We start from the raw sequence: 142,732 nt of genomic DNA, 5'->3' as shown, positions 1-142,732 counted from the left end.
TACCAGTTGCAATGGGATCTGGAACCCACTACTGATCTCCACCGTCATATAATCAACATTTAGGCGCTTGGCAACCAACATATACAGTATCTACGATGGTTACAGCATCTCAGGGTCACGTGATTTCATCTGCGACCATCACATCTGGCCTCTGATAAGCAAAGCCAATGGGGGAAGCAGGATTCACTTAACAATGTGATTCATTTAACATCTGCAGTGAGCCGAGGTGGCGCAGTGGTTAGGGTGCAGTACTGCAGGCCACTTCAGCTGACTGTTATCTGCAGTTCAGCGGTTCTAATCTCACTGGCTCAAGGTTGACTCAGCCTTCCATCCTTCCGAGGTGGGTGAAATGAGGACCCGGATTGTTGGGGGCGATATGCTGACTCTGTAAACCGCTTAGAGAGGGCTGAAAGCCCTATGAAGCGGTATATAAGTCTAACTGCTATTGCTATTGCTATTCTTTAACAACCGTGGCCAAAAAGTCATACAATCAGACGTGACTCACTTAACAACCATCTTGTTTAGCAACACAAACTCTGCTTAATCAATCCGAATAGAGCTGGGAGGGACCTTGGAGGTCTTCTAGTCCAAGCCCCTGTTCAGGCAGGGGACACTATGCCATTTCAGACAAGTGACTGTCCAGCCTCTTCTTAAAAGCCTCCAGTGATGAAGAACCTACAATTTCTGAAGGTAACCCATTCCACTGCTTTATTGTCCTCACTGTTAGGAAGTTTCTCCTTAATTCCAGGTTGCTTCTCTCATTGATTAGTTTCCATCCATTGTTTCTTATCTTGCCCCCTCCCTCTTCTTTGTGACAGCCCCTCAACTACTGGAATGCTGCTATCATGCCCCCCGTAATCCTTCTTTTCTCTAGACTAGCCAACCGTTCTTCATATGTTTTTGTCTCCTGGGCTTTAATCATCTTATTTGGTTGTACTTCTTTCCATTTTAGTCCCAATTGTGGTTGTAAGTTGAAGACTAGCTGTGTTCGACCATTTATCTAATGGCTGTTCAAATTTGCGGAGGGGCTGAAAAGTGTTATTTATGATCTGATCTCTGTACTTGCACTTACAAATATCTCAGCATCCACACAGCCACCTCGTTGTAATTCAGGGTTAGCAACAACAGCTGCATGAAAAAGCCAGCAGAGAAGATTGCAAATCGTGGTTATGTGACATCTTGCTTAATGAGTGCAGTGATTCACTTAGCAGCTGCAGGAAAAAACAGCCATAAAATTGGGTGCAGTTGTGTGAGCCTCACTTCATAACCATACTGCTTAATGATGAGCTTTCCAGTCCCTATTGTGGTCATAGGTTGAGGACTATCGGTATCTCAGTTCCTAGACCAGGGATGGTTAACCCTTTTCTAAAGGTGTGGCAAAATTGTACGTGCATGCTATCGTGCGCACAAATGCCCACCCACCTGCGCATGTGTGCACAATTCCCCCTATGAGGGGAATTGATTAGTTTCCATCAGGGGTGAAATGCTACTGCTTGTGCCCAGTTTTCTGGAACCAGTAGTAACAAATGCTTTTAAAAAGTAAAAAAAAAGGTTCCAATGATCGCACGAACAGCTGATTGTCACAACTGATGAACTTTTTTTTAACTTTTTTAAAAACATTTTTACTACCTATTCGCCCAAATGGTAGAAGTAAAAAAAAAGGTTAAGACAATCAGCTGTTTGACAATCAGCTGTGCTGTGGGGGGTGTCCTTTTTCTTTTTTACCTTTTTAAAGCATTTTTTACTACCTATTAGCCATAATCGTGACTCTGTGAGGTTACTGCTTGTTGCAGGGGCCATTTTGTGTGAAGTCCAGCTGCTTCTGCATTGTGTGGGAGTCAGTTGTGTAGAAGTCAGTTGTGTAGCTTTTGTGTTAATTTTATGTAAAGTGTGATAGTTGGTTTTTGAGCTCTCTGTGAGGTTCTTGCTTGTTGCAGGGACCATTTTGTGTGAAGTCCAGCTGCTATTGCATTGTGTGTGAGTCAGTTGTGTAGCTTTTGTGTTATTTTTTTGTGTAAAGTGTGATAATTGGTTTTTGAGCTCTCTGTGACTCTGTGAGGTTCCTGCTTATTGCAGGGACCATTTTGCGTGAGGTCCAGCTGCTTTTGCATTGTGCGTGAGTCAGTTGTGTAGCCCACCCAGCCACATGACCACCAAGTCATGCCCACAGAACAGGTAGGGAAAATTTTTAGATTTCACCACTGTTTCCACCCATTGCTTCTTGCCCTGCCCTCAGATGCTTTGGTTAATAGCTTGACTCCCGCTTCTTTGTGGCAACACCTGAGATATTAAAACACTGCTATCATGTCTCCCCTAGTCCTTCTTTTCATCAGACACTAGACATATCCAATCCCAGCAACCGTTCTTCATATGTTTTAGCCTCCAGTCTACTAATCATCTTTGCTGCTCTTCTCTTCCCTCTTTCTAGAGTTTTTTTACATTGCAGGCTCAAAGTAGTCCAATCTTACCCCAAAATAGCCCACATCCAGGAAAGAATAGATGTGTGTCATCCTAGTTCCCGGAATATTTCTTTCTAACAAAGGAAAACTTGTTAGGTGCCAGTATGTGACCCTGTAAATCTCACCTTAATGATATCTCCAAGACAAAGTCCACAGCTACTGCTGAAAACATCGGCCATCCCCCTTGAGACAGCTGAATTTTTATGACCCAATAGAAACTAGATTGCTTTCATTTTTTCTTTCGTTCAGCCCAACAATTCTTGAAGAACTTTTAAAAAATTCTCGCAGGACGATACTTCACATTCCTGACCCTGCCACAGAAAATACATTCCTGCTTTGCTGCCAAAGTTTTGTGAGATGGTAACTCCCCAATTTCTTCTCCTCCAAATCTGTTGACCATGGTCCCAGCCAAAAGGTACATAAGATGTAAGCTGATACATCTAAAGAGCCCCAGGTTTCATTAACCATAGAAACTGGGTTAATAAGATCTCCCTGCAAGATCCTGGGACCAGTTCTTGATTTAGCTGAATTAGCCAACCAAAGAATTGAGGCCTTTGAACTCTGGTGCTGGAGAAGACTCCTGCAAGTCCCTTGGACTGCAAGGTGATTAAACCGGTCAGTCCTAGAGGAGATCAACCCTGACTGCTCTTTAGAAGGCCAGATCCTGGAGAGGAAACTCAAATACTTTGGCCACCTAAAGAGAAGGAAGGACTCACTGGAGAAGAGCCCAATTCTGGGAAAGATTGATGGCAAAAGAAGAAGGGGATGACAGAGAATGAGGTGGCTGGATAGAGTCACTGAAGCAGATAGTGTGAGCTTAAATGGACTCTATTAAGATCCAAATAAATACCTAAACTCAAATGGCTTGAAAGCTCTTCCTAAGATGGCAGAAGGTATAGTGTTCTCTCTTGATCAATGATGATTGAAGATATAAGGAGTTGCTCTTCCATTCTTCCAGCAACTCCTGCCAGCTCCCTTTGTTTTTGCTTACATAGCTTGAATCCAGTGTGTGAAGCTTGTTTATTAATTATTTCACTATTAGATTCAGATCCGGCCTGTCCTCCTGGGGTTCAAGCATATCAACCTCCAGTTTTATCCCCATGACTATTTTGCGGAGTAGGTTAAGCTCAAAAGACGATTGGCTCCAGGTTTCTGTACTGACATATGTAACAAATCAGCCCATTTTCTCAGGTCATATAATTTACACTGAACCGTTCATGAGCCAGTTTTTCCGTACACATATTTCAGGTGGTCCTTGACTTACGACTATAGCTTGAGTATAGAAGACGTTAAGTGAATCCATTAAACCCATGGGCATTTTTTTTGTGCTGAAAACAGATCCAAAAATGCCAAAAATGTCAAAAGTCATGGTCACATGACCATGGAATGCTGCAGACAGCTGTAAAGGTGAGCCAGTTGCCAAGCATCCAAAATATGATCACATAACTGGGGTGGGGGGGAGGTCATCAGCGGTCATAACTTTGAAATCGGGTTGTAAGTTCCTTTTGGGGAGTCCATTGTAATGTCAGTGGCTGAACAGCTGATCATAAGTTGTGGACTACCTTTATCATAGTTTAATGCAGGGGTGTCAAATTCGATTTCATTGAGGGCCGCATCAGGGCTGTGTTTGACCTTGGGTGGGTTGGGGGGACGTGGCCAGTTCGATGTCACTCGTGTTGTGGGTTCCTGTGGTGGCCTGAGTGCTATGCCAGCGAAAACAGGCTACCGAGCTCCTGCAACCTTCTGCCAGCAAAAATAATCATCATGATTCTTTGTCTGGCCTTCAGGTGCCTTGGAAAATAGCTTGACCTTTTTTGCTGGCAGATGCACCGTGGGCTGATCCTGTGCTGTTTCCAGGGCAGCCCCAAGGACCAGATCGAAGCACCCTTTTTGACACTCTTGGTTTGATGTAAGAGTGCAGCTGCTAGATTCTTTCATAGGTTTGGGGACAAGTGTCGCATGAACACTTGAGCATAAAACTGAAAATATATTTCCCATGAGGTCTCCTAGTTTCATTGCAACCCGTAAGAAATATACCAACTACTTCTCATGATTGCATTATTCAAACATCTAGGCCAGGGGTGGGTTCCTGTACCGGTTGGTGACGGTTCGCTTCGTGTGTGCATGCCACACATGGCTTGCTCAAGCGCAGTTGACTTTAAATTGTTCTGCGCATGTGCAGAAACATGTCGGCAACAGCAGAAGAGACCAAGGAACAGGTTCGGGGGCATCGCCAGCCTGGGTCGCTGCTGGTTCTGCGACCCAGGCCAAATCACCACTATCGGTTCGGCCAAACCGGGCCGAATCAGGAGCAACCCACCTCTAATCCAGGCTCTCTCTTACAAACACACTGTCAACCCTGAAGCTGACCCGACTGAAACCATTTTTGACAGCTTCAGTGTTGCCACTGAGGAGGGACGGCTTTGAGATAGTTGGGATTCTTTAGCCAAAACAAAATACTTTCTCTTGGGAACCAAGGACATTCTCACACCTGGTCGGAGGAAGGCAGAGTAATGTCACCCGCCAACCAGACCATGCCGTGATTGGACCATATGATTGATTGTTTTGAGAAAGTGACAAACTTTTACTTTTAATTAGGTGAAAACCGTCGGTTTTCACCAGATCTGTGCCAATATGATATATCCAATAAAGCTATTCTTTGAGGAATCTACCTGTCTTGGAGTTTTGCTTTCTATGGGTCTATTACTTGGAACCTTGACACACACTTAATATGCAGCATCCACTTCCAGCAATTCAGGTAGAAACATTTATGGATAATCTTTGCCAACATTCCAATCTGACCAGACTTTGAGTGGTGAATAACAAAGCATGAATAACAATCATAAGACAGGCAGCCAGAGTGGCACCAAAAGTCAATGCCAGTTACTTTTCAAAATTTGGCATCAAGCCCTGCGGCCTCCCTTTGCCCCACCAGAAGAGATGCTTCCAGAGATAGCACGTTTCAAAGAGCGGGGTCTGCTGCTGACAAAGCCTATTATTTACCCTAAACTGCTTGCTTCTCTCAAGCAATGAACCCAACCTTGGGAGCTTGAAGATGTGTGGACTTCAACTCCCAGAATTGCTGGCTGGGGAATTCTGGGAGTTGAAGTCCATACATCTTCTAACTGCCATGATTTAGAAACGCTGTCATGAGAGATGAGGAATCCTCAACAAATCCCCCACAAGATGTTCATTCTATTCTATTCTATTCTATTCTATTCTATTCTATTCTATTCTATTCTGGGACTACCTGGACTGGCAAAATGGTGTCCACTAGGCCATGAAGAGTTACAAGCAGAGGCGTCCTTGGGTACAGGTCAAAAAAGTGAAGATAGCAGCCAGAAATATGAAACCCAAGCCCCACCCTTTTTGCATACATCAAGAAAATAAAAACTAAAATAGGTGGATGGAGGAAAGAAACAAGAATCAATGAAGGAATATAACAAAACTCAAAAAATAATAGTTATGAGTAGAATAAGAGGGTTAAGAATGGTGACATCCAAATGAAATACAATAGAAGGCGAAATAATATAAGGTGAGCAGTATCAATTGATGATTGCTATTAGAACAGGAAGCTCCTGTTCATTTTGTATTGTGTAAATGTGGTGTACGTCTAAGTTTTGTGTGTGTGTATTTTACATGTTTGTTAATTAAAAAAGAAAAAAGAAAATAAAAACCTTGGCCACAATCATGTAATCAAAGCCCTGTCCTTTTTTTTTGGTGAGTTATGACATACATAAAGAGAGCAAGGTTTTCATCACATGATTGTGGCCACAATCCTGGGGGGTGTGTATGACCCCAGCCAGCAGATTCTTCTGGTTAGAAGCAATTGAATAGCAATTAAGTGTATTGTCCATTACCTGAAGAACTGACCACTGAAAAGCTGAAGCTTCCCTTGAATCAGGGAGCAGTAAGTGAATTTTTAGGCCAGCATTTCTCGACCTTAACCATTGTAGGAAGTTAACACCCACCCCTCTCCTAGGGAAATGAAATATTTTAGGAAATATTAAAAGGGCAGAATATTTCCCCTAAAAGGGAGGGAGAAACTCAGACCTGCCTCACCTTTGTTAATGGGCCATTAAGGCCTCGGCCAGCTTATCTACAACACAAAAGACATGGCCTCCAGACATAATAGGATTCATCCAGCAACAGAGCTCACCACATGGCATCTGGGAAGATTACATCACCCTGCAAGGCTCAACCAAGCCTGGGACCTGGACAACCTACAGAGTTGCCCCTGCATGGCTCCATGGGATTCTGACAACCAATCAGAATACAAGCTCAAATTCAAAAGCCCAGAGGGGGCATAAAACCATGGCACTCTCAGCATCTCTTCCTTTTTTTGCCCAGGACCTCAAAGCATGTGATCCTCTCCATCGTTAAAACCATCTTTCCAAACAGCCACCATTGTTTCCAGTGTCTTCCTCCCTACTTGGAACTGGACCCAGATGGACATTTCTTCCAACACCATTTTAAGATGTGTGGACTTCAGCTCCCAGAATTCCCCAGCTGAATTCCAGGAGCTGAAATCCACTCATCTTAAAATGACTAAGATGGAGAAACACCGGACTAGACCCACGCCTGCAGCAAAATTACTCAGTTTCATTAGAAAAGCCTTCTATAGAGTTCAGCCAGTGTTCTGAGAGGAAAACAATGCCACTTTTATTCGGATTGCAATCTCTGCTCAGTGATTAATTAGGTCACTGGTTCAAAGGGACTTTCTAGGTTTATTGTGAGAATAAAATGGGATGCGGGCTTGTATAATCGGGTCTCAGCTCCCCCCAACATGGGCAAAATTCAACGGTGGCAGTCAAGATTAGATAAAAGACCCTCAGGTTTAAAATCATGTCGTTGTCCCTCCTAGATCCTAGAGGCCTCTATTTGACTACAGGTAGTCCTTGAATTACAACCTTGCTGAGGGACCATTCAAAGGTATGACAGACTACGTTACTTAGTACTGTAGGAAGTTGGCACCTACCCCTCACCTAGGAAAATGAGATATTTTAGGGAATATTAAAAAGGCAGAATATTTCCCCTAAAAGGGAGGGAGAAACTCACCCCCCCCACCTTTGTCAATGGGCCATTAAGGCCTGGGTCAGTCTATTCTACATAACAAAGATCTACCTCCTTCAGGCAGAGCCATAGCCCCTTCATTATATCATCACCCAGCAAGGCTCAACCAAGCCTGGGGCACAGACAACCTCCAAACCTGCATGGCCCCATGGGAATCTGACAACCAATCAGAACACAAGCTCAAATTCAAACTCAACAGATGGCATAAAACCCAGGCAGTCTCAGCTTCTCTCCCTTTTTGCCCAGGACCTCAAGCCATGTGATCCTGTCCACCATTAAACCATCTTTCCAAGCAGTCTCCATGTTTCCAGTGTCTTTCTTCCTACTTGGAACTGAACCCAGATGGGCATTTCTTCCAACAATGCCAAGATTTGAAGTTTCAATAGCTGCCCTCCCACGCAATCATGTCAGACTGTAATTTACGATGGGTTTCCCAGAAATCTGCATTTACTTCAGGTTTGCAGCTCAAACCACCCCATAATGAACCATGGGTCTGCTTATAAACCATGCCATTCGCTTTATGATCATAGCATTTGCTTAAACACCATTGCAAAAAAAAAAGTTCAAAAAATCTGGCATGGTCTTCATCGTGATTTACTACTTAATGACTGTCATAACTTATGACCGAAATTGCAGGCTCAACCAGGACTTCTTGCAGTGTAGAAAAAACAAGGTAATGGACTATTTTCAGTTTAATCAGATAAAATTTTTAGATATTTTGATATTTTCTTGGCAAAGAAGTTTACCTGATGGTTGGATTAGAACCTGCATGTTCTGAGGCCGTCTATCCTGAGGAATCACGGCTAGTGAACAATCGTTCACCATATAGGAGAGAGGATTCCTTCTCTGAATACCTCCATAGCTGCAGCCAGATCCAGGTGGGAATATCTGACAGATGGATGTTTTAAGCACCTAGGAAGCTTTGGCAATGTCTCATCAAACCTAGTCCTTCAACTGTTATTTAAAACTACTATTACTCTTTAACACAGTGGTGGGTTGCTAACTAGTTTTACTACCGGTTTGCTCATGCTCGCGTGCAACGCTTCTGCGGGTGAGTGGGCGGAGCTTCCCACCGTCACCACTACAACCCACCTCTGCTTTAACACTTTAGAGAATTCTGGATGAGGGACAGCAATTTATCAGTCAGCCTGGCTCCACCATATAAAAAGAGAAAACTCAGGAAGAATCAACCTCACAGGGCTCAAATGATTTACTAAGACTGTACTACTATTATTCTTCTCTTCCCTCCTAGTATCTCTCTCTTCCCATGTTGCTTGTATCTTTCTATTTATATTGTTTTCATTTTTTTTCCTAAGGTTTGATAGCTTATTAGTAACCTTGACTATCACTAAGTGTTGTATCTTTTATTCTTGATGACTGTATTTTATTCTCCTTATGTACACTGAGAGCAATATGCACCAAAGACAAATTCCTTGTGCGTCCAATCACACTTGGCAAATAAAGAATTATATTCTCTTGGGAAGCTAAGATGGAATCAACGCCGATCTTGCACTGTGAAAGGCAACAGGGACCATCTTATAAATTGGAGGTGGGGTAGAGTTTCTTTGAGAGTGGACAGAATAGCACCCCCCCCCCCAAAGTGGGCACAGCCAAGATAAAGAAGTGGACCATACCAACAATGATGTAATCTGACTTCCTGGGAGGAGCCTACTGGTGGAGGCTGCAAAAAATCAGCTGCCTCCGAATTCCTGGCTACGTACCTGTTTAGAGGATCTTCCATCTGACGTCTTATCAGGTTTTCTTATCCTTCAGGCAAGAAGGAAAGAAGAAACTGTTTTGCTGGCAAATGCTCTTCGATTTTTGCAGCTTTTGTGCTTGCAAGGAAAGGGGGGCTAGCCCAAGGCAGAACGGCTATCCGTGCTGGGAACTTCAAACTGCCTTGTGCAGGACAAAGTAGGTCTCTCCCACTCTGCTCAAAGTTTTGTTTGATTTATTCTTATCACGAGCTGAATCCGTTTACTGCGTGGACAATAATTGTTTATCAACATTTTAGCTTCTTTTCTTTTTCTCCTCCGAAAAATTATCTACTCAGAGGCTTCTAAAATGGCGCCGAGCAGGCTGGTTTCTCCGGTAATAACGAACACTTTTTACTAATCCTCACAAGAATTCAAAACAAAAGAGATTGCTTATCATTTGTTTTTGGTTTCACAACAGAAGAATTTTACTCCTTCATTAACCTTGCTTATTTGGAAGTTAAATGGTGATGAATCTGCTGAATGGTCTTGTTACAATGTTTACTCACTGAAAGTTTTGCCAAGCCTTAAACTTCAAAATAAAAGCCTCTTTACTTAAAGCTGTATATTCAGGCAATAGAGTTTTATTAACTGCAGGCAGATAAATTTTGAAATGGCCTCAAAACCAAATATTAACTTGAAGTCGTCACCCTCTACTTCCAGGGGCACATCCTCAGTGCCTGGCACAAAGCTGCAGCCTCCGCTTCCTACACCCCCTGCTGGGGATGTGTTAACGAAAGAATTTTTCCTGAGTAATCTAAGCGAGGCTCTTAACGCACAGACAATTAAAATGGAAGATAAGTTTAGAGATAATAGAGAGGTGGTAAAGCAGGAGAGAAAAGAGGAAATAAAAGAAATGAAAGAAGAAATTAAAAGTGAAATAAAAGGACTTAAACAGGAGCTGTATGAGAAATTTGATGCTAAGGTTGATAAAATTAGAGACGACATGCTGAGTCTTGTAACTGTATTAACAGAACATATTTCTGGAGTGGAAGATACTCTAGAGGTTCTTAATGATGCCAATGCTAATTTGACATTGAAAACAGAGGTGGTGGAACAAAAAGTGGAAAATGCTGAAAAAGAAATTATTATGATACAGTACCGACAAATGGAGTTCGCATTAAGAGTAAGGGGGCTGCGTGAGGAGAAACAGGAGAACCTGAAACAGATCCTATCGGAAGCTTTTGACCGCCTGATGGGAAGACCAGGGACCAATCAAGTCTGGCAAATTGACAAAGCTTACCGCGTTAACTCCTGGCTGGCAAAGCAGAAGCAGCTTCCTCGAGACATCGTTATATATTTTACTACAAGAGAGTTTAGAAATATGGTACTGCAAGCATCTTACAATACTAAGCTTCAAATTGGCAGTCAAGACCTGGCTGTTTTGAAAGAGATACCACCTCAAATGTTAAGAGCCAGGAGAGACTATGCTTTTTTGGTCGAAGAACTCAGAAATCGCCAGATACAGTATAGATGGGATGCACCATTTGGCATCATATTTACATTTGATAAGCAAAGGTACCGCCTCAACTCTGTATGGAAAGCCCGAGATTTTTATTATAATATATTGAAGGCCGGACACCCTGCACCATCTGGACCTAGAGAAAGACCACAAGAAGGACAGGATAGACAGCAAACTACACAACCACCAGACAAGATGGAGCATCTCTCTTCTCTAGAAGTGCAAGGTGCTATGGAACCAAGACCTAGCCGCATGACTACTAGACGTATGGAGAAACAAGCTAAAAAGCAACAGCATCAACAATCATCGGCCATCGATCAAGGATCTACAACAACAAATCTGGAAGTAATGGGAGGAGCTAGACCTAAGGTTAAACAGGCCGTGCAGGAAGCTCTAAAAATGCTTCAACCAACCAAAGATGACAACTAAGATTTTAACATGGAATGTCAACGGACTGAACTCTCCACAGAAGAGGAAGAAAATATTTCATTATCTCAAACAGTTTAAGAACGATGTAATTTGTTTGCAAGAAACTCATATGTACGTGAGAGAGGAGGATTGAAACTACCTAATTTAAAACTATATTATGATGCAGTGGCATTATCTGTAATTAGTGATTGGATTCACTTAACCAATGATAGAATATTGAACATTGAGGGACACGATCTGGTATTTGGTTGGCATGCTTACCTGTTATTCAACAAAAAATTGGATAAGAACTTTAAAAGTCATATTTTAAGAAATGCTTTATTGCGGGTCTGGAAGAAATATCAATATAAATTAAATGACAAGATACCCATGTGGGCAATTCCTAGACACGCAATTGAAAATATGAATACAGCACAAAAACATGACAGAACTACCTACAGACAGCTTCTTACCTCGGAAAGGGGGGTATTACAATTAAAATCTTTAGAGGTATTAAAAGAGGAGAAGGTAGTTCAAACATGGTTCCAGTATGGGCAATTACAGGCTAGGTGGAAAATAGATCAAAAAATTGGTTTTATTCAAGTTGAGGATAATCTGTTTAAACAAATAAGAGATCAAAGCTTAATGCATATAAAGAGGATATATAATGTATTAATACAGATGGATTCGGAAACAGAATTAGTTAAAGATTGTATGATAAAATGGGCTCAAAATATTGAGGAACCAATAATGTTGGATACATGGGAAAGAATCTGGGTAAGAAATGTGAAATTTACACAAGCTCAAAATCTGAGAGAAAATTTTTACAAGATGCTCTATAGATGGCATTTAGATCCTAAAAAGTTGGCTTCTATGTATCCGAATGTACAGCCTAAATGTTGGAGGTGTGGTTCTCTCGATGCTACATACTATCATATATGGTGGACCTGCCAAAAGGTTAAGGCATTTTGGATAAAAATATGGTGGGTCATGCAAAATGTTTTTAAAAGAAGGATAAAGTTTAGTCCTCAGTTATTTTTACTAGGTATATGTACTGACTTTACAGTGGTAGAGACCAATTTGATTCTGCACCTGATAACTGCAGCAAGACTGTTGGTGGCGCAATATTGGAAGAAGGAAGACTTGCCTACAATCCAAGAATGGACATTGAAAGTAACAAACTTAGCTGAAATGGCTAAAATATCGGCATATCTCAAAGATCATTCAAATGAGAGATATAAACGAGACTGGAAAAAATGGATTGACTATATACAAAATAAATACGGGACTAAGAAATTCCAGTTAGCCTATGCTTAAGATCAGAAATGATTTAAACTGTTAAAAGTCAGTTCAGTAAGAAGAAGCTAAGGTCAATCTAGAATGTCATTAATTTCTTTATTTCTCTTTTCTCAATAGATTTTAGACTGTGTTAGTTAAAAATCTATACCGTGTACGGGTTCTGGGAAGTCGGGGGGGGGGGGAAGGAGGAGGGGGGGGTGGGGGGGTGGAGGGAGGGAGGGGTACACACAACAAAAAAATTGTACTTCAATGTCTTAATGATTGACAAATGATGACATATTTGGGTTTTTTTTTAAAGAAAAAATAAAAAAGTTCTGTTTTAATGATGTAATCTAACTCAGATTTAAATTTGATCAAAATTAAACAAAGTTTAAAGTTAATGATACACACACACACACACACCATTCAAACTTCAAACTAATGAAAACTGAGAGTCACTTTGATCTGGTGGTTAAGGCAGCAGGCTAGAAAGCAGAAGATTGTGAGTTCAAATCCCGCTTTAGTCTTGAAAGCCACTGGAGTGACTTTGGGCCAGTCATTCTCTCTTCGTCCATCCCTCCTCACAGGGTTGTTATGTTGAATATTTGCCACCTTGAGTTTTTTGTAAAAGCAATACAGGTGGGATATAAACAAATAATCAAACACACTTTGGAGGAACCTGCTGATAGCCATACTTTGATCTTCATCTTCTTACCTGCAATTTGGGCCTCATAGCTGCACAGAAGACTTGCCATGGTGCAGTGTATTTAAAGAGAGCCATTCTTGAACCAGCCTGTTTGAGCTGAGGGTTGCAGATGGCAGAAGGAGAGTGATCCTGCCCGGTCTTGGGATATTGGTCATAAGAAAGGGTCCCACTTCTTGAATCCCACATGGTCTCGAGTGCTGCACGCAACCAGCATCCGCTGAGATTGAGAGTCAAACCGAGGAACTGGAGGAAAAGGAAAGTGAATCAGCACACACCTGTGCAGGTAAACTCCCTGGCTTATGGCCACGCCTTGACAGATACTTCTTCGCATTGTCTCCTCCCTGCAAGAGAGAGAAGCTGGAAAGAGGAAACAAGATGAGAAACCACAGATGAATGTGGGTCAAAAGCAATCAGGGAAAAGCAAACAGTGTCTCCTTCTACAGTTGTTACATTGAATAAGGAGGAAGATTTTTCTTAACAAAGGGAGAATTGGCAGGAGTTTCATGTCAGAAGGACAAACTTTTTCTTTGGCAGCAAAGGTTACTCAAGTTAACTTACCCAACTTTTTAAAATCACCTTTAAAAAAAACTGAGATAAAACAGGGAATAAAACCATTCTAATGTCCAAACAACCGTAAATTCTAAGTTGCGTAACAAAAACTTAGAAATTGAATGAAAGAACGTACATCTTTGTGCATAAAAAATTGTAAAGGTTTCACTTGTCCAGTCTTATCCGATTCTAGCGAGCAGTGCTCATCTCTGTTTCTCAGCCAAGGGAACCCGTGTTTTCTGTGGCCATGTGGCCCGTGGCACGACAAAACCGCGGTCCACTAAAGCGCACCCGATTAAAGCGCGTCGCTGATGTCATCAGCAGCGCGACAACAACGACCGTGGAGAAAAAAGGGCGCTTTAAAAAGCGCTTTTAAAGCAAGCTGATTCACGTAAAGGTAAGGGTTAGGTTTAGGTTTAGGTTTAGGTTAAGGGTTAGGGTTAGGTTAAGGGTTAGGGTTAGGTTTAGGGTTACGTTAAGCGTTACGGTTAGGTTATAGGTTAGCGTTAGGTTTAGCGTTAGGTTAAGGGTTAGGTTTAGGGTTAGGTTAAGGGTTAGGTTTAGGGTTAGGTTTGGGGGGGTTAGGTTTAGTTTTACGCGTTAATTTTACCTTTACCGCTCACAGTGTGCTTTTTTCGTCGCGCTGTGATGACGTCAGGTACGCGGTTTCGTCGAGCGCGCTTTAGACGACCACGGTTTTGTGGTGGAACCATGTGGCCAGCACGGCTATACACCACAGGAACATGGAATACTGTTACTTTCTCACCAAAGTGGTACCTATTTATCTGCTTGCACTTACTTGCTTTCTAATTGCTAGGTGGGCAGGAGCTGGGACAAGTAACAGGAGCTCACCCCGTCGTGCAGCACTCGGGTTTCAAACCTAGGCGGTCAGTTTTCCAACCGACAAGATCAGTGTGCTTTTAACAACTGAGCCAACGTACCATCTCATTGTGCATAGTTAACATTAAAATATGATGGTAATTACAATATTTTTAAAAACCTTGTAAAACAATATTTTATAATGGAGGCATCAGTGTTACCTAAATATAGAGTGGTTTTGGGGTTGCGATGGCAAACTTGTGGCATGCAGAGCCCTTTCTGCAGGCATGTGAGCTGTCACTCCAGCTTGGTTCCACTGTGCCTGCGTGCGCCTGAGGCCAGCCAGCTGATTTTTGGGTCTCTGCCACGCATACACAAGGGGGTGGAGGCACTTGTGGGAGATGTGTGTGCATGTGTGGGGAGCAGGGGTGGGTTTCTGCCCGTTCTAACCTCTTCTATAGAAGAGGTTCCACAAATCTACAGTGCCATTTAGAACCGGTTCCAGCTCCCTCTCCCCCCCGCCTATCCGTACATCGTCAAGATGAAGAGCAAGAGGAGGAATTCTGGGAGTTGAAGTCCACAAGTCTTAAAGCTGTCAAGTTTGAACACCTCTGGGGTTTTTTTCTAAAGGGTTAGGGGTGCAAGGGTCTTGTAACTTGACAACTTTAAGACTTGCATGCTTCAAATGCCAGTTTCTGAGCCAACATTTTGGTTGCTAAGCAAGAGCGTTGTTAAGTGAGTTTCACCACATTTTACAAGGTGGCCACGCCCACCCAGTCACATGGCCGGCAGGCCACTCCCACAAATCAGGCCACACCTACAGAAGAGGTTCTAAAAATTTTTTAAACCCACCACTGGTGGGGAGGCACATGAACAGTGATTGCGTGCGTGCGCAGAGGGCAGGGCGCACACGGTGTGTGTGTGTCATGTGCGCATTATGGGTGTGTGTGTGTGCAAGCGTGCACACTTTTGGCACTCAGTGTCAAAAAGGTTAGCCATCACCATTCTAGGGTCTAAAGGAGTGAGAAAGTGGATGCTTCAATATGGCACAGTGCCCCCAACTCAGTTGTCTTGAAGGATAATCTTGATTGGAGCAGGAAGATCTTCTGACAAGCAAAGTCAATGGAGAAGCCAGATTCCCTTAACAACCATGTTACACAACTCCAGTGAGCCACCTGACAACTGTGGCAAGAAAGATCGCAAAACGGGACAACATTCCCTGAACGACTGTCTTGCTTAGAGATGGAAATTTTGAGTCCCATTGTTTTCACCAGTCAAGGATTACAAGATACGCTGAAAAGTTTCAGGCAAGGCACTGTATCATCAAACCTGGAAACATAAAACAAAAAAGGAATAAGAACACCATTCCAGTTCAAAAGGCATCACCAGGATTGTCAACATCCAAAGAGAGATTTGGAGGAGCGAGTCTTATATTAAGAAGAACGGGAGCAGAACTGTCAAAGAATCGATGACCTGCAGGAAAAAAAGGAACATTTCACATGAAGGCAATTCCCTGCAATCCCCTCTTTGGACTCTAGATGGAGAACCAGGGTAAAAACACAGCCAGGCCCTTTTTTGCCACTCAGAAACACAAATTTGGCCTTTGGCTTCCCTCATTTTTTCATGTTTTGGTGGCCTAAACTGGAAATTAGGAATGCATATATAACACAGACAGCTGCATATTATTAAGGTGGTAGTCTTTGGGGTTTGAAGAAAACAAACAGTTGGGCACAGAGCAGCAATGATATTCTATTCTCTTCACTCCCGGTTTGGTAGCGGGAGCACGCAAGCACATCTGGGCATGTGCAGAAGGTCCGTGATGACATCAGTGTGGGTGGGCGGAGCCTCACACCGCCACTACCGGTTCGCCTGAACCGGTGCAAATCGGCAGCATACCATCTGTGGGAAGTTATCATCCAGCCCTCTCCCAGAAAAATGAAATATCCTAGGAAATATTGAAAAGGCAGAATATTTCTCTGGATGTGAAAAGAAACATGTTTTAAAAGACAGAATAGTTGCCTATAGCTTTCTGCCCATCCCCAGCTAATGGGCCATTAAGATGGCCAGGCTAGCCCACTTTACATAATAAAGACTTCTCCTCACTGCAGCTGTAGGGGGAAGGGATATTACTCAACTCCACATGGCATCTGAGAACTCATCTATACCTGCACTCATCACAGCCTAGAGAGTAGCCCCCTGCGTGGCACCATGGGAGTCTGACAACCAGTCAGAATACATTTCTTACACAGGAACAGGAAACAGAGAGGTGGGACTAAACAGGGTATAAAAGCCTAGCAAGCCCCTTCCTCAGCCCTTCTCTTCTTCTCCATCAACATTGAAACATGTGATCACCTTTTCTGTACAGGGCTCAAGCCATGTGGCCCTGTCCAACAATAAACCATCTTTCCAAGCAGCCTCCATGTCTCCAGTGTCTTTTTTCCCCACTTGGAGCCGAACCCAGAAGGACATTTCTTTCAACACATCTCTGGCACAGAGGCGAATTCAAACATCTACTTACTACCAGTAGTATTATGGTTGGTCGCACATTCAGCCACATGCTTACACTGGGTTTGGTACTTTTGTTCACTTATGAGTCCTTCCAAGAACCTGAGCTAGGCAGATATTGTTTTTTTGATGATGTTAAAGGTATCATCGCTGTTCAAGAAAAGCTGCCTTTTGATGAGGATTTTGTCAATGCTGATTGCGCTTTGGATGTTTTGGGGTTGCATTCAAATCACATTTTACTGTTATTGGCTTTGAGGCAGTCTTGATGCCTAGTGACTGCCTGGGCAAATCCCTGCAATTTTCTTTACCGCGTTTTTCAGAAGATGCTTGCCCTGGCCTTTCTCTTTTCCCCAGGGTTAATGCAAGAGTGGCTGGCCTAAGACCATCCAGCTGACTCCATGCCTAAGGCAGAACTAAGGCAGGACTAGAACTCACCATCTCCCACTTTCTAAACTGCTCTCTTTCATGACTCGACCAAAGAGAAACCTCCTGTTGGAAGTAATGTCCATCTGGGTTCAGTTCCAAGTGTGGAAAAAGACACTGGAAACACGGAGACTGTTTTGGAAAAATGGTTTTAATGGTGGACAAGATCACATGGCTTGAGGTCCTGGGCAAAAAGGGAAGAGATGCTGAGACCTTAATGGCCCATTGACAAAGGTGAGGGGGCTGAGTGTCTCCCTCCCTTTTAGGGGAAATGTTCCGCTCTTTTAATATTTCCTAAAATGTTTCATTTTTCTAGGAGAGGGATGGGTACTAACTTCCTATACTCCATTGTTCCTTTCATATGTGCACCTTGTATTTTAGAGTCCTTTATTATCTTCTTAATTTTTTTTTACCCCTGTAAGGACATCCCAGCTTCAGAAGAAGGTCCCTGCCTCCCATAAGTCCCTAATTAAAGTGAATGGAACTTCAGTATTCAGAGGCAGTCTACCTCAGATGATGCAGCTTGGGGATCAATACATAAAAAGCCCCCTGATTTACACGGGTTCATCATTATATAGATCAATGGAAATTCAGTTTTCAGAGGCAAAGTCTACCTCAGATGCAAAGAAATGAGGAGGTCAGTTGTGGTAAATGGTTTTTGCAAAATGTAGAATGGAAAGCTAAAATAGCCAAGAAAATTAGAGGCATGGGATTAGGAGGAAAAAAGAAAAAGAAAAGCAACTAAACCTACATTATGCCCACATTCACCCTACTGTTTATTATTTTATTTTATTTTATTTAAATTTTTATTTTCATTTATTTACTTATTTTGTCAAGCATATGTATGATAACAGATAAAAGTATAAACATAATTTTGAATACATGAAAAGGATATGACATTAGAACAGGGACAGTAGGCACACTGGTGCGCTTATGCGTGCCCCTTACAGACCTCTTAGGAATGGGGTGAGGTCAGCAGTAGCCAGTCTAAGGTTAAAGTTGTGGGGGTTTGGGGAAGAAACCACTGAGTCAGGTAGAGCATTCCAGGCATTGACCTCTCTGTTGCTGAAGTCATATTTTCGGCAATCGAGTTTGGAGCGGTTTACCTTGAGTTTGCATCTATTATGTGCTTGTGTATTGTTGTGGTTGAAGCTGAAGTAGTCATTGACAGGTAGGGCATTGTAGCAAATAATTTTATGTACTACTCTTAGGTCAGACCGAAGGCAGTGTAGTTGTAAGTTGTCTAAGCCCAAAATTTCAAGCCTGGTGGCATAAGGGATTCTGTTGCGAGTAGAGGAGTGGAGGACTCTTCTCGTGAAATATCTTTGGACTCTCTCAATTGTATTAATGTCTGATATGTAGTGTAGGTTCCAGACAGATGAGCTGTATTAAAGAATTGATCTAGCAAATGTTTTGTATGCTCTAGTTCCAGGATGGCGAACCTATGGCACGCGTGCCACAGGTGGCACACGGAACCATTTGTCAGGGCAAGCAAGGCATTGCCCTGTCAGCTGGGCAGTGCGCATGTGCGTGCTGGCCAGCTGACTTCAGCCTGTTTTTGAGGGTGAAAACAGCCTCCCCTGCCCCCCCACAGAGGCCCTCCGAAGGCTTCAGGATCTTCCCTGAAGCCTCCGGAGCGCAAAATATCAGTCCTTCGGGCAAACCGGAAATTCAGGAATGGACTTCCGGTTTGCTCGTAGGGCCATTTTTAGTCCTCTGGAGCCTTCAGGGGTCTTCTGGAGGCTTCCCTGAAGGCTCTGGAGGACAAAAAACAATCTTATGAGCAAACCCGGAAGCCTCTGGAGCCTGGGGAGAGTGAAAAAAGCATGCAAAAAATGGGTGGGGGGAGTGCTGGTCATGTGTGCATGTGCGCTGGGATCGCACATTGCATTATGGGTGTGGCATGCCTGTGTGCGACTCCCCCTGCGCTCCCCCCGCTTTTGGCACACGAGCCAAAAAAGGTTCGCCATCACTAGTTAGTAGTATAATATGAAGAAGAAGCTACGCAAGATTAGGTTAACAACTCTTCATGCAATATTTTGGCAATATTGTTACAGTGGGCTCTGGCACTTAGATCTTTACAAATGAGTACTCCAAGGTCCTTGACAGAGCGCGGGTCATCTCTTCCTTTTGCAAAGTTTTTATTTCATTTTTATATTAATTCCAGAGATCTGGAAATTAAATCTGCTCTCTGTAAACGTTTTTAAAAGCAGCACCTCCTTCCACATTCTTTCGCCAGAGCAAAAGAATATTTGGGGACAAAGGCCAGGAACAAGGGAGTGCCCTAGAAAACAAAGTGGAATGGAGCATCTGTCATTGCCGCTCAGGAAACCAAAGTTCACATTGTTAAAAGGGCACTTTGGGAAGAGAAATGTATGAGAAAATACTGGAAATCCCCAAGGAGCCAAAGGGGGAAAAAAAAGAGTTTCATCCAGGGGTGGGTTTCAAAAAATTTAGCAAGGGATTCCCTGCCCGGTTGCTGGATGGGCGTGGCCATGGTGGGCGTGGCCTAGTCAACTTCCTGCACCCCGGCAGGGTGGGGGGCATTTTTGCCCTCCCCGGGCTTTGGAGATCTTTGTCGAGCCTCCAGGAGGGCGAAAACAGCCTCCCCAGGCTCCAGAGCAGTGGTGGGATTCAACCAGTTCGCACCACTTCGGGAGAACCGGTTGTTAACTTTCTGAGCAGTTTGGTGAACTGGTTGTCAGAAGAAATCATTAGGGCAGAGAACCGGTTGTTAAATTATTTGAATCGCACCACTGCTCCAGAAGGCCCCCTGGAGGCCAGAAACGGGCCTGTTTTTCTCCCTCCCCGAGCCTCCACATGCGCCCTGCACTTACCTGCATCCAAAACGGGCTGCGTGGGAACTCCTGGGAGGGGCAGGCCAGGAGTGGGGTTTGGGGGTTCTCTGAATCTTAGCTACAGGTTCTCCCGAACTCCTGCAAACCCCCAGCAGCCCACCCCTACTTTTATCTAATTTTGGATATTTTATTTATGTTTGGGAAGCACTGCTGTAGTTACTGATGGCTGCATGTTCTCCTGGCCTGGAGCAGCTCCCTCTGGTGGTCATTATTTATAGAGGGAACATCTTTCCTAGCTCTTCTTTAGGTGTGATCCTTGATGCTCTCTGAGCTTGGTTGTTTTCTTGCAGACATTTCATTGCCAAACTAGAACTCCTTTGTGCTAGGACTGATGATGTTACCTAGATGGGTAACGAAACACCTGCAAGAAAACAGCCAAGCTCAGAGAACACCAAGGACCCCACAATTCAACCCTTAGCCTTAAAACATTCTCTTCTGTCTTCTCACTGTTCCTGAGACTCTCTCAAAAAGTAACAGCGGGTATAATGATATGTGGCAATGACCTTCAGAGACAGGAGGAAGAAGAAGAAGACCCACAGTGTGGACAATGGTCTGATAAATATAATCCAAAAGTCCGAAAGACAAGGAGTGGTTAAAGCATCCTTGAAGGGACCCTCCCTGGTGTTCAGGAACGGAAAAGAGAGGGATGGGACAGTTCTTCCAGACTTGCAAGATTCTTTAATATAGGAAGTTAGCACCCACCCACCCTCTTAGAGGAATGAAATATTTTAGTATTAAAAGGGCAGAATATTTCCCTTAAAAGGGAGGCAGAAACTCAGTCCCTCCCACTCCTTGTCAATGGGCCATTAAGGCCATCTTATCTACAACACAAAAGATATGGCTTCCAGGACATAATAGGATTCATCCAGCAACAGAGCTCACCACATGGCATCTGGGAAGATTACATCACCCAGCAAGGCTCAGCCAAGCCTGGGACACAGACAACCTACAGAGTTGCCCCTGCATGGTCCCATGGGAGTTTGACAACCAATCAGAATATAAGCTGAAATTCAAAGCCCAACAGAGGGTATAAAAATATCTCTCTCTCTCTCTCTCTCTCTCTCTCTCTCTCTCTCTCTCTCTCTCTCTCTCTCTCTCTCTCTCTCTCCCTCCCTCCCTCCCTCCCTCCCTCCCTCCCTCATGTACCTTTTTGTCCAGGACCTCAAACCATGTGACCCTGTCCACCATTGAACCATCTTTCCAAGCATTCTCCATGTTTCCAGGGTCCTTCTTCCCACCTGGAACTGAACCCAGATGGACATTTATTCCAACAATTATAACAGCTTTACAAATAGAAAAATAGAGCTAGAATTCCCAGCTGTGCCTCCTATACAGACTATAACACAAAGCTAACACCAGTCTTACAAAACAAAAGTGCCCCTCCTGCCTTCACGTTTACTCTCCTGGAAACTAGGAAGTGTCCCCTTCATCATGGATGCTTTCCATGCACTTCCATGTTCAGACTCAAATTGTGTTCTCTTCCTCCTGTCCCCCAAGATTACACCAGGGATTCCCACATCTGGAGCACGAGAAGCCTGTTGATCCTTGGCCCTCCCCCACAGGACTCTACGGGATTTGGCCTGGGGTATTTTGAAGATCAACTGGGTGATCCCCGTTTTTTTTTTTCCAAAAACCTGCAGGAAGCCCGGCCCAGCTCTAGTCGGCAACAGCAAATCTGCTAGAGGGAATGTGTCTCCAGAAGGGTAAACAAAAGGAGGGGAGGATGGGTGGCTGACGGGGCAGAATGCCGGCTCTGGAATGTTGCTGACCAGGAGCCTTTGATGGAGAAATGCTCTCCTGCCATTAATAAAACAGAGATTCAGCGAGAAAAGGAATATTCTTGATTGGATCAAAATGGCTCTCTTTAGCCGGCATTCTAGTCCAGTTATGATGCTTTCTAAACAAGCAAGCCCTTGAAGGCAACCACTTTTTTTTGTTGTATCCCTGTTGTATCCTGTTGAAAGAAATGTCCTTTTGGGTTCAGCTCCAAGTGGGGAAGAAGACACTGGAGACATGGAGGCTGCTTGGAAAGATGGTTTATTGTTGGACAGGGCCACATGGCTTGAGCCCTGTACAGAAAAGGTGATCACATGTTTCAATGTTGATGGAGAAGAAGAGAGAAGGGCTGAGGAAGGGGCTTGCTAGGCTTTTATACCCTGTTCAGTCCCACCTCTCTGTTTCCTGTTCCTGTGTAAGAAATGTATTCTGACTGGTTGTCAGACTCCCATGGGGCCATGCAGGGGGCTACTCTCTAGGCTAAGGTGACCAGATTTTCAGATTGGAAAAGAGGGACGCCCTTGACCAGGGGGGGGGGGCTTGATTAAAAAAAAATTTTTTGTCAAAAGGTCACCCCAGGACACTGAAACCAGCATAAATACGAATCTGTTGCCAAACAAAATTTTGATCACGTGACCATGAGGATGCTGCAACGGTCACTAAGTGTGAAAAATGGTCGCAACGGTCGCTAAGTGTGAAAAATGGTCATCAGTCACTTTTTTCAATGCCATTGTATCTTCCTGATTATTAAAAGTGCAAATTCACTCAGTGTCAATCATGACTCCTGAGTCCATTTCAAAGTATTGTGCATAGAAATTTTAAAAATGGCTTGTTTCAATTTATTTTGGATAGAATCTTTTTTTAAATAGTTTAAGACAATTTAAAAAAAGAATCAACACAGAATAACACTATTTTTAAAAATCATATGCACAATAAATAAAATATTATTTTAAAATACATTAAAAAAATAAAAGAAAAAACCCAGCTCACTTACCAGCAGGCAGGCAGAGTCAGCAGATCTTCGTAGGGATGGATGGAAGCACACAGGGAGCCTATATATACGCAACTGCAGTAACAATGACAATGATGAAGGATTGGATTGAGTTAAAGAATAAAAGAATTCTGATCTTAGAAGGCCATGACCTGCAGGCAGGCTGGCATAATTTCTTATGGAATGAATGACAAACATAAAACGCACAAATACTTTCAAAATCATTTAATTAGAACTTTACTGCAACAATGGCTCAAAATCAAAAAATCCACTATGTGAAAACCCCAAATTGGCTATCACCAACAGAAAGAACGACACACCCAAATTTTACAGATTGGAACAAAATTCTAAGATACAGAGATCTAATTGACAGACAGGGAAATTTAAAAACAATTGAAGAATTGGCAGATCAGAATATGAAAGGTGACTGGCTAACCTACCTCCAAATTAAAACTAAATACAATAAAGACACTAAAATATATGGTATTGAAACAGAACCACACAAATTGAATAAAATTATTCAAAGTCTGGACAGAAAGATGATAGGGAAAATATACAAATTCCTCTTGAAGTATCAAATGGAAGAGGAAATTGGAAACTGTAAAAGAACCAATGATAAAATGGGCACAGAACTTTGGCTATAACATTGAACTAGACAAATGGGAAAAATTTTGGGGAATAAATTTAAGAATGACACTATCAATCCCATACAAGGAAAACCTTGTTCTTTCAATCCTTCCAATATTTTTTTCCTTCATTCCCTTGTCTGTTTCAATATTAAGTACATTTCTTCCTTTCTTCCTATAATTTTTTCCATTTTCTTCCTTATATTCTTTTCCATTTCAACATTGTCTTCCTTTTTTCCTTCCTTCCTTCCTATACGTCTTTCCATTTTCTTCCTTATATTATCTTTTCTGTTTCAACAGTCTTTGTTTCTTCCTTCCTTCCTTCCTTCCTATACTTCTTCTTTCATTCATTATATTTTCTTTTCCATTTCAATATTAAGTGTAATTCTTTGTTCCTCCTTCCTTCTTTCAATCCTTCCAATACTTTTTCCTTCATTCTCTTTTCCTTCAATATTAAGTGCAATTCCTTCCTTCCTTCCTTCCTAAGTTATTTCCATTTTCTTCCTTATATAATATTTTCTGTTTCAACATAAACTGACTTCCTTCCTTCCCTCCCTCCCATCCCTTTCTTTATGTTTTCTTCATGCTTTCTTTTCTTTTTCCTATGCTCTTTTTACCCCCCCCCCTTCTTCTCCTCCTCTACATTTAGGTTGGATTAGTTTGTTTATTAGTTAAGTCAAACATTTTAATAAAAGTTTCATCTTTTAAGATTCGTCCAACACATCCAATTGTAACCTTAACAGAATCCCATTGATCCACAGACAGCAGCGGGGAGCCCCAGAAGCCAGAGGACGTTCTCTGCTGGCGTCCGCCGCTCCCCCGATATCTCTTCCTTCCGCGGCGAATCCCATTGATTCACGAACGGACTCCACGGAAGGAAGAGAGATCGGGACAGCAGCGGGGAGGCCCAGAAGCGAGGGGACATTCTCTGCTGGCGTCCGCCGCTCCCCCGATATCTCTTCCTTCCGCGGCGAATCCCATTGATTCACGAACGGACTCCACGGAAGGAAGAGAGATCGGGACAGCAGCGGGGAGGCCCAGAAGCGAGGGGACGTTCTCTGCTGGCGGCGCCGCTCCCCCGACCTCTCTTCCTTCCGCGGCGAATCCCATTGATTCACGAACGGACTCCATGGAAGGAAGAGAGATCGGGACAGCAGCGGGGAGGCCCAGAAGCGAGGGGACGTTCTCTGCTGGCGGCGCCGCTCCCCCGACCTCTCTTCCTTCCGCGGCGAATCCCATTGATTCATGAACGGACTCCACGGAAGGAAGAGAGATCGGGACAGCAGCGGGGAGGCCCAGAAGCGAGGGGATGTTCTCTGCTGGCGTCCGCTGCTCCCCCGATATCTCTTCCTTCCACGGCGAATCCCATTGATTCACGAACGGACTCCACGGAAGGAAGAGAGATCGGGACAGCAGCGGGGAGGCCCAGAAGCGAGGGGACGTTCTCTGCTGGCGGCGCCGCTCCCCCGATATCTCTTCCTTCCGCGGCGAATCCCATTGATTCACGAACGGACTCCACGGAAGGAAGAGAGGTCGGGACAGCAGTGGGGAGGCCCAGAAGCGAGGGGACGTTCTCTGCTGGCGGCGCCGCTCCCCCGACCTCTCTTCCTTCCGCGGCGAATCCCATTGATTCACGAACGGACTCCACGGAAGGAAGAGAGGTCGGGACAGCAGCGGGGAGGCCCAGAAGTGAGGGGACGTTCTCTGCTGGCGTCCGCCGCTCCCCCGATATCTCTTCCTTCCGCGGCGAATCCCATTGATTCACGAATGGACTCCACGGAAGGAAGAGAGATCGGGACAGCAGCGGGGAGGCCCAGAAGCGAGGGGACGTTCTCTGCTGGCGGCGCCGCTCCCCCGATATCTCTTCCTTCCGCGGCGAATCCCATTGATTCACGAACGGACTCCACGGAAGGAAGAGAGATCGGGACAGCAGCGGGGAGGCCCAGAAGCGAGGGGACGTTCTCTGCTGGCGCCGCCGCTCCCCCAACCTCTCTTCCTTCCGCGGCGAATCCCATTGATTCATGAACGGACTCCACGGAAGGAAGAGAGGTCTGGTCTGGGCAGCACGCACAGAGCGGGAAAGGCAGCACCAAAGCCTGGCCGCGAGCGAGGGAGCGCGCGGTGAGCAGCGACGCCGGGCTGCTTCCTCCTCCGCCGCAGCCGGCGGCTGCTCCCTCCGGGGCAGGAGAGCTGGGAGCAGCCGCCCGAGAACTTCCACGTGGTTCCAGAGGTTTTGCCGCCCGTTCCAGCGCAGCACAGGGGCTGGCTGCGAACTCCGCAAGGGGGCTGTCTCCTCCCCCCAGCCCAGCGCCTCCCGATTCCCACGGTACCAAATTTAATACAAAACATGATTTACTCACCACCAGTGAGTAAGCGCAGCTGCCCAAAACAAAGACGAAATAAAATGGAGACTCGCGCATGCGTCCTCAGCTAAGGAGTCCAGCCAATCAGTGAGCTGGTTGGCCAGCTCACTGATTGGCTGAAGTCCAGCCAATCAAATCAGTGAGCGGCAGGCTGGGCTGGCTTAAATTTATAGGTGGTAGCATAGAACAGAACGATGAGCCAGCCCAGCAGCTGATGGGCGGGAGCTGCAAGCGCCAAAAAAAGCGTGCCTTTTTAAAAAGCGGGCGGGACGCGGGAAAATGCATCAAAAAGCGGGGGTGTCCCGCCAAAAGCGGGACGTCTGGTCACCTTAATGGAAAAGCCAGATTCACTTGTCAACTGTGTTACTAATGTAACAACTGCCGTGATTCACTTAATAACTGTGGCAAGAAAATAACAACAATAGCACTTAGACTTATATACTGCTTCACAGTGCTTTTACAGCCCTCTCTAAGCGGTTTACAGAGTCAGCCTATTCCCACCAACAATCTGGGTCCTCATTTTACCCATCTCGGAAGGATGGAAGGCTGAATCAAGCTTGAGCTTGGTGAGATTTGATCTGCCAGACTTCTGGCAGCCAGTGATCAGCAGAAGTAGCCTGCAGTCGTGGCACGACAAAACCGCGCTCATCAAAATTGCGGTGATAAAATTGCGGCGCTAAAGCCGCGACGTCATCACCGCGCGTCATCACCGCTGTGACAACAGCGCGGCAACAGAAGGGCGCTTTAAAACGGTGCCGCGGCAGAAAGCCGATTTCAATTAAGGTAAGGGTTAGGATTAGGTTTAGGGGTTTGTTTTAGGGTTAGGTTTAGGGTTAGGTTTAGGATTAGGTTTAGGGTTAGATTTAGGTTTAGGGTTAGGTTTAGGGTTAGGTTTAGGATTAGGTTTAGTGTTAGGGTTAGGTTTAGGGTTAGGTTTAGGGTTAGGTTTAGGGTTAGGTTTAGGGTTAGGTTTAGGGTTAGGTTTAGGGTTAAGTTTAGGGTACTGAGTGCTTGGGAATGCGCAGATTTGCCCTCAGCGATAGGGTCGCGTTTTCCCTAGCGCTTAGAACGGCACAAATTAGTCTTCGCGCTTATGTCTCCGCGGATGAATGTTTGAATGTTTGAATGTTTATTAACATTTGTAGGCCGCCCTTTTCCCTGAGGGGACTCAGGGCGGCTCACATAAAATCAGGAAGGGGAAATACAAACAATGACGTAGACACATATGAGTAAAAATAATAAGCAACATTCATTCATCATTCGGGAGGGGCGGCTATCTTTGTCCCCAGGCCTGACGGGCTAGCCAGTTCTTAAGGGCTGTGCGGAAGGCCTGGACGGTGGTGAGGGTACGAATCTCCACGGGGAGCTCGTTCCAAATAAGGGCTTCGCGGATTTGTGGTGGAACCGCCTGCAGTACTGCACTCTAACCACTGCACCACCGAAAGGTTGTAAAATAGGCAAAATTCATTTAGCAATGGTTTTGTTTAGCAATAGAAATTTTGGGCTCAATTGTGGTCCAAAGTTGAGGGCTGTACTGTTGGATCTATGAAAGGGAGGCACCTGTTTTTATTTACCAACAAGCTGCTCTGATATTCCCCCCCACACCCCAGCTAAGGACCAGGCTATATGCTGTTATTATTTATTTCTAACATGTTCTCCTCACAACACCCACCCTATGATGTAGGTTGGAGAAGCAGGGCAGGTGGGACCTTGGCTGATGCAGTGTTTTTCAACCTTGGCAACTTGAAGATACGTGGACTTCAACCTCGTCATGGCTGGGGAAATTTTGGGAGGTGATCTTGAAGTTGTCAAAGTTGAAGAACAGTGACCCAATGAGATTCCATGGTGGATGGGATCTTGAACCTGGATCTTCCAGATCTCAACCAACATTCATTCCTCTACACCAGGGGTAGACAAACTTTTTATACCTACCACTCACTTTTGTATCTCTGTTAGTAGTAAAATTTTCTAACCACCCACCAGTTCCACTGTAATGGTGATTTATAAAATAGGGAAGTAACTTTACTTTATAAAATTTATAAAGCAGAGTTACAGCAAACCCCTACCGCCCACCATGAAAGCTGGAACGCCCACTAGTGGGCGGTAGGGACCAGATTGACTACCACTGTTCTACATTTTACTGATCAAAAGAAAAAACCTCATACGGCTTGCTCTGTGGGAATCCAGGCATTACCTTGGTTTTATTTTTTCCAATCAGATCATCATATTATGGCATAATGCAGTTTATTTGATTGGGCAATTACATAAAATGAACACAGTAATTGGTCTTTTCAAACCTTGGTTTACGGTGGAACTATGTTAGGAGTTTATATCCAATGTTTGTGGGGGCTACAGTATCCTCAATCAATTCAGACAAAGTCCCAGCAAATGCATTTCCATAACTAATCATCTATCTCTCAGCCTACTTCATAGGATTGCTGTTGTGGGGAATTGAATTGAATTTATTATATTTCTATGCCGCCCTATTCTCAGAAGGGACTCAGGGCGGCTCACAACCAAGTCAGGGGGGGGGTACAAATAGGAAAAAAGAACACGAACAAAACACTCAACAACCATACCATTTGAGGGGGGACAAAAACTAATTAGCCCCACGCCTGTCGGAACAGCCAGGTTTTAAGGGCTTTGCGGAAGGCCTGGAGGGTGGTGAGGGGTCCGAATCTCCATAGGGGGCTCGTTCCAAAGGGCCGGAGCAGCCACAGAGAAGGCCCTCCTCCGGGTGGTCGCCAGTCGGCATTGGCCAGTGGATGGAATTCGGAGGAGGCCTAATCTGTGGGATCTAATCAGTCTATTGGAGGTAATTGGCAGCAGGCGGTCTCTCAAGTACCCAGGTCCAATACCATGAAGGGCTTTATAAGTGACGACTAGCGCCTTGAAGCGTATCTGAAGACCAATAGGGAAAATAAGAGGAGGAAGGTGTGTTGGATATAAGATAGATAGATAGATAGATAGATAGATAGATAGATAGATAGATAGATAGATAGATAGAGACAGACAGACAGACAGACAGACAGACAGACAGACACACAAACACAGACAGAGACAGACAAATTTTACTAATAGAATTGGGATTTTGAGTTTGGATTTCCCCAACCTGATCCCCTAATCCATTTTTCACCAACCTGCTGACGTCCAAATATGTTGAACTACAAGTTCAGTACAACTCTGAGGGAGATGGGTGGTTCAAAAAAATGCAAAATATACCGTAAATCAATATAAATCTCCATGTTGCATTGAGTGGAGAAATGCTAGACCATCTTGGCTCCCCTCTAATCATTGTATTTTAAGAAACACTTCTGCTATTTCCTCCCACAATTTATTTATTGATTTTAACATTGGAGTTTTCCCTCATGAAAAGTATATGCTACTCAGCTGTGGCACAATTGTGTTTTGTTAATTGGGGTTTAGTGTATTATACGAACTCAGCTTACAAGTGTAGTATTCTTTGCTAATCCCCAGTATCTGAAATTTAGAGGTAGACTGTTCAGTCTCCATGACAGCCATATAATAATCATGCATTGTAGCTGGTTTAGAGAAAAGTTCTGCTAGAGTGTGCAACTTTTAAAAAAATAAAGTAATAAAGAGAGGCACAAGAGAGACATAAGAACAAATAGAGAAAAAAAATGTCCTGATAGCATTATATTTGCTGTAGTGGTCATTCAGATATCTTCCCTTAGTGTGTGCCTCAAACTTGTCAACGTTAAGGTGTTTGGACTTCAACTCCCAGAATCCCCCAGCCAGCATGCTGTCTTACATGGTCACAAAATGCAGAGAAATGGCTGTTTCAATTGCTCTACAAAACCAAAATCAGATTGTCTCTATGAGGGTGGGAGATGAGGCAGTTCCTCTATCAAAACTGCTGGCTACGTGCCACCAATTCCCTCATTTGTTTTCTCTTTTAAATGCTGCATCCCGAGGAAGTGAACTCCATCCGTTAACACCATCTCTGGATGAAGTGGCCCTTCCTGTTCCTGTCCCACGCTGCCTCTTCTGCCAAATTGACTTCTTTCAATAACCCCCAAGTTCAAAAACTGCCTTCCACCAAGCCTCTAACAAGGAGAGGAGAGAAAAAAAATACTTTTCAGTCAACTCCCCTCTTCATAATTTGAAAAACCTTTAGGGCTACAGGTATAGAGGTGGTATTCAGCAGGTTCTGACCAGTTCTGGAGAACCGGTAGCAGAAATTTTGAGTAGTTTGGAGAACCAGTAAATACCACCTCTGGCTGGTCTCGCCCCCATCTATTCACTGCCTCCCGAGTCCCAGCTGATTGGGAGGGAATGGGGATTTTACAGTATCCTCCCCCTGCCACGCCCACCAAGCCATGCCACGCCCACCAAGCCACACCCACAGAACCAGTAGTAAAAAAAAATTGAATCCCATCACTGAGGACAGGTAGTCCTCAACTTATATCTGGTCACTTAGCAACCATTTGAAGTTCTGATGGAAAAAGAGACTTATGACCCAAGATTCGAACTTCTGCTCTCTGAAGCTCCTTGGGAGAAGGAACCAGCCTGTATTTATGGCTGTTTGAAACATCCCATAGTCATGTGGCTGATTTACAACACTTTTTTTCTGGAAACTGATGTTTACTTCCAGTTTTCAGCAAAAAAATGCCAGAGAGCAACCAATTTAGAGTATTTTTTTAGAGTATTTATTAATACTTATAGGCCGCCCTTTTCCCTGAGGGGACTCAGGGCGGCTTACATAAAATGAGGGGGGGTGGTGGTATACAGACAATAGACACAAACAATACATAGAAGTAAAATAGTAAGCAACATTCATTCATCATTCGGGTGGGGACAAGTTATCTTTGTCCCCAGGCCTGACGGGCTAGCCAGGTCTTAAGGGCTGTGCGGAAGGTCTGGACGGTGGTGAGGGTACGAATCTCCACGGGGAGATCGTTCCAAAGGGTCGGAGCTACTACTGAAAAGGCTCTGACTGAAGAGAACCAATGGGTTCTCTTAATGACCATCGTGTTAGCTTAATACAACTAGTCCTTCAATTACAACTACAATTGAAACCCAACATTTCTGTTGCTGAGCAAGATGGTTGCTAAGTGAATTTTGTCCCATTTTGTGACTTTTCTTGCAACAGGTGTTAAGTGAAATGTTAAGTTAGTCACAGGTTATTAAGTGAATTGTTAAGTTAGTCACAAGTTATTAAGTGAATTTTAAATTAGTCACAGGTTATTAAGTGAACCTGCCTTCCACATAGACTTTGCTTGTCAGAAGGTCGCAAAAGATGATCACATGATCCCTGGACATTGCAACTGTCATAAATCGGAGTCAGTGGTCAAGCATCCAAATTTTGATCATGTGATGCTATAACTGCTTTAAGTGTGAAAAATGGTCATAAATCACTTTTTTCAATGCTTTGAACAGTCACTAAAGGAACTTTTTAAATTCAACGGCCTGTAATTACTGCAAAAAAAATTACACAATCAATCACGGTTACTTTACAAGTATCACAATTTTTGACCAAAATGGCTATTAGTGGAGTGGGTCTCATTAGTGGTGTCTATGATGCCCCATGGGCAGAGGTGAAATTCAGCAGGTTCTGACAGGTTCTGGAGAACCGGTAGCGGAAATTTTGAGTAGTTCGGAGAACCGGCAAATACCACCTCTGGCTGGCCCCAGAGTGGGGAAGGAATGGGGATTTTGCAGTATCCTACCCCTGCCACGCCCACCAAACCACGCCCACAGAACTGGTAGTAGAACATTTTGAATTTCACCACTGCCCACAGGGTGTAAAATCTGTCACCCTTGATGCTGAAATCAAGGTCAGGAGAACAAGGGTGGGAATGATTGGAGGATTGCCTATTTTTGTATAAACTAGGTTTACTGTTACCAAGCCAGAATTTTTTAAAGAATAACACATGTCTCTTGAAACTCTAGGCTGTTGGTTTGAGTTCCGAGCTTGGCAATTTGGTTACAAATGTTTCATCACCATTCGAGGAGACATCGTCAGTGCGTTTTGAACTGTCAGTTGGGGCAACCAGAGCTAAAAGGTAAAGCTTCCCGCGCACATGCGTGCTAGTCGTTTCCGATTCTAGGGGGCGGTGCTCATCTCCATTTCAAAGGCGAAGAGCCAGCGCTGTCCGAAGACGTCTCCATGGTGATATGGCCGGCATGACTAAATGCCAAAGGCGCACGGAGCGCTGTTACCTTCCCACCAAAGGTGGTTCCTATTTTTTTACTTGCATTTTATATGTGCTTTTCAGCTGCTAAGTTGGCAGAAGCTAGGACAAGTAATGGGAGCTCACCCCATTATGCAGCGCTAGGGATTCAAAACTGCTGAACTGCCGACCTTCTGATCGACAAGCTCAGCATCTTAGCCACTGAGCCACCTTCACAACCCAAGCTACTAATATTCAAACACATTCCTTGAAACTCTTTCCCAAGAATGTTGGTTTGCTTTGTCATTGCTATATGTTTTTAAAAAAATTCCCCTTATTTCCATGTTTGGAATACCTGTTTTGCTGAGTGCCGATGCTGAATTTTTAGAATTGGCCTGCTCATCTCTGTACAATGTGGCATTTATCATTCTTTTTTTTTCTTTTTTACTTTTATATTGTTTTTTTTTAATTTTTATTTTATCAATTTCATATATACATTCACAATTATATAATCTCATAACTTTTATTAATAATATGTATTTATAACAATTTTTCCCTACCGTTGACAATATACTTGAAGATTGCTTTTTTATCATCCCATAGATCCATCTTATCTTACAACGGTCCTACTTCTTCTTCCCTCCCTCCCTCTTTCCTTCCCTCGTTTCTTCTCTCCTACTCTCCTTCCTTCCCTCCCTCCTTCCCCCTTCCCTCCCTCCTTTCTTCTCTCCTTCCCTCCCTCCTTCTTTCCTTCCCTTCCCTCCCTATCATTCTTATCATATGCCACTTCTGCAGGTTTTTTTCCAAGGGCAACCTAAGCACCATTTTCACTATTATTATTATTATTATTATTATTATTATTATTATTATTATTATTATTATTATTTTAAAGGAAAGAAACACTTCTGAACATTTTTGTTCCAGATGATTCACACTTTTTATTTGCTCTGTTCCAGTATATTACAAACAAACAACAGAGAAGTGTGCAAGTGTGTGTGTGGCAGGGTGTGTTTAAGGTAGATCTTCAAACAGTTGGCCATGATGTTTGGAAAGCTTGGGAGAAAGGGGGAAGTGCACTTCTGCGAGCCAAAGAATATGAAAGGAATTAACAGTGGAGAACTGGGCACACAAAGGTTATCATCACCATGTCATACACATTAGATGAGACAGAGACTAGGTTGTGGGGGAGAAAAAGTGGGGAAGGGGTTTAACTGCGCCAGCACCAGAATCTCTGAAGCAGCACCGGATAGCCTCTTCATTCCTTGATTCTCCTACAGTCCCCTTGACAGATGTTCTCAGCTTCAGAGAAATCCAGGTAAGGAGTGTTTGCTGCTGTTTGTCTTGGGTCAAACAACCCAGATGAAGATCACTGTTGAGTAGAGGAGGAAAGAAGACATCGCTAATGGAGATTGGTTGCTGGAGATGCTGATGTTGAGGGCCTTCCCAATGGCCTAAAGAACAGCTTGAGATGTTCTAGAGCTTTTGAAGTCTGTCCCTTGTCCATGACAGAGAAGACTCCCAAGTAATGTCTCCACAAAGTGCCAAAAATGTTATGCAAACAGCGTGCGGGATCTCTTGGCTTGTGAGTTGACCATTGACAAAACGATGGGTCGGTTGGTAAGCTGTGAGTTTTCAGAAGCCCGTTGAGCAGATGATCAGGTGACACGCCTGGAGAACAGAAGGAGGACTAGTTTCCAAGTCACAAAATACAACAACGGACTGTTGAGTCCAGAGCCAAAAACAATAATGGCAGCTTTAGCAGAAAGTCTGGAGATACACAGTCTTTCCTTGGCTTGGAAGTCATGGGGTTTATCTCTTCCAGTTTTTCAGGTCAGATAGAGAAATTTGCAAGGAGGCATCAGTGGATTTCTCTTTCCCTGGAAGAGACCCATCAAATTTGAAGGGATTCCCAGAATCTCTTGAACGGGGTTTTCCTCCACTCCACCGCAAAATTCTTGATCTCTCATTTTTAAACACCCTCTTTCGCCACCCATACATTGTATTTATTATGCAGGATAATTCAGTTTTATTGTAACAGAATAATACATGATAACTTTTTAAGCACAACCAGCCTTGCCCAACCACGGAGATTGGTTGAATCCATCTTAAATCCCAAGGAATTCCTTTACAATTCAATTAGTATGATTATGCCCCTTCATCATAACTACCAATGCAACATTTTTTGAGCTTTTAAATATTATTTCCTTGGTCTCCATCCCCAATCTCTCACCCATTTGGAAATGCAAAGGTAATTTTCAGCCAGAGAGAGAGAGGGTGGCGGGGAAATAGTAATAAAATAAGGCATGGCCCAGATGTGGATTATTGTCTGGCACGGATTGAATGCAAATGACCAAGCTCTAATGCAGTGTTTCTCAATCTTGGCAACTTTTAAGAAGCGTGAACTTCAACCCCCAGAATTCCCCAGCCAGCATTCTGGCTGGGGAATTCTGGGTGTTGAAGTGCACTGATCTAAAAAGTTGTCAAGGTTGAGAAATACTGTTCTAAATAACATAGCAGAAGCAGCTCAGCCCATATCTCTATTTTTTATTGCCTACATTATCATGTGGAGCCCCAACTATACAAGTAAGAATCCATACAAATGTTGTAGAAAGCTCACCTGTATTAAGGAGAGAAGCAGCATAGAACTAAGGAGAAATTTCCTGACAGAACAATTAATCAGTGGAACAACTTCCCTCCAGAAGTTGTGAATGCTACAATACTGGAAGTTTTAAAGAAGATGTTGGATAACCATTTGTCTGAGGTGCTTTAGGGTTTCCTGCCTAAGCAGGGGGTTGGACTAGAAGACCTCCAAGGTTCCTTCCAACTCTGTTATTCTATGATTTCTGCATCAGTCCCAGTTCTGTGATTTGATCTCAAAAAATAACCCATATCACATTCTTAGATTGCTGATCATCTCAATGCTGGAATGCTAAATTCCTTCTTCATCTCTAAAGTTTAGCTTACGGGGGAGGGGGGGGCTACATAATGGTCAAACCATGGAATCTTGTTCCTTCCTCTTTAAGTTTGCCTTCAACTCTTCATCAAGTTTTGCAAATTTAGGACATTTTTAATTTGAAGAACACCCATCACTCAACAGGACAGCCTATGCTTTGAATGTCAAAACTTCCAGATTCAATTGGCTGCTTCATTTTAGGGCTGCTGTGGATATCCCTGATCACAATGGACAAATAATTTGAATTAGGAGGGGTTCACAACTCATTGTACAGGCAAAAGCTTTACGTTTAAGCCCAACGTCTCTGGTGAAAGAGGTAGCAGGGCATCTCTGAATGGCTTCTTCCAATACACCTGCTGCTTTACTAGTTAGAGGAAAGTAAGGAAGCAAAACATGGGAGGGGAAAGATAACAGGATGACTTCCTTCAGAAAAATATGATTGTCAAGCCAAGCAGAAATGTGCAAAAGCAGCTCACCCAGTGACTGCTCCCCGCCCTGAAACTTTACACGGATGCATTGTATGAATACAGATGGAAGAAAGTGTTTGAACAATATCATTATGGGAAACTCTTCTTCCAGGTTCTTTTGATCAATATAAGGAAGTGTCCTCAAAATGGCTTCCCTCAACTTGGAGCGCTAACATTGCAACTATAATATCAGAGTCCATTTGACCAGCGTGTCTGTCACAAACTTCAACACTGCTGGGAAGATGGGAATGGGGAACATACTCCAAAATCCTGAAATTCTTGAATGCTGATCTGTAGGATTCTAATGTTTTGGGATGGAAAAAGGAAACCCTGCAAGATTTCATTGGAAATGCCCTTATATGCACAGGGGGTCTTCTGCACCATGTTTCTTCACTGCACTTCCATCAGGTCCAAGAAAGACTTGTGAAGGCCGCCTGCTTATATTTGTGTGGGTTCTTGGAGATGTTGTGGAACCGGATTCAACATTTGGAAGCTGTAATATTTTCGAGAAACCAATGCAATGGTTTGTTCAGAGCTTGGGAAAGATTCAGGAGATGCTTTGACAACAATTATCTATACACTTTTCAATTATCTGGAAGGGGAAGAACTAGCTGATCAGCTCACAAAAAAAATAAAAAATGAGAAAGTCTCCATCCAAACAAACCAAAAGATAAATTTGGTTCTAAAGTGGAACTTGTTTGAGATTGCGAGAACCTCATCTTTCACCTTTTCGGCAAATCATGCTTAGAAATGCTCAGTGGGAAACTTGCTTTCAGCTGAATTTGGGGAAACTGATGTTTCCTGATCCCATCCTATTCTATATTTTCAAAGATCATCCATCTCAGAGCCTTGAGTCACATTCTTGAAAAGAAAGCTGTGCTGATAATCTAAGAAGGAGTAGAACAACAACAGGAAGTGCAGTTATGAAACTACTCAGCGGTGCCCCACGGACACTTTACCAGCATGAAGAGGTCTAAGCTGGGGAATAGCTTAGAAAACAAGGCCAATCCATGGATCTTAGTTAAGCAAAAGAGAAATTAAGATGCCTTATTAATTAGGTATGATCATGGCCAGAAGGATGATTAGCCTATATATATATGCACATTTATGGAGATTTGCATATTTTTGCCTCTTATTTCATATATATATATATATATATGGGATAAACCTTCCATAATCTGGAACCTCCAGACTTATCATGATACTACATTTCCCGGAATTTTGGTTGACAGATCTATGCCAAGTGGTGGGAACCCTGGAAGCTATAGTCTCCATAAAATTGGGGGGGGGGGGTGCAAGTTCAGAAAAGGTAGCCCAAGCAAAACCCAAATACGACATGTTATTTGTCCCAGTAGCTGAGGTGGAACTGTTTACTTTGGCAATTCAACTTGTAATATCGCAGGGATGGAAGCCAAGACATCTGGCAGACTTTCGTTTCTTTAAGGCAGGGGTCAGCAACCTTAAAACACTCAAAGAGCTACAAAGGTCCTAACTGGAAGTCCAGTTCCCCCACCAGATTCTCCTCCTAGCACGGCGTCCTTTTTCCTCTACCTATCCTGACTGAAAGCTCTATCGATTGTGGAGCTGACTGGCGACAGGGAGCCGCAGCAGAGGGATGAAAGAGCCACATGCAGCTCCAGAGCCACGGGTTGCTGACCCCTGCACCACAAATTAGAAGAAATGTTTGCGAAGCAGCCTTGAACTGAAGAACCCTTTAAAGGATGTAAATAAAAATGAGAAAGGCCCAGATAGAGATGAGGAGGAAGGAAGAGAAGACTTGTTGTTAAATATCTAATCGTGCCAAGGGCACTTTTTCCCTTAAAGGACTTAAGGGGGAAGCAGAGAGAAGGAAGTACTTTCAAAACAATGCCCAACCCCCAAATTGATATCAGGGACCTTTCTCCGTGATTCAGCTTATCAGGAGCCATAGTGCCAGTTGGCTAGCACCAATTCTACCTCTTCTACAGTTCCACTATTACTCACTTTGTGCCAATGGCTGAGAATTTCTCCTTTTTGCCTCCAAATGATATCCCATTCTGTGTCTTTGCTTACTGTTGGTTTTAAATGCATTTTGCCACTTCTAACAGGGAAGCCTTTGACCCTCCCATTCCCCCCACCAGTCTGGCCTGGGGTTTTCATTGGGCTGGTCTTCTACCTGTTACTCTTTAACTATTTGCAGGTACATTGTCCGATGCTGAGCACCTGACAGCCCAGCCCAGCTCTCTGTTCTACTGACGGAATCCATCATATCTTCCCCAATCTAGATGCCCTTCCGATGTGTTAGATGACTGTTCCCATCATCTGTAGCCAAATGGTCCAATGTGTAAGTCCTAGGTTGGGGAAGACTGGTCTAGCAGCCACAAAATATACATTTAGCGTCAGTAATTCTTATTATCGACTGGGATTGTTCACTGAATCATAAAGTCTACTTGGACATCAACTATAGCCCTAGAGTCTTATAGTCCAGAGTAGCTGTCATCATAACATTTGGGGGGGAAACATACAAAATCAACCCAGTTTTTTCTTTTTCAGAGCTTTAAAGCTCAACAATTACATCCTTGTCAAAGCTCCTGCAATCAACAGGATGGGAAGGCCAATAAATTCTTGTGAAGATGTCATGGAATTATTTTGGAGGCGAAGATGTTTCTAACATCTGGATACTTTGGTTCAGGACCAAGTTCTGTGGTGCACAAAAAAAAATGAGTTGACGTATTTTTAAAACTTGTGAAAAACTTGGTTTGTTCGATAGTTTTCTGATCTTCACATCTTCACAGATTTTTGTTACCAGTATCCTTAAGGAAATTAGGATGTGAAGGACTTTGGGAGATATCAAAGGTAATTGGATTTCAAAAGATTCAGAAATTTCAAGAGGAAACCAAGAATCGTGCGTCTCCTTTCTTGATCAATTAATTTTCTTTCTTTAAACATTTCAGAAAGTGGAAACAGGGCTGAACTGTGGGGAAGCATTCACTCTTTTTCGTTTCTAATCAAAAGGTCTCCGTGTATAGTCAACCATTACAATTTAAAATGTCCAAATAAGAAAGAACAGGGACTGGACTGATTGGATCACTTCCATCATTAGATTTTGGGTCTGTTCCTTTATGAAATAATGAATAAAGGAATTAATGGAGGCAGGGGGAAAAAACAGACTGGCAATTTAGTGTCATTGTTGGCTATTTTACATGATTTCACCAGCACTGCACTTATATTCCCCCAGTCACTTGAAAATAAGGGGGGAAAACATCCTTGGGGGATGCAAATAGCACATCTTGTTAAGTAAAAATAGCAACACTTTGAACTCAGACCTTTGTAGAACTGAGAAGGTGACTGGAGAGGCGGAGTCAAGGTGTCCAGGTGAGAATGATGGGAAAAGGCAGTCCTGATTGGCTGTACAGTTGAGGGAGGGGCTTGGCAAGGGCCTCTTACATAACCGAGCAGCATTTACAACGCTGTTTCTTCGCGTCAAGATCCTGGTCTGCTCCTTTGGGGTCCGTGTCATTGGCCGATGGCTGTGCTCCAACTTGGTTTTCCTCCTTCTGAGTCAAGGGTTCCATCGCGCTGCCATTAGGTGGGGCGTGATCTGCTGTGTGGTCTCCCGCTTGTTTATTCTCAGCATCTTCTATCACCACCAGTTCGGCCTTGATTTGCTCTCCTTCCAGCCCCAGCACTTTTTTGGTCTCATTTTCGTCTTCCACATTCTGGTAGCCCATGAAGATCATGGTGACGGGTTGTTCTTTGCTAGGCTCTGGCCCGTCACCCGCAAGCTTTGGGCTCTCCATTGGTTTAGCCTGCACACCTGTGATTTCCTTCCGGGGAGTGACCTTCTGGCTTGGGAGATTGCTTTGGGCCTCTTTGGCAGCCTTCTCAGAGACTTCACTCAGGGTCACTTCGTCGGCTTTATGGATGAGCTCATCCACTTCGGATGAGCTGAGCTGGTGGACACCATTCTCAATCGCCCCATCTTCGGTACGGACTGCATGGACCACTGCAAGAGAAGATAGAGAAGATGCACAATGAGAAGCTTGGACAGATCTTCACTGTTGCTTTCAAAAATGACTTAGGGGCAGATATCATTGTTTCTTGTGGTGGAATGTAGACTACTGTTGCGGGAGGGAGGAAGCGACAACATAGCTTGGGGTCTTTGATATGTAAGAAGAGGGTGAAGGTGAACCCCCCACCTAGCAATTCATAGAACACATCTTGTATGCAGGTAATTGATTAATTTGGCAAGATTAATGTCAAGCCCATAGAACCAAGAAAGAACCAAGGAGCTAGTTCAGAGTACTTTCCTCATCTTTGTTCACCTATAGACCAAAATCTTGCTAGACTAAATCAATTCTCTACATAACTATCACCATATGAAGTGCTAGGGGGGGGGGGTGTCCGCCTTCGTCCTCTTCCTGTATACCAAAGATTTTAAGCTTCATTGTCTCTTTGATCTCTGGGGAAAAGCCCCTCTTTCCCGCAACTCTTGGCTACATTCGACTACATTTCTACTCCCAAAGGTGCTTTTAAAAAGGCAACTGGACTTTTTTTGAAGGAAAAGGGAAAACAAGTACAGTTGGGTTTTGACAAACACCTTTGAATGACTGGGAATCTCCACAGCATCTTAAGAGACGCTGAAGTGGCACTAGAGACTCAAAAATGCCAAGAATTTGTCCTTTAAAGCAGAATGGGTTTTTATTTTGCAGGGGTTTGATAAATCTCATAGACCTTTGACAGAACAACGGTTAAGCACCTCAAATACCAACCACACCTACCTGTTCTTTACTCAAGTGTTTTGGTTCTCTCTGTGTGTATACTAATAGCAGGCCAGTTCCCAAGAAATTCAATGAAAAGAACCTTCACTTTTCTTTTCTTTTCTTTTTATTTTTTTTTAAAAATATTTAAACATTTTATTTTCCATTAAACAGTGTGTCATCCAGGTCCAAATGACTGCAATTACAGTCAAAATTTACAGTATTCGTTATATAGATAATAATCTCTAATTTTATAATAATAAAAATCAGCATTATAGCTCTATTCATTTCTCCCTCTTAACATATATACTAATAAAATATAATAATTCTATTCGATATAATAATCTTAACAATCATATTAGTAAGAATCATCATATTGTTTACCTCCCTATCTTCACATATATTATTTCACTGATCTCCATTTATTTCTCACTTTTTTGTTTTTATTCTCCAACCATCCATAAACTAGCTCCCTTCATATAATATAGTTTGTTCTTTCTCCTTTATTGCAAGCGTTAGTCTGTTCATTTCTGCACATTCTAATATTTTCCTAATCACATTCTCATCGGTAGGGATCTCATCCATTTTCCAGTTTTGTGCAAATACAATTCTAGCTGCAGTTCATACATGTATAATTAAATGTACATTTACTTTATACTGTAAGGTTTCACACCTTCACTTTTCCTTAAGAGATGAGAATGTGAAAATGGGGGTGATCATGGGAGGCCAAAAAGGATGTATGAATGTTCTGTCTTCCATTATATTGATGGCAGTCTGCAAGCTCTCTGGCTTCCTGTTTGGAGTGGTTCGACAGAACCTCTAGCTAAGATTCTGTGCATTTCAGAGAACCCGCAAATCCCACCCCTGGCTGGCCCCGCCCACCACTCCCCATTCCCCTCCCAGGTGTCCCCACGTGGCCCATTTTGGACGCAGGTAAGTGCAGGGTGTGTGTGGAGACTCAGGGGGATGGGACTGGGCCTCCTGGAAGTTCCGGAAGGCCAAAAACAGGCCTGTTTCCAGCCTCCAGAACCTGGGGAGGCTGTTTTCGCCTTCATGGAGGCTCAAGGAAAGCCTCCAGAGCCCAGGGAGGGCAAAAAACGCACCCCCCCCTGTTGAATACTAGCGCGGGAAATACAAGCGCGGGGATAAAGGACTCCCCTTCTGATTGGTTCCCGGGCGGAGCCGGTTCAATCCTCGCCCCGATTGGTCGAGCTACTCGACGCCCCATTGGCTCCTCGTTCAAACCCGGGGGTATAAATGTTTGGCGCGAACCACGCCACGTGGAATCGTAGTCACTCTGTTCTCAATAAAGGTTGCTGTTGCATACCCGCTTGTCGCGTCCCTTCCCTTCGCTCCAAGATGCAAAACTGGCGACGAAGGTGGGATCCCGATTCCCGCGACCACGGAGGAGAACGAGTCAGCTGCCACCGCGTCTGAATCAGCACGAACGCTATCTCAGGCTGAGAACTCCGGCAGCGAACGCAAAAAATTTCTCCGCCCTCTTCCTCCCCCTCTCTGGCTCCACACCACGATGGCATCAGCGCTTCCTCCTTTCGCGCCATTCGGATCTGCCGGAGAATCATGGGACGGCTTCATGGAGCGTTTCGAGTGCTACCTAATCGCATCGAGGAACCAGGCACAGACCGACGAGGAGAAATGCAGTTTCTTCTTGTCTTGCTGTGAGCCTTCCATGTTCGCCTCTGCGAGAGCCCTGGCCGCCCCGAGGCCAGCCTACAAACTTGGGTGGGACGAGCTGATGTCCAGGCTGAGGAACCACTACGCTCCCTCACCCTCTCTGATCGCACGCCGCTTCACCTTCCGCCGCCGAGTGCAGAAGCCCAACGAATCCATCAGCCAGTTCCTAGAGGCTTTGCGCACCGTGGCCGCCCAGTGCGATTTTGCAGACCTGGAGGAGAACCTCGTAGAGCAGTTTGTATGCGGGGTCCGCGACGCACATTTGCGCAGCCGCATGCTCCGGAACCACAAAATCACCTTGGTGCAAGCCGTGGAGACCGCGCGAGCAGCGGAGCTCTCCGAACAATCCACGGCCGACATCGAACGCCTCCAGCTGAAAACCCCCGCACAAACCGCCGCGGGGCCTTCCACCCAGACGAACCTCGTCGACGACCTCTCTCCTGCTGAAGACGAGGAGGAGGAAACCGTCGGACAAATGAGGACGCAGCCGAAGCGGAAGCCACACCAGCAACCACCGACGCCAGCTCAGCCAGTCTCAAACGCACCTTGCCGCGGATGCGGCGGCCGCCACAGCCGCGCATCCTGCCCGTTCTGCCGTCTGCCGCCGCTGCCGAGGAGAAGGACACCTCGCCAGGGTCTGCCGGGCTCTCGTGCCAGCCCCATCGTTCATGCAGCCCAGCGACCAGCGCCAGGCACCGCAACGCCGCCAACAGCCACGTCCTGCGAGGCGAGCTGAGGACTGCCACTCAACCTACCAGCCCTCCAGCGCCGACTGCGTGGTCTACCAGGCTTCCCACGTTCCCGCCGGCGATCGCAAAATCAGCACCGCCGTCCGACTCGAAGGTCAGCTTTGTAGAATGGAGGTGGACTCCGGGTCTTCCCGTTCTCTCCTATCTTGGGCCCTGTTTTCCCGCCTTTGTCCCGGGGTTCCCCAGAGCAAATTGCGCCCCGTCGGGGTCTCCCTCCTAGACTATCAGGGAAATGGGATTCCCACGGCAGGAATATTCCACATCCGAGTGGAATACGGAGATTTTAAGGGGAAACTCCCAGTTCTAATCGTCAGGAACGATCTGCCCGCCCTTCTGGGGTTGGATTGGTTTCCCGCCTTGGGCCTCACCATAGAGGGGGTGCACAGGGTAGTTCCCCTCACCGTAGATAGCGTTCTAGACGAGTTCGCAGATGTGTTCGATGGGAAATTGGGCTGTTATAAGGGCACCCCCATTTCCCTCTGCCTCGATCCCCAGGTCGCTCCCATTAGGCTGAAGGCACGCAGGGTCCCCTTCGCATTGAGAGCAAAGGTAGACGCTGAACTTGATAAGCTCATAGAGCAAGGGGTAATCGAGCCCGTAGATCACGCCCGTTGGGAAACCCCCATAGTCCTCCCGGTCAAACCCGACGGATCGGTGAGAATATGTGCCGACTATAAGTCGACCATCAATTTGGCCCTGCAGGCAAATCCATATCCGGTCCCCGTAGTGCAACACCTACTCCACTCCTTAGGGCAAGGCCGCATTTTCGCCAAGCTAGATATGGCACAGGCCTACCAGCAGCTTCCCGTAGACGACGATGCGGCTACAGCCCAGACCATCGTCACCCACCGCGGGGCCTTCCGCTGCCGCCGCCTCCAATTCGGCGTTTCGGTTGCCCCGGGGATTTTCCAGAGCCTCATGGAGCGGTTGCTCCACGGCCTCCCAGGCGTCGTGCCCTACTTCGATGACGTCCTGGTCGCAGCCCCCAGCCACTCGGAACTCCTGAAAATACTGCGGGAGGTCCTCACACGTTTTAGGGAGGCAGGACTGAAACTAAAGCGCAGCAAATGCGAAATTGCTGTTCCCAAAGTAGAATTCTTGGGGTTCCTCATTGATGCCCAAGGCATCCACCCCACTCCTTCCAAAGTTGCCGCCATCAAAAACGCACCTGCACCCACCTCTAGAGCGGAATTGCAGGCGTTCCTGGGGCTTTTAAATTTCTACGCCCCGTTTATTCCCCACAAGGCGTCGCTAGCTGAGCCGCTACACCGACTGCTTGACCGGTCAGCGGCCTGGCAATGGGGTAGCCGTGAAGCGCACGCGTTCGCGGCTATAAAAGACATTTTGACCTCATCGGCAGTACTAATTCAATATAGCGATAGGATGCCCCTAGTTCTGACTTGCGACGCCTCTCCCTATGGCATAGGGGCGGTCCTGAGCCATGCCCTCCCGAACGGCTCAGAGGCCCCCATAGCCTTCTATTCCCGGACACTCTCCTCCACGGAGCGGAACTACAGCCAAATCGATAAAGAAGCCCTGGCTGCAGTATCCGGCATTAAGCGGTTCCATGACTACCTCTATGGTAGGAATTTCACCCTTGTCACGGATCACAAGCCACTCCTGGGGCTACTGGCAGGCGACAAGCCAACCCCCCCCATTTTGTCTCCCCGCATGACACGCTGGACGGAGTTCCTAACGGCGTATTCGTATACGCTGTTATACCGTCCGGGTAAGCAGCTAGGGCACGCAGACGCCCTGAGCCGCTGCCCCTTGCCAGAGACGGACACTGCCCACGTGCCCGCTCTCTCTATTTTGTCCATCGCCGAATCCGACCTCCCCGTCTCTGCCGCGGACGTCGCAGCTTGCACCAAGGCTGACCCCGTCCTATCCCAAGTAGCTTCATGGGTCTTGAGGGGTTGGCCCACGGAAAAGGTAGCGGAAGGATTCCGACCATTTAAAGCACGACAAGCAGAACTCGCCATACACGGGGGTTGTCTTGTCTGGGGGGATAGGGTAGTGATCCCCACAGCCCTGCGGGCACGAATCCTGCCCGCACTCCACAAAAACCACCCAGGCATAGCGCGAATGAAAGCCTTAGCCCGTAGCTATGTGTGGTGGCCCTTGCTAGATTCGGAAATTGCAGACTACGTAGGCCGCTGCAGGATCTGCCAAAACTCTAGGCCGAATCCCCCCACAGCCGCACCCCGGGAGTGGGAAATCCCTAGAGGCCCATGGTCCCGTTTACACATTGACTTCGCCGGCCCCTTCCACGGCCGAAACTTCATGATAGTAGTCGATGCTTACTCCAAGTGGGTGGAGCTGGTAATCATGACCTCCACCACAGCAGAGAGTACAGTGAGGGCCTTCGTAAGATGTTCGCCACCCATGGGTTACCGGATGTGATAGTCTCAGATAATGGGCCCCAGTTTACCTCCACCACGTTCCAAGAATTCCTGGCAGAACAAGGAATCAGGCACGCAGCCACAGCCCCTTATCACCCAGCTAGTAACGGCCGGGCGGAGCGCGCAGTTCGCTCGGCCAAAGAAGCCTTAGGCCGCATGGACCAGGGCGACTGGCAAGAAAGAGTGGCAGCTTACCTCTTGAGCCAGCACTCCATACCCTGCCCAACGACTAATAAAAGCCCCGCGGAGCTCTTGATGGGTAGGAGATTGCGAACCTCCCTAGACAGGCTCCATCCACTTTACGCAGGGGATCTGCCGAGCAACCTGGGGGCCCTCCCTTCCCACGCGTTTAAGTTAGGGGATCCTGTATGGGCCCGCTCCTTTTCGGGGGATCCACGGTGGGTTCCCGCAACCATCACAGCTCTGACCGGCCCCTGTTCCTTCAGGGTCGGTCTGGCCGACGGAACACAATGGAGGCGCCACGTGGACCAGTTAAGGCGACGCCTCCCCACGGAAACAGACGGCCCGAGCATCTCAGACACCCACTCTCAGCACGGGCCACCCTCGATGACCTTCCCCCAAACGGACCGCCTCTACCCGGGGAACGGGGGACAAGCCGATACGAACTTTTCGGACAGACGCGCCTCACCCGGCTACTCCCTTCCTCGAAGCCCTTATCGAGACTCTGAACCTACACCCCAACCAGACTGCGCGGAGCCACTGTCGGACACTCCTGTTGCCACGGAGACGCCACCCCGGACAAATGGACATTGGACACGGGGCCCGGGGCCAGCGCCATCTCACGAGGCCGCGTCGCAGATCCACCGCCCCGCCACAGGCACACCTCCACCGGCGGTTCCCCCCCCATCGACAACCGCCGGGGAGCTACGAAGGTCGGGACGAGAACGTCGCCGTCCCACCTACTTACAAGACTATGTTTGCCCTTCCTAAAGGGACTCTTTGACTAGGGGGGGAGGGGTGTTGAATACTAGCGCGGGAAATACAAGCGCGGGGATAAAGGACTCCCCTTCTGATTGGTTCCCGGGCGGAGCCGGTTCAATCCTCGCCCCGATTGGTCGAGCTACTCGACGCCCCATTGGCTCCTCGTTCAAACCCGGGGGTATAAATGTTTGGCGCGAACCACGCCACGTGGAATCGTAGTCACTCTGTTCTCAATAAAGGTTGCTGTTGCATACCCGCTTGTCGCGTCCCTTCCCTTCGCTCCAAGATGCAAAACCCCCCATGGTGCAGGAGGCCGACTAGGGCCATGGCCACTATGGCCACGCCCACCCAGCAACCAGGCAGAGAACCCCTTGCTAAAATTTTTGAAGCCCACCCCCCCATCCTCCTTGTTATTCAATCCAAAGTGAGCAACATTCTGTGTGTCTCTTTCAGAGTTTTTCTCTTGAGAAACAGTTGGAGATCCCCCCCCCTGGATAAATTCGGGGGCGGGGGGCGGAAGCAAGCATCCATCCACAGATTTGGGGGAAGATTTAGAAAAGCCACTTATACCCAGCTATTATAAATATTTTTTTTTTTTAGGTGCACAAAAGTGGATGTTGAATTTGGGCAGAAAAAGCAAAAGCAGTAAGTGGAGGAAATGAGCGGGTCAAAACAATTCTAGGGATTTTTTTCCCAACCACGACTGCCCTTCTTATCCATTCCTTGACCTGCACTTTCATAATAAATAAACAACAATCCCCTTGCATGATTCTGTTCTCCACGCTGGAATGGGAGATAAGAAAAGGAAGGAACATTTTGGGGAGGGCTTACAGTGTTTCTGGCAGAAAATGTAAAAAGTGACTTAAGTTTTTTAAACTGATAAAGGGGGAAAAAAAGGGTAAAAGTGCTCGTTATTTGAACATAACTCCCACTTATGATCACACAATGCCCTAGAATTGATTGTTTTCTTCCCAGATTTTTTTGAACTGTCCACCATAGAGCCCAGTGATGGAGAACGTTTTCAGTGCCCAAATTGGAATGTGCGTACATGCACTTGCGCCAGAGCGCTGGAAAGCCGAAGGCCAGCTGGCTGGAGAGCACATGCCTGTTTTTTGGCTGGTTTGGGGGCTCTTTTCAGGCCGTTCTTTGGGCCATTTTTAGACTGTTTTTCAGGGCGTTTTCAGGCCATTTTCAGGCCGTTTTTTGTTTTTCTGCCAGAGCGCCAAAAGCAGCCTAAAAACAGCATGCAAATGGCCAAAACAGCCAGAAAATGGTGTGAAAACAGCCCAGAAATGACCTGGAAAACAGCCATAAACAGCCTGTTTTTTAAGGCGTTTTTGGCTGTTTTCATGCCGTTTTTCAGCGCTCCAGCAGCTGGCAAAGGTGTGCATGCCCATAGACAGGGCTCTGCGTGCCACCTCTGGCACCCGTGCAATAGGTTCGCCATCACAGATATAGCCTATTGCCCCAGAATTTCCTAGGGATTTCCCACCTGAATAGTACCTGTATTGTGATTTGTTATGACCCTGCTTAGTGCTTGAAAAATCAACCAATGTTGACAAAGTGCTGACACCTTTGTAAAACTTTAGAATAGCAATAGCAATAGCAATAGCAGTTAGACTTATATACCGCTTCATAGGGCTTTCAGCCCTCTCTAAGCGGTTTACAGAGTCAGCATATCGCCCCCAACAATCCGGGTCCTCATTTTACCCACCTCGGAAGGATGGAAGGCTGAGTCAACCTTGAGCCGGTGAGATTTGAACAGCCGAACTGCAGAACTGCAGTCAGCTGAAGTAGCCTGCAGTGCTGCACTCTAACCACTGCGCCACCTCGGCTCTTGACTAAAATCATCATCATCTCAATCTTCTCAACTGCAAAAAATGCCCATTGAGATTTATATGGAAAGTTCAACTTTACTGTTTGCACAAAAAAACACCCACTGGGATTTTTAGTGTCTGAAAAAAGCTTGCATAATGAGATCCAAATTTTGTGAGGTTTCAATATGCAAACTGTTAGGAACATGATCTCACAGGCACCGCTATTACAGAAAGGAACGCTGCTGAATTGTTGAAAAACTCTGGGAGAAAATATCTGAATACAATAATTTATATACTAAGGCTGAAAAATAATGGAGCATTAAACATTAATTGTTAATACCAATTATAATGTTGGCACAGTGTGAAAAAGATTCACCAAATATTTATAAATATTAAATTTACTGTAAAAGATGTTTTATAGCAAAATCTCCATAACTCAGGTCATTAAGTAGGACCTAAGCAATTGGAGATAACATCCAGTCAATTAGACTATGATATTCATTTGGGTAAATGGGATAATATTAATGACTATTCATAGGAAGTCTTGGCTTTTGAGCTGTCTTCATATTTCCAGCAGACAGCCTTCCTCCTGAATACAGAATGGTTTTGCAATGGTTTTTTTCTACTTTGTGTGCCAAAACAGTGCAAGCAACATGGATATAAGGAAAGAGATGGGATTCCTCTAATCCTGGGATGGCGAACCTATGGCACATGTGTCACAGGTGACATGCGGAGCCATATTTGCTGGCACGGCAGCCCACAATCTCGGTGTGCATTGTGCATGTCAGCCAGCTGATTTTTGGCCTTCTGGAGGGCCGGGAGGCTGTTTTCACCCTCCCTGGGCTCCAGGAAAGCCTCCAGAGCCCAGAGAGGGGGAAAAACAGGTCCAACAGGCCAACCAGAAGTTTGTTTCTGAACTTCCGGTTGGCCCGTTGGGCCTGTTTTTTGACTTCCCTAGGCTCCGGAGGCTTTCCTGAAGCCTAGGGTGGGCAAAAGGCCTCCCCCGAGGACCGGGGGTGGGTGGGAGGCCGTTTTCGCCTTCCCCAGGCTTCAGGAAAGCCTGGAGAGGGCAAAAATCCCCCCCCCGCATGGGGGGGGGCACTCATGCATGCCCACTTGGGTGGGTATGCGCCAGGGATGGTTCCTGCCAATTCCACAAATCTACCGTGCTGTTTAGAACCGGTTCCAGCTTCCTTCCCGCCCTCTGCATCACACTTGTCCTGCCTGCCGCTCATGATTGGCTGGCTCACCAATCGCCCTGCCTGCCTCTAAGAGTCCTATCTAAACCTTAAAGTCTTAAAGCTGTCAAGTTTGAACATCCCCGGGTTTTTTTTCTAAAGGGTTAGGGGTGCAAGGGTCTTGTAACTTGACAGGTTTAAGATTTGCACACTTCAATGACAGAGTTCCTGAGCCAACATGACTGGAGGAGGAATTCTGGGAGTTGAAGTCCACAAGTCTTAAAGTGTCAAATATGAAGACCCCTGGGTTATTTTTCTTCAGGGTTAGGGGTACAAGGGTCTTGTAACTTGACAACTTTAAGACTTGCGTGCTTCAATGCCAGAGTTTCTGAGCCAACATTTTGGTTGCTAAGCAAGAGCGTTGTTAAGTGAATTTCACCACATTCTACGAGTTGGCCACTCCCACCCGGTCACATGACTGCCAAGCCACTCCCACCCAGTCACATGGCCAGCAAGCCACTCCCACAAAGCAGGCCACACCTACAGAAGAGGTTATAAAAAATTTTGAAACCCACCACTGGCACGGGCGTACACAATTTTGGCACACCGTTAGAAAAAGGTTAGCCATCCCTGCTCTAATCCAACCAGCACAGTGAATCTGTGCTTCCCCCTTGACTTTGCTTGTCAGAAGGTCGCAAAACCTGATCCCACAACCTTGGTGCCCTTCAACCGCCACAAATGTGAGCCCATTGCCAAGCGTCTGAATTTGGATCCCACGATCGTGGGGAACGCTTCAAAAATCCTAAAGTCTGGGGGAAATAGTCAAGTAAATTTTTTCAGTGTCCTCGTTACTTCGAATTAAAGGACTATCTGCACCGCCCTTGAATCTCTGCGCCATCAGAGCCCCCAAAACAACCCCAAACACAACCTCCAACCGCTGCGCTGTGGGAAGGAAGCCAGGTCTTCTTGAGTCAATATGATGTGCTGCTCAGGACTCCACCTGAGTCCCAGGGCGCATGAAAGTTGTTTGCAGGAGACCAGACATATCCTTGGTCTGTCTGTGGACTCTCCCTTCCAGTGCGTACCTTTCAGCTCGTCCTCGTACACTTTGACTCCCTGAACTGTGTTCTCTTTGGGCAGTCTAGTGGTGCTGGACAGGACTTTGGTCTCCCCTGTGAGTTTGTCCTTCTCCACAGTGATCTCTACAGAGTACATAGCTGGGACATAAACAGGACACAGTGAGCAACAAGAACGTTTCTGCCCCTCCGCCCACAGACCTGTCCCTCCCTGAGCTCGGAAATAAAGCATTCGGTACGAGCAGGGAAGGAGGTGGGAGGCGCAGGGCAGCTGGGGGTGCCTGTGGACAGGCCCAAAGCATTAGAGGCAGAGAGACGAAGCGATGCACAAGGCAAGCGAAGGCCTTTGAGCTCCAAGGAGCATCACACCAAAGAGCACCTGAGGTGTTGCTTTCCCAAATTCTTGGCAGAGCCCACCTGTTGCTCTCCTTGATGGCATCTCATGGGCGATGTGTAAACTGATGCTTTTCAACCTTGGCAACTTTAAAATGGGTGGACTTCCACTTCCCGAATTCTCTAATCAGACTGCATCTTCTCAGTGAGATTACAGTTGACCCCTTAGCCAAAGATGAGGTGAGGCTTTAGCAGCTGAAAGGCTATTGATCAGAAGCAGTTAAAATTAAATGAAGCCGAGGAAAGGCAAGCTTAAGAATTGTTCAACGTAGAATGGCCCTGCATAAGTGCTGAGGTGCCTATGCAGGAGAACAGCAAAGAAGGGGAAAAGCAATAGCCAAAGCACGTAGACTTATATGCCACTTCACAGACCTCTCTCAGCAGTTCACGGAGTCAGCCTATTGCCCTTAATAATCTGGGTCCTCATTTTACCCACCTCGGAAGGATGGAAGGCTGAGTTGACCTTGAGCCTGGTGAGATTTGAACTGCCAGATTTTAGGCAGCTGGTAGTCAGCAGAAGTAGCCTGCAGTACTGCACTCTAAGCACTGCGCCACTGTGGCTCAAAGAAAGATGATTTGTTTGTGATTGAGTAGTAAGTATGAACATAAGCAATCTTTGGGAAAAAAGACTTCCTTTCAGCAAATTCAACTTTGGTATCTTCCTGGACATTTCCTCTGCAGTCACCTTACAAGGGTATAAACATTTAATAAATGAATAAAATTTACATGAAGAAGTTTTCTTTCTTTCTTCCAGGATGGTTTTCCCCTGGACTTCTCCATTTAAACAACAGCCCTGGAGTTTCCTAAGTTCTTCTATCCAAGAACCTTATTTAGCTTTTTGAGATTGGTCAAATTTGGCATTTCTAGGCTAAGATTAGGCACCACAAATTTCCTAAGCAGGGAAGAACGCAGAGAAAAATCAAAAGGAAAAGCAAAGGATGCTGAACTGGGCATCAAAGCAGGCAAGAATTCAGATTAAAAGTCAGGTTAACTTCTTTGCCAGTGGAAGAGAAAGAACATGATCCGAAGATGGAGTGAAAAAGGAGGAAGCACGGCAAAGCAGATGTGCAGAGAAGGCGGTTGGACATAGATAAGGCTGCTTTGTCACTCATCACTCAGCAAACCTGCAGCCACTATTTGAACATAAAATACCAGCCCAAAGTTCATTTGCTTATTCTGATAAAGATAATATACTGTGTCACCGTTCTCAGGAAGAAAAAGAAATATATGACTGTGTTTGCAGGCTGTCCATGATCTCAGGACAGGAAGGAACACGGAACAGCTGTGAAACTATTTTTTTGGCAATAGGCTTGCATACCTTCAGCAAAGGAGTTCTGAAGCAGGACAGTGAAATGTCAAAAATGCAAACAACATGATGTTGTGTGCGCTCAGCTGAAATGCAACTACTATTTTGGCTTGTTAATTACTTAAAAGCAAAAATGCAAAGCATCAAACAGCGAATGAGATTTAGATTAAAACAATTAATTGAATTTTAGGAAGCATTCCCCCCCCCCCAAGTGCTAAATTATTCTCAGTCTGGTGCCCTTAGATGTATTGGATTACAAAGTCGATATTTTCCAGCTAAAGTACCACAGTGGCTAGCTAGGATGGGAGATGTAGTTCTACATGTGGGGCAGCCTGCCTGATTAAGGAAAGGTGCCACCGAATTTGGGTCCATTCCAGTTGACAATTGTCCCTGAAAGCACTTAAAATTTGGACATACCTGGGCCAGGACTCTTTTAAAAACAAATTGCTTTCTCAGCATATTTTTACAGTTTTAATTCGGGATGGCTCAAGAGTTTTCCAGTTCCATCAGTCCTGCTTGTTGAAATGCATATTTAAATACACTACAATTTCCAAACATAAATGTAAATGCAACATGTACTTTATATCAAACCACACATTCCTAAATGTGGTTTCTCCTAAAACTGATATAGTATGATTTTTTGCAGAGTAAGGGATTAACTACAGTAATTGGTCATAAAATATTTTTGGGGGGGGTGGGAGAGCTAGCACTGTCTATAGTGATTGGGTAGACTGGCAACAGGGAGACCCGGATTCTACCCCTCCTCAGCTCAGAAATTTATGACAGACTCTTTCATCACAGCCTACCTCACAGGGGTGTTATGTAAGGGAAAACGAGGGCAACATTTTCGGCACCAAGTTGCTGAAAAGGGAGCACTTTGTCTAGGCAGCGATAAGGAAGAGGAGCTGCCTTGGGGGCATGTGCACCCCGGAAATTGAACTTCTGGTTTCTGGCGCATACATGTGCCCCTGCCAGCAAGCTTTCCAGTTACTGCCGCACATGTGCAAATGCCGACCAGCTGGCCGGCGCGCATGCTTATGTTGGAAAATGGAAGACCAGCTCTTCCAGTTTCCGGCACTGCTGCATGCACAAAGGTCAGCTGATCGTCGTGTGCGCATGGGTGCCAGAAAACCAGAAGAGGAATGGGCAATGCCACGCATGCCAGGTGACATGGCTCTGCGTACCACTTTGGACATACGTGCCATCGGTTCACCATTACGGTTATATACTTTGACTTGATTTCCTTAGGAAAAACAAGACATAGATGTAAACAGAGTAATAAATAAATGCATGTTACATTTGCCTGGAAATTATGGGAAAGGTGGACTTCTGAGGCCGCAGCTGTCCCCCTGCCTGTTCCTATTGATTAAAATGTCCTATTAGAGCCGGATAACCAACTGAGCAGAAAGGAGACAAATCCATCACCCCGATCGAAACTGCCTTTGAGCCCCGAGCACAAAACAGATCAAACTGTACAGCTCACTCAGAGGTTTTCCAGTTCAGGATAGCTGCGATGCAGCTAATGGGTAACATGCCGTTAGTTAAAACAACATTTATCAAGGGCAGATCCAGGGCAGCTCTGTGGTGACTGGGTTTGGTTTTTTTTCCCCTCATCCTCCTGGCCATTCTTCCTTTGACCTTGCAGAAATGGAGGACATGTCATTTCGGGCTGTATCGAGGCAAAAAATCCAGGCCAACCAAGTGCAAAAAAGAACACCAAATTTGGCCTTTTAAATGCGTTCGTATTAGCTTTTCAGGGGGTGAAGTTACAAATAGAGGGTAAAGCATGACCTTAGTGCTGAGCTTTAGGCATAGGACTTACGTATCTTATTAAATTTATATGCCGTCCATCTCAACTATTAAACAACTGTGGAGTAGGGTACAGTAGGAGAGGAACGGTACACAGCCCAGAATCACTTCGGTGAGACGGACAGCTGTATATACGTGAAATGAAAATGCAATCTTGACTTCGGGATTTGCTGATTAGATTTGTGGTTATAGAATGGCTAGTATTTACTGAGTGCTGCCTGTAAAAGTAAGCCTTAATTTTATTTTGAAATTCTCCTCTGCTGAAAAAAAGTGGGAAGTCAATGCTTTTCTCTCTTCTGGCCATTAACCTACCCTTCTCCTTCCCCTTTTTCTCTTTGCCATTTCCCTATTATCTTTATTTTCATTTGTATTTTAGATTATGAGAATCTTAACTTAAAAAATAATTTTAAATTATTAGGGTAGTTTAAATTATTAGGGTAGTTGTTTCAGCCCCATCTGAGGCTGAGATGGAAGACTGAGGCAACAGTGTGCAGCAGCTGCCAAAAAAGCCAACACAGTTCTAGGCTGCATAAATAGAGGGATAGAATCAAGATCACGTGAAGTGTTAATATCACTTTATAATGCCTTGATAAGGCCACACTTGGAATACTGCAGTCAATTTTGGTCACCACAATGTAGAAAAGATGTGGAGACTCTAGAAAGAGTGCAGAGAAGAGCAACAAAGATGATAAGGGGACTGGAGATTAAAACATATGAAGAACGGTTGCAGGAACTTGGTATGTCTAGTTTAATGAAAAGATAATACAGTTATCCCTATGCCTGACAATTTGGGCTGTTCTAGGCTCCTTTTGAACACAGGTTTAGTGCAGTTCTAGAACTGCACCAAACCTGTGTGCAAAAGGAGCCTAATGGTCAGCTTTAGTTTGGTGTAAGTGTTTTACACAATTCCTTTCAGCAGGAACCAGTCGATCTAATCTTCTGTCAAAACGTTTAAGCTCCCACCCCAATATATGTTAAGGAGAGTGATGGGTATTTGCCTCCCCACCAGCTAGGTGATCTTTGGGTGCCTAGCAGAGGCTGGGAAATCCACCAATCCCTGTTCTTAATGTGAGTTGTACACTGTCAATAAAGACAGCACCATTTGCCAGGATCAAGAGTGGAAGGATAGGGATTATTACCGAAGCAGCAACTTTTAGGCCATTACAGTTTTCTGGTAGCTCACTATGTGGGAAAGATCTTGGGACACTGGGCAAGGGAACACTGCCAAGGGAATAGTTGGATAAGAGAAAGTGTAGCTAGGGGTAGGATTCAGCCGGTTCAGACCGTTTCAGGCGAACCAGATGCTAATTTTGCATCTGATTCGCCGAACCGGTGGTTGCAAGTCTCCATGTGGCCCATTAATCATGCCAGGTAAGTACAGGGCGTGAGTGTCTGGGAGGGCAAAAAATGGCCCTTCGGAAGTTCCGGAAGTCTGGCAATGGGCCCATTTCCACCTTCCAGAGGGCCTCCGGAACCCAAGGAGGCCGTTTTCACCCTCCCAGAGGCTTGGGGAAAGCCTCCGGAGCCTGGGGAGGGTGAAAAACAGGCTACCGGTAGGTCCGGAAGTCCAAAAATGGTCCTGTTTCCAGCGTCCGAAGGACCTCCAGAGCCCACGGGAGGCCATTTTTTTCCCTCGCGGAGGCTTGGGGAAGGCCTCTGGAACCTCCAGAGGGCAAAAAATGGGCCTACCAGAAATTCCAGAAATGAGCTCGTTTCCAGCCTCTGGAGTGCCTCCAGAGTCCAGTGGAGGCCATTTTTCCCCTCCTGGAGGCTCAAGGAAAGCTTCCGGAGCCTGGGGAGGGTGATAATGCCCCCCCCCCAACCATGGTGCAGAAGGCTGAGTAGTCCACACCCAGCATGGCCATGGCCACCCAGCAACTGGGCAGAGAACCCCTTGTTAACATTTTTGAATCCCATCACTGACACTGTGTAGCCCACAACTGGACAGTGGGCAGGGGAAGAGACTCGAAAGAAATTCTTTGTTGCGCTGCAGAGTTGGCAAGGACGAAAGCTCTATTTTTAGACGTGCAAGATTCTGTCCATGCAACTTTGCAATAAAGCAGAATTAGCCCATCTGGTTGTGATTCCTGTCTGTTTATCCTGCAAGGTCGACACTCAAGGACTTTTCGCCCTTTGTAAGGTTAACGCTCAAGGATTCTTTGGACTTCAAGGCCCGTTACCATGAAGGTGCTGCTAGCAAGCTATTTAATGACTGCAGATAGATTCATTTACCATTCCAAAAGCATCAAATCAGGCCCTGATAAGGAAAATCTTTCTGATAATAAAACCTACAGTGCACAACAGTGGAAGTCCATCTATGGATCTCTCCATCTCTGGAATGGTTGGGCGTTCGAGTTCTGGAAGAGGCTGCAGAATTATCAGACATGGATGATTTAACTGATATTCCTGCATGCTGCAAAAGGTTGGACTAGATCCGTGATGGCAAACCTACGGCACGCATGCCCGAAGTGGCAGGCGGAGCCATGTCGCCTGGCATGCGTTGCATTGCCCGTTGCTCTTTCGGGTTTCTGACGCGTATGCACATGTGACGATCAGCTGGCATTTGTGTGTGCGGCAGTGCTGGAAACCAGAAGAGCTGGTCTTCTGTTTTCTGGTATGAGCATGGCCAGCTGATCAGCACGTGCGCATGCATGGCAGTAACCAGAAGACTTGCTGGCTGGTGCGTATGCATGTGCCAGAACCCGGAAGTACCTTTTCTGGCACGCGCATGCCCCCTGAGCAGCTCCTCTTCCTTGTGCTATGTCCTAGACTTGGAAGCGTGGCTTCGTCTCCAAGGCTTGCCATTGGTCGAGACGCGCACATATTGTTAGGAATATAATCTAATGGTTGGGTTGGCAATATATAAATCATATAGCAATGCTGTACCTGTTTCTTTAAATCATGCTGTAAAATGTGACTGGCTGCTGTTTTCCTCAATCGGCCATAAGAGGGAGCCAGAATGATTGTTAGCTCTCTGTTTGTTAGATGCTGGGCTGATCTGATCTGAGTGTTTTGGAAGCTGGCAGTTAGAAAGTGCCGTGACCTATTGTAAGTTTTGCAACTGCTAACAAACTTTGAGTACCGGACTGTTTGTATGATTATGGACTATGTTATTTGGATTATCCCTTAACTAAAAGACATTGATGACTGACTGTCTTATCCGTGTATGACTTGGACTGTTTGATGGACTCTGATACCTTTATTTCCATGAAAGTAAAAGCCCATTTAAACTGCAGTGTTTCTGTATGCTGGTTTGTGTGTTCTCCAACAACACTCATACAACACTTCTCTGAACGCACTCGCTCTCCCAACGGGGAGCGCACCTAACATGTGTGCCAAAGCGGGATAGTCACCGTTCTCTGACTGGCTAACCGTGGGTCTACTTGCATATAAATTGCTGTCAAGTGGAACTGTTCTTTATCTTGGGTTCTGGAGTTGCTGTTGCGTTAGCTGTTTAATAAAGCCTTGTTAGCCGAGCCCTGCCTTGCCTCTGTCATTGCCATCCATCGAATGTAATACTGGTCACAGCCCAGATGAGCATGTCAGCACACACTTAGCATGCGAGCGAAGTGCTCCCTTTTTGGCACTCAGTGAACTTCTGGTTCTCGTGAACGTCTATGCTTTTGTGATAGAACTTGTCCCCATTTGCAGCATGAGGACATGGGAAAGAGGCGAGACAGCCCTGGAGGGGCAGGAAGAACTACATCCATTTGGACAATGCTGCTTGAATGTTTGAATGTTCATCTACATGAAAAATCAAGCTTTTCTGGGATAAATTTTTCATAGCAAAGTAGGGTATTATATTGGTTATTTACATTTAAGGAGCTCCTTATTTAAACAAATAGTTTACAAATGTTATTAAATATATTATATTTATAATGTGTAAGATATATATTATGGGATGTATTGGTTCTGCCCGGGTCAGTTCCATTTTGAGTGCTTCATTCAGATAAGGTACCAGAATAGAGAAAGGACATCTATCTATCTATCTATCTATCTATCTATCTATCTATCTATCTATCTATCTATCTATCTATCTATCTATCTATCTATCCATCCATCCATCCATCCATCCATCCATCCATCCATCCATCCATCCATCCATCCATCCAACCAACATCTAGCTAATCTATCATCTATCGTTATCTGTCTGTCTCTGTCTGTCTGTATATCCATCCATCCATCCATTTATCATCATTCTATCTATTATCTAGCTAATCTATCATTATATATTGTTGTCTGTCTATCATCTATCTATCTATCTATCTATCTATCTATCTATCTATCTATCTATTATCTATTATCTAGCTAATCTATCATTATATATCATTGTCTGTCTGTCCGTCCGTCCGTCCGTCCGTCCGTCCGTCCGTCCATCCATCCATCCATCCATCCATCCATCCATCCATCTATCTATCTATCTATCTATCTATCTATCTATCATCTATCTATCTATCTCTTGTTATAGACAGAGATAGATAGAGGCAAGCATCAAGCAGCGTAATGCACCAAGGGTGAGACCTCTTCTCTGGTTTTGCAAAGGAACAAACTACCAATGCCTTGAGACAGAGATTCCTCTAGTAAGTTCCTTCTTGGCAAAAGCAGGCAAAGCAGCATGCGGTTAGGGCCAGCCCAGAGTGGCCGGGGTGTGGGTGGGCAGTGAGACCCAAAGAAATCCCCAGATCTGAGCCAAGACATCAGGACTAAACCTACCTGCTTTCATCAAGCCGCTGCCCTTGCCTTCCACCACTTTTATGGGACTGTTGGACATTTTGTTGTCTGCTTCAGGAATGGGGAAAAAAAGGGAAATAAAAACTTGAAAAGTCAAACACAATTGTCTTCCCTGGATCTCTTTCTGCCTCTGCATCCTCTCCTATCCATCTTTTCTTTCCCTCAAATCAAAGTTTATTTCTTTTATTTATCTCCCACCACGGAGAGAACATTAATGGGATTTATTTATGTATTTATTGAATTTATATTGCCGCCTATTCGCCCATGGTGACTCAAGGCGGCTTACAGAATATAAAACCATATTTAAAAGAATAAAAAACTACCAAAAAAGAATCAAATAAATTAATATAGTACAATATGATTGGCAACAGCCAATCACACGAACCATTTAATGGTCTCCATCCCGCTCTGGGTTCTCCAGGCCCACTGGCAGAACCAGGTCATCAGCACCTTCCGGAAGAATATTAGAGTGGGGCCATTCTAATCTCTGGGGGAATGATGTTCCAGAGAGAGGGAGCCACCACGGAGAAGGCCCTTCTTCTGGATCCCACCGGGTGTATCTCCCTGAGGGATGGGCCCCACAACATTCCCTGCCTCCCCGCTCTGATGGATTGGCTAGACTGGCAAGAGTTGGTCCCTCAGATAATTGTTCCTTCTCTCTCATTTAACCCTCCTAAAGATCCTGAGGTTTAGACTTTTCTGAGAAATTTGGTGGGAAGGAGGAGGTTGTAATGCCCATTTCATCATTTTGGCATCCTTAACAAATCAGGAATGGGCAATCATGAAGATGGTCCAGAATCGCTCTTCAGAGGGAGATGGTGGAATATAAATTTAATAAATAAATAAATAAATAAAGAATAAGTCAATGAGGTGTGGGAGGATTCATTCTCTCAACTAAGCCGGGGGACTCCCAACTTGGCAACGTTTAAGACTTATGGATTTCAACTTCCAGAATTGTCTGGCTGAGGAATTCTGGGAGTTGAAATCCACCAGTCTTAAAGTCCCCAACCCTGCAGTAAGCCATGGCTCATTCAATCACTGTTTATCAACTAAGCCACAATTGGTTGGGTTTCCGCACTATGCAAACCATAAACTAATGTTTTACAAAGACTGAGATCATACAACACACTAAAGCCCTCTCTTTTTGCTCAGGCATTTGGTGAAGGTGATTGAAGTCCCCTTTGGGTTGTGTGAGTTTGTTACATTTCCGATCCTGACTTGTTTTGTTCTTTGTGTCACCTTTTATCCTTCTCTGATACTCTTTTTTTCCGCATTGTTTTTCCTTTTCTTTTTGTTACATATTTAAAACTTCTTTTATAAACAAAGTGTTGTCTGGGTTTCCCCCTTTACATCCTCTCTTATGCATAGTTGATTTTACATCATGTTTCCATTTCAAATTTCAGTCATCTTATTTTCTTTCCATATTTTCCAACTTAACTTTGATTTCTTCTTAATATATAAAAATCATTACTTGCCCTTCCAAGTTAATCAAATTTAACATTTCATTTCCATCTATTATTCAGTTTTACTATCGATAACATATATCCTCAAATTTAATTTTATGTAGTAAACATTTCACTTAGTTAATTATCCACAATTAATAGTATTAATCTGTTTCCTTCACATCATATTAGCTATATACCATTGGGAATATTACTGTATTTCATTCTATTCTACTAGTAAATCTTTTTCCTTCTTTCCTCCTTTCAACTGCCTAGTTATTTTAGTCAGGAGATATATAACTTTAATCAATTAATAAACAAACAGAACAAAGAGAACTTTAATTAATACATAAATAAACATTAAATACCCTGAACCTCTTAAAAGTTTTGTCCCAATCAAAAGTGCCATTCTGCGGTTTATTGTTTTTGCCAGTGTCCCCATTCCAGAATCACAATCAAATGCAACTAAGGTGGGTGGATAGTTACAGGTGGTCCTCGACCTACGACAGTTCATTTAGTGACCATTCAAAGTTACAACGACTCTGAAAAATGTAACTTAGGACTCATATCCATGACAGTTGCAGTGTCCCGGGATCATGTGATTCCCTTTCTCCTGACAAGAAACATCAATGGGAAAGCCAGATTATCCTGTCACTAATTTAACAATTGCCATGATTCACTTAACAACTGTGGCAAGATAGGCCGTAAAATGGGGCAAAATTCACTGAACAAATGTCTCACTTAGTAACAGAAATTTGGGGCTCAATTGTCATCGTAAGTCGAGGAGTAACTTGTCCTTGTCTGCTCTTTGTATTGGCAAAAGCTTCAATGTTTCTTATCATTCAAAGCTTTGGCTTCCAGAATTCTAAATCAATATTCTTCGACCTCAGCAAATTTAAGGCTTCAGTTCCAAGAATTCCCCAGCCCATCTGTGATCAAAATGGTCGTAAAATCAAGTTCGGTCACGTGGTGCCTTGAGTTATGACCTCAATGCCTTACAATCAAAATTCCAAGCTCCATTGTCATCGTAAGTGGAGGCCTATGGGTACCCTGACCCAATTGCCCAGAATCATGTTACATGCCAAACTACAAACTACCCAACCATATATAAACTAAGATGTTATGGTATATATACCATATATAAACTAAGATGCTATGGTATATGAACATCAATTCACCAGCAGGTCGTTTAATTTGAGAAGGGCAATCATAGTCAAATGACCTCCATAAAAAGGGGAAGGGATCGAGGCAGCATTTTAAAATTACAAACCATTTGCAGCACCCCTGTTTAGACTGCTGCGACATGACCTATCTGGACCTGCCTTTGGAAAGGAACTGGAACCTGCAGTGCTGCAAAATACAGGAATTTTTGTTTGTTTTGGTCTGTATGAACTGCATATGAAATGTCTAGGGATGATGATTTGTATTATGCTTTGTCGTTTTAATCTTCTGCAAACCTATGGTACGCGTGCCACAGGTGGCACATGTAGCCATATCTGTGGGCACGGCAGCGGTGCCCTAGCTCATTCTAGCGCGTATGTGCGCGGTGGCCAGTTAATTTTCAGCTGGGCATCCACGCTGTCCTTCCCTTCCCAGGAGCTTCCACTTGATCCCAGGTAAGTACAGGGCTCATGCGGAAGCTCTGGGAGGGCGTTTTCAGCCTCCAGAGGGTTGCACTTAGACTTGTATACTGCTTCACAGTGCTTTACAGCCCTTTCTAAGCAGTTTACGGAGTCAACCTACTGCCCTCCAACAATCTGGGTCCTCATTTTACCCACCTTGGGAGGATGGAAGGATGAGTCAACCTTGAGCCTGGTGAGATTTGAACTGCCAAATTGCAGGCAGCCGGCAGGCAGCGGAACTAGCCTGCAGTACTGCACTCTAACCACTGTGCCACCATTGCTCATATTATTAAATGAGCCATACAATATTCAATAACCAATAGGGTATTGCAGAACATGTCCAAAAGCTCATCCAACAAAGGGTCCCACCTCATCCTACCCCAAGGCCTGGAAGAACAACCTTTTCTTCAAAGCTCTCCAGAATGCCATTGAGATGGGAGCCATACAGATCTCAGAAGAGATCTTGTTCAGGAGAGATCTGGGTCCCAAAAAATAGTCTTGTTCAATTGAAGGCATCCTGAGATGCCAATTCTCTACCAATTGGGCAGAAACTATAGGACTGGGTTATATCAAGCAACGCTCTGTTGAAACAGAACTTGCTCACCTACCACCATTGTAGAGGACCTCTTGAGGCTCCCCCAACCTCACAAGGTACAGGAGGTATGGACAGAGAACAGATGTTCTTGCAGATGACTCAAACTTTATGGGACATCTTTCCACAGAAGTATGGAAGGCCACCTTCTTTGCTTCTCAGAAGCAACTTAAAGTTGTACTCATCCAGCAAGGTTTCAGCCCTAAGATCTGGTTGGGTATCAGTCCTTCAACATCAGGAAGCAGACTCCACAGGAAGATTAGGACTCTACTTCCTTGAAAAAGGCTATAATAATAGACTCTTGAAAGTCTTCCCATGTCTCCCTTTTCCTTCTGTTCATACTAATCCAAATCTCCTTCTGTCACTTTTCCACCTCTCTGGACTTAATGCAGGCAGTTCTCGACTTATGACCACAATTGAGCCCCAAAACTTCTAAGTGAAACAGTTGTTAAGTGAGTTTTCCCCCCATTTTACAATCTTTCTTGCCACAGTGGTTAAGTGAATCAATGCAGTTGTTAAGTGAGTAATACGGTTGTTAAGTGAATCTGGCTTCCCCATTGACTTTGCTTGTCAGAAGGTCGTAAAAGATGATCACGTGAACACCCCCCCCCCCCCGGACACTGCAACCATCACGGACCAATTGCATCCAACTTTTGATCACGTAGTCATAAGAATGCTGCAATGGTGTTAAAAATGGTCATAAATCACTTCCCCCCCCTACTGAAACACTAAACTGTTGTAAGTTGAGGGCTCCCTGTATATATATTTTTTCTGCATCTGGTGCTTCCCCAACAACTTCTGCATTCCTTCCCCAATGTTATGTACATTTATATTTTGGGTAGCCATAATGATGATGATGATGGTAATGATGATGATGATGGACCATTTTAAAAAGGGGTGAATCCCTGATTGATTCCTGCACAAATTTTTGCATAGGAAAGAAAAGGCAGCTCTTAAATAGGGGCATCTATGTGAAGTAAGATAAAGGTAAAGGTTCCCCTCGCACATATGTGCTAGTTGTTCTCAACTCTAGGTGGTGGCGCTCATCTCTGTTTCTAAACCGAAGAGCCAGCGCTGTCCGAAGACGTCTCCATGGTCATGTGGCCGGCATGACTAAGTGCCAAAGACACATGGAACGCTGTTACTTTCCCACCAAAGGTGGGCCTATTTTTCTACATGCATTTTTACATGCTTTCAAACTGCTAGGTTGGCAGAAGCTGGGACAAGTAATGGGAGCTCACTCCATTACACGGTGCTAGGGATTCGAACCGTCAAAATGCCAACCTTCTGATTGACAAGCTCAGCATTTTAGCCACTGAGCCACTGCATCCCTATGTGGGGTAGAGGGCTCAAAAAAGTGAAATATCATAACCACATAATTGAAACACTATCCCTATTTTATGTATATCATGCCTGCCCCCTACAGATAATTCTGAGCTGCTAGTTACTATTTCTAAAAATCAAAATTCAAGACATTTTTCTTTAAAAAGGCAGCAGGTGCAATCTGTGTTGGCACCTACCTTTGGCTGAGCCTAGAGGAGTCTGTGGGAAGAAGAGACATAGGTAGGTTACCAAAATAGAACAAGAAAAAGATATTTCTTTGCACATTTATCTTGGCTGTGAGTCAAAGCTGCATGCATGGCATTCTGGGTACATGCAAAAGCTTTTAAAGGCTTCCCTATTACACAGAATCAGCTTCCTGCATTTTTAATAAAACCTTTCAGAAACATGAGAACCGAGTCAGTTCTCTCTGGATGGCATTGCATGACGGGTTTAAGCAAATCCTGTATCCATGAACCAAATCAGAAGGAAAAGTTGGGAGTCCAGCTTTAGTTAAAACTGGGGCCTGGCTTCCATCTAGCAATCTGATTTCCCTGCTAAGCTCTCTTCAGTGAACTACGGTGCCCATAGGGACATGGCAGGGAGGGTCTTTTGTTCCATCCTCACAATAACCCTGTGTGGAGACCGTGATGAGAGAAAGAAGCTGATTCTGACCTTCGGCGTGTGGGGTAGCTTCTCTTCCTTGACTACCACTCTGGTTGTTTCCTCAGCCATGTTCTCTTTGGTGGAAGATGCCGAGATCCCATTTTCCAGTTGTTCCAATTCTTTCTCCAACCTAGACCAGGAAGAGACATGAATTGTTGAACATGGTTTAAAGCCTGCAGAACTGGAATACTAATTCCGGGAGAAGATATCCTGTTTGGTCACACAGACGTACGCATCATGTGATGAGCCGCGGTGGCGCAGTGGTTAAGAGTGCAGTACTGCAGGCCACTTCTGCTGACTACCGGCTGCCTACCATTTGGCAGTTCAAATCTCACCAGGCTCAAGGTTGACTCAGCCTTCCATCCTTCCAAGGTGGGTAAAATGAGGACCCAGATTGTTGGGGGCAACAGGCTGACTCTGCCAACTGTTTAGAGAGGTCTGTAAAGCACTGTAAAGCGGTATATAAGTCTAAGTGCTATTGCTACATAACTTTCTTTCTTTGGGATTAAAAAACTGACTTGCCTAAGCCTCCTAAATGAACTATCAGTTCTCAAATTTAACTCAACGTACTATATTGTAATCTGTGGGTGTCAAACTCGACGTGTCATGTTGCCGTCACGTGACATTTCATGATGTTTTTCCATTTGCGGGGTTGGGGTGGGCGTGGACTACATGTGACACATCCGGCCCATGGGCCACCAGTTTGATACCCCTGTTGTAACCTAAGTTTCAATTCTTTTTCAGAGACACTATTTATCCCTAATTATCCTAGATTTGCCACCTAAATTGTAGCTATACTTCCTGTTTCCAGTATGTTCTATTAAATCTGCAATAATAAGGAACTAAATCAGAGGCCTCAGGCAAATAATTGAATAATTGAATAAGTTTATTTATAGGCCGCCCTTTTCCCTGAGGGGACTCAGGGCGGCTAACAACTTATAGGGAGGGGGATACAGACAGTAACATATAACATAACACATAATTAAAAAGTAAACAACATTCATCCAACATTCGGGTGGGGGCGGATCAGATCTTTACCCCCAGGCCTGGCGGGATAGCCAGTTCTTGAGGGCTGCGCGGAAGGTCTGAAGGGTGGTGAGGGTACGAATCTCCACGGGGAGATCGTTCCAGAGGGTCGGAGCTGCCACTGAAAATAATAATTTTGATAGCCTGGCCCTTGCCTAAATTCTTCCATTCCTGCTCCAACTTCACTGATTTTTGGAGTCTTTAGTTCCTGAGTAGTGACACCAGCACAAATACTCATTCTTTGTAGCACCAAAGTTTCCTCAACAGCAAAAATAATCAGGCCAAATCAATGGATTTAAGAAAAGCAAGGTTTGCCTGCCCATATCAGATGGATTACATCTTCTTTAGCTAGCATAACTATTGAGTGAAAATCAGGGAGTTGTCATTTTGGGAAGAAAGCTGATCTAAACTAGGGATGAGTTTTTGGAAAATAGAGATGTGGACTGTTGCTATGCTACATGTGATTACATTCTACTTTAAGATTAGAGGGCTGTTTACTTTGGTATGTTTTTAGTTTATTTATTTTGCCTGTTGTCTAGGGCTGACTTCCTACTTGGTTTTATATTCAATGCTAATACATCCCTAAGGACCACATTGGCAAAATTGAAGCACAATAAAATAAATAAGATGAGAAATGCAAAATTCATTAATGTCACTTTTCCTCTCAGCCTCCTGCCAAAGAGAGCAGTTGGGACACCAGAAATCCTGTTTTTCATCTTTTGCAACAATTTAGCAATGTAATTTTGGTTGTTAAGTCTTCTAAGCAGGTTTGCAGATAAGTAGATGTTTAATCCCAGATATTATAAGTCTAAATCCAACATGCCAATGAATGTGCATGATTAGATCAAGTGCCTGTTTGAATGAAAAATTCCAAAACTTTTAATGGACATTGAATAGATTTCAGTATTTGCAGTAAGAGAAGATCTCTGAAGAGACTTGGGCAGAATCTACACGGATAGAAGTTGTTGTCGAAATGCAATTTCTTAGCCAGTAGGCACATGCTAAATTGTGTGGCACAATATCAAATATTTATAATATGAGCATGAGTGCCCAGTTAATAACTCTGGACAGACCACCAATCACTGACAAGTGCATTACAATTGTATGCTTTCATGCACCTGAGTTTTTAGTTCAGTTCCCCCCCCTCGAAAATATGCAAAGGTTTAAGTCACTTTTTTTTGTTTCTGTACATTTCACACATGCTATTTATAAAAAGAACTCTATGTGTTCTCGCTCACTTTTGGAGGCATCAGAGATTAAATCTACCCTGCCTTTCCTATAACACCCTTGATGCTTCAGCCATTCTCTACCCAATTTCACAACTCAACTTTATCAGTCCCAAAGGTGCTTTTTCCATTTTTCTTTGAAGATGTTTTGCTTCTCATCCAAGAATCTTCTTCATCTGAGCTTCTTGGATGAGAAGTGAAACGTCTTCAAAGAAAAACCAGAAAGTCCAGTTGCCTCTTGAAAAAGCACCTTTGGGACAACCATGACCCGGATGACTGAGAATCTCCACAGACATTCAGTTTGATCAGAAAACCCAATGTGGTGGGTTTCCATCTCAGCTGGTGAGCTTGGCTATCTAAAAATATCCCCCAAAATCTAAGCAGTGTTGTTGATTCTGGACTTCCTGGGATCTTGGACAGACTGAGAAATTATAATTCATCTCAGAAAACGGCTACTTCAAAGAAAACTCCACATATTCAGGAAGTCACCAAAAGTTGAGCTCAACTTGAGGAAACTTTTTAAGCCAATTTCACGTTCACTTTTTTTTTTTTTTTAAAGTCTTTCTTGCTTACATAAGCAGCATGCATCATGTCTTAACGAGTATAATTGATTGCAACACAGTTTTGAAACACATTGTACTTGGCAGCACACAGAGGTAATAGTTGCTTAAAAGACCATTAAATAAAACCAGTCAGGGAGAGGAGAAAGACTTTAAAAGAAAAATAATGCTGGGATAACAGGTTGGAGGGGGAATACAGGTAATCCATGACTTATGACCATAACTGAGGCCAGAATTTCTGTTGCTAAGAGAGGCAGAGGTTAAGTTAATTTCGCCCCATTTTACGACCTTGTTTGCCACAGTGGTTAAGTGAGTCACTGCAGTTGTTAAGTGAAGTCCACACAACTTAAAAGTTGCCAAGTTTAAGAAATTGACCTGAGCATGGAGAATGTACAAAAGAGAGGGGAGAAGAAGGGGCAATGGGTTAGGCACTGTCACTGCAAATTAACACCCACGTAATGGCTGGACTTAAAGAAAGCAGGAATTGGCTCGACTTATGCAACCCCTCCCTGTTTCTCTTGCCATTATTTGGATGCCAGGAATCCTGGCCATTCTCCCTTCTCTTTGGCCTTCCAAATTCGGAGGTTAGGACACAGCCAAAAGAAGACAACAAGGGTGGGGAGGCAGAGGAGGTTATTGTAGCTCAAAGAAGAATTTGACAGCACAACTATTTTACAGAAGGGGAAATTGGTTGTGTCTTACTGAATAAACTGAGAATGGGAAGCAGCAGAGCAGTCCCCCACGGGGACTCTGCCATGATGAAAAACGGTTCTAAGCCACTTTTTCCAGTGCTCTTGGAACTTCGGTCACTAAAAGAATGATAGTAAGTGGAGAACAACCTGTAGTTCCAGAAGATTTGGTGGGATCCTATACTATGTAATACAGGTTGTCCTCAACTTATGATCGTAATGGAGACCGTGACCCGTCAAAACCGCGTTCCACAAAAGCGCGGTCGACGAAATCGCGTATGTGACGTCATCACAACGCGACGAAAAAGATCAAAAAATTTAAATAAAAATTAAATTACAGCAAGCCGATTCACATAAAGGTAAGCGTTAGGTTAAGGGTTAGGGTTAGGGTTAGGTTAAGGGTTAGGGTTAGGTTTAGAGCGTTAGCGTTACGTTTAGCGTTAGGTTAAGGGTTAGCGTTAGGTTTTTCGTTAGGTTAAGGGTTAGGTTTAGGGTTAGGTTTAGGGTTAGGTTTAGGGTTAGGTTTAGGGTTAGGTTTGGGGGGGGTTAGGGGAAGGTTTTATCTTTATTTTTACATTTTTCAATCTTTTTCGTCGCGCTGTGATGACGTCACATACGCGCTTTCGTCGACCGCGATTTTGTCGTCCGCGGTTTTGTGGTGGAACCAATGGAGACATTTAAGTTAAGTGAGTTTGGCCCCATTTTACGACTCCTCTTGTCACATTTGTTAAGTGAATCACTGCAGTTGTTAAATTAGTAACACAGATGTTGAGTGAATCTGGCTTCCCTACTGACTTTGCTTGTCAGAAGGTCGCAAAAGGGGATCCCGTGACCCCAGGACACTGCAACCGTCATAAATGTGAGTCAGTTGTCAAGTATCCAAATGTAAATCAGGTGACCATGGGGATGCTGCAACAGCCATAAGTGTGAAAAAAGGTTCATAAGTCACTTTTTTCAGTTGTAACTTTGAACAGTCACTAAGAGAACTGTTGTAAGTCGAGGACTACCTGTACTGATGTATAATAATACCTATATAGGAATATATTCTCCACATATATTAAAATATTCTGATTAGTTCTCTGGTGGCCTCTCAACTTTTTCTAAGTGACCATAGAGATTCTCAGTCCTCCAGGCATGATTGCCCTAAAGGTGATTTTTCTATTGACTTTCTTTGTTTTTCCTTGAAGATGTTTTGCTTCTCATCCAAGAAGCTTCTTCAGTTCATTTTTCTAAGTGAGTTTCATCATCTTGGTGATTCTATTCCCTCCAAACTGTTCCCAGTCCCGTTCCAGTCTCCCCACCCCCATTCTGTACTGGCTTTGCACTAGCTAGTGAAACAGTAGGAAACAGCTGAGCAATTAGGGAAGGAGGCCATAGAAGTAGTGGGTCAAGGAGAGGCGGCAGGATATGGGAAGAGAAGACTGTTGGGCTAGACAGGAAAATCTCATGGGCCACTAACAGCCCTCCAGCTGGAGATTCGCTCCCTGATCTTGCCAAAATTACTGCTCTGACCAGATTTAGACTTTTGTCTCATCTCATTGGATCAAAGTGCCACTCAGTTAAATGCACAGCATAGTGGAGTTGGGACACAAGCAGGATTGGGATTCAGCTGTTTCGAACTGGTTAGGGTGAGCAGATGCTAATTTTACATCTGGTTCGCTGAACTGGTAGTTGAAAGGACTGATTGGCCCCTCTCACCCTGCCCCACCCCACCCCTCCCAGGAGTCTCCACACAGTCCATTTTGGATGCCAGGTATCAATTTCTCCCAACCTGCCACCATCAAGGTATGTAGTGACTGCTGACTATCTTCAGCTTCTGGGAAGTGTAGCCCAAATACATGGTTTGGAGAAGGCTTCCATTACCTCTGGATGTTCTCCTCCAGTTCCTTGGCCTTCAAGTTGTCCTCCTCCAGCAGCTTCTTTGTGGCTTCACCCTCTTCAGCTGTGGATGATGGAGCTCCTTCCAGCAGCCATCTCTCTCGCAGAGTCTTTGACTTGAAGACAACAGGAAGAAAAAAAGAGAGAAGAAATCCCTTGGTGCTCAGTGACCTTGAGGCTGTGAAGAGCACCAAGGCCTCTACAGTTCAATCCAAAGGTACATATAGAGGTAGTCCTTGACCTACAACAGTTCATTTAGTAACTATTCAAAGTTACAATGGCCCTTAAAGTGACTTCAGACTGTTTTTCGCACTTACGACTGCTGCAGCATCCCCATTGTAAGAGCCAAGGTGGCGCAGTGGTTAAATGCAGCACTGCAGGCTACTGCTAGATCAGCAGTTCAGCGGTTCAAATCTCACCGGCTCAGGGTTGACTCAGCCTTCCATCCTTCCGAGGTGGGTAAAATGAGGACCCAGATTGTTGGGGGCAATATGCTGACTCTCTGTAAACCACTTAGAGAGGGCTGAAAGCCCTATGAAGCGGTACATAAGTCTACTGCTATAGTCACGTGATCAAAATTCGAATGCTTGGCAAGTGATTCATATTTATGACGGTGGGTTGCAGTGTACTAGGATCACGTGATCAACTTTTACAAGCAAAGTCATTGGGGAAGCCAGATTCACTTAACAACTAGGTAACTAACTAACAATAATTGTAGTGATTAACTTAACAACTGTGGCACGAAAAGTCATAAAATGGGGCAAAATTCACTTAGCAAGTATTTCACTGAGCAACAGAAATTTTTGGGCTTCACTGTGGTTGTAAGTTGAGGACTACCTGTATTCTGTTCTATTAGATTCCTTATGTGCCCCCCCCCTCCCCCAGTGTTGTTCTGTTGCATAACCTGATAGCTGTGATGGCTTACAGGCTTAATCAGGACAGGGAAAGACCTAGCAATGCTTTGCACAATAGGCTAAACTCAGCTAATATTAATCTTTTGTGGGAGGTTGTGCAGCTCAGCGTAATGCAAACCCAGTCCTTTGCCTGGGGTAGAATGAAATGTCCTGCATGAACCCTAGAACATGGGTTCAGTTATTTATTCATCAAACATATTAATGAGATTTATATATATTGTTTAATGGAAAGAAAGACTAGGGGAGACATGATAGCAGTGCTCTGATATCTCAGGGGCTGCCACAAAGAAGAGGGAGTCAAACTATTCTCCAAAGAGGACAGGACAAGAAGCAATGGGTGGAAACTAATCAAGGAGAGAAGCAACTTAGAATTGAGGAGAAATTTCCTGACAGTTAGAACAATTAATCAGTGGGACAGCTTGCCTCCAGAAGTTGTGAATTGCTCCAACACTGGAAGTTTTTAAGAAGATGTTGGATAGCCATTTGTCTGAAGTGGTGTAGGGTTTCCTGCCTAAGCAGGAGGTTGGACTAGAAGACCTCCACGGTCCCTTCCAACTCTGTTATTCTGTTCTGTTATAGTCAGTCACCCATCTCCCCTCCGCAGGACACTCTGGGCAACACACAGCAATAAATGAAGCAACTAATAAAAATAGATAAAATCTAAAAGCCACAATAATAAATATTTATTAAGAATTAACCACCTATCCAGAAGACATGGGAAGGCAGTAGCAATTAACAGCCCTTTCTGATTTTTCTTAGCATAAAAATTTATGACTTTAGAAAGGTGCAATAACGTTTACATTCTGCCTTTTAAGCATGCAGGAATAAATGTTTTTGCTAGATTTTATTGCAACTTTGGTTGAGGAAAGAGCATCCTGAAAAATATCTATGCTGTTACTAAAAGTCAACAACAACCTGATGGTATTGAATCATTTGGATTTTCTCCACTTTTCCTCAACTGGTTGCGGAAGACACCCATTTATTCCATTTGGGTAATGGACCTATGCACATTTATGATAAGATAAGGTAAAGGTTCCCCTCGCACATATCTGCTAGTCATTCCTGACTCTAGGGGGCGATGCTCATCTCTGTTTCAAAGCCGAAGAGCCAGCACTGTCCGAAGATGTTCTCCATGGTCTTGTGACAGGCATGACTTAAACGCCAAAGCCGCACGGAACACTGTTACCTTCCCACCAAGGTGGTCCCTATTTTTTCTACTTGCATTTTTACATGCTTTCGAACTCCTAGGTTGGCAGAAGCTGGGACAATTAACGGGAGCTCACTCCATTACGCAGCACTCGGGATTCAAACCGCCGAACTGCTGACCTTTCTGATTGACAAGCTAAGCACCTTAGCCACTGAGCCAGTGTGGCTCAAAGCACACTTTTCCTGTATCCAAAATTCTCCACCAGGTTAGAAAGTAGGAAAGTGTGAGTTCTAGTCCCGCCATAGCCATGGAAACCAGATGGGTGACTTTGGGCCAATCACCAGGAGACTGAGAGTACTAGTCTCAACTTAGTCATGAAAGCCAGCTGGGTGACGTTGGTCCAGTCACACACTCTCAGCCCAAATCACCTCAAAGGGTTGTTATTGTGGGGCAAATAGAAGGAGGATACAAATAAAAATAAATAAATAAAACAAATTTCTTTTTTTCGAAATTAGGAGCTTGGAAACCCCTCAAATACCTTTAAGTGCTGTAACTGGCGCCTGTCATCTTCTAATTGTCGCCGTTTGTTTTCAATCTCCGTTTGGCGTTTTCTCTTTTCCTGCAAATCCCGGAGAGAAGAGGGAAAGGAATGAGAATTAAACACCGGGTCCCCAAGAGAAAAACCAATGTTAGATGTTAAAAGGCTGCACAGAGCCTTAAACTCCCTTCCCCTACAATTTCCCCTGTATTGACAGCTTTGGGAATGGTGGTCCAAAGAAGGGGAAAATGTCCTTCGGGAAGGGGAATATTTGGTCCTTATTTTAAGTGATTTAGTTAAGCGAGGACCTTATGCCAATTTCCTTGGATGTCTTGATATAAAAGAGATCCACTAAAATTAAATGGTCTTGACCAATAATGCTTATTTCTGGCAGCTTCTTTAAATGTGTTCCAAACAACTAAATATCAAATCAAGCAATGATACCACCTGTTATTTCTAGAAAACAAGTAAATCCATCTTGTGCTCCAATGCACTTCAGTGCTGTTCATTGAAGCGTCATCTGTTCCCTGGTAGAAGATAATAGTTTTAAAAGAAAAACCCATTTTTCTCCAGAACACCCTAGAGCAAGTTTTTAATTTAAAAAAAAAAAGACAGAAAAGAAAGAGGTTTCCAGAACTTAGAATCATAGGGCTAGAGGCCTTCAAGTTCTGGAAGATGACGGTCATGTCAGCCCTAAGACTTCTCTTTTTTAGGCGAAATGTTTTTAGTTCCCTCAGCTGTTCTTCATATGGTTTAGCTTACAGTCCCTTTATCATCTTTGTTCCTCTTCTCTGCACTCTTTCTAGGGTCTCAGCATCCATTTTTGCATTTTGGTGACCAGAATTGGACACAGTATTCCAAGTGTGGCCTTAAGCTTCCGGATAATTCTATGTCAAGTTGATGGGATAACAAGCCTGTTGGGATTACTCACCAGAGGCATTAAGTACACTTAGTGTCATTAAGAAGACATTTCTCGGGTTGTTTATAGAATCTGACTTTATTGGACTGGTGGTCTGTTGATTGTATAGCCTGGATCTGGTTTTCGGATTAAAACTTTGCTAAAAATCCAGGGCAGAAGTTATTTTGTGGCTCCAAATTCAGATTACCACCATTGTACACAGACTTCAACGGATAATTAGAACTGCAGAAAAAAACCAATTGCTACCAACCTGCCTTCCATTGAGGACCTGTATGCTGCACGAGTCAAAAAGAGGGCTGTGAAAATATCTATACACCCCTCACATCTTGGACATAAAATGTTTCAACTTCTCCCCTCAAACAACACTATAGAACATTGCACGCCAGAACAACTTGACACAAGAATATTTCCCCCCCCCCCGAATACCATCACTCTGCTAAACAACTAATTCCCACAACACTGTCAAATTATTTACTAACACTGTATTACTATTATACTTCGCATCCTTGCTAGTACCTATCTCTTCCCACTTTTGGCTATAACCATGTTGCTTGTATCTTTACAATTTATAGTTTTATTTGTTTCCTAGTATGATTTGATTGCTTATTAGTAACTTATGACTATCACGAAGTGTTGTATCTTATGATTCTCGATGAATATATTCTATTTTATTTTTCTTTATGTACACTGAGAGTGTATCCATCAAAGACAAATCCCTTGTGTGTCCAATCACACTTGGCCAATGAAGAATTCTATAATGATGTTTCTCCCAAAACTGCATAGATTGTCCAATGATTGCATGTAAATTTTTAGATGTCGGGCCCCATGAAACACGATGGCATGAAATTGCTCCATTCTACTGAGTCTCCTGCAATTAATTTTCAGAACTGATAGACTAGATGGTAGAACCGTCTATGGAGGGAATAATTCACCCTATAAGAGTCTTGAATAAGGATCAAAATGAGCTTACAGTCTTCCTAGAAACATTTAGCTCCATAAGATGCACAGGAAATGGCACTGGTTGGCTTTTGTATAGGTTGAGCTGGAGACTTAATGCTCAATCTATCCAATCGAAGGCAGAAGTGGCTGAAGAACACCAAGGAGACAAAGGAAATGATGCTGGACTTCATCCTCATGGCACACACAAGTCACCCTGAATAAGTATTTTTAGAGGGCACACATCCTCATGATGCAGGCTTCATCTCATCCCCAGCCCACCTCAAAGGTAGACTGCATCCAAAGTGGTTCTGGTTTAAAAAGTAATGTCTTTCCTGTTCTCCCCCCAGCACAAGTCTTGCTACTTGAACATTGATGATGACTCAATCACAATGATGGTGATGGTACAGCCAGGGTTTGGGATTTGGAGCTCCCACTGGCCACCTCCTGTCCAGTTGGCTGACTCTGCAAAGTGCCACCCTGACCTTAGGTGAACTCCTTGTATCAATGGGTCCAGTGGAAGAACACTGGGATGGTTTTAAACATGTGTTTAATTGTGGCCTTTTGGAAGAGCAGTAGGCTCTGCGTTTAAAAAAAACAGACTCGCACCCTCTGCATAGAAAAAGCGATTTCAATCGGGAAAGAGAACTGGCTTCTGCCTCCTGTGTTTTGCTTGTTGTCCCAAATGAGGGCACTGCAGGTTTTCTGCTGCTTCTGCAACTTTTGTATAGCTGCGCTTTGTACTGTTTTTATCATTGTTGGAGGGGGGGGGGAACAGTGGGGCCAATGTGCCTACTCCATCATCATTTTGTGTGCTCTATAGGAGATTTCTGGGTGCTGCTGGCCACCCTCCCTCCCTCCCAAAATGTATTATTCTATTGCAACATTGACTGATTTGCAGAATTTGGAAGCTGGCATAAAACTGATCAGAGTTCTGCCAATTTCCAGATCAGAGATACAATTGGAGGCATAAAGCGGAAGAGAACACCCCAATCAGTGATGGAATTCAATTTTTTTTACTGTCGGTTCTGTGGTCGTGGCTTTGTGGGCGTGGCAGGGGAAAGATACTGCAAAATCCCCATTCTCTCCCCACCCCACCAACTTGCTTTCCAGCTCCGTTCTCCTGTTCAGGGCAGCAAAAGGAGATCAGCTGGGAGGCAGCAGGGGCGGGGCCAGCCTATTTGCCGGTTCTCCGAACTACTCAAAATTTCCACTACCAGTTCTCCAGAACCTGTCAGAACTGGCTGAATACCACCTCTGACCCCGATGCATCTTACCAAACCTCCACCACCAACCCAGAAGCTGTCTCCCACTTCGCCCTCCCTGACCTGGGTTATTTTGGGACGCAGACTTAGTTAGAGGTCTTTCAGAAGACCAGCAGACCCCCGTGTTCAGAAACAGCCTGCGAGAGTGACCAAGCGTAAAGGACCTCCATGCCAGCAACCTGTCGCCTGGGTAACTTGAAAGTTCAGGGAGTCCTTGACTTATGACCATCCAGTTACAACGGACCTTACCCAAAAGTATTTATGACCCAGTTCTGAAGTTCAGATGGCCACCCTCCCCATACGGTCACATTTTGGATATTTGGCAACAGGTCTGCATTGGCCATTTGCAGCATCCCATAGTCATATGATTGCAATTTACAACATTTTTGCTGGAAATGGCATTTACTTCTGGTTTCCTGTAACAAAAAAACAGCCCATGGCAAACAATGGGCTTTGACGTTCACTTAATGACTGCTCCATTTGTTTAGTGACCACTGAAAAAAGGTGATGAAATCGGGTCAGTCACGATACCCTGCTTTATGACCGTCACTGACTTACAACTGTAAGTAAGTCTTTCTCCCAGGCTCCCACTCACCCATGTAGACTCGCCCCACCCCGTTGTCTGCTCAAGAGAGCAGTTGGTAGCATTCCCCCTCACCACCACCACCAGCTGGATGAGACAGAAAATAAAACAGGGAAGTCATTGATAACTGTCCTTAAATCGTACCCTGGTAAAGCTGCAAGGACAGAACCAGCCTGATTGCTGGGATAGATTAGAGCTCAGTTTTTAGGGCAATGCAAATTAGGCCGGCACAATTTTCTGTCAAATGGAGAACTAGAGGAAAACACATTCAAGCAGCCGGGAAAAAGTGCTCTCAGGAGCAAAATGGATCATTCGGGGTAATGGATGAATCAACCAATGTGGCCTACCTTTTTCCAAAAGTCCTCTGAAGATGCTTCAGCACTGCCTTCATCACAAATTATAGCCTCGGACCAGACCATTAAGGCTACGGAATCCGCCCCTCGACTCAACGCAGAAATCCACATTTGCACAACCCTGACATATACTGATTCAGCCTTTGCTTCAACACAACTAGAGAAGGGGAACCTAGCATTAGAACTATTCAGCTGGAATCCACCCATCTCTAATTTAAATCGATTATTCCATGTCCTGCAGTCTAAAATGACAAAACAGCTCATGTGGCCACTGAGAACAATCCTCCTCAAGCGTTTCTATCCGCATCAGTCAGTCAATCCTTCACCGCCCCCCCCGCAAGTGTTGCTAAACCAAAGAGGATAATAATGAAACCGCATGAAAATTGCAGTCATGAAAAAAGAAGAAAGCATAAAGCAAAGGCCAACTTTCAAGCAACAGGCCAACTCCTGATGACTTCCATGACACATCCATGACATTACCTCCTTTGAGGGTTTTTTTTTTTTTTAATCTCTCAGTCCAGGCTACTGCCCTGGGATTTTCTGGTATCTTCCATCCAAGCATTTAATTAGGAGCCCGCAGAGTGATGCAGCTGCTAAAAAGGAGAATGCTATCTTACAGGAACAAAGAGTCAAGATTATGTGCTGTATTGGTTCTGTCCTGAATGAAGCACATTTTGAGTGCTGCGTTCAGTTATGGGCAATAGATAGATAGATAGATAGATAGATAGATAGATAGATAGATAGATAGATAGGCAGGGCAGGCAGGCAGGCAGGCAGGCAGGCAGGCAGGCAGGCAGACAGACAGACAGACAGACAGACAGACAGACAGATGTAGGTTCATAGATGGATGGATAGATAGATAGATAGATAGATAGATAGATAGATAGATAGATAGATCGGTGGGTGGGTGGATGGATGGATGGATGGATAGATGTGCAGGGCTGCATGAAGGCTCAGAGAGGGGGGAAATGGGCCTCCTGGAAGGCCTCTAGTGCCCAGGGAGACAGTTGTTGCCCTCCCAGAGGCTCGGGAAAGCCTCCAGAGTCTGGGGAAGGCAAAAACATCTCCCCACCGTGGTGCAGGAGGCCGACTAGGCCACGCCCACCATGACCATGCCAACCCAGCAACCGGGCAGAGAACCCATTGCCGAAGCCCACCCCTGGATGGATGGATGGATGGATGGATGGATAGATAGATAGATAGAGATAGATAGATAGATAAATAGATAGATAGATAGATAGATAGATAGATAGATAGATAGATAAGGTGACCAGATTTTAAGATTGGTAAAGAGGGACACCATTGACCGGCGGGGGGGTTGATTAATTTTTTTAAAAAAAAATCGGGACTTTTTAAAAACGCTGCGGGACAAATTGTGCAAAACGTGACTGTCCCGCCAAAAGCGGGACGCCTGGTCACCTTACAGACAGACAGACAGACAGACAGACATCACTGCCCTTTCTGTAATCTAGTGTCTACATCTGAACGCAGCACTCAAAATGGATCTGATCCATTGGTTGGCGGAACCAATACATCCTATAATATATTTTATAAGGTATAATATATTTAATAATATATAATTAAATAGAAGGTTCAACATGTTAAGAATAATAAAACAAATACAAATTGAAATTAGAATAGAAATCGAATAAATAAATAAAACAGAACAGAGAGAAAGTGAGAGTAAACGAAACAGAAAAAACGAGAGAAATAATGATGATATATTTATCTTTACATATTTCTTTCTCTCTTTTTTAACTTTCTCCTACTTTTCCCCCCCCTTATTGTGCTTCTAGCCGGTTCACACATATTTCTATGCTTTTCCGAATGGAATTTTAATTTAATTAGTGTGGATGGAAAACTCGGGGCCCTTTTCCTCCGAGGGAAGACAGACAGAGGCTGCTATTCTTTTGCAGGACACACATTTGTCCTTATTTTCGAAAGGGAAACCGAACATGAAGTAAATCAGGAAATGCGCTGAGCTGGAACAGGGCCTGAATCTCTCCCCCCCCCAAGGCAAATAATAAGGGATTGTTATCAAGGGCTTGGTTTTCTTGCTGAAGGACCATATAGGCGTTATAAGCAGTGCAAGACAATAACCTCTTGCAGTTTATATAGTGAGAGCTTGATGCATATTGGCATCTTCTGTTGCCCAGCTCAATGTATCTCATGACAGGATCAGGATGTTAAATCTCTTGTTATTAGGAAATGGTTGGCAATTTTCAGCTGGCTGCTATTATTTCTGTATTGCTGCTTGAATAGAAGAGAATGCATTTGGTTGAATTGCAGAGTCCTTGGCGTTCTCTAAATTTGGTTCTTTGCATGCAGACGTTGCATTACCCGACTAGGTGACAACATCAGGGCAAGTGCCTGGGAGACTCCACAATGCTTTAGTGGAGGATCAGTTCAGCCAGTCATTAAATGCCGAGCAACGGAAGTGTGGATACAGATGTGTGAATAAGCCCTCGACCAGCTGTGTCAATGGCTTCCACCAAAAATTACATGATTGTGTTTTCTATAGATGCTGAGTGATTCGGTCAGTGCCAGCTAAACTACAATATTTCTTTCAGAAATATTTATTTATTAAAACATATGGTCAAGATTCAAACATTCTTTTTCAAATTCACAGTTATGTTCCCATAAAACACCTGATAAAAACATAGCAGGTGCATCCACATAATGTATTAACTTTGACTGGTGTTAATTGCAACAAATTGAAGAATTACCAAGGAGAAAATCATACCTCCACCAACACTGGCAGGGCAAGCCACTGTACACTGGCAATCCTCGCTTTACGACCACAATTAAGCCATACATTTCTGTTGTTAAGCCAGGCAGTTGTTCAGTAAGTTGTGCCTATTTTTCTGCTACAGTTGTTAAATGAATCGCTGCAGCTGTTCAGTGAATCATGCGGTCATTAAGCACATCTCGTTTCTCCCATTAATTTTGCTTGTTGGAAGCCAGCTGGGAAGGTTACAAATGGTGATCATATGACCCCAGGACAGTGCGACCGTCGTAAATACCTGCCAGTTGCGAAGCACCCAAATTTTGATCATGTGGTTATGGGGCAATGCTGCAATGGTTGTAATTATGAAAACGGTCATAAGTCACTTTTTCAGTGCTGCTGTAACCTAAAACGGTCACTGAGCCAAGGTGGCGCAGTGGTTAGGGTGCAGTACTGCTGGCCACTTCAGATGACTGTTATCTGCAGTTCAGCGGTTCTAATCTCACTGGCTCAAGGTTGACTCAGCCTTCCATCCTTCCGAGGTGGGTGAAATGAGGACCCAGATTGTTGTTGGGGGCAATATGCTGACTCTGTAAACCGCTTAGAGAGGGCTGAAAGCCCTATGAAGCGGTATATAAGTCTAACTGCTATTAGCAATAGCAATAGCAATAGCAGTAGACTTATATACCGCTTCATAGGCCTTTCAGGCCTCTCTAAGCGGTTTACAGAGAGTCAGCATATTGCCCCCAACAATCTGGGTCCTCATTTTACCCACCTCGGAAGGATGGAAGGCTGAGTCAACCCTGAGCCGGTGAGATTTGAACCGCTGACCTGCTGATCTAGCAGTAGCCTGCAGTGCTGCATTTAACCACTGCACCACCTTGGCTCATGACTATTGCTATTGCTACTAAACAAATAGTTGAAAGTTGAGGCCTATCTGTATAAGGAAGGAACAACAAACCCAACCCCCACTAGTACTGATAGATAGATCTACAACAAACAACCAAGCTCAGAGATGACCTCCACTTTTATTGTTTGTTTATCATTGGAGTATACTTCTTGGCCCTGAGATACTCTGCTAAATCATGTTGCACATATCAAAATCCCTCTGATTGCTGTTCCATTCAAAACATATGGGATGGAAAGAGGGGTTTTGGCAATACCCTTGGCAGTGTCACTGGATAGCTAGAAATATAATCCCAGGGGGCTAAATTTATGTTGTGGTCTGCTGGCGGCCAGCGAGGAGGTTGGGGAGGAACATGGACCAGTCCTGAGGGCTGAGGAAAGCTTAGACAAGCGCTCTGCATTAGAGGCAGAGAGGGAGCTATATAGCAGTGAGGCAGAGGAACAGCTGGAGCCTGTTCCCAGTGTGCGCATGCGCAGAGCTGCCAGAAGACAAGAGCAACTAAGAAAGCAGGGTTGACTTAGGAGTAAAGCCACACCTTGGAGGTGATAGGCCCCTCCCATAGGAAACAGAAGAGGAGCGAATGGGGAGGGGCTTTTGCAAACGAAACAATTCGTTCCTTTAGTCATTTCAAGAGTGGAAAGTTCTGCTTGTCACTATAAGGGACTCTGTGCCAAGTTTTGCCTTGCCCTGCATTTGGAAACTAGTTATCTGGCAGCCCTCCGAATGAGTTAAGGTTCGTGTTGATAAACATTCCTTTGAAAGAGGAATAAGCTAAGCCCTGCTGACTGTGAATGAAAGGAATTCACAGTCATGTAAATAAAAGGGGTTTTGCTGGGACCAAGACTCTGCTTCTTGATTTTTAAGAAAACCTGGGTCAGAAGAATTTATATCCAGCAAATGCACATTGTAAGGCCCAGAGAACAAGGTTGGCTTTCAATGCCACTTACATGAGGGTACTGACTTGGGAATGGCTAGCTGGACTTAGCTGGAAAAAAATCAAAACACCCAGAGGTAAGTTGATGGAAAAGAGCAGAATATAGCAGTAACATAGAGGTCTTATTTCCCCTAACAGACCGGGTACCAAGCCAACAGTCAGATAAGTGGGTCCTGAGCCTGGACCAAAAAATAAAGTGAGTAAACATCTGAGATCCCTCATGAAAATGAAGATAAAAGGAGGGAGAGGGAAAGCATGTTGAGACTTGCAAGATTAATGTCAGCCCTTCAAGATAGACTAGACCAGGAAACCAAGGCCGTGTTGGTCAAGGTTACTTTTATTGTAAAGCTACAGTAATAGACAGGGATGCAGTGGCTCAGTGGCTAAGACGCTAAGCTTGTTGATCAGAAAGGTTGGCAGTTCGGCGGTTTGAATCCCTAGTGCCGCATAACGGAGTGAGCTCCCATTACTTGTCCCAGCTTCTGCCAACCTAGCCATTCGAAAGCACGTAAAAAATGTAAGTAGAAAAATAGGGACCATTTTTGGTGGGAAGGTAACAGCGTTCCGTGAGCCTTCGCCGTTCAGTCTTGCCGGCCACATGACCACGGAGACGTCTTCAGACAGCGCTGGCTCTTCGGCTTAGAAACGGAGATCAGCACCACCCTCTACAGTCGGGAACGACTAGCACATATGTGCGAGGAGAATCTTTACTCTTTTATAGTAATAAAATCTTAAAAATCTGAATGCACTTACCTCCTCACCTATATCTTCATGGGAATTAAGGAGGAGCTAGACTGAGATGCTTCCTCACATTGCTTTCTTGGCCTGGGTTCAAGCACGCCCCACCCACCCACCCACCTCCTTCGCCCCCCTCTCTCTCTCTCTCTCACACACACACACATTGGCAAAGATCACTTCTGTCCACCATGAACTTCTCCAGATTTCAAAGGAGGCCTCCTTGCGCTTCATTTGCTTCCTCCTGAGACTGGAAGGGAGCCGATGCTCTTTTGTCCAAGCTGTTTCACCCTGTCCTTAGCCTTGTTTTGCTCCTTAGCAGGATAGCTTTAAAACAATCCCCTCCTTTGTGCGGGGGCCCTGCATCAAGTGAGGAACAGTGGTTGGGCGCTGGCAACCAGCAGGGAGGGAGGAGGCTCTAAAGCGCAGGCCCTCTGCCAAAACGTAGAGCAGGAGGAGTGGGGACTGCAACAAGGACCCATTTAAAGCCAGATCAACCTGTCGGCTACTACAGCGACAAGAGGAGTAAGGACGGTCAAAACCAACTACCTTTTACTACACGCTTTGCAGGAGGGTGAAATAAAAATTTGCCTAACAATTTTCAAGTGTGTGTATATTACAGGCCAGTCCTTCACTTACAACCATTTATTTAGCAACGGTTGTTCTGACCTAGGCTTCCCAAGAACATGAAGCAAACTCCTTGTCCCGTCAAAAAAACCCTTTTATAATTTACGGTGAATTCTGCTCACATCCAGCAAAGGGAGGATTTATAGTCACAGACCTTCTCTGGCTTGGAGTACTGACAGGCCGATATCTGCAAAACTTGGCAAGGAGTCTGGGAGAGTCACGAACCAATTAAGCGAACTAATTGTCTTCTGCAAACTCCACTCCCCTTTCGCTCCTCTTCATTCCCTATGGGAGGGGCCATTCACTATGTGGCTTTACTCCCAAGTCGACTTCTGCTCTTTAGTTGTTCCCTTCGTCTGGCCACTCTGCACATGTGCACACCTGGAACAGGCTCCAGCTGTTCGTCTGCCTCACTGATGTCTGACTCTAAAGGCAGCTGATAACTGGCATGTGGCTCTGGCCCCCTCTCTGCCTCCGACACAGAGCCCTCATCAGAGCTTTCCCCAGACTCCAGGACTGGTCCATGTTCCTCCCCAACCTCCTCACTGTCCGAATCTGCTGCCAGCTCTGCTGGATGCTGGCAGGCCACAACAACGTTGTGAAATTACAACAACGTTGAAAAAAGTGATTTGCAATTGTAAGCAATCCCGCTTACAATTGTCACAGCAGCTCCAGGGTTACACAATCAAAATTCCTTACTTAGCAATGAATATTCTGATTCCACTTGTGGAACTCCCCAAGAACACAGCACCCCTCTGTGGCTTCCTAATTAGGTTTGCCTAATGAGATTCACTTAACAACTGCATTGATTCACTTAGACACCATGGCAAAAAAAGTCATAAAATTGGGTGTGACTCATTTAACAACCATCTTGCTTAGCTACAGATATTCTTGTTCTAATAGTGGTTGTAAGACAAGGATCACCTGCAACTCCCCAAGACACAGCACCCCTCTGTGACTTTCAAATGGTACAGGTAGTCCTCGACTTACAATAGTTCATTTAGTGACCATTCGACGTTACAATGGCACTGAAAAAATGACTAATATGACCATGTTTCACACTTAAGCCCATTAAACATCCTCATGGTCCCGTAATCCAAATTCACATGCTTGGCAACTGACTCATATTTATGACGGTTGCAGTGTCCCGGGGTTACGTGATCCCCTTTTGCGACCTTCTGACAAGCCAAGTCAATGGGGAAGCCAGATTCAGTGCACAGCTGTGTTACTAACTTAACAACGGCAGTGATTCACTTAACAAGTATGGCAAGAAAGGTCGTAAAATGGGCCAAAACGTAGCAATAGGAAGTTTGGGCTCAATTGTAGTCGTAAGTCGAAGACTACCTGCATTACCCAAAAATAAGGCCTCCCTGGATAATAAGCCCAATCGGGCTTTTGAGTGCATATGCTAAAATAAGCCCTCCTCCAAAAATAAGCCCTCCCTAAAAATATTGCAACACAGCAGCATCCATGAGGTGACCCCGCTTGCCGCCTTCTGCACCTCAAAACTAATATGATTGCCCCCAAAATAAGGCCAAGCGCTTATTTTTTTTGGGGGGGGTCAAAAGAAAATAAGACCCCGTCTTATTTTTGATGAAATATGATACATAGTGGTAATAGCAATAGCAGTTAGACTTATATACCGCTTCATAGGGCTTTCAGCCCTCTCTAAGCGGTTTACAGAGTCAGCATATCGCCCCTACAGTCTGGGTCCTCATTTCACCCACCTCGGAAGGATGGAAGGCTGAGTCAACCTTGAGCCGGTGAGATTTGAACCGCCGAACTGCAGATAACAGTCAGCTGAAGTGGCCTGCAGTACTGCACCCTAACCACTGCGCCACCTCGGCTCTTGGTAAAGCCGGAGAAAGATGGTATCAAAGATGTTTATTTTTAGTTCAATGTAAATGAATCCTTTTTTTAAAAAAAAATATTGTTTTCAAGCAGGTTCAAAGACTGTCAGCCCTGAAAAGAATGTGCAGGTCGCAGAGCTATAATGACTGACATGAAAAGCAAATGCAAGGCTGAGATGCTTTAATTAGGCGAGTTAAATATCCAGGCGCTGCATTTCCCTGGTGTGCCCTGGTTAAGTGTTAACCATGTGTAGTTGTTTTACAGCTCACTCTGTCTTCTGTGAATGCGGCCCAAGTAAAGCCTTTTCAAATGTTATGCAAATACCAGTGATGATACATTTAATTACTGGCTCATCTCCAAGTGTCTAAGTGTTAAATATGGGTGTTTATATAAAAGAAGGTTATCCTGAAATAACCGTTGGACATGAATTGGTCATAACCAGGGGTGGTATTCACTTACTTTCCCTACCGGTTCGCAAATGTGAGCACAAACGCTTCTCTCGCACTAGCCCTGCATGCGCTTATCCTTCTTTGATCACACATGCAGATTGCCTGCATGTGCACGGCTTGAAAACCTGCATAAACACAGAGCTGGGGCAGGTGGACAGGCCCACCTGCGATTTCCACTATCCGTCCTGATGAACCGGTCCGAACCGGCTGAATACCACCTCTTATAACTGATGTAATCCTCATGATCTCAAGTTATTATTTTTCCCATTCCAGTGATTTGAGATCAGAGAAACTCACAGGACTATGGTTCCTAGACAGTGTGTTGCAACGGAACCCAGCAGCTTCCTTGGCAGTAGATGAAGCCATCAGAATCACCATTACTGGTCCATCAAGTCTCAGGTCATTAAGAAAATCTGGCTTCTCCTATTGCGTGAGAAAGTTGTAAATGTTGCTGCAAACTTTATAAATACAGTACATATCAAAGTCTATGAAGATTCTCAATCATCCAGGTCATGGTTGTCCCAAAGCAATAGCAATAGCAATAGCAGTTAGACTTATATACCGCTTCATAGGGCTTTCAGCTCTCTCTAAGCGGTTTACAGAGTCAGCATATTGCCCCCACAGTCTGGGTCCTCATTTCACCCACCTCGGAAGGATGGAAGACTGAGTCAACCTTGAGCCGGTGAGATTTGAACCGCCAAACTGCAGATAGCAGTCAGCTGAAGTGGCCTGCAGTGCTGCATTTAACCACTGCGCCACCTCGGCTCTCTAAAAGGTGCTTTTTCAGGAGGCAACTGGACTTCCTTATTTTTTTCTTGGAAGACGTTTCGCTTCTCATCCAAGAAGCTTCTTCAGCTCTGACAGGATAGTGGGAGAATGGAAGGATTCTGCAAGGAATATAAAACCTTCCATTCTCCCACTATCCTGTCAGAGCTGAAGAAGCTTCTTGGATGAGAAATGAAACATCTTCAAAGAAAAAAATAAGGAAGTCCAGTTGCCTCCTGAAAAAAGCACGTTTGGGACAGTACATACCAGTTGCCAAGCACCCAAATTCTGATCACACAACCGTGGGCATGTTACAACAGTTGTTAAGTGCAAGAACCAATCGTAAATCATTTTTTTTCAGTGCCGTTGTAACTTTTGATGGACACGAAACAAATGGTTGTAAATTGCAGACTAACCATGAATTCTAGTCCTGCCTAGGGCATAAAACCAGGTCAGTGACTTATACCCAGTCACCCTCTCTCAGTCCCAGGAAGAAGGCAAAAGGCAAACCCACTTTTGAAAATGTTGCCAAGAAAATTAAATGGACTTGTCCAGGCAGTCCCCGGGAGTCAACACTGATTCAAAGGTGTGCGCGCATGCACGCACACACACACACGCACACACGCACGTACGTTATCAGTTGTGATGCTTTTATAAAGCACAATACAGATTTAAGATAAAAAGGTTGCTATATGTCTGTTTATGTAATGGTTGCTGGGCTAGAAGATGGGAGTTTCTGCATGTAGAACAGAGTAACTGCTAGAAGAAAGATATGATCAAGAGCAACATAATACTCATAGAATACAGAATACAGGCACATAACATTGGAGAGGACCAACTCTCTGCAGAAGAGGGCAGGGATCTTCTTATTGTCCAACTGAAAACCTCCAGTGGTAGGATCCCACAGCTCCAGGAGGTAGGTTGCTCCACTGCCTAATCACTCTCATAACCAGGAGATTTCACCTTAGTTTGAATTTGAATCTTCTTCTGTAGAGCTTCCACCCACTGGTTCTTGCCCTACATTCAGGAGCTATGCAAATTAAATCCCCACCTTCTTTCCTAGTCAGCCCTTCGAGTACTGAAAGACTGCTGCCATGTCTCCCCTTAGCCTTCTCTTGATAATGGTCAATTCCAGTTCCAATCTAATAGTCATTAATGTCAATTCCTTCCCAATAGTCAATTCCAGCTCCTATCCAAAAATCAATTTAATTCCAATTCTTATCCAATAGTCAATTCCAATTCCTACCCAATCATCAATTCCAATTTCTACCTTTTATGTTGTTGTTAGTTGCGAAGTCATGTCCAACCCATCGCAACACAATGGACAACATTCCTCCAGGCCTTCCTGTCCTCTACCATCCTCTGGAGTCCATTTAAGCTCATGCTTAACTGATCATCAATTCCCATTTCTACCTGATAATCAATTCCAATCCTTACCCAATCATCAATTCCAATTTCTACCTAATGATCAATTCCAATTTCTACTCAATAGTCAATTCCAGTTCCTACCCAATAGTCAATTCCAATTCCTACCCAATTGTCAATTCCAATTCCAACCAATTCTCGTAGCCATCCTTAATGGGCTTCAAAACACTTGTGCATTGAAGGCATTCTGAAGCCCATAATTGCAACTACTCTATTTGCAAAGGGAGGGGAAGAAGACGGAGACAGAATCTCACTTCTAAATCATTCATAATTTAGAGGAAGACTGTCATATTTCTGTTCTCCTCCCCTCCCTGCCACAAATCATCTGTTCTTTGAGCCAAAATAACACCCTCTTTGTTTTGGAAATCTGTGTAAGCCAGCCGCTTTCAGGGAAAAGGAACACAGCATCCAAAGGAAGACTCTTCAGTCACAGAAGCACAATGCCAAAAGGGAGAGGGGTGATCTAAAACAGAACGGTGATTTATCCAGACCCCAGAAGATTGATGCCACTGAGGCACATGGCCTCAACACTGCCCCTTCCCTAAGCTATTCCTATTATCATTGCCAGACTCCAGCTTTGGGGGCAAAATTATTGCTAGAGAAGCACCCTTCAGAGCACTGTTTCTACACCTTGACAACTTCGGGCAGCTGGGGAATTCTGGGAGTTGAAGTCCCCACATTTCAAAGTTGCCAAGGTGGAGAAATACTGCTCCAGAGGTTCACCCTGTATCTTTGGGCCCAGCCATGTCCCTGCCCATGGAGGGAAATTGAAGCAAATAGTAGCTCTTCCTCTTGGCCGTTGTCATTAGGCACTCACACTGAGAAAGTGGCAATCCAAAAATTGGAGGAGTGACAAAAACAGGGTCTATGAAGGTTGGTGGTAAGCCCCCTGTTGGGATGTGGGTTTGGGCAGATGGCTGGTACTCTGCCTCCCCCTCTTCCTGTTATTAATTGTATTGTTATATTTGATCCACATTTAATCAAACTTTGTAGCTTAAATAGCAATAGCACTTAGACTTATATACCGCTTCATAGTGCTTTTACAGCCCTCTCTAAGTGGTTTACAGAATCAGCCTGTTGCCCCCAACAATCTGGGTCCTCATTTTACCCACCTCGGAAGGATGGAAGGCTGAGTCAACCTTGAGCCTGGTGAGATTGAACTGCCAAATTGCAGGCAGCCAGCAGAATTAGCCTGCAGTACTGTACTCTAACCACTGTGTCAACGCAGCTCTTTTGGTGGAATGTTTTTAAAACAAATCAACCTCACTGGGGAAACACATCCAGAGTCTTCGCATTCATGAAAAAGAATGATTCCTATGATTTCCACACTAGGATACAGGTTGTCCTTGGTTTACAACCATTTGTTTAACGACCATTGAAAGGTACAACAGCACTTTAAAAAGTGAGTTACAACCAATCCTCACACTTACGTCCCCATTGCCATATAATTGCTATTTGGGCGCTTGGCAAGTGGCATGTATTTACAACGGTTGCAGTATCCCAGGGCCAAATGATTGCCATTTGTGAGTCATTCCCAATCAGCTTTTGACAAGCAAAGTCAATAGGCAACCATGTGATTTGCTTAATGACCATAACAAAAAAATGTAATAAAATTGGATACAGTCACCTTATACCTCTCTTAATGACTGAACTGCTTAAGATAAATGTTCTGGTTCCTATTATAGACATAACTTGAGAGCTACCTGTACATATTCCATTTATTTGGCACTTATTCCAGCTCAGCTCCAGAGATGGGAAGTGTTGCCATCAGTTTCTTTCTGCTTACTTGTATGTCTGCAGATCAATTCATCCATTCACTCAATCACGTATCTATGATCCACTTTTTCTGTTCTTCCTTCCTTCTGTTGTGGCCCACCAGCAGCCAGCAGAGCTGGCAGCAGATTCGGACAGTGAGGAGGTTGGGGAGGAACATGGGCCAGTCCTGGAGTCTGGGGAAGGCTCTGATGAGGGCTCTGTGTCGGAGGCAGAGAGGGGGCCAGAGCCGTATGCCAGTTATCAGCTGCCTTCAGAGTCAGACATCAATGAGGCAGACGAACAGCTGGAGCCAGTTCCCAGTGTGCGCATACGCAGAGTGGCCAGACGATGGGAGCAGCTAAAGAACAGGGGTCGACTTGGGAGTAAGGCCACAGGTGGACGATGAATGGCCCCTCCCAGAGGAAAAAAAAGAGCAGTGAAAGGGGAGTGGAGTTTGCAGGAGACAATTAGTTCGATTAATTGGTTCATGACTCTCCGAGATTCCTTGCCAAGTTTTGCAGATATCGGCCTGTCAGTTCTCCAAGCCAGATCAGGTCTGTGACTGTACATCTTCCCTTGAAAGACTTTGCTGGATGTGAATGAGCAGAATTCACAGCAAATTAATAAAAGGGTTTCGTGTCCGGACAAGTTTGCTTCAGTCTCTTGAGAAGACTCTTGGGAATACCTTCCTTCCATCCATTCACACATACCTACACACTCCATTGCTGCATACTGCAGCTTTCTAGGCATTTCAGAGAAGATCATCACCCTGAAAGCATTACTGTGCAAGCACAAGCAAAGTCAGGATGGTAGCTGACCTCCCCTCCCCCCCTTGCTTCTCCACTTGAACAAGACTCTCTGCACAATAACACCCTTTTCTGTTCCCTTACATAGACCCTTTTCTTCCTTGCCTTTAGAAGTCGGCGAAGTTACAACATCAGCCGGATGCTGTGGCTCACTCCCAAGGGCCCCCTGGTAACAGCCTCTGTTGATCTCCAAAGCACTAAAACGACTGAGGTTGGAGATGGTTGGGGAGCCCATGCCAGCCTTTGCTTCATCTCCTTGGCACAATCATTTTTGAAATTGTCCTATTCAAAGTGAGCTGAATCAGTAGCTCTTTGGGTTGGAAAAAAATGTGCATTTGGTACCATTTAGGAAAATCAAGTGAAATACTCAACCAACTAAAAATTTTTTTTAAAAAAATAAGGAGAGATTTGTTTCCAAAAATTCTCCTTTTCAAAATTTATCTGGACTTGGGACATCAAAGTCATCTGACTGTTTTTCCTGATGAAATCAATGCATTTTTTCCCCCTGTATTTGTTGCCAAACATACAGATGTGCTTTCATTTCTTAACTAAAGTTGTGTTTTTCTCATTAATGGTGTACATATGTACTCCAATAAAACACAGCAAGGCCATACAGTCCTGAGTCGGATACATTATACTGTTCTTTGTCCAGTTGTGCCATTCTACTAACATGCACCTGCAGAATGCTACATAGGAAGAATCCAAATGTAATCCCACAAATCACCATGCTGAAGTCTGTTTCATTGTGTTGCACAGATACTTACATAACAGTAATGTGGATACAGGAATGGTGAGATCAAATGAACTGTAGGAACTCAAACGTTGGAGCATCTATACTGTCCACGTGCTAGAATTACCGGTAGTCATTATTTGTGGGTCCTTAATGCTCTCTGAGCTTGGTTGTTTCCTTGCATGCATCTCTTCCAGATGTGATGTAGAAGTGGTTTGGGGAGCAACCCCACTGCCTTCTAGCACTGATGATATTTACCTAATGAAACGTCTATAACAATAATGGTGAACCTTTTTGGCACCGCAACACACGTGCATGAACGCGCGTGGTGCACCAGAAACCCGAGGCCCAGCTTGCTGGCATGCACATGCCTGGTTTTTGGCCTTTTTTGGCCATTTTTCAGGCCATTTTTCAGGCTGCTTTCACGCAGTTTTTCGGGTCAATTTCAGGCCATTTGGGGGCTGTTTTCAAGCCATTTTTCAGGCAGCTTTCAGGCCGTTTTTTAGGGGTGCTTTCAGGCCATTTTGGAGGGGGGTGCTTTCAGGCCATTTTCAGGCCATTTTTTCGGCCACTCTCAGGACATTTTGAGGCTGTTTTCAAGCCATTTTTCAGGCAGCTTTCAGGTCATTTGGGGGCTTTTTCAGGCCATTTGTGGGCCGCTTTCAGGCCATTTGGGGGGCTGTTTTCAAGTGTGTTTTTCAACTGCTTTTTGTGTGTGGGAAGGCAGCTGGGAAAGTTGGAAATGGGAATCACATGACCCCAGGATGCCACAATTGATGGAAATACAGGCCAGTTGCCAAGCATCCAAACTCTGATCACGTGACCCACAGGGGAAATGCGACAGTTGTAAAGTGTGAGGATTGGTTTTAAGCCATTTTTTCACTACTGTTGTGACTTCAAATAGTAACTAAACAAATGATTGTAAATTGAGGACGACTTGTAGTTTCTTATCCCTTGATTGTCTAAAAGTAAAGGTTCCCCTTGCACATATGTGCTAGTCATTCCCGACTCTAGGGGGCGGTGCTCATCTCCGTTTCAAAGTGGAAGAGCCAGCGCTGTCTGAAGACGTCTCCATGGTCATGTGGCCGGCATGACTAAAGGCCGAAGGTGCACAGAACACTGTTACCGTCCCACCAAAGGTGGTTCCTGTTTTTCTATTTGCATTTTTTTACATGCTCTCAAACTGCTAGGCTGGCAGAAGCTGGGACACGTAACGGGAGCTCACTCCATTACGCGGCGCTAGGGATTCGAACTGCCAACCTTTCTGATTGACAAGCTCAGTGTCTTAGCCACTGAGCCACCGCTTCTCTATCTTGATTGCCTACATGGCCCTTATATGAACCTATTCCTTTTGACCCGAATATTTCTGTAAGGGCAGCATTTAGCATCAGACTCGATACATGAGGTGCAGGGAAAAAAAGTGGAATAATTTAGAAACTACGTCTGTGGACCTCAAGGAATGGGACCCAGTGCACTCTGAAACAAAGAAACTTTGCGCAGGCTGGTTGTAAGCAGAGTTTGCATCCTCTTCTTTCTAGTCAGAATGAATCTTTGCTTTGTTGGTTACAAACCTGTTTGTTATTCAAACAGCAGCATCTATTGATCCCGGGAAAGGCAGGCAACGGATCTGCAACTTTGGAATTAAGCCTGAAGGACTCTGATAATCAGTCCCTTCATAATTTGATCTCTGTCTCTCTCGCTCGCTCGTTCCCCCCTCCCTCCCTCCCTCCTTCCCTCTCTCTCTCTCTCTCTCTCTCTCCCCTCACTGTCTCTGTCTCTCTCTCTCCCCCTCTCCCCCCTTTCTCTCTCACATACAGAAACACAAACAATACCAGGACTCTAAACTGCTTTCCAATAATAACTGACAGGCGTGGAAGCCATTTTGATCAAATAGGTACCATTTTCATGGAATTGTTGGAAGAGTCCTATAATGGGGGGTGGGGGTGGGCTATGTTTCTGGATTTTCCCAGAGAGCAATTTTGGAGTTCAAAACTCTTCAGACTTAAGTCACTATTCTTGAAAAGGGTACTGGGAAACATACACTGTATGACTTGAGGCGGGTCTTTTTAAAAAGGTAAAGGTTCCCCTGCACATACGTGCTAGCCGTTTCCGGCTCTAGGGAGAGATGCTCATCTCTGTTTCAAAGCCGAAGAGCCAGAGCTATCCGAAGACGTCTCTGTGGTCATGTGGCCGGCATGACTAAACACCGAAGGCGCACGGAACGCTGTTGCCTTCCCACCAATGGTGGTTCCTATTTTTCTACTTGCATTTTTACATGCTTTCAAACTGCTAGGTTGGCAGAAGTTGGGACAAGTGATGGGAGATCACTCCGTTACGTGACACCAGGGATTCGAACCACTGAAATGCCGACCTTTTGATCGACAAGCTCAGCGTCTTAGCCGCTGAGCCACGGTGTCCCTTGAGGTGGGTGTTTTAGGAGGCCTAATGTCCAGCACAAAGAATCAGAACCATGTGTAAGTAGCAACATAAAAGATATATTCAAGCCTATGCACAAAACTCGTCAATTACTGGCCAGCATTAAATTGGCACTTGATAAAGCTGAACAGAATTCAAGGGGGGGAACGGGGGCTGGATTTGGATCTCTTGTGGCAACACAAAGATTCTAAATTTATGATGTGTTTAACTCCACCTCCCAGCTCTGCCTGATCTTCTCCTACATTGACCTCATCATTAATACACAATATCTAACACCAAAATATCTTGCAGCAAAACCCAACAAGTTATGGAAAACTCTACACATCACTGACATCACCGCACAAGTTCCTCCTTCATTTGACCCTGCTGTAGCATGGTACTTATGTAGCAATGGTACTGGGCATGCTCAGTTGCTACAAACTGCACATCTTCCCTGCTTGCTGTCAATATACAGATCAATTCTCCAGCCAGCTTCTTTTCTGTCCATAATTATTAGTTTGACAGAACAACCAGACAGCCTTCTGGCATGTTTTTTCATTGGCAAAGAATAATTAAAGCCTTGTTTTAATCTACCCCGCCTTCCAGTTTGAAGTTTATTTCATTTTTTTCTGGGGATGAAGTGATGTCAATTGACTCCACAAGTATAATATTAGTATAATATTAGTGCCCTGCCATCTTGGTGCTTCAGGCTATCCAAACTGCACACTCAGGAACTCATTCCACAGCTCTTACTGGTGAAAAGTTCACTCAACCGCGAGACACTGACCGCTCAACAGTGAGACACTGTTGCTGGCATAGTAGCGCCTGCACTTTCTTCGTCACATGAGAAAAATTCAGCTTCCTTCTCCTGTCCTTACCACTTTCTACAGAGCAGTCGGAAATGGAGCTCAGGAGCCCGTTTTTGCTGGCACAGCGCTCGAGCCCCCACAGGTGCCCCTGACACTAGTGATGTCTAGCTGGACACGCCCCCTGGCCACCCTCCCCCCCCACGAGGTCAAACATAACTCTGATGCAGCCCTCAATGAAATGGAGTTTGACACCCCTGTTATAGAGGGACAATCGAGAGCATCCTGTCATATTGCGTTACTGTCTGGCTTGGTAGCATTATTGCTTCAGACAGGAAGACGGTGAAGAGTGGTGAGGATGGCAGAAAAGATCATTGGTAGTTCACTTCCTTCTGTCCGGGACATGGCATATAAGCGTTACTTGATCAGGGTCTGCAGGATTGTCTGGGACGCTACACATCCTCTTCATGACCTGTTGTCCTTGTTACCTTCTGGGAGGGGGCTTCGTGGTATGTGAAGCAGAACATCCAGATTCAGTCACAGTTTTGTTCCATATAGCACCAGCCTTATGATGTCTCAAGTTTCCTCTTTCCACCACTGCTCTCCTCTCTTTGATTCAGGCATTGGACCCAGCTGTTCCTCCTCTTCCTTATCAGCCACCTCCAGACCTGGGGACTATTGACTCTCCATCTGAGGCCCAGGCTCTGTCTCTCTCTCTCTCCCTCTCCCTCCCTCCCCCTCTCTTTTTCCCTCCCTCCCTCTCTCTCACACACACACATTCCCTCATCCCCCTTGGAGCTCTCAGGTTGCCTTGATGCTGACCCTGACTCCCACGCCTCCTCCTCCTCATCTGATTCAGCTTGTGGAGGAGCTGGTGGCTGGCAGACCACAACACATACACACAAACACACACACACACACACACACACACACACACACACACACACAGAGAATATGTGTGTGTGTGTATATATAATGTATATAAATATATGTGTGTTATATATGTGTATGGGTATATATATACTTTCTTTTGAAAGCACACAACAGAATTTCATTTTTAAGGAGCGCCAGTACACTCATCGTAAAAAATGACAATAAAGGTTTTCTTATCTAGGTTTATCTAAGTTTATCCTATCATTCAACCAAAGTTGAGTCATCAGGATGCTAATACTTACCATATTTTTCAGAGTATAAGATGCACCGGAGTATAAGACGCACCAAGGGTTTGAAGTGGCAATTTTTTTTAAAAAGTAGGTAGGTAGATAGAGGGATAGAGAGGGGGAGAAAGAGAGAGAAATACAGTAGATAGGTAGGAAGAGAGAGAGAGAGAGTAGGTAGGTGGGTAGGTAGGGAGAGAGAGAGAGAGAGAGAGAGAGGGAGAGAGAGAGAGAGAGAGAGATACAGTAGGGAGGGAGGGAGAGAGTAGGTAGGTAGGTAGATGTTTCCAGGTGTATTTATCCATGTGCTGGAGAAGGAAATCGCTGACAATCTGCAGCACCTAAAACTTTGTTTCTACTGGCACAGCACTTGATCAATGTAATTCTCATCAATCAATTAAAGAGCTTTCCAAAAGGGAAAAAAAAGTGTTTGCACTCTGCAAACCTCCCCAAAACGGCCCGTTTTTCATGATAATGGGCCTGTTTTTTTAAAAGGCATGAATAGCCGTTGGGGGGGGGGGGCTTGCAGAGTGTTCCGGGGAGGCAAAATGAGCAGAAAATGGGCCCATTTTTCTCAAAAAAATTGCATGCATAGCCTTATGGAGGCTTATAGAGTGCTGCTGGGAGCTAGGGGGGCAAAAAATGGCCCGTTTTTTCTCATTTCTGCCCTCCCCAGCCCCCAGGACCTCTCTGAATGCCTCCATAAGGGTATGCACAGCCATTTTGGTGAAAGGGCGGGGCTTCAGGAGGTAAAAAATGCTGTATTCGATGCATATGACGGACCCAGATTTTCAGCCCCCTTTTTGAAAAGATGTGTCTTATACTCCGAAAAATACGGTACCTAATAGAGCTGCTCAGAGTTCTGGTGTAATACTTTACTTGTTTCAAAAACATAAAAGTTCTGAAAGTACTTAGCACTGAGTATTAAGCAAATGTGAAGGATATAATTACAAGCCGGTGCAAATATGATTCAATGCAAGAGCAACTTACCGCTATAGCCTGGAGCCTCTCCTGCTGAATCGTGCTTGTTTCGATGATCCTGAAAGAAAAACAGAAACAGATGGAGAATTCACCTACTGACTCCGGATTCTTCCCACCCCCACGTCTTCCAAAGTTGTATCTGCCTACACTTCAAGGTAGGCTTTCCTCCAACTTTCTGTGATGAATGCATAACTCCTGTTTTACAGCATACTGTAATGGCATGTGAGAAAGACCTTGAGGGATGGGGGAAGAAATGCTGCCTAGGGAACAGCCAGATAAGAGAGGGTACAGCCCATAGCAGCATAATGGGTGGCGAAGGAGGTTCAGAAGGGACCCTCCCTAGCTTCTCAGGCTGTAAAGGAGGCAGTACCTGTTGAATCGGGTGAACGGATGAGACAGGACTTAGGCAATGAACAGCTCTTTATTAGACAACTAAATATTTACACATCCAGCACAACACTCCCTTTTATAGGGAGCTGTCAGATGGCTCAGCCAATCGGCTTTGATTATTCTCCTGCGGGAATGGAGGACCTTGGTGGAGCCTACTGCTCTAGTCTCAATAAGTAACAGTAGCAGATTTGCATTTTCAGACTTGCAATCTTGACGTCAGTCTTCCCAGGTAGACCAGACAGGAAGCATGACCAGACGAGCTAATTCTATTTTATTGTAAGGCTTCATTAATAAAATCTTACAAGCCTGAAAGCACAAATCTCCCACTGCCTTCTTTGCAGCCCGAGAAGCCAGGAGGGTTCCTTTCTTGGCCCATTCTTTTAATGATAATGAAACAATTAAATAGGAAGTTAGCATGCTGAAAAGCTATCACTAGTCTCAAACATAATCTGTCTTCCCCGAGAAAGCAAGCTTCTGGATGCAGGATATATAACCTGGACACAACTTCTTCAAAACATAAAGAGGCTCTTTATTTGGAGGTGATAGTTGTGATTGGCTAATGATCAATTTCATGGGATTAAGGGATAAGGAGGGATTTTGCAGGTCTAGTCCAATTCCCTACTGATACTGTAATGCTCATACCGTAGATCTCATCTCGTGTTTTCAAGATGCCCCAGTTGTGAGTCACTGGGACTATCCAGCTACACAAATCTCTGGTCCTTGCCTTTGGCCCAAGATTACAATGTTTTCCAGTATAACCTCAGAGATGTCAAATTTGCATCGTCACGTTGTCGTCACATGATGTATCCAGGAGTGGGCTTCAAAAATGTTAGCAAGAGTTTCTCTGCCCGGTTGCTGGGTGGGTGTGGTCCAGAGGTGGGTTCCTACCGGTTCGCACCAGTTCGGTAGAACTGGTTTGTCAAATCTACTGAACCGGTTAAAAGAGGTTCCACCAGTGGACCCGGAAAGCAGACCACACCTACGGAAGAGGTTCCAAAAAAATTTGAAACCCACCACTGGTGTGGTCATGGTGGGAGTGGCCTAGTCAGCCTCCTGCACCATGGCAGGGGGCCGATTTGCCCTCCCTGCACTCCAGAGGTTTCCCTTGAGCCTCCGGGAGAGCACAAACGGTCTCCCCAGGCTCCGGAGACCCTTTGGAGGCCAAAAACAAGCTTTAACTTCTGGTAGGCCTGTTTTTCGTCCTCTCCGAGCCTCCACGCACGCCCTGCACTTACCAAAACAGGCCGTGTGGGGACTCCTGGGAGGGGCGGTGGCGGGCGAGGCCAGCCAGGAGTGGGATTTGGGGGTTCTCTGAACTGCACAGAATCTTAGCTAGAGGTTCTCCCGAACCCCTGCGAACCTCCAGATACACCCCTGGATGTATCATGACTTTTTTCCCCTTCACTAAACCAGGGGTGGGCATGGCCAGCGTGTCACACATCTGGCCTGCGGGGCATGAGTTTGACACCCCTGAACTATAGGGTAGCACAGAGTAGGCATGTACCCCAATGCAGCTTCATAAGTCCCATTAGAATAAGATGAATGTCTCTATAAATCTGCCATTATTATGCAGATAATACTTATATGACAATTATAAGACCTTGTTTTCATCCAAGGATCCTCCTTCACCTGTCTCTCATGGTTGACCTAACATTTTTATAATTATGATCGATGCACCCACACAGCTTCTTGTGGCTAATAGTCACATACTGGGCCTTAAACCAAGCACAGACATGGCAAAGTAATTACAAGCATCTAAGAGACAAAGAGACAGCTAGAGCCCAGATCTCTATGAAAGTCAATGGGTTTGAAAAAGGCTTCAGGTGTTACTAATCTTTATTTTTAATTGATCCCCAATTATCCCAACTAATTGGGAAGGTTTTATTTATTTTGTTTTTCATCTATTCAACAGTCACAATTGCCTGGGTGGACAGCTTCTTCACAATGTTTTAAGATTTTTAAGACAAAGGAAAGAAAAATGTAAAACAGCGAAAGGCAATTAACTATTAAACAGCACAGAAAAGACATAAAATTTATAAAATACACTATGACAATAAAGGTGCGCAATTTGAACAAACCGTTGCCTTTCCCATTTCCTTTTTATCTACGAGATTACAAAAAATGTGAACTAAATTATAGGAAGTCAAAAAAAGTAAAACCGATCAAGATAGTTCAAGCGATCAAGCGGGCAGGCAGGTGGGCCCTCTGGAGCAACCCGGTTGTAACCCACCACTGATACCACCCTTGGTGCCGTTGTAACTTTGAACAGTCACTAAATGAACTGTTGTAGGCCAAGAACTGACTGTAAGCAAGAGACAATTATTTGCAAGAATGTTGTACGTTGAGAAGCCTTTCAAGCAAGAAGGGTGGAATCAAAAATTCTCAGTGTCAACAAAGCAAAGTTGAAGGATTCTCATAAAGGAACAAAAGACACATCTAGCCCTGATCTATTGATCACTCATGCATCACTTTGCTGCCACCCCTTAAAGAATGTGAAAGGTATTGCTTAGTAAACAATAAAGACATTGTGTGTCTGTCTACAGTTAAGCAGCTTCTATAGATATGGCAACAAAAGTGCGTATAGTCAAGGTTATGGTTTTCCCAGTTGCAATGTATGGCTGTGAAAGTTAGACCATAAGAAAGGCTGAGCGCCAAAGAATTGAGGCCTTTTAACGATGGTGCTGGAGAAGACTCCTGCGAGTCCCTTGGATTGCAAGGTGATCAAACTGGTCAGTCCTAGAGGAGATCAACCGTGACTTGTCTTTGGAAGGTCAGATCCTGAAGTTGAAACTCAAATACTTTGGCCACCTAATCAGAAGGAAGGACTCACTGGAGAAGAGCCTCATACTGGGAACAATTGAGGGCAAAAGAAGAAGGGGACAACAGAGAATGAGGTGGCTGGATGGAGTCACCGAAGCATCGGTGTGAGCTTAAATGGACTCCGGGGGATGGTAGAGGACAGGAAGGCCTGGAGGAATGTTGTCCATGGGGTTGCGATGCATCGGATATGACTTTGCAACTAACAACAACCTCGATATGTGCCTGAGTATTGCAGAGATGTGTGTGGGGTGTTTCTTTGAGGGGGCACAGATGGTGCACCAAAACTCATTGGACGCAACAGACAGACACTTAATGACCATTTCCTTCCTCTCCTTCTGACCCCATCTTCCCTCCTTTCTGTACATTTTTTGTTGTTGTTGTTGCTAAAAACAGGCACTTCCTTCTTGGTGCTCTTGGGGTTTTTGGCCTTTGCATTGTTCTGGAGGGTGGGGAAGCCTCCTCTCGTGCCAAAAGGATAGTAAAAGAAAAAGGAGAGGGGGGGGGGGGACCTGGCCTGTTCCTCCACTTTAAAACAAGCACAGATGCATGGGAAAATGAGCAAGGATGAAGAATTTTGGATGCCGGGGTGAATGGGATCATCTATTCTTAGTTCCTTCCATTGTTTGTCTGGTTAGGGCTACATGAGCTGGGCTGCCAAAATCCAAATGAACAATAGAAGGGAGATACAAGTCTCTTGTTTCTCTTCGCTGCCATCAAATGGTTCCCTGGGGTTTTCCAGGTAAGAGCCTGTATAGCCTTATTTTGAGTGGCAGTTATCAAAGCTGGCAACTGGCGATGCTAATACGAGGCATGGACCATTGAAAAACTTTCCAAGTTTGGGTGGCCACTAAAGGGAAACCTGGGTCAAAAGTGGTATGAGCTAATGGTAGGTTTCTAATTTTTTTATTACCAGTTTGCTCATGCTCGCACGCATGTGTGTGATGCTTCTGCACATGTGGAGAAGCATCCGGGCAGGTGGGTGGCGCCTCCTGCCACTGCAACTACCGGTTTGCCCAATCTGGGCCGAACCGGGAGCAACCCACCTCTGATCTGAATTGCAGTAATCCAGACACAAAGAAACAAAGGTATTGTCAGAAAACCTGAAGCCATGGTGATTGGAAATTCTAGGAGTTTAATATATCATAAGGCACAGGTGGGTAACTATGGCAACTTTGTGACCTGTGGACTTCAACTCCCAGAGTGGCTCACTTAGGAATTCTGGGAGTTGAAGTCCACAGTTGTAAAGTTGCCATAGTTGCCCAGCCCTGCCCTAAGGGCACCATTTTGGGCGAGAAAGATTTAAAATATTTCTATACCATAGTAAAACAAGGTAAGTTCTTAAGAACGGGGAAAGGCCACACTTCAAGCTCTTGGGAATCTACCTTTTTATGTACAGATAGTCCTCCACTTATGATCACAATTGAGCCCAAAATTTATGTTGTTAAGGGAAACATTTGTTAAGTGAGTTTTGCCCCATTTTGTGAGCTTTCTTGCCACTTGTTGTTAAGTGAATTATTATAGCTGATAAGTTAGTAACCCGGTTGTTAAGTGAATCTGGCTTCCCCAATGACTTTGCTTGTCAGAAGGTCGCCAAAGGTGTTCACATGACCTTAGGACACACAACAGTCATAAGTATGAACCAATTGTCAAGCACATGATCATGGGGATGGCTGCCAAGGTGGTAACTGTGAAAAACGGTCCTAAGTTATTTTTTCAATGTTGTTGTAACTTCGAACGGTCACTAAACTGTCACTGTTGTAAGTCGAGGACAACCTGTATAGCTCTGGGATTCCTCAGGGATGCATATTATCCCCAAGATAATAAAAGTCACAATAGTGACCAGGATTGCCACTTCACCCATTCTGATTCTTTTCCCATGGATACCTCTGTTTCAGAGGTGGGATTCAGCAGGTTCGGACCAGTTTTGGAGAATCGGTAGTGAAAATTTTGAGTACTTCAGGGAACCTCTAGCTGGCCCCGCCCACATCTATCCCCCATCTATCCTCTGCCTCCTGACTCTCAGCTGATCAGGAGGAAATCAGTATCCCACTATGCCATGCCCACCAAGTCACACCACACCAGTGGTGGTTTTCAAAATTTTTTAGAACCTCTTCTGTAGGTGTAGCCTGCTTTGTGGGAGTGGCTTGCCGACCATGTGACCTGGTGGGAGTGGCTTGCCAGCCATGTGACCTGGTGGGAGTGGCTTGCCAGCCATGTGACTGGGTGGGCGTGGCCAACTTGTAAAATGTGGAGAAACTCACTTAACAACACTCTTGCTTAGCAACTAAAATGTTGGCTCAGAAACTGGCATTTGAAGCACGCAAGTCTTAAAGCTGTCAAGACCCTTGCACCCCTAACACTTTAGAAAAAAAACCTCCAGGGGTGTTCAAACTTGACAGCTTTAAGACTTGTGGACTTCAACTCCCAGAATTCCTCCTCTCGCTCTTCATCTTGATGATGTGCGGACGGGCGGGGGGGAGGGAGCTGGAACCGGTTCTAAACGGCACTGTAGATTTGTAGAACCTCTTCTATAGTAGAGGTTGGAACTGGCAGGAACCCACCCCTGCACCACACCCACAAAGCCACGCCCACAGAACCGGTAGTAAAAAGTTTTTGAATCCCACCACTGCCCTGTATGCAACTCTTTTTCTCTCTGCTTTTTTCCTCTAGCAATGCACATGCACACACAAAAGCACAGAAACGCAGGCGGGCGTGCATGTGCACAGACACACACAGACACACTCACAATGGAAGGATTCTAAGGCCAAGCATTTATATTCAACAGTAGAATCAAATGGATCTTAAGAGCTTTTCCACAGGAGAATGCTTTGCCAATTCTTCACTCTAGACCTGTAATTTATAGCAGCTCGAGAGAGGAGGGGAGTATTCGGTTATTGTCCTCTGTTAGGGAAAATAGCATCAGGAGGGCAAGGCAAGGAATGCCCTGATAGAATTATGCGGAAGGCCAACCTGATAGAATTAAATGCTTCTATAGATTTTCTTCTCACTGCTGAGGTCATCTAAGTAGAAACCTCAAGTTAACGCCTGTATGCAAAACAGGCTCCTGGGATTGAATTCAATGCACAGCTTTTTCCTTATGGCAGGGGTGGGGAACTATGGCCCTTTTGTGAATTGTGGACTTCAACTCCCAGAATTCCTGAGCCATTGTTAGTAACAATGCAGACCATAATTTCCCTCCTTTCCCTTGACTGAGTTGTGAGCCGCCCTGAGTCCCCTTCGGGGAAAAGGGCAGCATATAAATGAAATAAATCCTAATCCTAAAAGGCCTATCGTTCCCCACCTCTGCCTTAGAGTGAATGGATCTCATGCCTGCCAATGTTTTAAAAAGAGAAATAGAATACAATAGCAGAGTTGAAAGGGACCATGGAGGTCTTCTAGTCTAACCTTCTGCTTAGGCAGGAAACTCTACACCACTTCAGACAAATGGCTATTCAACATCTTCTTAAAAATTTCCAGTGTTGGAGCATTCAGAACTTCTGGAGGGAAGTTGTTCCACTTATTAATTGTTCTAACTGTCAGGAAATTTCTCCTCAGTTCTAAGTTGCTTCTCTCCTTGATTAGTTTCCACCCATTGCTTCTTGTCCTGCCCTCGGGTGCTTTGGAGAATAGGTTTCCCCCACTATCCCCTTCCCTTTTCCCTTCCCTAATTTCCTTACTACAGTATTTACATTTGTACTTTCTTTGTATGCTCTATTATAAACTAATAAAAAACCATTTAAAAAACTGTTGCAGCATCTCCATGGTTACGTAATTAAAATTCAGACGCTTGGCAACTGGTTCAGATTTATAACGTATGCAGTGTCCTGGGTGGGGGGGTGTCATGTGATCAGCTTTTGGGACTTTCTGAGAAGCAAAGTCAATAGGGAAGCCAGATTCACTTAATTCCAATTTCCAATTTATTGGCATTTGTATGCCGCCCACTCCCATTGGGACTCTGGGCAGCTTACAGACAAAAACAAACATATATTTTAAAAAAATTGAGATAAAAATACAAGTGTTAAAAATCAACAACATGTATACAGTTGGAGTGGGGCTGGATACTAATCAACAGCCCCAGGGCTGCCGGAACAGCCAGGTCTTAGTGGCTTTACGGAAGTCCGGAAGAGTGGTGAGGGTCCGGATCTCTACGGGGAGATCGTTCCATAGGGCCGGAGCAGCAACAGAGAAGGCCCTTCCCCGGGGACCCGCCAACCAACATTGACCGGCCGACGGCACCCGGAGGAGGCCCAATCTGTGTGATCTTATTGGTCGTTGGGAGGTTGTAGTAACAACTCTGTTACTACCTTAACAGGTAATTTGCTTAACAACTGAAGCAAGAAAGGTTTGAAAATGGGGTAAAACTTACTTAACACTTGTCTTGCTTAGCAATGGAAAATTTGGGCTCAGATGTGGTCATAAGTCGAGGACTACCTGCAGGCACCAGGACATTCACCTTTTCTTACATGCTTACGCCATTGGTTGCACGGAAAATGCTTGACGTTGTTGCAGCAGAGTCGGACAGTGAGGAGGTTGGGGAGGAACATGGGCCAGTCCTGGGGACTGAGGAAATCTCAGACGAGGGCTCTGCATCAGAGGCAGAGAGGGAGCTAGATAGCAGTAAGGCAGAGGAACAGCTGGAGCCTGTTCCCAGTGTGCGCATGCGCAGAGCTGCCAGAAAACAAGAGCAACAACGTCTTCCCATGGAGTGAACCAAGTCTGCAGCTGTTACAATGTGAAACCAAGATTGAATGATTGATCCTTAACTGGGTTTTATTACTAGCTATAGTTGGCTATAGCTTTTCATCGAATCTTTATAATTGAACAAACCTTGTTGCGTTACATTCTTGGGCTAGAGTTTTAACTGTTTTATGTTTTATGGACATATTTCATAGTTACATTTTTATCTTGGTTTTTAAATTTGTCTCAAGTTGCCCAGAGTCCTTTTAAGCTTGGTAACCTTATACATTGAAGAAGAAAACAAACAAATCAAGCTATTATCCCAAAAAACCTGCAGGCCTTTTCAGACTCATTCAGTTCAGAGCTGCTTATTCCTAGGTAAACTATCTGCCTCCTTACATTTACTACAAATGTACTTTATTACATTCACAATACAGTTATTGCACAACAACAGGGTTTTTCCCTTCCCCCAAACATACTCGCTAATTTTCCCTGATGGTCACATAATCATTTACAGAAGCCCCTTTTTTTCCTTATAAAATACTTGGAAAAATTGTGAATCGCACACTGCTTTATTAACACGTCTGTTCAGATGAAAGTACAATATAATTCAGTGAGTTGTAAGGGGGAAGTAGGATTGCAACATTTTAAAATGCAACTGAACAACAAGCACCATCCAACAGATGTAGGCTGGATTTGCAATTTTCTTCCTCTCTCCCTCCTTCCCTGTTATTCCCACAACTTTGACCGTTTGTTTCTACTACATAAATATACAATCATCATCAGGAAAAGAAAAATTGTAATTCATACTTTATCTAGCATCTGCCAGACCTATACCAAAAATAACATTCAATCACACATTTCTCTGCTCAGTTTCTAGCTATTTTTCAAACAAACAAATTCCGGAGCATTTTCTATGTATAAAGTGATACAGTAGAACAAGCCTTAAACTGCAGATAAGAGGCAATTTCCTTTGGCCGCCTAATTGGCTGCAAAAGGACCATGCCTTCAGCAACAAGAAGAAAATAAATCCTTCATTAATCAAAGGCCTATAAATGCATGCTCAGAAGCTTCCTAAAAATGAACAAAAAAAAATCATTGGAATCTGGGAGGAACATGGTACAGGTAGTCCTCAAACGATGAACCATTTGTTTAGTGACTGTTCAAAGTTACAACAGCACTGAAAAAAGGACTTACAACCGCTTATCACAATTAAGACGGTTGGAGCATTCCGATTGCCATGTGATCAAAATTTGGATGCTGGGCAGCAGGCATACATTTATGACAGTTGCAATGTCCCAGGGTCATGTGATCATCTTTTATGACCTTCTGACAAGCAAAGTCAATGGGGAAGCCAGATCCACTTAACAACCGGGTTACTAAGTTAACAACTGTAATGTTTCACTTAACAATGGTGGCAAGAAAGGCTGTAAAATGGGGCAAAAGCAAGGGTGGGCTTCAAAAATTTCAGCAGTGGGTTCTCTGCCCACTCTGCTGGATGGGTGTGGCCAAGGTGGGCATGGCCTACTCAGCCTCCTGCACCACGGGGGGGGGGGGGGTTGCCCTCCCCAAGCTTTTGTGGAGCCTCCAGGAGGGCAAAAATGGCCTCCTTAGGCTCCAGAGGACCTCTGGAGGCCAGAAATGGCCCGTTTCCGGCCTTCCTGAACTTCCAGTAGGCCCGTTTTTCGCCCTCCCCAAGCATCCATGCGCGCCTCACACTTACCTGGATCCAAAATGGACCACATGAAGACTCCTGGGAGGGAAGGGGTGGGTGGGGCCAGCCAGGAGTGGGATTTTGGGGTTTTTTGAACTGCACAGAATCTTAGCTAGAGGTTTTCCCGAACCTCTGTGAACCCTCCAGCAGCCCACCTCTGAAAACTCACTTAACAACTCTTTTGCTGAAGAACAGAAATTTTGGACTCAATTGCGGTTATAAGTCGAGGATCACCTGTAAAGCAGTTGAAGGAAGCTAATAGATTTCAGCTTTGGAGTCTTGTCTGAAACTCAGCAAGGTTGGGTCTCACAGTAAGCGAAATCAGGAAATAACAGTAAGAACTATTCAACAATAGAGCTGCCTGCCTTGGCAGGTGATACACATGGGCAGTGTGGAGACAGATATCAGATGGCCAATTTTCAGGATTGCAGTAATAGTACCGGATTCCTGCCCTAGCCAGGGAGATGGAGTACATCAGGGGTGTCAAACTCACAACATCATGGCGGCATCATGTGACATATCGGGACTTCCCCCCCCCCCCTTCGCTAAACCTGCCTTGGCTGTGGCCAGTGTGTGATGCATCCAGCCCACGGACCGGTAGTTTGACAACCGTGGACTAGATCATTGCTTCCCAAACCTGGGTAAATTATCCAAAATTGGGTAAAAGTGGTTTTTTTTCTTTGGGTGATGACACCTGAACCCACCACCCATCACAACAGCGACATTTAAGTTGACTTAAAGTTTGCCAATTGTGAACTATATTTGAAAAATCTCACAAAGTATTCCTATTAAGCCAGAAATGGATGAAATTACCCATGGCAATTTGTTGAAATTACATAAAATTACCTGCCTGGCTAAAGAATTTGGAAGTTGAAGTTCACAAGTCTTAAAATTGCCATGTTTGGAGACACACCCCCCCCCCACCAAACTAGATGATTTCCAAGACCCTTTCCAAGCTTTCTATTATGTGATTCCACTGGCAGAGGTTGGCAGCTAGGGGGTTCACAGGGGTTCGGGAGAACCTCTAAGATTCTGTGCAGTTTGGAGAACCCCAAAATCCCACTCCTGGCTGGCCCCACCCACCCTGCCCCTCCCCTCCATGAGTCACCACATGGCCCGATTTGGATGCAGGTCAGTGCAGGGCTCATGGAGGCTCGGGGAAGGCAAAAAATGGGCCTACTGGAAGTTCAGGAAGAGGGTTTCCGCAGCCTGGGGAGGCTGTTTTCGCCCTCCTGGAGGCTCGAGCAAAGCCACCAGAGCCAGGGGAGAGCAACCCCCTTCCCCATCGTGGTGCAAGAGGCTGACTAGGCCATACCCACCATGGCCATGCCCACTCAGCAACCGGTCAGAGAACCCCTTGCTAAACATTTTGAAGGCCACCCCTGGATTACAGATATGCAGGGAGCCAAACATGGCACCTGTCTACTATTATTTTAAAAAAACCACCTCCCACCCCAGGACATGGAGGTAGCATCATTCAATGGCTACCTTAAAGCAATGCGTCCTGTTGTACACTTAGGCACACAAATGCTCCAAAACACTTTTTCTGATTAATTTCTGAAGCTCAGCTCCAGTTAGTACTGGGGTGAGATTTCTGCAGGAAATTCCAGGACTGTAGGCCAGACATGAAGGTGGAAAGCATTACAGAATAGGACAATGCCAAAGTACTTCTGCGTTGAGATCTGGAAAACATCATGGATGTGTCCATGTAGCAATCCAGGAAGGTCTCGACTTTATTTCCAGAGTGCTGCTGTAGGACTGTGCTTTGGAACAGGTAGTGGCTTCAGGATAAAATTGTGGCCACTGGCAAATATAAGTTCTATCTTTCTAAATCAATCCCCCCCCCCCCTCTCTCTCCATATTCAGGCTGGGTTTTGGGCTTAAAGTGTGATAGGAGCTGCCGTCTTTCTATAAATATTGGGGCGGGGACTGCTGGCTTTGTTTCAGTAAGTGGAACGTTTGGTTGTGTGGTTGAATCATGATTGGTAGGTTGGTGCTGACTGGTGCTGGTTGTGTGTCTATTGTTGTTTCGTGTTGTAACGGCCTAGTCAACAAACGAGCCCCACCCACCACCCAGGCCGTTACAACACGAAACAATAGACACACAGCCAGCACCAATCAGCACCAATCATGATACAACCACACAACCAATCATTCCACTTACTGAAAGAAAGCCAGCACTCCACCTCCCCCCACCAAGATTTATAGAAAGACGGCAGCTCCGATCACACTTTAAGCCCAAAACACCAGCCTGAGGATGGAGAGTGAGACCTCGCTGAAACGTTGCCAAGACAATCTCAATCTTACATGGGAAAAGATCCGAATACAACGGGCTTGGCTCCGAGTCCTCTGGGTGGATTCTTCTAAAGATGTTTTGTCCTGGCCAGGTTACTGTGGAGTCTAGCAATGACATTTAGAAATGAGCAGAGCTGCCCCTGGCTGGTCTTTTGAAAATCATCATCACCATCATCACCATCATCATCACCATCATCATCTCCTCATCAACACCATCATCTATTAAATTTCTATGCTGCCCGATTCCCAGCAACTCCAGGCAGTTGATCGCCAAGTGGCTTCATTTTATTCGTCTCCCTGGAAGGCAGCAGCAGCAGCAGCAACAACACTTGGGAGTCATGTGAAATGAACAATCACACACGCACCCATCTCGCATCCTGTTAGTCACACTTGGCACCTTATTTTACTGTTCCAGAGTGACTGCGTGAGCGACACCAAACAAAATCCGTCAGCAGTTTAGAATGCACACACACACCAAGCATCTCCGTGACGGTTTTGTTCCAACACCGTGATTGTTTTTCCACTGAAGATTGCCCGGTTGAGATCATGGAAGGACCATCGCTGCCAGACTTCTGGCATTCTCAGGGAGGCTCACATTCGCTGTCCACCACCGTTTTTTTAGCAGGTGGGTGGTTTTTTGGGGGGGGGGGAAACGGGGTAAAATATAAAAAATCCTGGTGAGGTAGAAAACCTTCTCCCCATCTCCACTCTATCCACCCACTTTATGAGCCACACATCAACATCTTTCACAGAAGGGGGTTGTGAAAATTTATTTTGAGCCAGCGACTTTGAGCATGCCAGCCCAAGCAGGGGAAAGAAAACAGTCAGTGGTGGGCTGGAAAATAAGGTTGAAGAATCACTTCTGCTTAAGGGAGATGGCGAGAGACTCCCTAACTCAGTGTGAGCTGCATAAACTTTGTCTTGTTTAATTTCCGGTCTTCTTGAGACCAGGGCTTTGCTATCCTGTGGCCAAGGTCCAGGTTTTCAAGACAAACCCAAATTTCCAGTCTCCAGTTTTCTGTCTTTTATGAAATGTGTATATTCAATACAGAAAGAACAGCTGAACTTAAACAGCCTTTTGAAATTCTTTCCATCTAGTTGGAACAAAGAAATTGGGTGGACAATTTCACCAAAAGTCCCCGGGGAGAGGAAAACGTTCTCCCAACAGTTTCTTAAGGACAGGACATCACTTTACTGAAAATTCCCCGTAGGAAGAGAGTCCCTTCTATGTCTTTCCTTGGAATTAGAAACTTGGGAAGTCAGGGATCTGCAGACTGCTGGAGAGAGAGGTTACAGGTCGTCCTCAAATTACACTCATTCGTTTAGTGACCATTCGGACCCAGATTGTTGGGGGTGTTAGGTGTGCTCCCCATTGGGAGAGCGAGTAAGTTCAGTGAAGCGTTGTGAGAGTTGTGTTGGAGAACACACAAACCAGCATATAGAAACACTGCAGTTTAAATAGGCTTTTACTTTCATGGAAATAGAGGTATCAGAGTCCATCAAACAGTCCAAGTCATACACGGATAATTCAGTCAGTCATCAATGTCTTTCAGTTAAGGGATAATCCAATTAACATAGTCCAGTATCATATAATCAGTTCAGTACTCAAAGTTTGCTAGCAGTTGCAAAACTTACAATAGCTCACGGCACTTTCTAACAGCCAGCTTCCAAAAACACTCAGATCAGATCAGCCCAGCATCTAACAAAACAGAGAGCTAACAGTTGTTCTGACTCCCTCTTATGGCCGATTGAGGAAAACAGCAACCAATCACATTTTACAGTATGATTTAAAGAAAAAGGTATAGTATTGTTACATGATTGATATACAGGGGGCAATGTGCTCTGTAAAGCCACTTAGAGAGAGCTGTAAAGCACTATAAAGTGGTATATAAGTCTAAGTGCTGTTGCTATTCAAAATTACAATGACGCTGAAAAAAATGACTTATGACCAGCTTTCACATTTACAACATTGCAGCATCTCCACAGTCACATGATCAAAATTTGGGCACTTGGCGCCTGGCATATATTTATAACAGTTGCACATGTCCCAGGCATATGATCATCATTTGTAATCTTCCCAGCTGTCTTTTGACAAGCAAAGTGGAAAGGTATAGCCAGATTCACTTAACAACTAAATGATTCACTTAGCAACTATAGTGATTCACTTATCAACTGTAGCTAAAAAAGGTCAAAATTTGGAAATTTGGGTCTTAATTGTAGTTGTAGGTCAAGGACTACCTGCATCGTATAGTAAAGGGCAGAACATTCACATACAATCCCACGATGTAGAAAAGATGTGGAGACTCTAGAAAGAGTGCAGAGAAGAGCAACAAAGATGATTAGGGGACTGGAGGCTAAAACATACAAAGAACGGTTGCAGAAACTGGGTATGTCTAGTTTACTAGAAAGAAGGACTAGGAGAGACATGATAGCAGTCATCCAATATCTCAGGGGTAGCCACAAAGAAGAGGGAGTCAAACTATTCTCCAAGGCACCTGAGTGTAGAACAAGAAGCAATGGGTGGAAACTAATCAAGGTGAGGAGCAACTTAGAACCAAGGAGAAATTTTCTGACAGTTAGAACAATTAATCAGTGGAACAACTCCCCTCCAGAGGTTGTGAATACTCCAACACTGGAAGTTTTTTTAAGAAGATGTTGGATAACTATTTGTCTGAAGTGGTGTAGGGTTTCCTGCCTAAGCATGGGGTTGGACTAGAAGACCTCCAAGGTCCCTTCCACCTCTGTTATTCTATTCTATTCTAATTCAATCCTTGGCTGTCCCATAACTAAAAAATATGGCTATGCACTTCCTCGGATTCAAAGGTGGAAAATGTCATGGAAGGTGCAGGGACATGCACAAAGTCCCATCTCTGCCTTCTTAAATCAGGCTTAAATGTTTGGAAAAAGTCTTTGCCCAGCATTTATGAAAAGGCAAAGAAGTCATGTTAACGATGGGGTTGGGATGGGGGCGGAAGGAGAACCGACATCCATAGTGGGCAATGCTTTTATAAGGCCAGTGTAAAGGCTACAGAGAACCTGCGCACACTTTGGAGATTTTCAAAACTGTTTTTCAAGCAAAGCAGCAAGTGACGGGGAAGAAAGGAGGAAGGCAAGTTTGATACAATCTTGAAGCCAGGTCACAAAAGTTGCAAGGTTAACAGTTTCATTTCGGAAGAGAGAAATTTGCCTCCATGCCTAGGTTGTCCTTAGAGTTGCATGGATGTAAAGGTAAAGGTTCCCCTCGCACATATGTGCTAGTCGTTCCTGACTCTAGGGGGTGGTGCTCATCTCCATTTCAAAGCCAAAGAGCCGGTGCTGTCTGAAGACATCTCCGTGGTCATGTGGTGGGCATGACTAAATGCCAAAGGCGCAAGGAACACAGTTTACCTTCCCACCAAAGTGGTTCCTATTTTTCTACTTGCATTTTTTACATGCTTTCGAACTGCTAGGTTGGCAGAAGCTGAGACAACTCCGTTACGCAGAGCTAGGGATTCGAACCGCCGAACTTTCTGATTGACAAGCTCAGTGTCTTAGCCACTGAGCCACCCTTCCTGCATGGATGAAGCCACCACCACAATCAAAGAACATGCATTTCAAAAGAAATCTAAATTACAGCTGCACCAGAAGCTCTGTCTCTAGGCACAGGTTTGAAGCCTTTCCTAAAGCTTCAATTCCCCCCAAGATTTGAATGTTGAATGTTGAATGTTGATTTTATTTATATGCTGCCCTTTTCCCCCAAAGGGGACTCAGGGCGGCTCACAACTCAACCAGAGAAGGGGGATACAAACAAAAAATTAAAAAGAAACAACAACACAAGACAATGCATAATTAAAAACACACAGCAATCATACCAATTCGAGACAGGGGCAACAGTTCTTTAGCCCCAGGCCTGTCGGAACAGCCAGGTTTTAAGGGCTTTGCGGAAGGCCTGGAGGGTGGTGAGTGTTCGAATCTCCACGGGGAGCTCATTCCAGAGGGTTGGAGCAGCCACAGAGAAGGTTCTCCTCCAGGTAGTCGCCAGCCGGCATTGGCCGGCGGATGGAATTCGGAGGAGGCCTAATCTGTGGGATCTAATCGGTCTAGTAGAGGTAATTGGCAGCAGGCGGTCTCTCAAGTACCCAGGTCCAATACCATGAAGGGCTTTATAAGTGACGACTAGCGCCTTGAAGCGTATCCGGAGACCAATAAGCAGCCAGTGCAGCTCACGGAGGATAGGTGTTACGTGGGTGAACTGAGGCGCACCCACGATCGCTCGCGCGGCTGCATTCTGGACAAGCTGAAGTCGCCGAATACTCTTCAAGGGCTGCCCCATGTAGAGCACGTTGCAGTAGTCCAGTCTAGAGGTCACAAGGGCGCGAGTGACTGTTGTGAGGGCCTCCCGGTTCAGGTAGGGACGAAACTGGTGCACCAGGCGAACCTGGGCAAATGCCCCCCTGGTCACAGCCGACAAGTGGTGTTCAAAAGTCAGTTGTGGGTCCAGGAGGACTCCCAAATTGTGAACCCTGTCTGAGGGGCGTACTGTTTGACCCCCCAGCCTGAGGGATGGAACACTTGGCCAATTAACTCAATTATTTCTCAATAAACTGAAGCAGAAGCAGTTGATTCTAGCCCAGGGCTTCTCAACCTCTACCATTGCTCCCAGTTCCCATGATGGTTCCCCTTGGCACAGCTCTTGCAGGATAAGACAGGTGTACCTCTGAGTCCCATCAGTATACAAAGCCCAGTAGACAAATCCTGTTCAGTTACAGGCCTTACAGATCCAAACAACAGCAAGAAAATCTGAGCAGGAGGCCAAGCACTAACCAGACCACCATTCCCAGCCTTCTTCCTTCTTTCTCCTTTGTTTTGCAACCCTGGGGTATATTCATTTCTGAAACTCATCTTAGCCTCTCCTTTGCCGTTGCACTCTCCCAGAGCATCCTGTTGCCTGGCTAATATTGGTTGCCACGGCAACATCATCCCAAGCACCCATCTCCCAGCTCTCCAGCATAAGAAATGACAACTAAGTGGTTTTCTTTGCATTTCTTTGAGATGGAACTGACCAGTTTCTATCAGGGGCATGTGAAGCCAACCCATAAGCATATATCCCACCATCCCTATCTCACCTACTATGAGGTATTGCCAAGCAACCTGCTATAATTTGTGGGGGGGGGGTGTTGCATAAGTGAGTGTTGTGCTAAAACATTTCAGATGAAAATAATTTTTCATATTATAAGAAAGAAGTCACCGTACCAGCATGAACATTCAGAAATTTAAAAGTTATACATTAGAAACTCTTTATTAGGTCATCAGATAATGAATTCTGGGTTCTGCAAAAGGTTTCAAAACAAAAAGGAAAAACCCAGGGAGATGGAAAACATGATTGAATTGCAAGAGTTCGGGTAGGTTTATTCAGTAAACCATGGTTCCAGAAATCGTAACTATTACTACTACTACTACTACTACTACTACTACTACTACTACTACTACTTATTATTATTATTATTATTATTATTATTATTATTATTAACAACAACAACAACAACAATAATGATGATGTAACGTCGGAGGATATAAGCTGTTCCAAGTAGGGTGGTTATTATTATATACTTTATTCATTAAACATGAGACTCAGCCAACTGAACATTCAAAAATGCATTACAAATACCAGTGACTGGTGCTAATGGTTGATACAGTTTTCTGCCAGTGTCCGAGTAGCACGGTTGTTTGCAGTTCTGCTGGTGTTATTGCAGGAAGCTTTATTCTTGTTGTTGTTGTTGTTGTTATTTGCATGGCAAATCAGTCATAAATATTCATGTACCAAAACAAGAGTTTATATAGCAGGAACATGTAGAAAGTCATAGGACATTCAGATATCGTTCCGTTTGGCATTGCAAAGATGGTTCAGCCAATCCGAAAAATCTACTATCGTATAAGGAAGATGAAACTGTACGCAAGAAGCAGTATAAAAATAAAATGGAATCTACAAATAAAATATTATTGACATTAAATTCTAACAGTTGTGCTGCTTCAGGGAGTGGTTTCAGAAAACTGGAAGTTAGAATTGCTGGGTGTCTGTAAAAATAACACACAGAAAGAACATTGGAGAATTCTCCCTCTGTCCTTTAAGCAAATTGCTTCTTCTCTGGAACCGCTTTCCCTGAGCATGTCAAGAAAGCACTTGAGCAAACTTTAACCTGATGGCCCTCAGAGGGAGAGCTCAGGGAAGAAAGTTAGCAGAGGCAGTTCCTTTTTTGGATCCCACCTGTTAGAGAGATAAGGCCAGCAAACCAGAGGTGATATATTCAGCCAGTTCTGACAGGTTCTGGAGAACCTGTAGAGGAAATTTTGAGTAGTTTGGAGAACCGGAAAATAGGCTGGCCCCGCCCAGCTGCCTCCCAGCAGATTTTCTTTTGTTGCTCTGAACGGGAGAACGGAGCTGGAAAACAGGTTAGTAGGGTGGGGAGGGAATGGGGATTTTGCAGTGACTTTCCCCTGCCACGCCCACCAAGCCACACCATGCCCACCAAGCCACGCCCACAGAACCGGTAGTAAAAAATGTTGAATCCCAACCACGGCAGCCAACCCAACTTTTCAGACTTTTCGCTGAGGAGCTCTAGGCCAGCATCAAAATGGCAGCTCCTGGAGAAATGGAGATCTTCACTATTGTTTAAGAAAGGGTGAATCAGCTCAGGTTGGAGACAGGATAAAGCTGAAGCTCTCAGGCTCAGAAGTAATGGGATAAATAGATGAATGGCTGGAAGGAGGGGAAAGGGAAGGGAGGAAAGGAGGGGGAGGAGGAGGAAGGAGAAGTGGTTCAAGGTTCAAGGTTCATTTTATTTATATGCCGCCCTATTCCCAGCAGGACTCAGGGCGGCGCACAAACCCAAAGGAGGGGAAGGGAAACACAAGAACTACAGCAAAAAGTACAAGAAATTTAAAACGACCAACAGCCACACGATTCGAGAGGGGAAGGGAACTCATCAACCCCAGGCCTGCTGACACAGCCAGGTTTTAATGGCTTTTCGGAAGGCCTGGAGAGAGGTGAGGGTCCGAATCTCTGCGGGGAGCTCGTTCCAAAGGGCTGGAGCAGCCACAGAGAAGGCCCTCCCCCGGATAGTAGCCAGATGACATTGGCTAGTAGACGGAACCAGGAGGAGGCCTAATCTATGTGATCTAATGGGTCTTTGGGAGGTAAAGCAAACGAAGGAAGCAAAGCAAACGAACAGAGCCCGAATTAGTTGTTTTTCTCCTTTGCTTTCTCGTTCTTTCTCAAGTAGAGAGTGTTACTCAGCTGACAAGAGAAATATTTCCTCCAGTGCTGATCTGGGACGTTCCTTTTTTCCTTGTGTGTCGTAAAAGAAAGGCCAAATGACCCTTTGCCACTGCACATCCACGATACAGAACAATAATGTTTGTTTGCCCTGCTGTGGCTGCAAACAGCTTTGTTTTTCAATGCTCTTGCTGACTTCCAAAGTAGGCAGTTGGCCCTCTTCTGCCTTTCCCCCCCTCTCCCCCTCTGGGAACAGCCCATCCCACCCTGTCGTAGCAGCAGAACCCTGGCTGAGGAGACGTTGTAGCTTAGCCCACTTAGTCTTGGCAAAGAACGGCAGCTAAAGTTATGGGACAAGTTCAGGCACCTACCCTTTGTGACTTGAAAACATTCAGTCTTTTGGTGAAAAGGAACTTAATGCTCTTTCTCGACACGGATGAAAACAGAATCTCTGCTTCTGCTTCTCTGCATCCACCCACATCCCCTCGGTCACTTCCAACCGAATATCTAAACTGCAGTGTTTGGGAGCAATGGACCAAATAATTATTTTCAAGCTCATTGTGCTAAATTAGACACAATGTTGCAATCTACAAGCTCTTCCAGAATCACTGTGTGTTTTTTTCTAAAGATATCAATCCCTGTAATGATAAAGGGTGAAAAAGAGCAGACCTAGCAATTATTTTTAAATTGCTATTAAGACTCTGGAGCATCAGGAAAAAATGGGAGGAAAAGCCCCATCCCAAATTATCTACCTTCAGGCTAAATATTTTATTTTTATTTTTTTATATACTTGCTGGAGACAGATCTGTCAACAGCTCTGAGCTACTAATGAAAATAGGGTGGGACCTCTGGTTGTAATAGCATCCTACTGTAGGAAGGTAGCACCCACCCCTCTCCTAGAAAAATGAAATATCCTGGGAAATATTGAAAAGGCAGAATATTATATTTCCCTGGATCAGAAGTGGAGAGACATGTTTTTAGGCAGGAAGCAGACTCATTCTTAATAGCCCCCACCTTTGTCAATGGGCCATTAAAAAAGCCTGGGCCAGTCTATTCTGCATAACAAAGTTCTCCCCCTTCAGCTCCAGGGTGATGGGATTAAGGCATGCTAGTATTAGCCCTTTACCCATCTCACCACAGGGCACGTGGGAAGAAGCAATGCTCACCCAAACTTGGACTCAAAAACAGTCTAGAGAGTTGCCCCTGCATGGGCCCATTGGAGTCTGCCAACCAATCAGAATACAAGATCAAGATCAAAGATCAGAGAGGGCATAAAACCAGGAACTTTCAGCATCTCCCTCTCTTTTCTTCTTCACCCAACATCTGGAACCATGTGATCCCCCTTTTCTGTTCAGGAGCTCAAGCCATGTGGTCCTGTCCACCATTAAACCATCTTTCCAAGCAGCTTCCATGTTTCCAATGTCTTTCTTCCAACTTGGAACTGAATCTAGAAGGACATTTTCTTCCAACACTACCTCCCACAAAAACAGGGTCAGGAGGAGAATGCTACCTTCATACCAGAGGTGGGTTCCTACCAGTTCGCACCTATTCGGTAGAACCGGTTCGTCAAATCTACCGAACCGGTTAGAAGAGGTTCCACCAGTGGACCCGGAAAGCAGGCCACACCTACAGAAGAGGTTCCAAAATTTTTTGAAACCCACCACTGGTCCTTGGATATGATTATTCTACACTATCATGCTCATATTTATAAAACTCAGTGCCTCTGTGAAAGGTAAGGATGACTGCTGAGTTTGTGGTGCAATCAGAACATTGCGTGTGTTGTTTTAACGCAAACCAAAGATGCCTTTTAAAAAACAAGTTTACATCCTATTCTTATGCATGCCAGTGCTGTGTGTGAGGTAATTTTAAGGTGGTTCTGACAAGTGTCGTCGGCATCTTCATATCCGGTCACATGGGCGGCAAGCCACTCCCACAAAGGAGGCCACACCCACAGAGTAGGTTCGAACAATTTTTGAAACTCACCACTGCTTCATACCCATTTCTGGGCTTCCCTCATAGATCATAACTGGGCCTTGAAGGAAGGCTCTTAAAATAGGAATGAGAGCTCTTTCTGAAGAAGAAAACACTACATTCCTTGTCTGTCTGCTAGGATATCTAAGTCAGTGTTTTTCAACCACTGTGCCGCGGCACACTAGTGTGCCGTGACATAGTGTAAGGTGTGCCGTAGGAAAAACACTTTATATATAGTCAATATAGGCACAGAGTTAATTTTTTTTAACATTTTCTAATGGTGGTGTGCCTCATGATTTTTTTCATGAAAAAATGTGCCTTTGCACAAAAAAGGTTGAAAAACACTGATCTAAGTGACGCTTCTGTGTTCATTATCAATCTATTCCTGATTATGTCTGGGAGATAACAACAGGGAAAGACTGATTATGTGTTTAACAGTTTAACAGGCTCTGTTTTTATACTTTTAAAAATCGGCAAGAGTTTTACCTGGCTCAGCAGTGAGAAGTACTTGTAAGAAGGATCTGGACATTTTGGTACTATAATATACATCCATGTCGGAAGCTCTGAAGTGTTTCCGGGATGAAAAGATCAACCGGTCCAATAGCATCACTGTTCCCCGAGGGACACCTAGTATGTGGCTCCTTTTGTGTCCTTGTTAAGTTGCCCACCAAAGTGGTACCTATCTATCTACTCACATTTGCCTACTTTCAAATTTCTGGGATGGCAGAAGCTGGATCAAGTGACGGGGGCTCACCCCGCCAAGTGGCAGCAACCAGGTTTCAAACGTGAGCCAGCTAATTGTCAAACCAGCATCCTAACCACACAAGCCACCGGGCTCCCTGATATTTTGGTAGACACAGATTAAGCATGAGCTAGCAGTGTGTTGCAGCTGTCAAAAAAGCCAATGCAGTCCCAAACTGCAACAATGCAGGAATAGTGCCAAAACAACAAGAAGTGATAAGATATACTTCAGTAGTGCAGCCACACTTGAAATAATGGGTCCAGTTCTGGTCACCATGATACAAAAAAGATACTGAGGTCCTAAAAAGAGTGCAGAGAAGAGCTCAAAGATGATAAGGGGACTAGAGTCTAAGCCAGTGTTTCTCAACCTTGGCAACTTGAAGACGTCTGGACTTCAACTCCCAGAATTCCCCAGCCAGCTGGCTGGGGAATTCTGGGAGTTGAAGTCCAGACGTCTTCAAGTTGCCAAGGTTGAGAAACACTGGTCTAAGCTATGCAATTTCCTAATAGTGAGAACAATTTGTTGTTAGAACAGCTTGCCTCTTAAGAGTTCTGCGTGCCCTATCATTGGCAGGGTTTTTTTAGGAAAAAAACTGGGCAATCATTTATCCAGGATAGAATAAGGACTCCTGTCTTAGGCAGGCGGTTTGGACTAGAAGGCCTCCAAGGGCTCTTCCAGCCCTATGATTCTATTTCTATTTTCCAACTCCTAAAGTAGAAGAACTAAGTAGAAGAACTATGCACCAAGACAAATTCCTTGTGTATTCAATCACACTTGGCCAATAAAGAGTTCTGCTCTGCTCTGCTCTGCTCTGCTCTACTTTACTCTATCGGGAGGGGGGATTAAAAAGTGAGATCCAGATTCAAAATATCTGGTCATGAAAGCTATTATGCAGTGGAACAGCCTACTTCAGGAGTCATGGGGGGGGGGTTTCATTACTGGAGATTTCCAATCAAAGATTAGATAGCCATTTGACTAGGATAAACTAAGGATTCCTGGGCCAGGGGCTGGACTAGAGGACATCTAAGCTCCCTTCCAGCCTCATGGTTACTAGAACTAAATCCATCCTGATCTGATCTAGCAAAGTTTATATTTTCAAGAACAGATTGCATTGCTTTGGCTACCTTTGTGAAATTGGTTTTTGCCCTGATTGTTTTATTAACAAGTGTGATCACGGTAGATTAGGAGCTTATTGCTCCTACTGCTGATGGAGTCTTCATACTAATTTAGGAACAAGATGTGGGATAGGATCTTTTATTTTTCTTTTTTTTCCCTAGGATCAAAGCAGTAAAAAAACAACAACACCAGACCGAACAATTATATGGTATTAAAGCAGATGCGATTCAGTGAATCTATTGACTTTAACCTAGAAGACACTGATGGAACTCAGAAGCATCCATATACAGTAGAAATAGTCCTTAGTTACCGTAATTACCATAACCAAGACTAGCAACTCTGCTGCTAAGATACATGGTTGTAAAGTGGAACATCATGTCGCTGTGCTGACTTACTATGGAAGTTCCAGCTGTGGCCATTCAGTGAACCCCACATTAAGTGTTAAGCATAATGTCAAATGATTTCAACCTGCAGCCTCCTGCCAACTCCCCCCCCCCTTGGCTTTGTAAGTGTAAGTGACCACTTACAAAGGTCACAAATGACCGTAGTTATAAATGGGCACTTTGCCCAAACTGCAATCCCATGACTGCAAGGATGTTGGGATGGATACCAATTCAGGGACCAGTCATAATTTGTCCCTTTGGAGAGCTATTTTAACCTTAAATAGTTGCTGAACAAGATCACTAACTACCTGTATAAAGGAAGCTGCTGGCAGGATAGGCCTTGAAGAGCTCAGTTGCCTATCCAGGGTTAGCACTGATTGTTTGCAAATGACTAGCATTGATCTGGCAGCCAACCATAACCGATGGCTGTATTGCCCCAGCCTGAAGCCTATTTACTCAAGAATATCTTCTGGACATGCCCCAGATAAAGCTTAGGCCAGGGGTGCCAAATTGGCGGCCCATGGGCCGGATGTGTCTCACTCAGGCCACGCCCATCCCAGCTCCGCGAAGGAGAAAAATTTGCAATAAGTCACGTGACAGCATTGTGACGCTGTACGTTTGACACCTGTGGCTTAGGCCAAGGTTTCTCAGCCTTAGCAATATTAAGATGTGTGGACTTCAAGACTTCAACTCCCAGAATTCCCTGGCCAGCTGGCCAGGGAATTCTGGGAGTTGAAGTCCACACATCTTAATGTTGTTAAGGCTGAGAAACACTGGCTTAGGCATTGACTCCTCCTGTTGAAGAATCCCTACCCAGAGCTGATTATGCAATGGGGGGGTTGATAGAGGAGGCCTCATTCATTCATAAATGTCATCATTGCTTTTATCAGTGGAGCAGGTGGGAAAGACTCCTAAGCAGAGATTGCTCAGCCACAAAAGGATGTGATGTTACTAAAAGTCTGGGAGAGAGATTGGAAGGAGGCGGGGGGGGGGGGGGGGGGGAACCTGCCTTCCTTTCTGTAAACAGCCCTTTTCATCAAATATGCATGCCTTCCATTTCTCCCTGGGCCTTTTCATCGCTCTTCTCCACCCATCCTGCCTTTTAATGCACATCCTTAGCACTTTAAATGCCAATTGCCTGCTCGCTCTCCTCCTCTTCGTTCTTTATTTTTCCTTCCACCAGACCTCACAGCGTCCGGAAGGAGAAAAATAAAAATCACCCAGTGGCTAGAAAATACAGGCTTTGTTTCAGAGCTGAAACCATGAAAGCAGAAGAGATGATTTGAGGGTGAGGTGATAACAAGGCTTTCAAGATACAGAGGAGAAAGGAACTTGAAAATATAGGGAGTCCTCACTTAGTGACTTAGCAATCACATTTGGTAGCACACACGTGGACACTAAGTGAAGCAGTTGCTAAGTGAAACCAGAACTGTGCTTACAATCTTATTTCAGCTTTCCTTCGCTTTACAGGTGTGCAAACAACTGGTTATAATTTTTTTGGCACCTATAACTGCAAACACTAACTAAACAAGGCTGTCACTAAATGAGGATTACCTGTAATGACAGAGGCTGAATGTCTTCCCCCTTTTCTCCAATAATCTGCCTACTTTCTCCTAACAGTTTAGAGCTTGTACCCAAAGAGTTACCGTATTTTTCAGACGATAAGAATGCACCGGAGTATAAGACGCACCATGATTTTGAAGAGGTAATTTTTTAAAAAAGTTTTTGTACTCTGCAGGCCTCCCAAACCCTCTGCACACCTTGTTTTTTTGCAAAAAGAAAAGGCATGCAGAGCTTTGGGAGTCTTGTAGAGTGCTCCTAGGGGATAGGGGGGCCAAGAAGGAGCAAAAGTGGCTAGTTTTTTCCTCGTTTTTACCCTCCCCAGCCCTCAGGAGCACTTTGCAAGCCTCCCAAATCCTCTGCAGCTCCATTTTTGCAAAGGGGGCAGGGTTTTAGTAGGCCAAAAATGCTGTATTCAGTGTATAAGACACACCCAGATTTTCACCCTTATTTCTGAGGGGAAGAGGTGCGTCTTATACTCCGAAAAATACGATAGTTTAGTTGACTATTCATAGCATAAAGCAAGGAAACTGCATCAGTCCATTTATGTGGCCACTTTAATCCTCATATATATAATACAACACAAAAATGTAACAAAGGCAACAGTAAAAATATTGGGTTTCTATCTAGATGGTCTCTTGTGATGAGCCAATGGACAGAGAATGGAAGTAGTGAACTTCCTCCCATATTTGGGCATACCGGGGGTTGTAACTCTAAATGCTGATAAATAAATAAAGGGAGACTAGTATTGATCTATTTCAAGCTATTTAGCTCTCATCAGCTAGCCATATTTAACAGCACAAATACAACACAAATGTAATAAAGGCAACAGTAAAAACATTGGGTTTCTGTCTGGATGGTCTCTTATGACAAGCCGATGGACAGAGAATGGAAGCAGTGAACTTCCTCCCATATTTGGGCATACCAGGGGTTGTGACTTTAAATATATACCTTTCTCCCTGGCTCAGCTGATAAGGAGAGGAACTCTGTGGCTTAATGGTTAACACATCTGCCTAAGATGCAATACAGCATAGGTTCCAATCCCAGTAAGGGTATGGCTAGCTGATGAGAGCTAAATAGCTTGAAATAGATCTATACTAGTCTCCCTTTATTTATTTATCAGCACAAATACAACATATATATATATATATATATATATATATATATTTAGTGTCACAACCCCTGGTATGCCCCAATTATGGGAGGAAGCTAACTGCTTCCATATATATATATATATATACACACACACACACACACACACATATAATATGTATGTATGTATGTATGTATGTATGTATGTATGTATGTATGTATATGTATATATTTTCACTGTCTGCAACCGGTGAGAAGGCTTCCAGAATTCCGCAGTTACCATTACGGTGGACTTGACTGGGAATTTTGCAGATCAACCACATCTGGAAGGCCTCAGATAAAGAAAGTTATAAACAGAAGATAACAGACAAGCATTGGAATTCTGCTCTGGAATTCTCTGTCACAAGAGGAAATTATGTGCAGAAGTCTTCTTTGCTTACAGAGTCTACAATAAAAGAGAAAACGTCTTTGGAGGATACAGGCTCCAGACCAGAGGTGGGCAGCCTTAAACACTCAAAGAACCATTTGGATCCATTTCCCACAGAAAAGAAAACACCGGGAGCCACAAAAACCCTTCCGGTGCCTGACTATTTCCCGAACGGTTACAAAAACTAGCATATGTAGTTGAATTAAATGTTCTGTTTTCTTCTGAAACTTTTCTTTTCTTGGATTTATCCATGATTGGCCTACCGGGAGTTAAAAAGCTCAATAAATCACATGCCGGGCGAGTGTTGCACATTGGCGGTTATGACACATATTTTGAATGGCAGGCAGCCACAGCAGAGAGATGAAAGAGCCACATGCAGCTCTAGAGCTGTGGGTTGGTGACCTCTGCTCTAGACCCTCTACAGCCTTGGTCCCCAACCCCCGGTCCGCGGACCGGTGCCGGGCCGCGGAGTACCTGGCACCGGGCCGCGCAGCGGCCGGGGGCCATGATCACTGCAGCTGGGCGCCGTGGCTCTCCTGCTGCGCCAGCCGCTCCTCTTCCAGCCGCTCGCCCAGCACGCAAAGTTCCCGGCAGCGGCACCACAGCTCCTCGAGGCGCCGGCGGCTCTCCTGCTGCGCCAGCCGCTCCTCTTCCAGCCGCTCGCCCAGCGCGCAAAGTTCCCGGCAGCGGCACCACAGCTCCTCGAGGCGCCGGCGGCTCTCCTGCTGCGCCAGCCGCTCCTCTTCCAGCCGCTCGCCCAGCGCGCAAAGTTCCCGGCAGCGGCACCACAGCTCCTCGAGGCGCCGGCGGCTCTCCTGCTGCGCCAGCCGCTCCTCTTCCAGCCGCTCGCCCAGCGCGCAAAGTTCCCGGCAGCGGCGCCACAGCTCCTCGAGGCACCGGCGGCTCTCCTGCTGCGCCAGCCGCTCCTCTCCCAGCCGCTCGCCCAGCGCGCAAAGTTCCCGGCAGCGGCGCCACAGCTCCTCGAGGCGCCGGCGGCTCTCCTGCTGCGCCAGCCGCTCCTCTCCCAGCCGCTCGCCCAGCGCGCAAAGTTCCCGGCAGCGGCGCCACAGCTCCTCGAGGCGCCGGCGGCTCTCCTGGTTCTGCGCGCGCAGCTTGCGCAGGTCCTGTTGGCCCAGGCAGCCCCCTTCCAGCTCCTGCAGCGCCCACAACTCGGCCTCGTATCGCTCCAGGCTCTGCGCGCAGCTCCAGCTCAGCACCAGCGCGTAGTCGGAGGCCAGCTGCCGCTTCTCGGAGCGCCCGGCTTGTGCGCTTCCTGCAGCCCTTCGTGCTCGGCCAGGAGCTGCTCCAGCAGCGCCTCCGGAGCGGCGCAGTCGGCCCACAGCCCCTCCAGCTGCTGCCGCCGCCGGGCCAGCTCTCCAAGTTGCGCGCTCAGCCTCTCCAAGCTCTCCAACTCGTGGCGCAGCACGTCCCGCTCCAGCTCGCCTTGAGGTGATTTCAAAAAATAAGCTAGGTTGGATATGACTGGGATAAGATTTCCAGATGTTGACTTGGCTCAAGTCCTTTTTCTTGCTGAATGAAAACTCCTGCATCATGGTTGTATGTAGGATGTATTTAGAAAAATTCTAAATAGTAGTAGGCTGGCTTGAATGCACTTACTAAGAAAGGATTCACAGTGAATTCAATGAATAACATTTTTGGTTTACAAATACATATTGAAAATAATGCAACATCTAACATTTTCTGATCATGGTGCTGTCATTGGTGTACTATCCTGGTAATTAAAAATGGTGTTAAAATTAAAAACATTTTTTTGGGGGGGAGGGCAAGCTGATGTTTTGCATCTTTTTCTCGCTTTTCACTGGTACTTTCTCATTTTTACAGTGGTTGGTGTAGGTGTATATTGTTTTTGCTCAAATTTAACCCACAAATTAGCGAAACAGATGTCGTTAGAAAGTTTCCTTGGGAAAAAGAAAAGGCCCAGTGAAGAGACAGAAGAAGAGCCTTCAGCATCAAAGAAACATAAAACTTTTAACAGACAATACAATGAGTCCTACTTGAAATATGGATTTATCGGGATAGGTGATTCCCACACGCCAACCATGATATATAAACAATCAATGTGTCGTCGCGAACAACGCCCCCCCCACCCCTGCGCGCGCTCAGCGGGCCACGGTAAAATTATCACAGGCTGACTGGTCCGCGGCGATAAAAAGGTTGGGGACCACTGCTCTACAGCAGTGTTTTCCAATCTCAGAACTTTTAAATATGTGTGGACTTCAAATCCCAGAATTCTGGGATGGTGACTAGGGAATTCTGGGAGTTTTCATGCTGGCTGGGGAATTCTGGGAGTTGAAGTCCACACATCTTAAAGTTGCTGAGGTTGAGAAATACTGTATTTCTGGAAAAATTTTCTTTCAGTCAAAAGTTCCACCACCTAATATAGTAGCTTCCTTTTTGCAAAACTCCTGGAGGGCATCTAGCTGGTTGCCATTGGAATCACGACGATAAACTGGCTATATATTTACTTGATCCCAAAAAGGTTCCATTTTGTTAAATCTATGAAGAATTACTGTCCAAAATGGTTCATGCAGGACAGGATTCTGTCTGTAAACATCTGTTGCTGACGGCAAGAGCCATTTATATTATTCTTTTTTTCTTGAGGAGTAGAAAAAATTTTGTAAGCCACCCATGGTCACGGAGAGCAAGTTGGGCAGCCCTATAAATTTTCATAAATAAATACCCTGCCAACTCACAATCTGTATTTATGAGTCACCAACCAACTCATCGCCTAGGGATTGGGGCCATGAGAGGAAGTATGAAATAGCCCAAAGGGAATCTGTGTTGTTCTCCATCTGCCTTCAACACAACCACCTCTCTGAGAGCTTCACCAGGTATATTAGCTCCAAAGCACCTGAGAGTAGAACAAGAAGCAATGGGTGGAAACTAATCAAGGAGAGAAGCAACTTAGAAGTGAGGAGAAATTTCCTGACAGTTAGAAGAATTAACCAGTGGAACAGCTTGCCTCCAGAAGTTGTGAATGCCCCAACACTGGAAGTCTTTAAGAAGATGTTGGATAGCCATTTGTCTGAAACAGTATAAGGTTTCCTGCCTAGGCAGGGGGTTGGACTAGAAGACCTCCAAGGTCCCTTCCAACTCTGCTATTGTATTGTATTGTATTGTATATTCACTGATTCTGAGCAGAGGTAACTACCGCTTTACAAGGGTACCTATACTCCCAGCCCATATAGGTAGTCCTTGATGTACAACATTTAGTGACAATTCAAAGTTACAACAGCACTGAAAATAGTGACTTATGACCATTTTTCACACTTATGCCCATTGCAGCATCCCAATGGTTAGGTAATTTACATTCAGATGTTTGACAACTGACTCGTATTTATGACAGTCGCAGTGCTCAGGAGTCATTTTGCGACCTTCCGGCAAGCAAAGTCAATAAAGAACCCAGATTCACCCACCAACCATGTTAATAATTGAACAATTGCAGTGATTTACTTAGAAATGTGGCAAGAAAAGTCGTACAGTGGGGCAAATTCACTTAACAAATGTTTCACTTAACAACAGAAATGTTGTGCTCAATTGTGGTCCTAAAGTTGTAAGTTACCTAGAACTGTAATGGAGCCTGTCCATCACAGTCGTGCTTTTGTGACGGTTGTAGATGTGACCAACACAATTTTACAACATTTCTTGCAGCAGTCAGTAAACAAGTGCAGCAGTTGTAAAGCAGCCATCACAGCTGTTAAGTGAGCAGCGTGTTAATTAAGCAAAGCAATATTTCATTAAGCATGTGGCTTTGATGAAAACCAGAGGTGAATGCCAATTTTAGCAAAACCACCGTAAAACTCAGTCGTGTGACCATGTAAACATAAATGCAGCCAGTTTCTGAGCACCTGAATCACATGACAGAGAGGAGGAGGGGGGGAAACCACTGGAACTTGGAATCCAAGTCATAAGTATCCCCTAGATCAGGGGTGTCAATCTCAAGGCCCGTGGGGCAGATCTGGCCCACGAGGATGCTTAGATGTGGCCTGGGAGGCCACCCTGGAAACAGCAAAGGACCAGCCCATGGTGCCTTGGCCCGGTCCAGGCTGACTGAGTGCTGATCTACAACCTAACCTGTTTCTCCCAAACTAAGACCTTCCCAGATAATAAGCCCAATTGAATTTTTGAGCACATGTGCTAAAATAAGCCCTCCCCAAAAATATTGCAACACAGCAGCAGCCATGAGGTGACCACGCTCGCTGCCTCTGCACCTAAAAAATAAAAAATAAGACCTGCCGGAAAAAAAAGGCCAAGTGTTTATTTCGAGGGTTAAAAGAAAATAAGACCCTGTCTTATTTTGGGAGAAAACACTGTAGTGGCGTGCTGTAGGAGGCCATGGTAGCCGAAAATGGAGTTCAGGAGGGCTGCGCACGCCCCTCCTGAGCTCCGTTTTTGTTGGCAGACTGCTGGAGGTGGCTATGGCAGCAGAAAATGGTTCCCTCCTGCCCAGGCCACCACAAGTGCCCCCAACACGAATGACATTGAGCTGTCCATGCCCACCCTGGCCACATACACCACGGCCACCACCACCCCAAGGTCAAACATAACCCTAATGCAGCCTTCAATGAAATCAAGTTTGACACCCCTGCACAGTTCCACTGTAACATTGAATGATCAAGAACTACCTTTATAGGGGCTCAGTGTAGTAAATGGTTTCCCTTTTAACACAGCTGGCTGGGGAAGTCTGGGAGTTAAAGTCCACAAGACTTAAAGTTGCCACGGTTAGACAATCTTGTAACAGAGAATCTGATTTTCCTGTTCTGGCCAACGTGAAGCTTCCAGAAGCAAAGCAAGCGAGCAAGCATGCAAAAATCTGCATGTGATTAAACACCCGGGTGAAAGAATGTCCAAATTTCCACTCAGCATGAAGCCCGTTGGCTTATCTCAGGTCAGTCGGTAACCAACCCAGCAGAATGGTTGATGAGATAAAATGGGTGGGTCCCATGTTCTATTTTCAGCTGCCTAGGAAAAAAAAAGGTCATAAATCTAATAGCTTATCTCTGTTGTTTATCTCCAGGAAGCAGTTATTGTCAGGTGTAGACTGCCTTTGGGCACAAGAGTTGAATCTAGGCCTCACCGCCAGCAAATTATGAATAATGCTACCTGGGTTTGTTACTGGATCACTCCATATGCCTGTCTCATCTGGCAGTATGCATGCAGAGAACCTGTAAGTGCCAGCAAAGGCCCTGTTGCACACAGTAGAACTTTGCTTACTCCCAAGTAAATAATCATGAAATTGTGCTGTGAACACCTCTTGCCAGAACATATTCATTCAACCTAAATGATAGGCTCCAGATGACTTGAACACTGGGCCCCAACTCATGAAATGATAGTCAGTGTAGAGAATAAGTAAAGTCTTAGGCAATAAAAACCAAAAATACACATATAGATGGGGAGAAACCAGGCTTAATAGCAGTTAAGTGTAAGAGGGATCTTGGCATCTTAGTGGACAGCCAATTAAATATGAGCCAACAGTGAGAAGCAGCAGCCAAAAAAGTCAATACAATCCTAAATTGTGTTAATAGAGGGATTCAGTCAAGATCACTTGAGGTACTAATATCACTCGATAAAACCTTAGTAAGACTACGCCTAGAATACTGCATTCCGTTTTGGTCACCATACTATAAAAAAGATGTTGAGACTTTAGAAAGAATGCAGAGAAGAACAACAAGGATGAGTAGGGGACTGGAGGTTAAAATACGGTATATGAAGAATGGTTACAAGAAATGGGCATGGCTAGTCTAGTGAAGAGAAGGACCAGGGGAGACATGACAGCAGTGTTCCAATGTTTAGAATATAGAATAACAGAGTTGGAAGGGACCTTGGAGGTCTTCTAGCCCAACCCCCTGCTTGGGCAGGAAACCCTACACCACTTCAGTCAAATGGTTATCCAACATCTTCTCAAAAACTTCCAGTATTGGAGCATTCACAACTTCTGGAGGCAGAGGGGCTGCCACAGAGTGGAAGGGGTCAACTTATTTTCCAAAGCACCTGAAGGCCAGACAAGGAATAATGGATGGAAACAAGGAGAGATTCAACCTAGAAATAAGGATTAATTTTCTGACAGTGAGAACAATCAACCAATAGAACAGCTTGCCCTCAGAAGCTGTGGGAGCTTCACTAGTGGAAGCTTTCAAGGAGAGACTGGACTGCCATCTGTTAGAAATGGTGTAGGGTCTCCTGCTTGGGTGGGGGGGTTGAACTAGATGACCTACAAGGTCCCTTCCAACTCTGTTACAGCCTAACTCAGTGTTTCTTAACTTTAGTAAGTTTAAGCTGAGTGGCTGGGGAATTCTGAGAGCTAAAGTCCACACATCTTAAAGTTGCCAAGATTGAAAAACCCTGCTTTAAATTCTCACAGAAATCAAAAAGCAGTGGGGGGGAATTAATCCTGCCCTTCCACTGACATTAACTCTGACCAAGATAGCTGTTTGCAGATCACTAGAAGGTCGGGAGGTCTCCTGCCCCCATCCCCTCAGATGGGGGCTTCCTTGGTTCAGGCTAGCAAGATGCCTGGCAACTTTAAGACTTCTAGATTTCAATTCCCAGAGTTCTTTTAAACATTTGGTGAGATGCCTCTATACTTCTTGGCGGTCTCAAGCATTTGGTGGGATTAAGGACCATTTGGGTTCAGAGTGCATTATTAGAATACAGATTAACAGAATTGGAAGGGATTTTATGGGGCATCTAGTCCAACCTCCTGCTTAGGCAGGAAACCCTACACCACTTCAGACAAATGGTTATCCAACATCTTCTTAAAAACTTCCAATGTTGGAGCATTCAAGCAGGAGACCTTATACCATTTCCAACAAGTGGCTGCCAGTCTCTTCTTGAAAGCCTCCCACAACTTCTGAAGGCAAGTTGTTCCATTGGTTGATTTTCTCCTTATTTCTAGGTTGAATCTCTCCTTGATCAGTTTCCATTCATTGTTGGTCTTCTGGTGCTTTGGAAAACTGGTTGACCCCCTTCTCTCTGTGGCAGCCCCTCAAATATTGGAACACTGCTATCATATCTCCCTTGGTCCTTCTCACTAGTCTAGCCATGCCCAGTTCTTGCAACCGTTCTTCATATGTTTTAGCCTCCAGCCCTCTAATGAAAGGGGATGAAGGTGCAAAATTAAATGAAAGTAGATCCTCCCTGCTATGGTTGGAGGAAGGCACGCTCTGTGGTCCAGGAATGAGTTCTTGATCACCTAAACTGACTTGCAAATTTACTACTTTAGCAAAAGGGAGTCACACATTGAATGTGATCAGATCAGCAGTTGAGATGGGACAGTCACAGCCCGCCAGCTGGTCAGCTAATCAGTAGGTCTCTTTTTCAACTTTTCTGGATTCTAGAAATCATGTGGTTAAAGGGGAATAGGAAGGTCATTTAGCCCCACCTTTGAGAGACACAAGACTGCTAGAGAGAAATCTACAAAGGTGCTTTTTATTAAAGACTGAAGTCTGTTTATGGATTATATTACAAAAGTAGAGAAAATAGTTCCATGACAAAGGGCTATAGGCAGTGTTTCTCAACCTTGGCAACTTGAAGATGTCCGGACTTCAACTCCCAGAATTCCCCAGCCAGCATTTGCTGGCTGGGGAATTCTGGGAGTTGAAGTCTGGACATCTTCAAGTTGCCAAGGTTGAGAAACACTGCCTATTGGGGAGAAAGTAGAACATTTATATACTGGCTACAACACAGAGGTGCGTTTCAGTGCTACCGGTTCTGCATGCACAAAAGCATCCGGGCAGGTGGGCAGAGTCTCCCACCGCCACTACTACTGGTTTGCAGGCCAATCCAAGAGCAACCCACCTCTGCTACAACAGTATTAAAGAATAAGAAATGGTTGGGAGACTTATAAGAAAAGTACAGTATTTCAACTCCCAGAATTCCCCAGCCAGCCAAAATTATTATATTTTTAAAAATTGACTGCAGACTCATGAGATTGCCAAATTGCACAAGATGTTGATGTTCTCCCAAGAAATGCCATAACATTATATTTATTTAGACAATTGGTAAGCTCCTTCACTGGTATGCTCCTATTATTGTATTTCAAGTGAGAATGCCAAAATCTTGCAAACTTGGGGTGCATTAATCCTTTTTTTAAAAATGTATTTATATAGTGGCATCAAGCCAAACAGCCTAAAGACAAACAAAAAAGGTGATAACTACTCTCTTTGTTTGTTTTGTCATTAGAGCCATACAGCTAATATTACGACGGAGAACATTGGAGAGAATGGCAGCATTAATGCTTCCATTTCAACATTTTTTCTCCAGCTTGCTTTTCTTCCCAGTGCTTTTGATGGCTTCCTGCTCCCAAGCTATTCAAAGGAGCTGATAAATGCTGCCCTGATTGATGAGCTGCTGGTAATGCAGGTTTCTCCATTATGATGTCCTCCAGATGTGTTAGACCACAGCTCAATTAATGGATTACTGGTTCTGTAGTCCAATACATTTGGGAGGCACCCAATTGAAGAGTGGTGTTGTGGTCTGAGGTACAGAAGCACCTCTGGGGTTGAAATCTGATTCCCTGTTTACCTTACAGTTGTTCTGCTGCCCTCAAAACAGATTGAAAATGCCCCATGGGATTGGGAGGAGAAGCAAAGGAAGGGAGATTCTGGATCTTTTCCCCCCATTCTTTCCCTGCATCCAACACGCCAACTCCCCTATGAAAAAATTTATTGCATATAAATAACAAGTCTACAATTATAATATAGGAATATGACTGATTGAAAAAGTGATGGGTACATCCTTAAGGTAAAGGTTCCCCTCGCACATGCATGCTAGTCATTCCTGACTCTAGGGGGCGATGCTCATCTCCGTTTCAAAGCCGAAGAGCCAGCGTTGTCCAAAGACATCTCCATGGTCATGTGGCTGGCATGACTAAACACCGAAAGCGCACGGAACGCTGTTACCTTCCCACCAAAGGTGGTCCCTATTTTTTCTACTTGCATTTTTACATGCTTTCGAACTGCTAGGTTGGCAGAAGCTGGGACAAGTAATGGGAGCTCACTCCATTACGCGGCACTACGGATTCAAACCCTCGAACTGCTGACCTTTCTGATCGACAAGCTCCACGTCATAGCCACTGAGCCACCGCGTCCCTCCTAAGGTACATCCTTAGCAGTGGTGGGTTTCAAAATTTTTTGGAACCTCTTCTGTAGGTGTAGCCTGCTTTCCGGGTCCGCTGGTGGAACCTCTTCTAACCGATTCGGTAGATTTGACGAACCGGTTCTACCGAACTGGTGCGAACCTGTAGGAACCCACCTCTGATCCTTAGGTGCTGTTAATTCCTTGATTAAGACAAGGCAAGGCAAGATGTGAAAAGAACTCCACCTTAGCCATCATCCTACTTTACCTCTAATTCACTGAACCAGGCAATGGGAAAATGTAGAGGTTCTGTTTGGGATCAGACCACCATCAATTTTAAACTCTGCCTTTCTGGTTCCAACGAGAATGGATAAATCTGTCTGTTTTAGTTTGTCTCTGTTTCTGATTTTGGTTAATTTGTCCAATTTTTTGTGGGTTTCATTTTATTGACTCTTGTCAAATTTGATTTGATATTTTTAAAAAGAAGTTGGCACTAAAATTGGTTAAATGTTTTGGTGCATTATCTCCAATACTACGCAACACGGCATTATTTCCATTGCCTAATATACAGAAATTGGGCTTTTTTGAAGGGGGTGAGGGGCGGAATCTACAAATGCATTTTTCCTAAATGCATTTAAATGTGTTTAAAATAAACACGTGTATTTTTTGAACATGCTATTCCCTAAATATACATTCTTTATTATTATTTGTGGATAATACTTCAAAATTCTGGGAACTGAAAATTTTAGGTGATAACTAAGTTTTGTTTCAAGTCTTCCTTTGTGAACTAAATTACTGTATTTTTCACAGTATAAGACGCACCTTTTCCCCTCAAAAAAGAGGGTGGAAATCTGGGTGTGTCTTATACACTGAATACAGCATTTTTGGCGTCCCGAAACCCTGCCCTCTTCACCAAAATGGCCATGCATAGACTTTAGGAGGCTTCCAGAATGTTCCTGGGGACTGGAGAGGGGAAAAGGAGTGGAAAATGGGCCATTTTTTGCTCATTTTTGCCCCCCTCCCAGCTCCAGGAGCACTCTATAAGCCTCCTAAAGGCTATACATGGCCATTTTGGTGAAGGGGGTGGGGTTTCGGGATGTCAAAAATGCTGCATTCAGTGTATAAGAAACACCCAGAGTTTCACCAGTTTTGTGACAAAAAAACGGACCCCTTTTCATGAAAAACCGGCCATTTTTGGGAGGTCTGCAGAGTGCAAAAACTTTTTTAAAAAATTTGCCTCTGGTATGTCTTTTACTCCGTTGCGTTTTATACTCCGAAAAATACGGTAATCTCTTCCTCATCCCCAATCTATCCAATGACCAATCAGAAATTGGGGTGGGACGGATGTGGTACCAGCATATGAAGACCCATTGTAAAACCTATAACAGGGGTCGGCAACCTGAGGTCCCTGATGCTTAATAGTTTTCTGCAGTTTTGTACTTCATGGACACCTTTCCCAACTTTTTGTACCCAATAAGAGACTCCAGTATATATCAAGACCAGGGGTCTTGCAACCTTAAACATTCAAAGAGCCACAAAGGTCCTAAACGGAAGCCCCCCACTCAATTCTAGAGCCAACCAGAAGTCCGGTTTTCCCACCATTGTCTCCTCCTAGCACGGCATCCTTTTTCCTCTACCTGTCCTTACCAAAAGCCCTATCAATTGTGGAGCCGACCGGTGACAGGGAGCCGCAGCAGAGGGATGAAAGAGCCACATGCGGCTCCAGAGCCGCAGGTTGCTGAGCCCTGACCTACAACAAATGACATTCTATTCCAAAGTAGATTGTTCAGGACTTCTAATTCAAAGTTCCATTCAGATAACCTGATTAATACATGTTGTCATGGAAGACAGATCTCAGAAGAGCAAAGACTGTGGGTTGGTCAGCTTCACTGAATCTTTTTTCCCACAGTGGCCAATTAGATGCTTCTAATTAGTTCCAACCATACCTTTCCCCCCACTGCTTGTGGTATTCAGAGCTAAATTGCTCCTGAATAGGGAGGCTCTGTTTAGCACTCATGGGCATTGAGCACTAATAAATCTCCCTACGAAGGTAAACATTTTGCTAACAACTGAACCCCATCAAAGATCTGCATAAGTTAGCTTTCTGTTTTTGGCCAAGATCTCTTAGTACAGGTAGTCCTCGACTTACAACTTTGTTTGGTGATGGTCCAAAATTACAACGGCACTAAAAAAAGTGGCCAACAACTCACACTTCTGACTGTTGCAGCATCCCCATGGTTGCATAATCAAAATTCGGGTGCTTGGCAACTGGTATTCATTTATAATAGTTGCAGTTTCCCAGGGATATTTGATCGCCATTTGCAACTTTCTCAACGGGTTTCCAATAAGCAGTCAACAGGGGAAGCCAGATTCACTTAACAACCCTGTGATTTGCTTAATGACCACAGCAAAAAGGCCATAAAATTGGCCATGCTTCTCTTAATAACAGCCTCGCTTAACAATAGAAGTTCCAGTCACAATTGTGGTCATAAGTCAGGGACTACCTATATGCGCCTCATATCCAATACTTCTTGTCTTAGTATTCCTATGCCAGCCATGCTGAGAATTAAATTCTACATATCTTAAAGTTGCCAAAGTTGAGAAACACTGTCTTAGAGGTACACTTCAATAACTGCTTTGCAAATTAGAGATATTGTAGGCTGTGTTACGTCTGTGGTGATAAAAAAAAAATCTGTCGTATAGAATCTTTTCTGGCAATTTTTATTAGAAGTCATAAGCTTCGGTGGCAGCCCACAAATGTTTATCCCTTTTAATAAACTTTATTAGTTTTACAAGATGCCACCAGACCCTTACTGGTTGTTACATAACCAGCCAGAGCATTCTGCTCCTTCATTTTAAAATTAATTTGATCCACATCAAGGCCACTTCTCGTGTTACCTAATGCTGTCAAATTATTCTGAAATCTGCTCTGAAAAGTTTGGGAAACCGAGATGTGAGAAGGAATATTTGCCAGGAGGAATATTTTTTGCAAAGTTTTTCTAGCCAGAGGAAGTGTTCTAGCATTTCTGCGCATCATAGTAAAGAGTCATTAATTATCATTCTCTAGTCTGCTTTTGCAATTTTAACTATCAATAACAGTTGTAATAGCAGTACTAACAGCAGGGACGGAGCTATTATTGTTTGTATTGTTATGACAACATTATCATTATTATTTAGTCTTCCAAACTTGGGCGCCAATTCCAGAGATGTTTTGCAGTGCTTTTGTTTTTTTAAAGTTTTGTTTAAATTATTTCAGATTATCAGTTTTGGCTACTCCTCAAAATTGGACTGTGATACCGCAAAGTTTGCTTAGTTTCAGACTAAATTTTGAGATAGGGAAAGATTAGGAAGGTCACATGCTTATTTGCAAAACAGATTGTGGCTTGCAATGAACTCAGTCAACCCGACACAATCCTGTACACAACTTTTCATCTCGTGGGATTGAATTCTAGAATATGTTCAAACTAAATGGTGGTGGATGTTGGTGATGCCCCTGTCCAGGAGCTTAATGGTCACAGTTCTATCCACCCAGAGATAATCGGAGGAATTAGCTCTTAAGCATACTACTAGAATGGAGGCCTTTGAATGATGGTGCTGGGGAAGACTCCTGCGAGTCCCTTGGACTGCAAGGCGATCAAACCGGTCAGTCCTGGAAGAGATCAACCCTGACTGCTCTTCAGAAGGCCAGATCCTGAAGAGGAAACTCAAATACTAATGAGAAGGGAGGACTTACTGGGGAAGAGTCTAATGCTGGGAAAGATTGAAAGCAAAAGAAGAAAGGGACGACAGAGAATGAGGTGGCTGGATGGAGTCACCAAAACAGTCGGCGTGAGCTTAAATGGACTCCAGAAGATGGTAAAGGACATTTGTCCATGGGGTCACAATGTGTTGGACACGACTTTGCGACTAACAACAACAACAACACTAATAGAGCCTCACACACAGAAGCACAAAATCTCTCACATATTGTAGAAGGAGCGTAACTGGAATTTAACCTGTAGTCTTGATTCTTCACACCTGATATACATACACATGCATATACATTCTAGTGCTAATGACTAGATGCCTGCAAAGAATATAAATTTATACAAATATAACCCATCATTCAGAATTGAAGAAACTTCTCAGACAAGAAGGGAAATATTTTCAAGGGGGGGGGGGGAAATCCCAAGAAAAAGTTGCCTTTCGAAAAAGCATCTTTGGGACAACATATGATTTACTTCTTAGGGCTGTGGGAAAATGAAAAACTGGGGCTCACTTTGAACTGGGGTCGTCTGTGGTCCCATTGCTCTTAAATTGGGCATTGTCTCAGAGCTTTGTAGCATTCACGTGAAAGCCAGTTGGAAGTAATGCAGTATTTCTCAATCTCAGTGAGTTTAAGGAATGTGGACTTCAACTCCCAGAATTCCCCAGCCAGCTTGGCTGGCTGGGGAATTCTGGGAGTTGAAGTCCACAGGCCTTAAACTCGTGAGATTGAGAAGCACTGGTGTAATTCCTCAGGTGGCTAAACTCGAAGCTGATGGCTTTATGTCTAAGGCAGGACTAATCCAGCTTCTTGACCCATCAAACTGACTCTTCCATAAACACTACAGAGGTCTGGAACAACACCCATTTAAAAAGCAGTGCGATCCCAGACACCACCTCAAACGCTCGACTCTTCCAAAGGAAGAAATAAAAATGATGGGTGCTCAGAAGATGCTGCTCAAGTTCTTTGGGAAACAAGTGGGCAGTGCGTGCCCTTAAAAAAAGATAACCGTGCAATCAAGAAAAAGCTAAGAAATGCACTTCTTAGATCCACAGCTGACAAGCAGGGACACATGTGTGGAAAAAACACAAGAGCCAACAATTAAGGTTGCAGGGCCTCTCTTGAAAGAAGCTCAGTTCAGACCGCCTAGTTAGAAACAAAGGAACCAAATTCAAAATCTGCTTCGCCTGTCAAAGGAGAAAATCCTTAATTTGTTGAAGCTCCAAAATAAGGGCAGCAAAATTAAGATCAAAAGAGTCACTCTGCCAGTGAGATGGGCAATCTACAAATCTGATATATAAAATAAATACAGTTAAAAGGGGGGCTGTTTTCTTTCTATATCTTACGTTTCTTCCTGGAAAAATGTACTTTATTTATTTATACATTCATTTATTTATTTAACTTATATGCCACTCATATCATAAAAGGCAACTCCTTCTGGCTAGTGGTGGTCTATATTTTAATATGTATACAACAGTGAATTATTATTATTAAGCTCTCCCTGGCTACCCCTTTGTTGTGGGAATAGGGTTGGGATAATCTATGGGGTTGAGAGCTATACAGGCAAAAAAAGGTAAGGTAAAGGTTTCCCTTGCACATATGTGCTAGTCGTTCCCAACTCGAGGGGATGGTGCTCATCTCCGTTTCAAAGAGCCAGCATTGTCCAAAGATGTCTTCATGGTCCTGTGGCCGGCATGACTATACGCCGAAGGTGCACAGGCTGTTACCTTCCTACCAAAGGTGGTCCCTATTTTTCCACTTTTACATGCTTTCGAACTGCTAGGTTGGCAGAAGCTGGGACAAGTAACGGGAGCTCACTCCGTTATGCGGCGCTAGGGATTTGAACCGCCAAACTGTTGATCTTCTGATCGACAAGCTCAGCATCTTAGCCACACTGAGCCACCGTGTCCATAAATACAGGCAAAAGTATATTATTATTAGTGTAGATGGTTAGTTGTATGTAGCTACTGGAAAAATAAAAATCAATTAGCTGGATGCTTACAGTATCTGCCAAAACACACATGAAATATTTAAATGAAAGCAGAGGGAAGTCCCATCTTTGCTCATCTGTTCCCCCAGAAGTCAAATAAACTCCACAACACATAAAAAAACATTCAGAGCCTAAAACCAGGCTCCAGGGAAGTTTTTAAACCTTCCAAGCCAGGTTACCACAGGTCTGCTGTTAGTGAAGAACAAGGGAGCTTTCCTTAAAATGGCTATTGCACTGTTTTGTCTAAAGGACATTTCAGTCCTTATCTTTTGGGAGTACATTAAGTTCAATCCTTTTTTATCCCCATAAAACACATGCTTCCACTATGAATCTCAAGATGCGTTCCGGTTAGGCCACAGAATATTCCATGATATACACCCAAAACACCCAAACATTCAAATAGCAGAAGAGAAGAGTCCAAAACAGAAACTTGAAATTTCAATTCACTGCAGCAATTTTACTAGCAATCTGGAAGAAACCCCTGGCTGAAGTCTAATTCTGTTAATTGGCACACGTGGATGATACCAAGGCAGTTCGGCTGGGAAGCTTCCCAAGAGATTGTCTTCGGCGCCAGCAATTCCTACTGGAGGCTACTGGGGACAAAAAGCACCTTTTTTTCAGTTCCTCGTCAGAAAGCGGGCAACGAAATGTCAAAAATCCTTCCCTTTTTTTTTTTACTCCTTTTTTGCAAAGATTTCAGGCAAGATTGCAAGACGGACTGAAGGAATGTGCCCATCTCGCCCTGCCAACTTTGTGGTCCTGTCTGTGCCCATTGAAAAGAAAAGAAAAAAAGAACCAATTGGAAACAGGCAGGCAGAACCTTAGGGGCAGTTTTTATTAATAAGGAAATAAAAACAAAGGTAAGGATAGGCGTGCACCCAATGCCCTTTCTTTAGTAGAGCTGTTACAGGAAGGCCCTGATGGTAACCCTTCCCTTAAATCCATTCCTTTGTTTTCTGTCAATCCGGGGCTTTTGAAGGCATCTTCCTTGTCAAAGGTGCTTTCGCTCAAGAGCATCCGAAGAAATTAAAATGTCAAATAATAATAATAAAAGGAGGCTTGTTGTTTTTTTTGCTTGAGGCAAGCCCATGAAAGCCAGTAGTTTGGGGGCCTCCCTGAGAGAAAGGAGGCTGAATGGATAGGCCCTACCTCACCCCACCCTGAAAGGCAGTCTCCACCTGGGTCGGAGGACAGCAAAAAAAAGAAAGAAAGAAATAAAGAAAGAAAGAAAAACAAGCCAACAACAACCCCAATCCAATCATTTGAATTGGAAGGAACAGGGACAGTGGGAAGCCACCACGAAGTGTGCATCTCTCAGAATCGCCTGAGTCATTGCTTGGATGTGGGGGGGGGGCGGTTTGTGGCTGGCTGGGTGGAGGCAGTCACGCACCACCACGCAAACACACACATACAAGCAGATGAAAGCTTGCGACAACAGGTAAAAAAAAAGAGAGAGGGAGGGAGGGAGAGGCTGCCAGAAAGAGGATGGAGCGTCGCCCCTGAGAAAATGGACCAGCCTTTCTTTCAAGCTCCCTTCCCATTCCGGGCTGTGCAGCCAAGCCGGCCAGCCTAATTTAGCAAGAGTTGACGGGCAAACGCCAGCAAGGCTGGGAGACCTGAAAGTCCGAGGTGCCCAATGCAGCAGCAGCATCGTTTCCTTGCGGGGGCCGGGGGGGGGGGTGGCGGGACAAGAGGCGAGATTTGCCCCGGCCAAACCTTGCAGCGTCTCTTCCCCGTCCCATCAGCCACAGCCGAGGGGTACAAAGCATTATTGCAAGGGAGACGCTCCAGCACGGGAGACGGGGAAAGACTCCCAAAAGGCACCCTCCGGGCGCTGCCCGGGAGCGAAGGAAAGGAGAGAAAGAAAGAGAGAGAGAGAAAGAGAAAGAAAGAGAAGAAACGCTTACTCCATTTTTCAGGACTCCGCGGTGCTCCCCTCGGCTACTCCCGGCAGTCTGGCGGTCTTGCAAGGTGCAAGAAAAGGGAGGGGGAAGAGCCGGTTTAGCGGGATTAATCTTCTTCCTCCTCCTCCTCCTCCTCTCCTCCTCCTCGTCAAGAGCTCTGGTTTCCAGAGGCCGTCAGAGAAGGTGGCGGTGACGGCTGCACCTGACGACTCCACATCCCATCCGGCGTTGATTACCGTCCCGAGCGGATGGGCTGTGCGAGCCGGGGATGCGAAGCCTTGGGTATTATGTGCGAGTGTGGGATGGATGTGTGTGTATGTGTGTGTGTGCGTGCGTGTGTGTCCGCGGGTGCAGTTGAGCCCCCCCCCCCCGGCACCCCTCCCCTCCCAAGCCAGCCTTCCTCCAGCATTGCAATAGCGCCGCTTGCTGGACGCCTCCCGCCACGGCGGGTGTTTTGTCCAAAAGCAGAGAGGCAGACGCCGACGAGGCTTCGGAGGGAGCCGAGCGGGGCGCGACGGCTGGTGGGAGCCGCCCGGTTGCTTCAGCGCTTCTGCCCCTCGCCCGGCGGGCTGCGCCGCTTTCTTACACTCCGGAGGGAGATAAGATGCGGCTTGGTTCGCTCATCGCGCTCGGTTTTTAAAAGCGGGTTTGGTTTGATCTCAAGCGCTTTTGGGGGGGCTTGAGAAAGGACGCTAAATTTAGGGCTTCGCTTTATCAGGGCTCTCTGACCGTGGCTGAGTGCGAGCCACGAATGTAACCGTGGCGAGCCTCGGTCTGGCCACAAACTGCCCGAGAAATCTGCGACCGAGGATGGGTTTCACGGGAAAAGCCGAGACGTTGGCCTTCGGGGCGAAAGGATCTCGTTCTGAATCGAAGAAAAAAGAAAGAACAATTCGACAAGATCCATGCCTAGCCAGAGGAAACCCCCGAGCAAATGACTGGCTTGCTTGGCTGCATTTATGTGATCGGTTGCATCGTTGTGGGACAAAGGGACTCTGGGCATGTGCAGAGTGTTTTCCCCTCTGGAACAAAAGAGAAAGTGAGGGAAATCACAGCAACAGATACAGGGCAGTGTTTCAGGAGAAACGCAGTAGAATGTAGAATGTAGAATGTAGAAATTAATTTGTATGCCGCCCTTTTCCCTGGGGGGACTCAGGGCGGCTCACAACCCAAAAGGGAGGGGGAGACAAACTTTTAACATATAAGACAATACATAATTAAAAACACAACATTCATACCATTCGGGCGGGTTACAGTCTTAGCCCCAGGCCTGACGGGATAGCCAGATTCTGAGGGCTGTGCGGAAGGTCTGGAGGGTGGTGAGGGTACGAATCTCCACGGGGAGATCGTTCCATAGGGTCGGAGCTGCCACCGAGAAGGCTCTCCTCCACGTAGTTGGCAGTCGGCATTGACCGGCAGATGGAACTCGGAGGAGGCCTAATCGATGAGATCTAATAGGTCGCGTGGAGGTAATTGGCAGTAGGCGGTCTCTCAAGTACTCAGATCCACTACCATGTAGGGCTTTATGGGTGACAAGTAGCACCTTGAAGCGTTCCCGGAGATCGACAGGTAGCCAGTGCAGCTCGCGGAGGATAGGTGTTATGTGGGTGAAGCGAGGTGCACCCACAATCGCTCGCGCGGCCGCATTCTGGACTAGCTGAAGTCGCCGAATACTCTTCAAGGGGTGAACACACATGGAAGAGCTTTCCACTCGGTTACATTGTTTAGTATAGTAGTTATTTTTTTCGACATAAATGGTATAAAGAATAATCCCTATGCAAGTAATTGTGTGCGGGGAGGGGGGCAAAGAAAGAAAGAAAAAGAAAAATTAGTCATACATTTCCACGTGTGGGTGCAATGATTTTGGTTTAGACCTGTTGGAAGTTAAAAACCCACCTCTCTCCTATATAATGAAATATTTTAGGAAATATTAGAAAGGTAGAATATTTTCCCCTAAAAAGAGTAGAAACTCAAGAGAGGCAGAAACTCAGCCCTCTCCACCTTTGTCAATGGGCCATTAAGGCCTGAGCCAGTCTACTCTACATAACAAAGGTAGGATTAACACTACTGATCTCCCCACAAGGCACCTGGGAAGAAGCAATGCTCAACCAAACTTGGATTCAAAACACAGCCTACAGAATTGCCCCTGCATGGCCCCATGGGAGTCTGACAACCAATCAGAATACAAGCTCAGGTTCAAAGCCCAGAGGGCATAAAACCGGGAACTTTCAGCATCTCTGCCTTTTTTCTTTTTCACCCAACATCTTGAAGCATGTGGTCCCCTTTTCTGTTCAGGAACTCAAGCCATGTGATCCTGTCCACCATTAAACCATCTTTTCAAGCAGCCTCCATGTTTCTAGTGTCTTTTCCCCCACTTAGAACTGAACCCAGAAGGACATTTCTTCCAAGAGACCAGTGTTTCTCAACCTCAGCGATTTTAAAAAGTGGGATAACTCCCAGAATTCTGCAGGCATTCTGGGGAATTCTGGGAGTTGAAGTCTGCACATCTAAAAGTTGCTGAGAGTGAGAAACAGTGGTTCAGACCAAAATGGCGTAGGGTGTAGGGTTTCCTGCCTAAGCAGGGGGTTGGACTAGAAGACCTCCAAGGTCCCTTCCAACTCTGTTATTCTATTCTAATATAAAATGAACTGAAACGCTGCAGGGAGAGGGAGGAACAGCTGAGCAGGTTAGCTAAGTGTTCCACTCATATTGTCTCCTTGCAGAATATGCTCTCCAGGGAGCAAATGAAGTTGCCTTATAATCACAGCTTCACACAAAATACTGAATCCAACTCTGGTTGGCGAACGACAACTGTGTTCCCATAATCCTCTGGGCTCAGGCAGATAAATTACCTTTGGGCTTTTCGGGTATACAGGGATGGATGGCCTGGTTTGCTTCCGTCACCTAAGACAAGGTACGGAAGTAGAGGGGCCCTCAAAAGATCATCTGTTCAATTCCCAGCCAATACCCAAATTCAACACTATGACTACTGTGACTGGGGATTATCACTAGTGCCTCTGAAGGGTGAGTCATACAACCGATTGTCCCAGTGGTGCTTTTTCCACAAGGCAACTAGACTTGAGGGAGATTTCTTTTCCCTTTGAAAATGTTTCATTTCTCATCCAAAAAGTTTGGATGCCAGCTTCTTCGTTGGTTCCACCTATTGTTGGTTCTTTGTGTAGTCAGTCCTCAACTTATAACCGTTCATTTAGTGATCATTTGAAGTTAATATGGCCCTGAAAGAAGTGACTTATGAGAGATTAATTTGATTTTGCACTTAATAACTGCAGCTAGATTGTTGGTGGCGCAATACTGGAAGAAGGAAGACTTGCCTACAATTCAAGAATGGACATTGAAAGTCACAAATTTAGCTGCGATGGCTAAAATATCTGCATATCTTAAGCATCACTCAAACGAGAGATACAAACGAGACTGGAAAAAATGGATTGATTATATACAAAATAAATAGGGGACTAAGAAATTCCAGATAGCTTACAATTAAGATCAGGAATGATATAAATTGTTTAAAGTTAGCTTAGCAAGGAGGAGCTAAGTTCAATGTAAAGATGTTATCAATTTTCTATTCTTTTTTCCAATATATTTTAGACTGTTTTTGTTAAAGATTTATACCGTGTATGGGTTCTGGGAAGATGGGTGAGGGAAGGCTGGGGAGGGGGTTGGGGGGAGGGGGGGGGAGGAAGGGATATATCAGGTTTGACGAGAGGTATTAGATTTTAATGTAATTTGATTCCACATGTATACTGTCTTCTCCTATTATTTTTTTCTCTTTAATACTAGGATATGTTAAGTATATTGATATGGAAGCGGAAATACACCAATGAGAGGAAGAGTGGGAAGCAGAAGGGAGAAGAAAGATGGGAAGAGAGGGATAGAAGAGAGGGTAAGGGGGGAAGATGAGGAGGAGGATGATAAGGAGGAGTGGAATGTAGAGAGAGGAGAAGGAGAAAGGAAGGGGAAGTAGAGTAGGAAAGGATGATGGAGGGAAGATAGGAAGTAGGAGAGAGGTAGAAGAAAGAGGTGTATGGAGAGTAGAAGAGCTAATAATGGGTGTTAACTTTTTGGGGGGCATTGATGACAAGAGGAACTGATGTAATCATTATTTAATACTATATGATACTGGCTATGTATAGTATACATGTGATTGTATGTTATGAAAATGGAAATAAAAATATGTTTTTAAAAAAAGGAAAAAAAATCATATATATAAAAAAAGAAGTGACTTGTGATCATTTTTCACAACCACTGTGGCATCCCCATGGTTACATGATCAAACTTTGGATGCTTGGCAACTGGCTGATATTTATGACGGTTGCAATGTCTCAGGGGTTATGTGACCACCTTTTGCGTCCTTC

At 44.7% G+C, this 142,732-nt stretch overlaps 1 protein-coding gene across 2 annotated transcripts; it reads right to left on the bottom strand.

Moving 5' to 3' along the window:
* Positions 1 to 37,658: 37,658 nt before the first annotated feature.
* PALM (paralemmin) lies at positions 37,659 to 138,712 on the bottom strand. 2 transcript variants are annotated; one of them, XM_032238854.1, is made up of 9 exons: positions 138,363 to 138,712; positions 95,195 to 95,243; positions 72,062 to 72,142; positions 69,448 to 69,578; positions 64,093 to 64,213; positions 63,618 to 63,639; positions 58,424 to 58,492; positions 50,212 to 50,343; positions 37,659 to 39,589 (listed from the first exon to the last, which is right to left on the bottom strand). In XM_032238854.1, the coding sequence occupies exons 1-9, from the start codon at positions 138,365 to 138,367 to the stop codon at positions 39,027 to 39,029; spliced, it is 1,173 nt and encodes a 390-aa protein (XP_032094745.1). In that variant the 5' UTR covers positions 138,368 to 138,712; the 3' UTR covers positions 37,659 to 39,026. The 2 variants fall into 2 exon arrangements, with proteins under 2 accessions (XP_032094745.1, XP_032094746.1); XM_032238855.1 differs by having other exon boundaries at positions 58,424 to 58,489.
* Positions 138,713 to 142,732: the final 4,020 nt, after the last annotated feature.

Source organism: Thamnophis elegans, chromosome 1, assembly GCF_009769535.1.
Source record: "Thamnophis elegans isolate rThaEle1 chromosome 1, rThaEle1.pri, whole genome shotgun sequence".
Lineage (NCBI taxonomy): Eukaryota > Metazoa > Chordata > Lepidosauria > Squamata > Colubridae > Thamnophis > Thamnophis elegans.
Note: the sequence above shows the minus strand (reverse complement) of the source record. Positions and strands in the feature narration are given on the sequence as shown.

Bases quoted from the DNA above. Each gene is read 5' to 3' on its own strand.
- PALM (XM_032238854.1), bottom strand. The intron at 72,143-95,194 runs GTAAGTTGCTCT...CGGGATTTGCAG, and splicing joins AGAGGCTCCAGGCTATAGCG to GAAAAGAGAAAACGCCAAAC. The intron at 69,579-72,061 runs GTATTTGAGGGG...GTTGTCTTCAAG, and splicing joins GCCAGTTACAGCACTTAAAG to TCAAAGACTCTGCGAGAGAG.